This window comes from Amphibalanus amphitrite, unplaced genomic scaffold (genome assembly GCF_019059575.1).
Source record: "Amphibalanus amphitrite isolate SeventyFive unplaced genomic scaffold, NRLGWU_Aamphi_draft 000063F_arrow, whole genome shotgun sequence".
Classification (NCBI taxonomy): Eukaryota; Metazoa; Arthropoda; class Thecostraca; order Balanomorpha; family Balanidae; genus Amphibalanus; species Amphibalanus amphitrite.
The window spans coordinates 526,109-668,797 of NW_024881559.1; the positions used below are offsets into that span (position 1 = coordinate 526,109).

At 50.1% G+C, this 142,689-nt stretch overlaps 7 protein-coding genes across 14 annotated transcripts; 4 read left to right on the plus strand and 3 right to left on the minus strand.

Moving 5' to 3' along the window:
- Positions 1-291: 291 nt before the first annotated feature.
- LOC122378675 (telomerase-binding protein EST1A-like) lies at positions 292-6,899 on the minus strand. Its single transcript, XM_043360010.1, has 5 exons — positions 2,841-6,899; positions 2,302-2,516; positions 1,947-2,019; positions 1,435-1,642; positions 292-1,188 (listed from the first exon to the last, which is right to left on the minus strand). Exons 1-4 carry the CDS (start codon positions 6,727-6,729, stop codon positions 1,521-1,523), a joined length of 4,299 nt encoding a protein of 1,432 aa, XP_043215945.1. The 5' UTR covers positions 6,730-6,899; the 3' UTR covers positions 292-1,188; positions 1,435-1,520.
- Positions 6,900-10,105: 3,206 nt separating this feature from the next.
- Positions 10,106-23,006, plus strand: LOC122378676 (dnaJ homolog subfamily C member 25 homolog). Of its 8 annotated transcripts, none has more exons than XM_043360013.1 (7): positions 10,106-10,157; positions 12,223-12,355; positions 12,642-12,783; positions 12,923-13,111; positions 13,408-13,590; positions 18,553-18,748; positions 20,605-23,006. In XM_043360013.1, exons 2-7 carry the CDS (start codon positions 12,247-12,249, stop codon positions 20,791-20,793), a joined length of 1,008 nt encoding a protein of 335 aa, XP_043215948.1. In that variant the 5' UTR covers positions 10,106-10,157; positions 12,223-12,246; the 3' UTR covers positions 20,794-23,006. The 8 variants fall into 8 exon arrangements, with proteins under 8 accessions (XP_043215948.1, XP_043215953.1, XP_043215949.1 ...); XM_043360018.1 differs by lacking the exon at positions 10,106-10,157 and adding an exon at positions 10,549-10,562; XM_043360014.1 differs by lacking the exon at positions 10,106-10,157 and adding an exon at positions 10,557-10,573.
- Positions 23,007-23,941: 935 nt separating this feature from the next.
- On the plus strand, positions 23,942-32,926 carry LOC122378679 (coiled-coil domain-containing protein 149-like). Its single transcript, XM_043360020.1, has 10 exons — positions 23,942-24,153; positions 25,540-25,671; positions 25,825-25,971; positions 27,420-27,533; positions 28,032-28,204; positions 28,543-28,615; positions 29,447-29,531; positions 30,007-30,151; positions 30,665-30,750; positions 30,863-32,926. The coding sequence occupies exons 1-10, from the start codon at positions 24,055-24,057 to the stop codon at positions 31,681-31,683; spliced, it is 1,875 nt and encodes a 624-aa protein (XP_043215955.1). The 5' UTR covers positions 23,942-24,054; the 3' UTR covers positions 31,684-32,926.
- A 1,449-nt stretch (positions 32,927-34,375) lies between these two features.
- On the minus strand, positions 34,376-52,661 carry LOC122378680. The gene is made up of 2 exons (XM_043360021.1): positions 52,558-52,661; positions 34,376-35,198 (listed from the first exon to the last, which is right to left on the minus strand). Exons 1-2 carry the CDS (start codon positions 52,561-52,563, stop codon positions 34,485-34,487), a joined length of 720 nt encoding a protein of 239 aa, XP_043215956.1. The 5' UTR covers positions 52,564-52,661; the 3' UTR covers positions 34,376-34,484.
- Positions 52,662-53,040: 379 nt separating this feature from the next.
- On the plus strand, positions 53,041-56,541 carry LOC122378713 (MORN repeat-containing protein 4 homolog). Its single transcript, XM_043360150.1, has 4 exons — positions 53,041-53,044; positions 53,694-53,898; positions 55,838-55,947; positions 56,340-56,541. The coding sequence occupies exons 1-4, from the start codon at positions 53,041-53,043 to the stop codon at positions 56,486-56,488; spliced, it is 468 nt and encodes a 155-aa protein (XP_043216085.1). The 3' UTR covers positions 56,489-56,541.
- Positions 56,542-79,349: 22,808 nt separating this feature from the next.
- On the plus strand, positions 79,350-91,134 carry LOC122378714. The gene is made up of 7 exons (XM_043360151.1): positions 79,350-79,376; positions 79,617-79,796; positions 80,124-80,215; positions 81,469-81,603; positions 81,956-82,123; positions 87,773-87,907; positions 89,158-91,134. The coding sequence occupies exons 1-7, from the start codon at positions 79,350-79,352 to the stop codon at positions 89,339-89,341; spliced, it is 921 nt and encodes a 306-aa protein (XP_043216086.1). The 3' UTR covers positions 89,342-91,134.
- Positions 91,135-92,152: 1,018 nt separating this feature from the next.
- On the minus strand, positions 92,153-115,694 carry LOC122378681 (fibrinogen-like protein 1). The gene is made up of 2 exons (XM_043360022.1): positions 115,265-115,694; positions 92,153-93,758 (listed from the first exon to the last, which is right to left on the minus strand). The coding sequence occupies exons 1-2, from the start codon at positions 115,463-115,465 to the stop codon at positions 92,568-92,570; spliced, it is 1,392 nt and encodes a 463-aa protein (XP_043215957.1). The 5' UTR covers positions 115,466-115,694; the 3' UTR covers positions 92,153-92,567.
- Between the last annotated feature and the right edge of the window lie 26,995 nt (positions 115,695-142,689).

A 142,689-nucleotide genomic window follows, 5' to 3' on the forward strand; every position in this document is an offset into this window, starting at 1 on the left:
GCTACTCACATGAAACAGAGCGCGGACCGCAGTTCACGTAACCCTAGAGTCAAATCTACCTAGGGAGTAGGGAAAGAGTACTGAGTCAATGAAACTTTCACTTCAATCACTCAGCCCAACATCCAAACACAGAAAAGGCGGGTATTCGAAGACTAACTGAAGATTTGACCTCGTGTCACTGTTATGAGCCGGTGTAGGATTGAGATGCGCGTCAATTGGTCAGGGAAACACTACCGACTTTATGTGCCTTATATTTTCTAAAAAAAAAAAAAACAAGTTCCAGAGATCTTGAATACAGTGAGTTTCTTACAAGTAGCACGACTGCAAGCAAGCAGTCACGTATGGCACAACGGTACCGATCGGAAACTCGAGGGCCTCAGCACCCAGTGCGGCGACTTCCCATCAGAGCCTCTGGTGGCGGACACGGTAACTAAACGACGACTGGCAAGTTGACCACACGTGAGCCGCGCCCTCTATGGGCCTGAAACAACGCTAGCCGTAGGAGGGCTGACTTCAAACGATTGAGTGCTTAACTTCAAGAACAGAGAGTGGACGATTAGAGATACGGAAGTTGTAAAGTGACCTATGTAGGGGTTCTACATATGAACATTTTTCTGCATCCAGTGTCGCTCTATCGGAATATAGCTAGAGCACGTTTCTTAGGTCTATACAAACACCGCGTAGAAACACTCAAAAATCGACATTCAAAGTAAAGTATCCATTTCATTCCTCAACAGCTCCCTCCCAGTTATCTCCAGGTACTGAAATTCCCCACCCCCCAGCGTCATGAGTTACCTCAGCTCAACTTTCCGCCGGCGGGGGCACAGCCTCACCATTCCCGTGCCCACAGCCACTAACGAGCGCCCTCAGAATCGGTGGCAAAAAAGTGGCATCACTTGAATATGGCGACGGGGAAACATCCCGCGACACATATCACTAACGCGCCAGACGTTGCCCATGTTTAGTCAATGCCATTTGAGATCACCGGACTAAATAACTGAACGAATCACCACTGGGCCGTTTGATTCGCTGCCCGGTGTGAGCCAGCAGACCGGCTGGTAGCACCCCGCTCCAGTCCTTACCATGGCGGTCTGTCCTGTTTTCGGCACGAATGCCGAGATCAAAACGCGACAGAAGAACTCGAGCCACCATCGGGGATGGTGCGGTGGAGCCTCATCGACCAGCAGCCTGCGAAGACAGAAGGCACAACACCAGGTCAGTGGCGGACGAGACCGACTTAACGAGCGAGAGAAGCGATATCATGGACAGGCCACAGCACATTCTCAAATCTCCCGGCATTGTTTCCTTCTCCGAGCAGCCACAGATCAGGCTTCATAAACCACGGCTGGTACTGCCAGACCTCGGACCGAGCGCAATGAACCCGCCGCTGATACCGTTCACCCGCCGCTGATACACGGCGCACAGTCGACTCACCCGGCCACGGCGCCCCGGAGCCAGTCTGCTGCCGCTGCCTCTCTGTCGATCCGTTCCCGAGCCCCGCGGGCGCCGCTGCGGCCACCTCATGAGGCCCAGGACAAAAAGTCGGGCACGGTGCGCGTCGGCACGTCCATAGAGAGCGCCTTCAGCCGCAGGTTTCTGTCGTCGGTGAGCAGGACCACCTCGCGGGTCAGGTGCTGGCCTCCTGGACACAGAGGACGGCACGGGTCAGCGGGCGTCAAACACCATCTAGAGGGGTCATCTGTGCTGATCAGAGGTCAGCGGGGTCAAAGGCTGCCGACAACGATGTCAGCAGGGTCATCTGACTAAGTTTTGACATGGTTTTCCGGCCGTAATATTTACTGCGATAACTAAAAAAGTAAGCCTCGATACACAATAAGCACGCATCTATAGACAAACAACGTCTCCCAAACTCAATAAAGTTAAGTTAAGATAAGCCTCGACCCTCGGGACCGGTGCGGCGGTGGGTGCCCCGTTCCCGGACTCACCGTCGGTCTGCTGCTCGGCCACTCCCCGCTCCAGGTTACGGCAGCAGCTCAGGATACGGTCATCGTTGGTCGCCTGCGGAGGGAGACGCACTATCGTGATGAGAGGAGGAAGGTGGGAACGAGTCTGCGTCATCATGATAACTACGATATCGCCCGCCAACGCTAAGAGCAGGTTCCTACGCAGGTTCCTACAGCAGGCCAAAAGCGACAACCATCGTAGGCAAACAATGTCACCCTGCATCAAATATCAATCTAAGTGATGAATCAGGTCTCGGCCACTCCCAGCTGTCAGCTAGCTCAGATCCCTGCAGCTCTCGTCCGGCCTGTCCAGTATGCTCTCTCCGTTGGCACGCACCTGTTCGTCGTCGTCATCCTCAGCGGTGAACACAGCCGAGCTGATGAGGTGTCCGCGACTGGTGACACAGCGCACGTGCGGCGCGCCGCGCTGCTGCACGAACGCCAGCGCGGCGCGCGCTGTGCGCCGCACCTGCTGCACGTGCTGCTCGGACTGGCCGGGCCGCGGCCGGCCGCCGCCGCCCGGCCGAGACAGGCCGTCCAGCTCGGCCAGCACTGTCGCAGGATGTGGGTCAGCCGGTCAGACCATGCTGCTGGTCTAGCACTAACAAGAAATAGCAAATCACTGGCAGCACTGGAGTTTTACAGGTTAGTTAGAACTTGAGCCGTTTTACTCCAATGGAAAGAGGATGAAAAGACCTTAACTCACAGTTACACCAGAATCAAAGCAATATCGGATGAAATTGAAAAAAAAAATCAGCTTAACTTGCATAATTGAGAACGGCGCAAAGACTAGCTGGTTCTGTCACGGCGTTATCACGTTTCTCGGTGTCGCCTTTGCGCGAGGAGAGCTCGCGTGTCCGCCGGCCGTCTGCTCACCTGTGACGGGCACGGTGAGCGTGTAGGCGCCGTGCTCGGTGACCAGCCTCCGCAGCTGGTCCAGGTAGTCCACGTAACAGTTGGTGTCGGCCACCAGGTAGCGCGGCCGCACCTCCAGCGTCACACTGGCGTGTGCCGACGACACGATGGCCTGCACGCGCCGGCTGTGCTCCTCCTGGCGGCGCACGCGGCGCTCCAGCGCCAGCTTCTGCTGCTGCAGGCGCGCCAGCCGCGGCCGGCTCGCCAGGTCGGCCAGCGGCGGCAGCGGCTCGTCGGCCGACCGGCGGCGCCCCGCGCCCTCCTCCTCCTCTCCGGCGCTCCACTCGACCTCGACGTCGGGCGACTCGGGCCGACCGTCGTCCTCGGGGGCCGGCGCGTGCGACGACACCTGGCTGATGTAGCGGCACGCGCCGTCGGCCGTCTTCACCAGACGCAGCGGCGCCGGCTCAGTGCCGCACAGAAACTCCTCGGTGACGAACAGTACGCAGCGCAGCCGGAGCAGGTCGCGCGCCCGATCCACGCTGCACGCGGCCACGTCCACAAACGCCACGCGTCGCTGAGCGCACAGCAGCGGCGTGAACGACTCGAGGCTGATGTCCTCCGGCAGGCGGACCACCCGCTCGGACGGCTCGCCGCTGCTCGTCGACCCGAGCACGGCCGACGGTCGGAGCGCGTCGTCGTCGTCGCCGCCGTCGCGCTGCCGCAGCAGGTTGGTGAGCTCGGCCAGCGATTCCCAGCAGTCGGCCACGTCACACACGCGGTAGTCGGCCGTGCACGGCGGCGGGTTCCAGACGGCGCTAGAGCTCAGCAGCCAGTCGCACCACACCTTCACGAACACCATGCACGTCTCGAGCGAGGCCGGCTCGAACAGCCGCTCGCCGGCGTCGGGCGCGCGGCCCGACAGCAGCTGGCAGGCGCGCTGGATCACGTGGCCGGCCATCTCGATGGCCACTGCCAGCGCCAACTCCTGGTAGGTGGAGCGCAGGTCCGAGCCCAGTCGCTCGTCTTTCAGCTTGGTGTTGGCGATGTTGAACATGATGATGCCGAGGATGTGGAGCATATCATCCGCCTTGAACGGCATCGGCTCGCGCGAGAGCATCTCGGAGAATTGGCGGAGCATCACGCACGCGTCCTCCTGGTAGCTCTCCAGGCTGACACGCGTGTACAGCTTGCCTTGGACGTGCAGGTAGGTGGTGACGAAGGCCTTCAGCAGGTCGGCGTTGGACGTGATGCGTAGGTCGGCCAGCTCGGGTGGCTCGTCGGCGGCGGTGGGCAGCGTGCGCCGCAGCCGGTCGCCGCGGTTCGGGTGCACCCAGACCTCGGTGCGCAGGTCGGCGCCGCGCCGCTCCTGCCGCCGCTCGGCCGCCGGCGCCGCCACCTGGCCCGGCATCGGGCTGTTCGCCGCATACCGGCGGCTCGACTCGTGAAACAGCGACAGCAGCGACTCCTTGGCCGTGTGGAACGGGTTGGCGGCCATCAGCGCGCGGGCGTACAGGTAGACGCAGTCGAGTCGGCGGTGGGCGAACAGAGTCACGATCGCCAGCTGGTTGAACGGACGCCCATTCTTCGGGTTGATCTTCTGTGCCTGCAGGTAGAAGCGGTAGGGCTCGGCCAGGTTGGGCACCCGGCCCAGGTGGTACTGGTAGCGGGCCAGGTCGCCCACACAGAGCAGCAGCCGCTGACTGAGCGCGGCCACTGAGGAAAAGTAGCGCTGCCGCCGGATCGGCTCCGGATCGTGCAGCAGCGAGCCCAGACGCCACACCGGGATGGCGTACGTCGTCTCCAGCTGGTTCAGCAGAGCGGTGAAGTACAAGACACCGTCGTCGATGACCTCGCAGAGGTGGAGCTCCTGGCCGGGCGGCTCCACGTCGCGCAGCTTCTCGATGACGCAGTAGTAAAATGACTTCCAGATGGTCTGGTCGATGCCGAGCGTCATCCACGTACGAAGATCGGTGACCAGCACCTGAGCACACTCCGCCTTCACGTGATTTCTCAAACGCAGGGTGTGCACCCAGCTGTCGAGCAGCCGGCCACTGGCAATCAGGTACTCGATTTCGCCGGCCGTGCGGCCCAGTAGCTGCGAGATTCGATTAGCGTTGGTCGCGTTCGACGACGGGCTGAACGAGTCCGAGCAGCCGGCCGCCTGTGGATCGGCACCGCCACCGCGCGGGTCCACGTATTCCCGCGGGGGATCCTGGTAGCGGCGCTCGCGAGCGTCCACGGCCCGCGGCGTCACCTCCAGCACCTGGCCGGGGTTGTTCGGGTCATACAGGTGCCGCGGCTGCGGCTGCTGCGGACGGGAGTGTGGCTGCGAGTGAGGGTGTGAGTGCGGGTGGAGGCGGGAGGGCGGCTGTGTGTACGAGTGCGGCGGCTCGGGCGGGTCGCTGTGTGGACCGCCCGGCACGTACAGCAGGCCAGAATGGGGTGGTGGTCCGGCTGGCTCCGTCAGTCGGTCGGTCCGCGCCGCGGGCCCCAGAGCCACGGCAGCCAGCTCGGCGGCTGGCGGCGACAGGGGCCGCTGCCGTTCGTCAGTCCGCCGTCCACTGACCGGCGCTGCCGGCGGGTCGTCCTTCGCGCAGACCTCCGGTTGGGAGGACGCACTCGTGCGGCCGGAACGAGAGACTGGCGCCTCGGTGGCCGACCGAAGCTCCTCTCTGGAAGGGTCGCGCCGCCGCTCGTTGAAGTCAGCCCGTGGCGAGGCGGTACGGCTACTTTCTCCGTCGCCGCCCCGATGCCGGCGGCTGCCCTCCGACCAACCACTGTCATGACGCCGGTGACTGCCTTCCGACCGGCCACTGACATGACGATGATGACTGCCCTCCGACCTGTCACTGTCATGGCGCCGGCTTCCATCCGACCTGTCACTGTCATGATGCCGGTGAATGCCCTCCGACCTGTCACTGTCATGACGCCGACCGCCGTCCGACCGACCGCAGCTGGCCGCCGACTCAGCTCCACTCTGCCGCGCCACCGCTGCATCTCCACGGTCCCGGCCGGCGGCGCCCGGCTGCGGGGGATCGTCCGGCGGCCTCACCGGCTCTCCAGTGCTGTCGGAGTGTCGTCGCGCCGCGCGAGGCACGTACACGCCCACGGCGCCGCGCGGTCGCCGCCGGGTACCAGGCGATGGCTCACGGGTCCGCGCCGCGTCGTCTGCTGACGACCTGGCGCTCTTGTGCACGCCTTCCTTAGTTGGCTTCAATGAGAGATCTACTGGCTGCGGGGTCAGATCTACCGGATGCTCTTCGGAGGTCGGTGTACCAATAGCGTGCACGCCAGATTCTTCAGACTTCCTCCTCGCCGCTTCTGGGAAGCTCTTCGCCATTTCCGTTCCGGCCGACTCGTTGGCCCGGTGATCGTTGATACTGGCAGACGATGTCGTGACACTGACACCACCTTTACTTGGTGGCTCTGCGGCGCGGTCCGACCCCTCCGCGAAGCGTCGACTCCTCTCTGCCGCCGCTCTGTGCGGCCGACGCTGACGAGGCTCTTCAAAGTGCCCCGGCTTACTACGTGTGAAAACCATCGTGGTTCGATGCTGAGCATCGTCTGATGAATAACCCTGGCCTTTCTCGGTCGTGTCCCTGGAGCGCCGGTGTTTGCTGCTTTCCGACTCCGTTTGTTCCCGACGACCTTTAGAAGTTCCTACGGACGTTCGTTGTTTGCCTGTGTCAGACTCGCTGGTGGAGCCTCCACGCTGCCTTGTGTCCCCGCGCTCGCCGTGAGCTGGAACGCGGCGCTGTGGTGGGGGCGGGTCTTTCCTGGCAACTGGCTGAGGTGGAGCCTCAACTTCCGGCGACCGTTTTGCTTCCTCCTGAGACCGGCGGCCTCGTGGCATGTAGATGGCCATGTCTGGCCTCTTGGTCTTCTTTGCTGGATCTTTCGAAGACATTATATTTGTATTAGGCTCACATAAATTATTTTTAAGAACCAATTTTCCCAGCTTTCACACTGAAAAGAAAGGCATATGCTTACTGAAGAACATCCTGGGGATATAATCATGGGGATTAAAGGATGCTGGCTGACAAGGTCAGTTTGAAACCATGACATAGCAGTATGGGCACTAACCTGGACTGGAGTAAGCAACACTAAGGTACAAAAACATATATTTCCAGATCTGACAGCAATAAGAATTAAGAACTGAGAAAATGCATGTCACTGATCCCAGATCTGCACTCCAGGATGCAAAGCATAAAAATTTTGCCCCACATTGTATGACCTCCTATACTATGTATATTGAAGTGAACTAGCGGGCAACTGGTGAGAGAGGGCCATGCTAGACCCAGAAGAACTGTGCCACCACCTAACTGCAATGCATTACCCTTTTCATTCAAATTATCACCTGTGAATCAGGTGCACATAATTCACACAGGTTGAAATGGGGGGGGGGGGCGCGGGCATTCATAAATCATATGTTCCCCAGTTCATATTTGCCATACATATTACACAGTAGAATTTTTTTAGGCTGTAGGTTGCAGGTAAGGTAAGGTCAGGTTAGATTATGTTTTGTTCTATATTATCTGAGAAAACAAATGCATGGCCTCATGAGAGGTGGACCATAAGGAATATATGATACACACCCCTTGAAATGATCAGTTAGTAGCATCATTTCATAATTTACAACAAGCACTGCTATCAAGGCTTTTGTCTGAATATTCAGGCAAAATAAAAAAAAGCAGGCAAGAGAGCATAGGACCTGCCATGCACCTATTGGCTTTCATTAATTTTTTAGAGGTACCTACATTGTGTGCTGGACATATGCAGTCATGTGGTTTAAGTGACCATCCCATTAGTTAGCATGCGTTGTTATGCGTTGTTAGTGACCATTAGTTATGAGTTGAGAATTGAGATAGCCAAAATGGGGTCCCTGGCTTGCACTTATTGGTTTGAGCACTCACAACATCAAGAAATGCCTTGAAAAGAAAACACCTAATTTCAAAGCTGCAGCACTTTGGATCCAGAGGGGCTAATGCATTTGAATGCCCCCTCTGAAAGTGTGATGTCAGCACAGATCCAATAATCTCAAATCTTTTACTAAAATGTTTGGTAGCATGCGGTGGCCTATGCTGAGCTCTGTTTGCCCTTGTTAATTTACCAGTAAAACGCCTTTTGGGCGAAGAACGAGCGAGCGAGATAGTGAGCCCTGCACGTGCGGAAGGGCGAGAGGGTACTTCCAACGGGCTTGTGCAAAGCACCCTTCTAACCGGTCGCTAGCGGTGTGCCAAATTTGAACGCAATCGGCCCAGCCGTTCCTGAGATCTGGAAGCGGCATTCTGCACGTGCGCACGTGCAAACGGGGTCCAAAATGACTATTGCACGGCACCCTACTAACTGGTCCCCAACCGTGTACCAAATTTGAGCGCAATCGGCCCAGCCATTCTCGAGATCTGGAAACGCCCCCTGCACGTGCGCACGTGCAGTAGCACCCTAACCGCAACACATGGGAATACATTGCCTGGTGAGTGGTGGGTGCCTACCTGTATGCAAAGTTTCAGCGAAATCGCCCCAGTAATTACCGAGTTACTGAAATGGGAACAAATTTGGCACCTCTTATTGTTGTATTTTGCACGTGCACTGGGGGTGACCCACATGCATCGAGAGTATCCTATTTTGGGTAGAAAGGATGCTGCTACCCTACAAAAATTACCGGAAGTCAATCGCCCAAGCGGCTGCTGAGATATGAGCTTCTCAAAATCACTACTTTTTCAAAACAGCTTGAACACCCTTGACTTTTCACGTGGCACGTGCCACGACGGTCACTGAGATGTATCAAAAGTAGTCAATTACGGGGTAGAAGGGATTGGGCTACCGAACAAAAAAGACCGCAGGCCAATCGGTCCAGCGGTTGCTGAGATATAAGCCTCTCAAAAGTGTTACAGGCCGGGCCGGGCCGGGCCGGGCCGGGCCGCTCATACTGAGATTTTTCCGTTATATTGAAAAGACTCACTTCGCTCGCTGCGCTCGCTCGCTCGTAATCAGCAGGCTGCGAACATGCTGCTACTTCTTGGCTCCTCATTAGTTGAATTCAAGTGGTCTATTTGTTAGACCAATGAGAGGCCAAGAAGCACCAGCAATTACTTCCTTATATGGGGAAAACTGACAGCACACTGATATAAAAACAGAGGGCGAACAACACCAACCGCACCAACCTTCAAGCGCGAGAAAATGCCCCTCTTTCATTTAGCTGTCAAACTATTGCATCCGAATAGTCGCTAGGAACAGCAGAGATCCCAAAAAGTAAACAAAAGTAAAAGTAATATCTTGAAAACCTGTGAATATTTTTTCAGTGAAATTTGGTAGATATTCGTCTTTGCTCTTTCTCTGAGCGACATCACTTTCATGCCAATTCATTCACTTTTTTGAAGGTGGGAGGGTCTCTTTAGTTGTAATAGTTAAAGAGTAACCCAATAATGATTGATATACTCTGGTATATAGGTACCAAGCAGGGATGCGGAGCCGGAGCCGGAGTCGGAGCCGGAGCCGCCGGAGCCGGCATATTTTGCCCGGAGCCGGAGCCGGAGCCGGAGCCGTGAAACAATATAGCCCGGAGCCGGAGCCGGAGCCGGAGCCGCCAAAAAAGGGGGCGACTCCGGCTCCTTTTTATTTTTTGAAGAGGAAAAAAATAATTGACCTAGTTCGGTTTGACAGTACAAGGCAGTAAAATATATGGTACTTACGTCATGGGCCATCAAGTGAATGAAAAAATCCGAATATCCCCAGTATTCCACAGTACGCAAACAACTTCCTGTTTGCTCTTCCCCCCCCCCCCCACGTCTACTGCATCCCCAGAACATGAGGACCAGTCATCAGGTGACGGCCATTGTTTTCAAACCAGTGCAGTGGACTGCGACTCCCAGCACCGTCTCATCCCACACACCCCCCACCCCTCACCCCCCAATGCAGCCGAGACGGGTGTCAGCTTACGATGGTTCACTGAACTCCGATTCGCGGCGACTGCGTTTCCAATGCCATCGCTTCCTAGCCCTTTGTTCTGCCGGTTCTCTCCGAGGTGCGTTTGCGCGGGGACGCGGTGAGCCGGTCATGGCAAAGAGTAACGCGTATAACCAATCCAATTTTTCTTCCATCCGTATTTAATTGATTGCATAGGGGATGTACTGAGTCGGAGCCGGAGCCGCCGGAGCCGGAGCCGCCGGAGCCGGACCATTTTACTCGGAGCCGGAGCCGGAGCCGGAGCCGCCATAACATTTCACCCGGAGCCGGAGCCGGAGCTGGAGCCGATTTTTTTCTCCGGAGCCGGAGCCGGAGCCGGAGCCGTCTGAAATTTCCACGGCTCCGCATCCCTGGACTACCAAGGCAATAGTACGTAACTATCGCCTTGAGTTTGAGGGACATACACCAAATCCACACATTTCAACAGATACAATTAAAAACGCCGGCTGCGCTAGATTCATCGCAAGTGAACAAGTTGTATTTTTGTCCTATGACATCATTCTCATAACATTTGCAATGTTTCCCCATTTTGATTCAGCAATCAGCTATGATCAATTCCACGCAATTGAGGGTTATCAGATAAAACCTACATTACCAGCAAATATGCTTCAAAATGAAATAAAAAATGATCGTTGTAAATTTTATACTGTTTCCTTCTGTTAACGTTCACTTGCCTTCCACTTTTTTGGTGACGTCATACACAATAGCTCAAAATTCCACGTGTACATTTTTTTCATCCTTGAGAATGTCTCGGGGTCTCGGGTGTTTAGTTGTGTGGGTTGTGTGTCTGCGTTTCTCTCTCACTCTGTTGTTTCGTTGTGACAGATGCTGACATAGTACCTACTCAAGTTTTTTTTTCTGTGTCATGTTTTCTGACTAGTGCTGTTAATTTTTATAATACTGGATAATGCTTTTTCACATATTGAGTAATGTGTTTGGGATTGGATTGGTCATAGAAATAGGACTTGGTTTTGAATGAAGTGTTTAGGTCTTAATCTGTTGGCTGTTGCCATTTAATTTTTAGTCAGCCTGTGGACAAGGTACTGCATTATGGATTTATCTAAACGTATGATGACCTATTTTATTTTTGCCTATTTTATTTCTTTATGAACGGGTCAGGATTAACTGGTGAGTGGTGAGTGGTTTGTAGCCCGTAGGTAGAATTGTTAAGATTAATGAAAAGTGCCTCTACAAAGCCGCTATCTCGGATTTTTGAAATTTTTGATTTTTGACCCCCCAAAATCAAAAAATCATTTTTTGGATATATTTGCCAAAAAATCCAAAAAGTTTTTCGAGTTTCAAAAAACGGAATATATGTGATAGTACCAACCGTCTTCTTTCTACTTACCAAATTTCAGATCGATATCTCGTTTTTTGGCCAAGTTATAGCGAAAAAACTTCAAAAATGAGGACGTAAAATTTTCAAACTCAATTTTTGGCAATTCTAGATCACGTAGGGCAAAACAAAGACCACCATTAGACTCCCCGTGACAAGCTGCATCGAATGGATACCCATTTTATGCAAAAATATCAATTTTGAAATTTGACCTAATTTGACCTGAGTCCTGACCTTGACCTGACCTTCACCAAAACGTGACCTAAGCTGGCCCCAAAGGCTGCCTGACCCACATAATCGCATTTGTCATGTAAAATGGACCATATAACATGCATCACCTGACACTTTCATATTGTGACCCCAAGTGACCTGACCTCTGTGACCTGACCTGGTATCAGTGACCTCAGATAGCAAAGTATGTGTTTGACTAACAATGTACCATCGATGGTTTTCAATAACTTACCAATTTACTCGATTTCACAACACATTTCTCGAAATGCCTGTGAACAGTGAAAACCTTTGACCTTTGACCCGACCTTTGACCTGACCTGTGACGTCACTGGTTTGACCTAGGTCATTGAAATTTGGTCACAAGGTAGTTCTTCGGTGGGGCTATCGAACGCCGTTTGAATTTTAAAAATCTGCCGGTAAATTTCCGAGATCTAAGGGGGGGCGAAACGCCCCCCCCCCCGACGGGTGGTAGGGTCCGCCGATAGCCCTACGGGGCGCGGGTTAATGTAGAGTAGACCATGGCTATGCAACCTTAACCATGGTGAACATGTACCTACCATTCATGACATCTGAATTATAAATACCCATGAAAAGGATAGTTCAAATTGAGAGAAGATGCATAAAAATGGATGATTGGGCCAGTTGTACTTTTGCATATTGCCTAATGCTCACACTCAGATAGGGCTCAGAAGTCTATATCTCATTTTTTTGTCACGTAAAAGGTGTCTTACTGGTATTTACTTACTGGTGTGGACTGGTAGCGTAGGCAGCTAAGTGAGTGTTAGGCTGGTTAGTGCTGCCAATATATTCTGACATCATTGATTTTCATCATTGGTTGCTGTTCTTACATATCATCTTTGTTTGCAGGTTTACTAGGACGAAGTAAAAACCATGATGCTTTTCAAACTTATCACCTTAGGCTTGCTTCTTGCTTTGTTTATTCAGCCAGCATGGACTTTCATTGATGGACTTTATTGTGGCATGAACAACTGTTATGATGGTGAGTTGTTGGTGGGAATGATAGATACTGTAGCAATTGCTATTTGCTGTCATTAGTTTAAATTTGTTTAAATTATTAATTTTTGATAGTTTTTTTTTTAAAAATAAATTATCACTTTGATTTACACAGAAATGCCATTCAACTTTGATCACTAGCATATCGACTCTTGCCCTCCTAGAAGCAACCATTTTAATTGCCTTGCTGTTTTCATAAAATGATATCTATATTGCATGTTTGATCTTAATTCACTGGTGAGTGTTTTGACATGGATAGCCATGTGTTTCAGTCTTGGGTGTTACAAGAGATACACCAAAGAGGGAAATAGCGTCCAAGTATCGTCAGTTGGCGAGAAAAACTCATCCAGATTTGTTCAAAACGGACGAAGAAAAGGAAAAAGCTGCAGAGAAGTTCAGAGAGATAGCTACAGCGTAAGTGACAACATCAGTGTTTTCCTTGAACTTTGACAATTTGTGCTAATAAAATATGTGCTTTGTGCAATGTGTATGTCTTTTTGGAGCTTGATAACCATGCTTGATTTTTATGCCTGAACAACCCTGTCCGTTTCAGATACGAGATTCTCAAGGATGACGAGTCCCGCACCGACTATGACTACATGCTGGACAATCCGGACGAGTTCTACAGTCACTACTACCGCTACTACCGGCGCCGGATGGCCCCGCGGGTGGACATTCGTATTGTGCTGGCCGTCACCATCTCCATCATATCCGGCATCCAGTACTTCACCTCCTGGACCCGGTGAGTGGACGACGGCACCACCAAATCGCTCAGCACGGCTCTGAATCGCCGCCCTCGTCAGCACTCGTAGTGTGCTTCTTTACTTTACTCTCCGGGAATTTTCTGTTTTGTTTCATTTTATCTAGACCATTTGCAGACTATCGCATTTTCCCTTTCCTCTTTTTTAGCTGCTTTATGTTATCGCTAGGCTACTATATTTCCGTGAGAGTCCATCCCATTATGACTGCTGCGATCGGTGTGGCGGAGGATGATGACCGGTAGGACGCCTCCGGTGAAATGACGGGGCGTGCCCGCAGGTACGACTCTGCCATCCGGTACCTGGTCACCGTGCCCAAGTACCGGCTGCGCGCGCAGCAGATCGCCAAAGAGGAGAAGCTGCTCGACCACTTGAAGAGGAACAAGAAGATGAGCAAGGACGACGCGCGCCAGGAGGAGGAAAAGATCCTCCGAGAGATTGTCCGGGACAGAATGGATATCCGGTGAGTGCCGGCCTTCGGCGAACGATGCGATGTTGGCGGTACGGCATTGTGATGATGGCGATTGGCAGGCAAGTTACGGATGGAATTCTTGCGTTGTCGTACAATGGCTTTTTTTAGATCCTAGTCGAATAAGAATGTGGATCACACGTTCTTCAGTAGTTATTTTGTAGGTCACGCGGTGAGCGTGTTATATCCGTATCCGGACCTCGTATCGCGCCACGACTATAGTTTCATTGGCTACTGACACTAATGTGAGGTGACATTTACGGTAGATCGGGTGCGCTCTGGCCTCCGACTCGGTCGACGGACTGTCAGGCAGGCGTCCGCATGGGGATCTGTTCAGACTTAGCGAGTGACGACTGATCCATCATCGCCCGTATATGCTCTGCGTTAAAACCGTTATTGGGCTGATGGATTATCGCTAGATGGTTATCGGAACTTCAAGTGACGCGTGCTTAGCCACTGGCGGTCGCAGCCGCTAGCAAAAGGGGGGGCCAAAGTCACACTCGCGGGACATAACATTTATCCGTCACCGGGAGGGGGGGGGGGGTGGGGTGATCGGCTAATTTTTTACGTCCACGAGGTGCCGCGCAGTTGGCATTACTTATGCTTCATCCATCTGATTCTTGCGTGAAATTTTTAAGCTCAATTTAAGGTAGGGTAAGTGTGGGGAAAACGCACCCCTGGGTTAAACGCCTCCCCTAAAAAAATCGTAGATCTTATCGACGGATAGGTGTTTTATCCTGGCTTTCAAAACAGTCAGCTGCTTGTTTACGTAGTTCTCTATTTCCGGTTCTGCGTCTTGAGGAGCGGCGTGGGTAGGTGCTGATGTTGGTTTTGGGTGCTGTTTTTGTTGTTTTTACAGAAGATTCCTAAGCTTTTGATGCCCTCTTTAGGTATATCACAAAACTTGCTATTGTGCACATCACTCAAAACTGCGTTTTATTGTCATTCTGTTGAATTTATTATGCTGCGGCGTTAGTGGCGCGTTTTTTGTCAATATTTTGTTGACCGGAAATAGAGTGGATGGGGAAAGACGCCTACTCGATGCATGGGGCAAGACGCCCCCAGTTTTCTGAAAGGGGGGCGTTTTGCACGGTGGTGAGAGTGTAGGGTAGCGCCGTGTAGGTCGGGGCCGAAAAGGCCTCTCCCTGTCCTTTTTTCCTGATATATCCTAAACGACTGCAGATATCGTCACCAAACGTTCAGGACTCCTCCGGGCATCCATTTTACACATTGCAACAACATTTTATTCCAAAGGCTTTGATAGGTTGACCATAAATGACGTCAGAATGACGTCAAGTTCTGCCATGTCCATCATTTTCTGTTGATGGATGGGGTGGGGGCGCTTTGCACATGGGTGTGGGCGTATTACCCAGGGTGTGGGGCAAAACACCCTTTTGTAAGGGTATGCGGAAACCTTTTTGGGGGGTTAAATACCACACGGAAGTGTCTTTTCTTGGTCTCAAAGCGTAGTAAAAAGAATGAGCTACATGATAGTGCCCAAAGGTTTGAGTAATCTGGGTTGGGTTGAGTGTCAGAAGGTTTCGCGCTTAATGGGGGCGTTTTTGACCTATTCACCCTAAAATCACCAGTTCCATTTCCCGTCCCACGGTGCTTCCACCGGTCGGCCCACTGCACCATGACGACGGATCGGTGTAGCATAGGTATACTGGAAGGTCAGGCACGCGGATTCATGACCTTACCACTATAAAACAATTCGGAAAAGTACAGATACCTCTTGCTTTGAACAAGCATGTGAAACCCAGAGAGCATTTTCAGACTATGACATTTACCCATATAGGTAACATACCTAGTTGTGTGGCGGCGGGAGAGAGTAGGTACACCGACCTCTGGAGACCCCCCACAGGTTCCGAGCTTTCAAAATTGGCATCTGAGGGCCGCGCGCGACTCCTGCGGGGCTTCGCAGCGGCTCTATTGGGGCTCACTCAACCTGCCTAGTCTTACTGCTAAAAAGACTGGCCCTGAGCCCTAAGGACTTCATCAGTCTCTGCCAGCCCCAGGACCCACACCGGCTCATGGGGTCCCGACGTCGAAATATGAGGGAATCTGCGCCGGACCATCAGGACGCAAAGTAATCTCGATCAGGACCAACGTAAGGCTGTGCCGGAGACTGCGTGAGCCCTCTGATCTTCAGAAACCCACCCATGTATGTTTTCACGTAGAGGCCAGTTTAGGGACCTCAGAGACCAGTACAGGGCCTGCAAACTACAAAGACCAGTAGTTTGAGACAATCAGTGACCGAGTTGGGCTCTCAGAGGCTAATGTGGGTTATTACAGGCCAACATGGGCCCTCAGAGGTCAGCGTGGGGCCATAAAAGACCGGCATGAGCCGTCGTTGGACCCCAGAGGACAGCAGAGGGCCCTCAAAGGCCAAGATGGGCCCTCCTCAAATGCCAATGCAGGCCCTTAGAGGCCGGCATCGGGTCTTCAGCAGCCAGTGCGGGGCCCTCATTGGCACCTTAAGGTTCGTCTTGGGACACCACAGACAGAAATAAGGCCACCAGAGACCGGTGTGAGACCCTCAGACGCCGGTTGGGACCCCTGAGGCCGGTTAGGGGCCCTCATAGGCCAGATGTGGGGTCTCAGAGGTTGATGTAGGCTCTTAGCGGTCAACGTGGGCACTTGACCGCCACTGAAGTTCCCTCAGAGGTCAGTGTAGGACGCTCAAAGACCGGTGTGGGAGCTATATTAATAGCTGGGCGTGTTTTTTTTTTTTTTTTTAGCCTCGTGACGATCGAATAATTGCCAGGGCCCCATACACCTATATGGGGGCCCATTGGTTGTTTGAGGGGGGGGGGGGGGCAAATGATATGATGGGCGATGGCCCCCTTTATTGACCTTTGGGGGGGCATGGCCCTGATGCCCCCCCCCCCCCGCGACCGCCACTGTGTAGTTGTGTACACATTACACACATGCCTCTGAGATTACATACTAGCTCATAAAAACTCTATGCAGGCCCCGGAGTTCCCACGCTAATCCTTAAGAAACCAAGCCGGCATACGGCGTCACCACCGGGCTTCTAAGGTGCACAGCACCAACCCATGAGGTCTTACTTTAGTGTCTTAGAGCCAATCTCCTTTAGCAGGGCCCACCCACCACTGCCGAAGAGGGTCTCATGCCAGCCATTGCTGGGCCTACGAGAGCCTCAAGTAAACCCACGCTGATATTCCATATAAGATCCGGCCATACTCGTGAACCGGTGCCAGCGACGCTGACCACCAAATTGACAGAATGCGAAACTGAGCCCACTCATGAGTGAAATTTACGTCCTTCGATGGCGCAAGAAAGAAAATGAAACATACGAAAAGCTTTTCTAGGACTTTTGGTCGATCTGAAAGGTGGGGCCAAAAGATAGTATGGCCCCACCTTTCAGCACCAAAGGGGGGGCCATGGCCCCCGTGGCCCCCCCCCCTGGGACCGCCATTGTGCTTAGCGGAGTATTTTGATAATCTGTCGGTAGGAGTGATATTGTGGTGCACGGTGCACGCGGGCCGTGTCGCGTGGTTACCCTCGGCCCAGGTTTTTTACTGCAGTATTGTGGACCCGAATCACCGTCAGTTAGCGCGGTCGGACGCCGGGCCGGCGCCGACCAACTCTGTCGGACGCGGCCGTCCGTTGTCCAACTCACGCCATGTGGCCGTTACGGCCGGCCGCGTGGCGCTCCGTCACCGACCGGGGGGACTGGGGGGGGGGAAGCGGGGGCGGACGTCGATCATCTGTCAGAGCGGCCGGCGGTGTTCGGCCGGGTCGGCTCGGTCCGAACCCCCCCCCCCCCCCTCCCCTGCCGTCGTGGCTCCGTCCACACTGCCGATCACGCCCGTGAGTCGCAGCTCGCGCCGGGCTCCCTCTCTCGCCAAGATGGAAGGGACACACACAGGCTGTGATGTATCCGGAACTAGAGAAAAACTCAAGTAGCTTCTTAGTAAACTACCGAACAAAAAGAATGGCACACTGAATATACTTGGACGAAAACATCGTTCTATGATCAAGCTAGGCTTCATTCTGGAGATGTAGGATCTTAGTTCTTCATCCGATGCTTAGTCAATTGTCGACGAACACGCCATATGGGACCCTCCCTGACAACTCCCTCCCGCTGAATTATCTGGGCCTCGGTCTCTTGGGCGGGCGATCGATTTAAGATCTGTAGTGTTCCACGGCACAAGTGACAATTCTTCTGGCAATGAATCCTGCCGAAACACACGAGCTCTAGCTGACCGTGTTCAGGGATCTCCCAAGTGCAGCTGCGCGTGCGCTCTGTGTGTAGTCGTGCCGGCGGCAGTGGTTCCCGGACCGGCCCCGGACCGGTCGCGGTCCGCTGTCACCAGTGACGTCACCTGCTGCACAGCGGCAGGTCCGTCAGACGGCCGTTGTTCCCGGGGTGAGGACGCCACTGGTCACTGGCGGCGTCACCGAGATGACGGCAGTACGCGGACCAGCCTCAACTGCTTCTCTGAGGGGCTTTGCGCGTGAAGTAGGCGAAGATAGGCCTCCGGTCGTGATGGGGACACGGGTGGGCGCCGGTCGTCGCTCACGGCCGGTCACCGTTCGCTGACCCGCAGTGCGGGAAAACACGACGCACTGTGAGCGTGACGCGACGGTCTGGTGGAAATGCGGATATCCGGAAACGGGTCGAAAAGTGCCGGTGGGGCTTACTGACGTCACCGCAATGATCAGACAAACTGGTGATGAGATTATGAGATTAAACGTGCATTTCACGTGTAATGCATGCCATTCAAATGGTATGGATCTAAGTACCTATCCTTCGAATGTTATTCGGATTGTGTCGTTTGACAGAAAGGAAAAATGTTGTGATTCTTTTTGTGTGCGTATCAGTAGACTTGAACCTGGTCCAGACAGTCTTGCAGATGATCAGCCTGAAACGGCAGCAGTCTGTGCTCGGACTGGGCTGACTCGGCGTCCCGGTTTGCCGTGCGCCAGGGGCGGCTACGCCAAGCCGGAGTGGACGGACGTGCTGTGGGTGCAGCTGGTGCTGCTGCCCTACACGCTGGCCACCTGGGTGTACTGGTACGGCCGCTGGTTCTGGAAGTTCACCCTGCTCGGGCACGAGTACGGCACGGAGGAGAAACTCTACCTGATCCGGCGCAACATGGGCATCTCGCGCACACAGTTTGACGTGAGTTAGCACGCAGCGGTTCACCTGTGATTCCATTCAGCTCTTCGCCTAAGGTGGTTGGGCGAGTGGGACTCCTGTGTATTGTTCCTTTATATCTAATCCTTCCAGTAGCGGCGGAACACTTTCAATTAGGGGGGGGGGGGAGGGGGCACTGCCGACTTTTGGTCCCATTCTTTCCATGCAACGCTCATAGGGCTAATGTTAAAATACCAAAATCAAAGGGGGGGGGGGAGGGCACGGTGCCCCGGTGCCTTCCCCGCTCCCCTGCCTATGAGTCCTTCATCTTTACCATGTGTTTGTATGTCTTATGAATTAAGCCATAGATGCCGGCTTCAAGTAAAACCAATTTAAATTGCTACATTCGTCATATTTTGGTTGGACGCCATTTAATTGCGTCCCAGAAAAGCTATTTCTGGCACCTAAAAGCTGACTCGCCCCAAAATTGGTCCTCAGCACCTATTTGGTGGATACCAGCACCAATCATGGAAAATGACCTTAATTAGCTGTTTCTGGCACCTATTCATCCCAGTAGCGGCGGAACACTTTCAATTAGGGGGGGGGGGGGGAGTTTGCCTTACTCTTTTTTCTGAATCTGGCACCTAAATGCTGAGCGTAGCACCAATCTAGCAGGAAAATGAACTACTGGCTGGTAGAATCATGTTGTTCTGGTATAATGACCCCTGGAGTCTAGCCTAAAGGTTGCCAGTGCAGCTACACTCTAAGACAGCCCCGTAGTGATCTCAGCATTGTATATGACGTTTAAGTAAGCAAATAATATTGATTTGTTTGAAAAAAAAACAATGTCATTTAAATATTTAAAAGTATTTATTTGTAATGCTTAAAGGGAAACATTTTTGTGAGTAATTGTCTCGATTTCGACCATTAAAACGGGTATTGTATTTTTTGACGTCATCAAATAGCTCCAAAAAAGAAATGTAATGTTTTCATTCCGTTCAAGGCCGCTGAAGAAACGCGGGATCTTGCGTGGGACATTGTCCGTTGTTTGCCGCGCAGAGTTGTGCCGTGGTTGTGCCTTTTTCATCCGTTTCTTACTTATGTGTGCATGAAGCTTTGATTTTGTTTTTGGTTATTGTGTGGCCGGTCAGTCAAACGCCCCTGTAGAAACCGGATGCTGCGTTTGATCGAGATGGAGTCAGACGATGATTGCAGAAAGCTAATAATATTGAAAAGAGGGCCGGTTGCGTGGCATGTCTGTTCAGAGTTGACATTTTGCTTTACTCCAGTTTATGACCTGAGAGCCTGGCTGGAAGTGACGGATCCAAACTTTTCACGTTAAAATGGCTGAGGGTGCAATAATCTCTACATAGCGGGCTGGTATAGGAGCGTCTTGCTATGCTGCACCATAGCTGGCTAGTGATTCTCTTTTGGCTAGAAATGGCATTAATCATTATCTCCACTGGCAAAAATGGCACTTGACATCACCGAATGCAACGTTCATGTTTGTTAGGATACATAAAATCAGGAAGATTACGCGAATTAGGTAGGCAAACGTGGAATAAAATAGGTGCTGGATGTTTTGGTTTTGGTGCTGAATCAGCAAACAGCAAATACGGAGTTCAACTAGACGATCTGGCAACTTTAGGCTGTGTGGAAGCAATTAGGTGCCAGATTCAGATATTAGGGTCGAATAAGCATTTTGGGGCTGATCAGCAATTAGGTGCCAGAAACAGCTTTTTAGGGACCAGAAAAAAATATTCCCCATTTTGGTTCATGCTGGTATACGCTGCCGTTGTTTGGTCTGTGTATTGCGGTGCCGGATCTGGCCATCCCAGGGTATATTGGTAGTCTGTCCTGCTCTGACCGGACCTGACCTATGACCTCTGACCCGACCGCAGGCGATGGAGGAGCACACCAAAGAGGACTACCTAGAGATGGAGCTGTGGAAGAAGGACGAGTTCGCCGAATGGAAGCGGCAGCAGGAGGAGGAGCTCAAACTCAAACTGGCCAACAGCGCCCAGCACAAGCAGTACCGGCGGTATATGAAGAACCACGGGCCCGGCCGCATGTACTTTGACGACTCATAGGTGGTCGTCGCCGCCTCGCCGCTGCCCCAACGCCCTCCCCGGGGCAGCCGGTGGACACACTAGGTACGAATTAACCGATAGTGAAGTAATGCCACGTGCTGGCTGGTTGTCCATGACAAGTAATTTTATCCCAGCCGGCTCTTGCTTTTTTGTGCGTTGGAGTTTCTGATATTTTATGCTGCGTTTCCTGTTAAAGCAAATATGTCCAGTACCAACAAACATTCGGTTTCCTTTTTTGGCTGTCCCTTTTGTGCAGTCGCTCTTTTTGTGGACCAGCAGACTCCCGCGTTTGCCAAACAGCGGTGTGTGTTCCTCCCTTAGATTAGACAAGTTGAAAAGCATATAAGCCGTGTCGCCCACCGACACCGCTCACGTCTACAATCTACACCCAGTAGATGACCAGGTAGGATATGTCCTTCAACCTGCCGAGAAGACGTACCGTGATTACAACCGAAGCCATAAGAAGCACAACTGTCAGTGATGAGCGAGTCGATTGGCCCAGTCAATATGTCCACCTCCCACCATGTAGTTTAGTGTGGATCGCGCGACCGCGGTGTACAGGGTACCATATAGTCCCACCCATCGGCTGGCGTCCCACAACACGCGTGGACCGGTGAATGACGCGTCCGTGACAGTCTGGCTCGCCTAGATCGGCTGAAGGGTCGTGCAATTGGGGAGTGTCTCAGTGTTGCTCTCTCTCTTCCGCGAACTGTTTCTGCAGCCTTCACTCGCTAGGCATTGTGCAATGGAGAGGGTCACCCGTTCTTCTAGAAGTATGAACCTGTTTATGTTGAGAGCGCAGCTCTTTCTGTTCTTGTGAATGGCGCAATAGGTGTCGGACATGTTAATTCAGAAATGAATTATGGATTTGAAAGCCGCTGACAGACGGCCGAACTAACGATCAAAGTATTGTCCATCTACTTAGTGCAGAGCATGGCGTGCTGAGATCCGCGGTGGAGCGTGGATTCAGACAGTGGTTGAAGACTGTGAGAGTAGCGTTCTGCTGAACCGCCCTGTCTGACTGCCTATACTAGGCTCATTGTGGTGTATATGGAGTTGTGGGAAGGAAAGTAGTCGGACCCGTTTTATAAACGCAGTCTTATGCCAGCCATGCGACAGATTCGCACGACCCTGTCTCGCTTGTCGGTAGTGCTATCCAAAACCGTTCTCGATGGCTCCGATTACGGTTTTAGCTGTCAAACTGCTGATTCTCTTCGTCAACACCGAGAATATTGCAGTGCTGATATCGCCGACCAGGGTCGCGACTGCTCCCGCGTGACTGTGCTGCCGTGCTCCCCTCCCGGGGCGAACGGTGTGTCGAGACTGACAGATCTGTGCGGCCCAGCGCCGACTATTTTTGTGCAGAGTCGTGTGCAGTGTCCCAAAATTTGCCAGTTTGGGCGGGAAGTAACATCCAAATCAAAATAATTTTCCACTCTCACCTCCAATTTTCCAGAGCGATTTTTCACTCCCTAGTTTACCAATTAAGAGCATATGCGTGCACTTTGTACCTCCCTCCATATTCGATTCAATGATCTTTTAAGGCAGCTCCCACATCCTGCAACACTCACAAATTAATTGTTGGTATCTGTTTTTTGCTCTTTTTTGTACTCTTCTAACTGGCAATTTCCACTCTCAGCCCTCTTTATAGTGACGAATATTCCCCTCTGACACCCAAGCCAAAATATAATTTTGGGACACTGGTCGTGTGGGCTAGAGGGACAGGCGTGGGGCGAGAGTGTGCTGAAGAGACTGGGGACGGGGTGGTGCTTTTCTGGTGTTTGGCAATAGTTCGGGACAGTGTGTGCGCGTGTTTGTTCTATGGATTGAACGGCCCAGCCCGCACTGGGCACTTCCATCGTATAGATGTAATTATTTGGCTGGACGTTGATGTGTGTGTTGGGTTCTATTTAATTGCATTTGCAACTACATTTCCATGCTCCACATATGTCATATGTGCTCGCCTGTATTTTTACCGGACTTGTGTAATGTGTCAAGCTTCTTGGAGATGTGCATGTATTGAGTGGATCTGCGTGGGAGCGTTGTTCTGATTTGGGGCATCTGGCTTCCCATGTTTCCAGGCCCTCAGTGGCCGCCTCGTCGTTCTCCTGTCTACCTGTCATTCTTCGCTGTCAACGTGTCTGGTAATAGATACGTTGATGATTCCAGACACGTGTCTGGAATCGTGTCTGGTAATAAAATATGTGTTGGGGTCCGTTTTTTCACTGTCTGATCACTGATGTGCAGAACCTACCTACTGTGCGCGTAGGTACAGGTATATATTTATTTATTCGCTAAAACTTGCGGCTTATGTTAACCTACCTACTGTGCGCGTAGGTACAGGTATATATTTATTTATTCGCTAAAACTTGCGGCTTATGTTGATGACGACAAAAGGCTTGCAGTTTATCGCCGCTAGGGATACCACTCGCGAGATTCTGCGAGCCGTGACCTCAATCGATACGTCCGGCGGAAGCGTCTGCTGGTGGAGCAGTCTAACGTCTATCACCATTCACCAATCACCATTACGTCTTCCGTCCGACGGGGGACGATTGCAGATTGCACGGGCGACCCCCAGCCCCTGCGGAGGCCAGTTTCATTACTGTGGTAATATGGTAGGTAATGCCAAAGTCTGATGATTTGATAATGTGTTAACTGCACTCAGTGCACTGTGACAAGCAAATGTACCGAATCTGCTCGATACAGGCCATTAGGGATGCCAGGATGGATAGCTGCGTGGTATCCTTCGAATGTAGTTTTGAAAACTCACATGTCCGTAATATCTGGTAATTGAAATGACATGCAAAACGACTCTGTCAATCCAACCATTCAAACGCTCTGGCTTAATGATAAAAAAACGAAATTTCCGCCGAGTGGTGCGTTACAACGTCATTTTTTGTTTTGGTTGTTGATTTTCTTTGTGGTGGGCAAAATTTCGAGTCGTACATGGCGCAGCAGAAACAAATACGTTTAAGTGCTTTGTATTTTGTTTTTGCTCGCGCATGCAGAAAGAGCGGTCGTTGTCGAATCAAAGACAACGCTTCATCATTCCTAAATGCGAAAGCCGATGAGCGTTGTAATGATGAATATCCTTTTAGTAAATAGCGCAGTAAGAGCAATAGTCAGTGTCGTGGCGTGTGGATGTAAATCAATTTTGCTTCGTAATTTGGTGCTATTTCAGCATATGCTCTCGTTTGCTTGTTTATGAAAGCTTGCCCTGGGATTGTTAATTAATTGCATAAGCTGGTCCTTTGGAAAGCAATGCTGAACAGCTCAAGACGTGGAGCACAAGTTAAAGGAAACAGACAAGCGGATGTCTTGAATGACACCAGCCTTCTTTTGGACTCGCTTCGAAATGAGGTAGGTATCCTTCATTTTGGCATATTTTATTTCATGAGGCATATCTTTTACCTAACTACCTTACCTTATACCTATCACATCATGAGTGTATGTTGCAGCACTCTGATTTATTCTCGCTTTGATGGGAATGAAAGGAGGTAGGTAATTACCTAAATGCTAACTTTTGTTTCATTTTCAGTGCTACCTGCCTAATGCTTCTGTCTTTTTGGTGGTATGAAAATTTAAGACAGCATTCCCGCAGTTTTTAGACTGCAAAGCATGGCTGGAAAGCCACAATGACAGTGAGAAAATCTGTTTACGTAGATCAGAGAGCGAAGCTCAACAAAATTTGTAATATTGTTGTTTTTCATTTGAGGGTGTGGGTCATTCAAGTACTGTGTGTTATGGTGCAGACCTATTACTCTTCTGTGCACACAAACTAGGCTGGAAATCAGCACAAACCTGCGACAAGAAGGCCTCAAAATTATACAGAAAACACTGGACGTTCACACTCAGCTGTAATGTCCATGCCAGTTACTTAAATGCTATTTGTAGTGGTATTCAATGATAATTGTTCAGTCTCAAACACCATGGTCAAACCTAGCCACATCACAACGGGAGCCGGAGCCCTGTTCGGTCGCTGTTTTTATCAGCATACTGTCAGTTTCCCCATATAAGGAAGTTATTTCTGGCGTTTCTTTGCCTATCATTGGTCAAATGAATTGACCACGTGAATTTGACCGATGAGGAGCCAAGAAATAGCAGCATGTTTGCAGCCTGCTGATAAAACAACTGGGACCGAACAACGCCCTGATTTATTCCATAAAAATACATATTTGTGAGTTTTGGCTATTCAGTGCTTTTCCAGTTCCAACAGTTACTTGGTGCCCAATTACTCTACAAAAAGTAGAACAACTTAACATTTTTTTCTGCTTCCCACTATCAGCCCTAATCAAATCTCAAAAGCATACTAATTTTTGAGTGTTGACAGTGTTGAGTGTAGCATCAGCTCTGAAGTTCAGCACCTTACCTACCACTGTTTGGCGTGGCTGCTCCATATGGAGCAGCCACGCCAACATGTGAAATCCATACAGCACCATGGAGTAGGATCTACAGCCTACACCAGAGAAAATCAGCAAAGACTGGTTGAGTCTGGGCTAACACAAGGAAGCATAAAAATTGTATGCTTTGCAGCCTGGTCATAAATTACTTTAAATGTTGTATCATATCTTTGTTGTCTACATGAATAATACCCTTGAAGTGTCACTGTCTCTGTCTAATAGTGATAGGTGATAGGTATATCATCTTTGCAAGAATAGGTATATAAAATGTTCAATATTTTCTTTTCATAAAGCTAAAACCAAGATAGGACTTATTGGGGCTATTATCTGTGTATTTCACCTTCAGGTCAGCATCCTGTCCCGGAAGCTGGGCAGTAAGACAGAGGCTCTGGCTATTATGGCCAAGGAGTTGGAGCAGTGTCGACAGGACCGAGACCAGTTCCGTGCGCTGCTGGAGCAGCTCCGTGGCAGTCACAAGGTGAGATGTTAACCTCCCCCCCCCCCCCCCCTACACATATGAGAGCTAACTTGTGGCTGCCTTCAGCACTACAGTGACAGGAGCCACCGCAGTGTGTCACTCGGCCCTGCCGGCCGCTGTGCTCTCACTACCCCGCTGTGACGGCGTGTCCAGGCGGCGGCGGGCAGCAGCTGGAGCGCGGTGGCCACCGACGCCGGCCTGCGCCACCAGCTGGCCCTCTCCCGGCAGCAGTGCGCCGAGCTGCAGCACACCGTCACCGAGCTCACCGTCAAAATGGAGGAGGTCTGCGGAGACATGATGGTACGTGCGCCTAGTGCAGCTAATAGGGACCCTTCGAATGTAGGAGGAGCGTGTTGGCGTGGGATCCTGAACTCGTCGAAAAATAACGTTTTATTGTATTAGACGTCAGATGAACGGCCGGATCTGTTAGTATGGCCACTGCAGCTTGCTTGGGATTGTGTTGCATCGCGTGTATCTGATTATATGGCTGCTGGAATAGGTTGCACGTTACGTTGTGTCTCGCTGACCGTAGCGGCGTGATGTCCCTTGCACCTATGTGACCGTGGATATGTGACTGATCAGTGACCGTTGGAGGCCGCTCTCGATAGGTGCTGCGCCGTGACGCTGTATGCCGCCGGTGGGCCGTCTGTTACACTGTGTCCCTGTGTCCGCCGTTGGTGGGCCGTCTGTTACACTGTGTCTCTGTGTCCTCTCGGTGGTGGTGTAACTGTCGCTCTCTGCAGGTGCCGCGCCGTGACGCTGTACGCCGCCGGTGGGCCGTCTGTTACACTGTGTCTCTGTGTCCGCCGGTGGTAGTGTGACTGACCGTTGGTGGCCGCTCTCGGCAGGTGCTGCGTCGTGACGCGGTGTACCGCCGGTGGGCCGTCTGTTACACTGTGTCTCTGTGTCCGCCGGTGGTGTGACTGTTACACTATGTCTCTGTGTCCGCCGGTGGTGGGCTGTCTGTTACACTGTGTCTCTGTGTCCGCCGGTGGGCTGTCTGTTACACTGTGTCTCTGTGTCCGGCGGTGGTGTGACTGTTACACTGTGTCTCTGTGTCCGGCGGTGGGCCGTCTGTTACACTGTGTCTCTGTGTCTTCTCAGCGGTGGTGTGACTGTCGCTCTCAGCAGGTGCTGCGTCGTGACGCGGTGCGCCGCCGGCGGGCTGTCTGTTACGCTGTGTCTGTGTCCTCTCGGCGGCGCGGTGGTGTGACTGTCGCTCTCGGCAGGTGCTGCGTCGTGACGCGGTGCGCCGCCGGTGGGCTGTCTGTTACACTATGTCTCTGTGTCCGCCGGTGGTAGTGTAACTGACCGTTGGTGGCCGCTCTCGGCAGGTGCTGCGCCGTGACGCGGTGCGCCGCCGGTGGGCCGCCTGTTACGCTGTGTCCCTGTGTCCGCCGTTGGTGGGCCGTCTGTTACGCTGTGTCTCTGTGTCCTCTCGGCGGTGGTGTGACTGTCGCTCTCGGCAGGTGCTGCGCCGTGACGCGGTCCGCCGCCGGTGGGCCGCCTGTTACGCTGTGTCTCTGTGTCCGGCGGTGGGCCGTCTGTTACGCTGTGTCTCTGTGTCCGGCGGTGGGCCGTCTGTTACACTGTGTCTCTGTGTCCTCTCGGCGGCGCGGTGGTGTGACTGTCGCTCTCGGCAGGTGCTGCGCCGTGACGCGGTGCGCCGCCGGTGGGCTGTCTGTTACACTATGTCTCTGTGTCCGCCGGTGGTAGTGTAACTGACCGTTGGTGGCCGCCCTCGGCAGGTGCTGCGCCGTGACGCGGTGCGCCGCCGGTGTCCGGTACGCGCCGACTCTGCCGAGTCCTCAGCGGAGAGCACCGAGGACATGGTCCACAAGATGGAGCAGCTCCAGGACCAGGTCGGTCTGCCCTGACCTCACCGAGTCAGGCTGCGGCTTGTGATAGCGCGGGGAGTGTGGGTGAAATGGAGACAGTTTCTAAGCGTCATTACGGTCGGTTTTATCAGCCGACTTGATTGACTTGCGAATACCAATTCTTACTCTGTTGGACGACTAGCTTCCACCGTTGTACGGAACTGTGTCCCATGTTCCTCGTGAGGCAGTGCAACCAGCCGCGGGCGCTACCTGTTGGAATTGCCTCCGACTTCAAGCCAATGCGACCAATTACTGCAACGGTGGTCTATCGCTGTTTAACATAATCTAACTCTTACTCACCGTCACTGTGACCTGTGGCTGTGACACGCTGCGGCTGCAATTTGACTCTGACTCCGACCCCCGTTAGTGTGACCAGTTGTGGGTGTATAGCGCGTGACAGTCTGACTCTGACTGCGCGACCAGCTGCAGCTGCGAGGTGACTCTGACTGCCCGTCAATGTGACATGACTCTCGCTCCCGTCAGTGTGACCAACTGCGCCGTGACCTGGAGCTGACGTTGGACGAAAAGGAGGAGCTGGTCACCCAGCGGGACGCTTACAAGGGCAAGACGCACCGGCTGAACCACCAGCTGCAGGTGGCGCTGCGCGCGCCGGCCGACAGCGCCCTCGACGTCGACTCGCTGGTCACAGAGAACAGGTGGGCAGTCAGCCGGGTGGCTGACGGGCAACTGGACGATGGGGTAACGCTAATGAAGTAATCGTGGAAGTATTTGGGAGCTCGTTGAATTACTGGTCCGATTTGGCGGGAAATGCAGATATGTATAATGCAGAATGTGCCGGTAGACCGTTGCGCACCGATTTTCCGCTTTCTATCGATTTGTAGACACAGTACGTCATCAACTAATGAAATGGTCGCTCGTTGTTACTTTATTTTTGCTTTGTTGGCTGTCTGTCATATTGCCTACCACTTACCGATGTTGGGTTGGTTCACTCGATGGCGACTTGTGCTGACTGTGTCTGACCTCTGTTGGTCAGGTACCTCCGGGAGCAGCTGTCGACATCTCAGGACGAGCTGGAGCGGCTACAGAGGGTCTGCTCAAAGTACAAGGTGAGTGCTCTGCCGTGTACAGCGCTTTCGGTGCCGCCAGTTTAAAAAGTTACTGTGATTAACTGCGTCGATAAATATGGGTACTAACATTACTGCGTAATGTCTGGCACTTCCAGGCATGTGTCCTGTCATAACTCCTAGCTTGGGATCGTCTAACATTGGTTCAGGCAGCCTGTAAATTGCCCTAGTATGACGACTAGATAGGACAGATCGTTCCATTGCATGCTAAATGCTGACACATTAACCCGTGCTGTCTCCTGCCATGGTCAGATGGAGTGGTGTGTCAAGCGGAAAAATCCGCTGGAAAATCCACACGCCTATGGTAATAGTACAGTGTGCTGACTAGCGTTCTAGTATAGTCTAGCCACTACTAGTCGGTATGGTTAGTCGGACCTGGGTGCAGAAAATCTGTATCGCCATGGTCGTTTTTGTGTGAGCGGCTCCTCAATAGTGAATGTAAAACCACCATGGGTACTGGATGAACATTGGGCGTAGTATCCAGTTAAGTAGTTGTCCTTCCGTGCTACCGTCGCTCTTGTGACGGCTGTGACTGGTGCGGCTTGGTGGGGGAGAACCCTGCTGGTGGTGGTGATGGTTGTCAGGTAGTGATAGTGCTAGTGGTGAAGGTGTTTAGTCAGTTTGCTTAACTAACGGTGTGAGTGAGACTGAACTGGCCCGTCTCGGCACTGTGCTGTGTGCACCCCCGTTGATACCGCGCCGCCACTGGCTGGCAGCCGGTGCGCCGGTCCACTAATGGAACTGGTGGCGGCCCGTCGGCCTGTCCCTGACCCTCCCCGTCCTCCGTCCCTCCCGAACCGCTCTCACCAACAGTCGCTGCTCGAGGCTCGTAAGAAGAAGGGCATTCTGCGTCCGGGCTCCTCAGACTCCTCGGCTCTCATTGTCACGAAGCGCCAGGGTATGTATGTACCCGGACTTGGAGACTGTTTCACCGATACCCGGACCTGGGAGAGGCGGGGACATACCGGGACCAGGGTCAGGGTCAGGGGTCAAATCAGCTGAGTGTGACGCAGCATGTGGATAATGGGACACCGACCGCCCGGTATGTGGAGAGAGGCACGTGCGTCCCACACTGGTGATGGCGATACCGCTAACAGGGCGGCTCATTGGGTGTCAGCGCCCAGTGGACTGCACCAACGGTTCATACAGATCCAGTGGGAATCGCTAACTCTAGTCTACTCGTAAATGATGCCACGTTTCGGTCTGAGGGTCCCTTTGTGCTCTGGGTTCTCACCCAGTCAGTGCTCGTCATCTTGCTACTTGAGCTGATCGATTCCCTGACTATATTCTGATCTGACCGGTGAACCGACCAGTGACCTGAGTCGACAGTTCACCCGACTTGACGCCCCCGATCTGACCGGTCCGCCGGCCAGTGGCCGAGATGCTGCGCTCGCAGGGCGACGGCCAGCTGTTGGACACGCCGGCCACGCTGTCGGACCTGCGCTCGCTGTGCGCCGCGCTGCTGGAGCAGCTGCAGGACAAGTGTACGGCGCTCACCCACCAGAGGAAGGCCAACAGGTCAGTCGGAGGACAGCACTCCACTTGAGAGGCGCGTGGTCTCCCAAACAGACTGTTCGTGTAGTTAGGCTGAATGACAGGTCGCGATTGAAAAAAAAAAAACATGTTAAACTGGAACTATTGGTACAGGTCTCGCGAGATTAAGCGGTAGGTTTTGCACTTTTACATTCCCGGTTATATCTCAGAAACTAATCGATCTACGATGAAGCCATTTTACACGATCATGGCCGGCTTGTTACCCAACAAGTCGATCGCATCTTCAACACTTAAAAGCTTAAGACGACGAAGATATAGCCTGAAGTACACTAAATTTTCTAGGTGCAAAACCTACCGCTAAAACCCGCGAGACCTGTACACTTCTGCGATGCGATACATATAGAGTGGGTGTGTCCACAGACCTCTGTACACTGTGAGGTCTGTGGCTTACAGAGGTCTGTGGTGTGTCCTACATTTAAGGGCACTTCATGCCTCGCGGGACTCAGCTCTCTATCTGACGTCTTGGCTGTTGGACAGGCTGCTGGCCGAGCAGTGTGCGGCGCTGAGGCAGCAGGCAGCCCGACACGGGCTCTCCATCCAGCCGTCAGCTGATCTCATGGCAGGTGAGTGCGCAGCGGGACGGCCCGACGGTCCACCCCGCCCCGGCGAGGCTGCTGGAGTGTAATGTGTGTCCGTTTTCCTCGTGGGGACGCTGTTGACTGGTGTCGGTTTCAGGCTACTCTGCTACACACATAGACCGAGAGAGTGAACAGCTGCTGGCCGATGATGACCCGGAGGTCGCTCCCAACGGCGCGGACAGCGCCGCCAGTCCCCGGGCCGACGGCAGCGCTCCGCCGTCCCCGGCTCGGGCGGGAGCGGCCGCCGCTGCTCCTCCCACCAACGGCGCAGAGCGGCACAGTCCGCCGGTCCGACTGACCCGCCAGCCGCCGCACCAGTCTAGTCCGGGCCAGAGCGGCGACCGGCCGACCCGCCAGCCGCCGCACCAGAGTCCGGGACAGAGCGGCGACCGGCCGACCCGCCAGCCGCCGCACCAGTCTAGTCCGGGCCAGAGCGGCGACCGGCCGACCCGCCAGCCGCCGCACCAGAGTCCGGGCCAGAGCGGCGGCCGGTCCGCGGGCCCGGCGACCCCGGGACGCTCCCCGGGCCGGCCCCAGCGGCGGCCGCAGTACGAGGACGATGAGGACGAGGAGATCCTCTCCATCCAGGAGCTGGACCGCTACGTGCGCTGTCTGCGGCGGCCGGCGCCGACTGGTCCGGAGCGGGACGGCGGGGCGGCGGACGGCGCGCCCGCCAGCCCGGCGCGGTCCCAGGCGGACAGTGAGCCGGGCAGCCCGCGCGCACCGCCCGCTCCGGGCCAGGGCAGCCCGCGGCGGCCCGCGGCACAGCCGGCCGTCCAGGTGGTGGGCAGTCCGGTCCGCTCGGAGTCGCAGACGGCGCCGCCCGGCGACGCTGACTCCGGCGAGCTGCCCGCAGAGCTGGAGCGGCTCTACAGACAGGCACTGGACCAGCTGCGGGCCGGCGACCAGGCCACGTGACCGGCCGCCTGACCCGGGCAGCGGATCACGTGACTGGTGTCCTGCACCGGCGACTAAATCACAACACCGGCCCCGTGACTCGTCAACCAGCCCGCATGACCTAACACCTGCATTGGCGACCAGATCACGTGACCGGTTGCCTGACCTGGTGAGGGGAGAACGTGGTCGGCTACCTGACTGTAACCACCGGCCGCCAAACCCGGCGACTAGATCACGTGACCGGCCGCCTTAAGGCCTGGCTACACTATGCGTTTTCTGCGTGCGTTTTTGCAGGTTTGCGTGTTTTGCGTAATATCGTTCTAGGAAAAAGGTTATAAACAATATAATTTTTACTTTGGTTATACACAAAAGCTAATATAACTCTTATGTAACTAAAATTTAAGGTGAAAAAACATCACAAAAACGTAATATCGTTCTTTTTTCTAGAACGATATCACGCAAAACACGCAAACACGCAAAAAACGCACGAAGAAAACGCATAGTGTAGCCAGGCCTTTACCCGGTGTGGGATTGACGTGACGGGAGCCGTCGTGCCTGTCCTGCAGGACGGGCCAGTGGCTCGGTCGAGCTGACAGATCAGGCCTGCTGACAACCCATGAACCAACGGCTGGTTGTTTAGTGAGCCAAGATCGCTGACCGAGGCACGCTGATTGAGCTATGACAGGTGGCGCAGTCAGTATTCGTGGTACGGCGACCGATCTGGGCGGGCGTTATCGCTGGTGGAGTGACTGCCTGTCGGGACTTCTGCAGTGCCATAACCGTGTCATGGCCGTATCACGGCCGTGGCTTTCGTGAGATGACCGTGGTATGTCACCGACTTGTCAGGATAGACGAAACGTGCGTACTTTGGGAGTGATACGGAAAACTTACGCATTCCGTAAACAGGTCTCCTTTCACGGTGATCGCTTATTAGGTGTATTTAAAGCCCCGTACTTATTTATTTACCTCGTCGTCTAGTCATGTTCTGTGATAGTTTTCTCTTCAGCGTTGTTTTCGTGTATGATTTTGAATATATGAACCATTCCTTTATTATCTACCAGCATGAAAAATGCCTGTTTGAAAGCTAAGTTAAACTATCGGGATTGATTCGTCAATTTCTGTTGTAATCCACTTTTGGCATCACTGACCTCAATGTATCAACTGTGAAATGGCAGCTTTGACAATTGACCTATGTGCATACCTACGTTACAGTGTTAGGCAGTTATGCTACTTGTCAGTGTGTAATACATGCTTGCCAAATCAATCAGCCATTCATTTTTTTTGGGGGGGGGATAACGGATTCGCCCGCGTTTTTTTTTTTTACCTTATTGTGACACGGCATTCGGTTCGGTTAAGCCCTCTCGCTTGTAAAACATATGAAGGATTGGTTAATTGGAACCTATTATACTAACTCGAAAAGCAGTGACGTGCATCATGATCAACCGCGCCGGTGTTCAATGTTCATGTTTGCCTGCTGATCAATGCTCTGTGAACGTTGGTAGGATCGCTAGAGTGAAATTAAAGAGTTGCTTTAGAAAAATGGACGCATTGGCTTGTAGGAGACCGTACGGCGATTGCCCGTTCAGCAACGGCAGCATCATGACCTACCACATCTTCAAGTGAAGCCTTCATCCGTCCTTGTGTGTCTATGTGAGGCTGTCCAGCGCGTCAATGAGGCCGTGGTTGGAGAGAGTAGCCATGTGGCCATCGGTTCGCATGCCAACAACACTTGCCGCCTGGCTTTCCCTCCGAGAAGAGTCAAATGCCACCTTTGGAAAACTTCTCAACCTAAAAGGGCCGAACATTTAGCCCCATAACTCTAAAGACTGCAATCTTATGAACCACTGCTTATGTGGTGTAGCTGATGAAAACACCAGCGATGCCTGTTGTAACATCAAAGTCAATCTCGCAGCAAGTGTGAAGATGATGTCCTCATGATGTTCAAGACAGCCCATATTCAGCCAGATCCAGCCCGGATTCAGTCCAGATTCGGGACACCTCAGATCGGTGCCATATAGCCTTCCGAGTTGAGGCGCCCCTAAACCCCAACACCTTAGATCGAGCTGAAACTTGCACACACGATGTAGGCCGTGACATGCACAATCCACAGTCTGAGTCAGTCGGTGGCACTCCCAGCCGTTTGACCGGTTTGACCTACAGAGGCCAACAAAGGTCACACGGCTCGAATTTACACAGCAGTTTGTGGTCACCCAGTGAAGCTAGAGCGCTAAAAACGGCAACAAGCAACTCGCAGGCATCTAATCTCAATTTCCCACCAGCAATTTGACCTCCCAAGGTCATGCGTTGACCTAAGGTCATTTGCGGGTTATGCCGAAAATAGGCACTTCCACACCGCACAGCGGTTGTCGAGTACAGGGATCGACCGAATTCCAAATCAAAGCATGCCATCAATGAAAATTTCTAGGGAAAAATAAGATTAGATGCCTGCGAGTCGTTTTGTGCCGTTTTTAGCGCTCTACCTTCACTGGGTAATCCAAAAACTGCTGTGCAAATTTTGGCCGTGTGACCTTTGCTGACCTCTGTAGGTCAAACGGCTGGGAGTGTCACCGAATGAGTCGGACTGTGCATTGGGTGGGCATGTCACGACCTACATACATTGTGTGCCTATGATGATAATAGTCAGTACCCGGCAGTAGGTGTCTTGCACTGTTCCAACAGCATTCATTACGTAAAGTGCGCTTCGCGCTCAAACGAACATTCGACAACAATTTATTTTCCAAGATGCATCGAAACTGGTTTCGTTTTTATTGCTAGCAGGACAATATTTCCCGATAAACATGGACAGTTTCATTTTGGCTGACTTAGATCAGGTCCTTGATGATGGCCATGAGGTCGATGGACTCGATGAAGCTGCGCAGCATCGGCTCCAGGATGAGGTTGATGATGTCGACCACGATGCCGTCCAGCAGGTTGACGATGGCCTCGGTGAGCGGCTCTAGCAACCAGTCGAAGATGCCCAGTCCTGTGATGTCCACGTCAATCGTGCCGACCTGCTCGATTTTGAAGTCGACCAGCTCGATGGCCAGCGTCTGCGAGGAGATCTTGGCGCTGAAGAAGACGCTCGTCTCGGTGATGGTGGCCGTGGCGGTGACGTCGGGGCCGATGCCGATCACCTCGATCTTGCACGAGTAGCCGGCGCCGAATCCGTTGAAGCCGATGTGTCCGGAGATGCCGAGCCACTCGCCGTCGTAGGACATGATGGCGTCGCCGGTGCGGTGCACGTTCGAGAGCCCGTCCAGGTGGCCGTCGTGCAGCACCACGCCCGTGCCGAGAACGGCGAGCTTCTCATCGGGCAGCGGCAGCGGGTCCAGGCCGTTGTCGAGCACCAGGTGGCGGGCGTTGGCCAGGGTGCGGTCGAAGTAGTCGTTGGCGTTGGCGGTGGACTGGAGCGGCTCGGCGGCCAGCTGCTGCTCCAGGGCGCGCTGCAGCAGGCGCACCAGGCGCTGCTGGTCGGGCACGGCCGCCCGCGCGGCCCCCAGCACGGCCAGCGCCAGCACCCAGCGAGCGGCGGAGACCTGGCGCACGGCCGGCACGGTCAGCGGACGGCTCAGGACGGCAGGGCGGTACATACATATGGATACCGTATATAGCCAGCAGCTGGTGCTTACTTGAACCGGGCCCCTCGGACAACCAGTCGAAATTAACGGTGTCGGGGATCTCTGTTGGCATTGTCAGCGCTCAGTGGCGTTGTGCCGTTGCTGGTTGATAATGCCCACATTACCAAGTGTTACCTGCGAGACGGGCTGGATCTGCATTATGTCATGCGCTCCTACGTAGGTACTTGCTGAGCTACGTTTTAGGTTGAGCACTGTTCAGTCTGAGTACACCAGTAGAAATCGATTAGAAACTCGCCTGGTGGAAACTTTTACGTTTCTTTAGGTCGTTCAATAAGTAACGAACAATCGGTCATAACTTCTTTATTTCTTTATTTAACACTTTCAAACTTTCACAGATAATTATAGATCAGACATTTCTGAATGCAGCCTATGCCTCAAACCAGCCGCCGCCCGCCTGCACACACTTCTCCCAGCGTTCTCCCAGCGTTCCCAGCGTTCCGGCCAACGCCGGAATAGGGTTGGGACCTATCTGCATGCTCTGTATGTTTTGGTAAAATAAAAAAGCTCAGAATTTTTAATGATTTAATTTAAAATCACTTTGTTATAAAAATGCCTAGTTAGTTCAGAAATTAATTATTTGTGGCTGAAAACAACTTGCTTCTGATTGGTCGGGCTAATCATGACGTCACATGTAGGTATATAACTGTCTGTATATTTGGCGCAGTTGAGACATACATTTTCTATGTATTTTCCACGTATTTTCCTATGGTAAATCGGAGTGATTGGTCGTGTTTTCAGTGTCTCTTTATTTTGCGCTGGTATTGCGTGGCTAAGAAGTTTTATCAAGAATGGCATATACTAAAATGTTCCTTTAAAGGAAATAGTTCACTTTTTAACATGGGTTTTGAACTGGAATAGCAGTTCCGTAGCTTGGGCTGAGACGAGCATAAATCAGGAGCTTTTACAGCCCAACGATCACCCTAGGCAAAGATATTCTATTTCTCGTCCCGAAAAAGGTGTCTTGCGTTGAGGATGTGTGCCTTGCATATGTGGCTGGTGCCGTGGCGAGTCGTGCTCTAAGCCGGATGAAGCCGTTCCAGTGTTTGGGATTCGCAACTTGGGATTCCACACAACGACGGGCTGGGAAGTTCCCTGATGTGGAGCCGTCTCCCCCAAACACTTAGATCGGCCAAGGATAGCGAATGTATTTGAAACAGCATGAGCAAGCTATGTAGTGAACACAACGATGAAACCATAGTTCGTTTTGGCAAAGTTAAGGACAGTACAAAGCAGTGAGAAAACGTATATCAGAGCGAGAGATACTTTCTAGAAGAGTGCGTGAATGCCCACACGACGATGAACATTATGATACATACACACGAGCATACATTTCTAAAACATTAATAAATCGGACATAGAAAATGAACAAGTGGAGCAGAGACATCTGGCGGATATCGCTGAACCTGCGCCTCGCGTCAGCTGCGACAGCAGCGCCACGTTGAGGTCGACGGTGGCGCCGCCCCGCGTCGGAGCGCTTGCCAGTCGCCAGCGGCGGTAGTGCCGCGCCGCGTCGGAGAACGTGCGGCGGTGCACTACATCACCCTCCCCCTAGAGACGGCACTGCGAACGTGACGTTAAGAAAACGCGTTGGTGGCCGTACAGCACGGCCGGAGCGGGTCGTCCGTAGGCACGGCGGTGGGGGCGCGGGCGGAGGCGGCGGCTGTAGCGGCAGGTCGCCACGCGGTGGCGGAAGCGGCGGCCTCGGTGCGCGAGGCACTGGCAGGAGGAGCTCTGGGCCGGAGGCCGGTGTTGCCGAGTCGGCGGAACGCGCCGTGTCCTGGACCGCAGACGGCGATGCTGTCGGAGTTGGAGCAGGCGGGGGCCGTTCCAAGTGCGCCGGTTTGACTCGGTCGATAGAGATAACGTCTGAACGACCTCCTCGGTCCACAGTGACCGTCTTCGCCGATCTGTGTAGCACCTTGTATGGTCCGTCATAACGCGGGGCAAGCGGCGGCTTCACTGCGTCGTGGCGCACGAACACGTGCGAGGCGTGGTGCAGCGCGCGCGGCACGTACGACGGCGCGCTTGGTGCTGGTCGTGGTGCCGTCGGGCGCAGTGCCGCCATGGTGCGCTGAAGCTCGGCGGCGAATGATTCCGGCGTAGGAGGCGCGGTGGCGGACGGGGTGATGAGTTCACCAGGTAGGCGGAGCGGCGCTCCGTACACCAGCTCGGCAGTGCTGCAGCCCAGGTCTTGTTTGAGCGCCGAGCGGATTCCGAGCAGCGCCAAAGGAAGAGCCTCCGTCCAGCGGGCGGGCGCGGCGGCGCGCAGCGCGGCCTTAAGCTGCCGGTGCAGGCGCTCCACCATCCCGTTGGCCTGGGGGTGGTACGCGGTGGTCCGGCGCCGCGCGCAGCCCAGGAGAGTGGACAGCTCAGCCCAGAGCGCCGACTCGAATTGGCTGCCCCGGTCGGTGATGATCTCGTCCGGGACGCCGAACCGAGAGATCCAGCCGGAGATCAGCGCTCGGGCGACCTCGCGCGCCGTGATGCCACGCAGCGGGATCGCCTCCGGCCAGCGGCTGTACCGGTCCACCACCGTCAGAAGATACGAGTAGCCCTCCGACGGCGGCAGCGGGCCGACCAGGTCGGCGTGCACTTGTCGAAACCTGTCGGCAGGTGGCGGGAACGAGGCGGGCGGCGCTGTCGTGTGCCGGTGGACTTTGGTGCGCTGGCACGGGACGCAGGTGCGCGCCCAGAGTGCGGCGTCCTTCTTCACCGACGGCCACACGAAACGCCGCGTGACCAGGTCGACGGTGGCGCGCACTCCCGGGTGGGCCAGATCGTGCACGTGCCGGAAGTAGGCGCGCCGGAGCGGTGCCGGGATCCACGGCCGCGGTACACCCTGGGACTCGTCGATGACCAGCGTGCGGCCGCTGGGGAGCCGGGCGTCTCTGAGTTTGAGCCCGTGCTCTGTCGAGCGGAAGCGCGCCAGCTCTTCGTCCTCTTGCTGGCAGGCTGCGAGCTCGTCGAAGTCGTCGACTGGCGGGCACGGTGCTGAGAGCATCGCCACTGTTCGACTCAGAGCGTCCGCAGCTGCGTTTTCTTTCCCAGGCACGTGCCTGATGTCGGTGGTGAACTGGGAGATGAAGTCCAGGTGCCGGATCTCCCTCGGCGAGTAGCTGGCTGACCCGGACGAGACTGCCGACACGAGGGCCTTGTGGTCGGTGAAGATGGCGAACTGGCGGCCTTCCAGAGTGTGCCGGAAGTGCTTGACCGCCAGATACGCCCCGAGCAGTTCGCGGCCGAAGGTGCTGTAGCGTGTCTCTGCTGGTTGGAGTGACTTCGAGAAGAAAGCCAGCGGCGTCCAGGTCCCGTGCGAGTGTTGCTGCAGGACAGCGCCGACGCCGGTGTCAGAGGCATCGACCTGCAGACTCAGCGCTGCGCCGGGAGTGGGGTGCGCGAGCTGCGTGGCCTGAGCCAGGGCAGCCTTCACGCGTTGGAAGGCGTCCTCAGCGGTTGGCGTCCACTCCACCGGCGCCGCGCGTTTGCGTTTCTGGTCCAGCAGGTGGTGAAGCGGTCGGAGGAGGCCGGCAGCACCAGGCAGGAACCGGTGATAGTAGGTCACCAGGCCGATGAACCTACGCAGTTGGCGTTGCGTGGTCGGCTGCGGAAACTCCTGGACTGCAGCGACCTTCTCCGGCAGCGGGGCGATGCCGTCCGGGGACACATCGTGACCGAGGAAGCTGATGCGGTTGACGCCCAGCACGCACTTCTTTGGGTTGATCGTGACGCCGAACTTGTCGAGACGTTCCAGTACCTGACGGAGGTGACGGCGGTGCTGCTCGACGGACGTGCTGGCGATGAGGATGTCGTCGATGTACACGTAGCAGCACGTCAGCCCGCGCATCACCTCGTCTATGAAGCGCTGGAATGTCTGACTGGCGTTGCGAAGACCGAAGCTCATCCGCTGCATCTCGAATAGCCCGAACGGTGTGACGATGGCCGTCTTCGGGATGTCAGCGGGTTCGACCGGGATCTGATGGTACGCGCGGACGAGGTCGATCTTCGAGAAGATGGTACAGCCGTGCAGGTTCGCGGAGAAGTCCTGCAGGAACGGTATGGGATACCGGTCCGGGACGGTGGCGGCGTTCAGGGCGCGGTAGTCGCCGCACGGGCGCCACTGTCCGGGCTCCTTCTTAGGCTCCATGTGGAGGGGCGACGCCCAGCTGCTCTTGGATGGGCGGGCGACCCCGAGGCTGATCAGCTTGTCGAACTCCTGACGGGCGATGCGGAGGCGGTCGGGCGGCAAACGCCGAGGGTGCCCTACACGAGGAGGTCCACGTGTCACGATGTGGTGAGTGACGTTATGGCGCACGGGCAGGAGCTGCGCAGATGTGGCTGTCACTCGAGGGAACTCTTTAAACAAGTCTGCGAGAGTGGGCGCCGCGCACATTCGCACTCCGACGGAGCCGATGTCGGCTGGGGTGCCCACGGCACACGTTGTGCCGTGTTCAGCCTGGAGGAGCTGACGGCGCATGTCCACCAGCAGACGATGATGGGCGAGAAAGTCCGCTCCCAAGATCGGCATCGACACGTCGGCGACCATGAATGTCCACGGGTAGTCCACTGTTCCGAAACGCACCGAAGTCGAAATAACGCCATGGAGCTTGATCTCTGTGCCGTTGGCTGCTTCCAGTCGAGGCGCGTCGGGCGGCTGCACAGTGGTGCCGTCGGCCACGACTCGTGGTGGGACGACACTCACCTGTGCGCCGGTGTCGACGAGGAACCGCCAGTTCCGGGCAAGGTCGGTGACAAAGAAGAGGGGCGCCAGTGTTGGCCGGCCCGTCTCCGCTGGCGCTAGCGCGGACAGGCGGGCTAGTTTCCCGACCAGGAGCACGGCGGTCTGCAGCGGTGGGCCTCCGCGCCGTACTTCTGGTGGTACCAGCAGTACCCTTCATCAGGTATCACCGATGCCGCTTGAGAGCTGCCAGACGAGGCAGGTGCGGGTCGGCGCGGACGGGAGCGGGAGCGGCCACGCCGAGGAGCGTCGGCACCGCCCCGCTGGAACACGGCTTCGATGCGTGCTACCGCAGCGGTGAGGGCGGTGACGGCAGCGGCCATGCCGGAGTTACCGCACCCGCAGGCGGCGGGCGGTCCGGCGGCGGCCACCGCGCTGGCCGGCGGGGCGAGCGTGACCCCAGGGCCGGCCGGCGGGCCACAGGCGGCAGCGACGCCGGCCGTCGGCGTGCAGACAGCAGTCACGGCGGCACCGCCAGAGGCCTCCTGGAATCGGTCGGCCGCGCTGGCCAGGTCGTCAATACCAGTGTCCTCCGGCAGCAGCGCGAGGGCGGCGCGGGTCGTCGGCGGCAGGCGCTGCAGGAACAGCGTCCTGAGAAGGCCGAGGTCGTGGCCCGCGCTGCCCAGCATGTGCTGCATGCTGCGCAACAGCTGCGTGGGTCTCCTGTCGCCCAGCTGGTGGTCGCGGAGGAGTGCCTCGAGGCGTGAGGCGCGCGACTGGGCCAGGCGCGTGCTCAGGGCCCCTTTTAGTTCTGAGAACGAGCCGGTCTCGGCTGTTATCACGTCTCGAACTTGTGAAGCGACATGCACAGGCAGGTTGGCCACCAGCAGCCGGAACTTGTCGTGGTCATCCGTGATGCCGGCGACGGCGAAGGCACACTCGACCTGCACCAGCCAGAGCTCGGCTTCTTCAGGTGCGTAGGCCGGCAGCCGGAACGACGCGAATGGCCGCGTCGGCGCGTCCTGGGCGGCACTCTCCGGCTCGATGGGTGACGGCATAGCCACTATATACAGCAAACACTAACACTAGAGGCACACTGAAAGACTGTCGGTAATCACTAGGCGCTCGCCGCGCTCACTGTGCTGGCGCTCGCTGCGCTGCACTGCGTTGGCGCTCGCTGCGCTGCACTGCGTTGGCGCTCGTTGCGCTGAGGCTAGGCCACGTCACCAGCGCACTATTCACTGTTCGCGGCAGCGGAAGCCGGGTGAAGGTCACCCATTCTTGCCGAGGCGATGGGGAGGCCAGGTCAAAGATGACCTCTTCTTGCCGAGGCGGAGACGATGACTTCTTGAGCTACCGATCACGTCGGGGTCACCATTTGTGGCTGGTGCCGTGGCGAGTCGTGCTCTAAGCCGGATGAAGCCGTTCCAGTGTTTGGGATTCGCAACTTGGGATTCCACACAACGACGGGCTGGGAAGTTCCCTGATGTGGAGCCGTCTCCCCCAAACACTTAGATCGGCCAAGGATAGCGAATGTATTTGAAACAGCATGAGCAAGCTATGTAGTGAACACAACGATGAAACCATAGTTCGTTTTGGCAAAGTTAAGGACAGTACAAAGCAGTGAGAAAACGTATATCAGAGCGAGAGATACTTTCTAGAAGAGTGCGTGAATGCCCACACGACGATGAACATTATGATACATACACACGAGCATACATTTCTAAAACATTAATAAATCGGACATAGAAAATGAACAAGTGGAGCAGAGACATCTGGCGGATATCGCTGAACCTGCGCCTCGCGTCAGCTGCGACAGCAGCGCCACGTTGAGGTCGACGGTGGCGCCGCCCCGCGTCGGAGCGCTTGCCAGTCGCCAGCGGCGGTAGTGCCGCGCCGCGTCGGAGAACGTGCGGCGGTGCACTACACATATATTTCCATCCAGTATGAAAAGAGCACGGGTCCCAAAAATTCTTCAGAAACTAGAGAAATTATCTACGAGAACTAGAGAAATTCTCGTACTGATCAATTAGGAAATTCAGGGGGGACATTATCAGATCGAGCAGATCGCCCAAATGCCGGTGGCTGCGATAATTTCTCTGTTTCTGAAGAATTTTCGGGACCCATGCTCTTTTCATACTGGATCGCGTGTGCAGTGGCGTATCTAGGATTTCTCTCAGGGGGGATCCGCAGTCAAAAGGGCCCTTGACTGACTGGGTTGAAAGGGCCCTTAAGTGGCAAAAGGGCCCTTGAAGCCTGAGTTGAAAGGGCGTTAGCCCGCGCCCCGTAAGGGGGGGGGGGGGCGAAACGGCCCCCTGTCCTCTTCCGTAGCTATCTCCTAAATGACTGCAGATATCGCCACGAAACTTTCAGGACCTCTCCGGGCATCCATTTTACACATTGTGACCTTTTTCCAGAGGCTTTGATAGGTTGGCCGCAAATACGTCAGAATGACGTCATGTTCTGCCATTTTCGACCCAAAAAATGTTTCGCAGGAAGAGCTATCAGGCCTACAGAGCTGTAGGAACATGAAAATGTTCCGATATAAAAAGTGTACAATTAACAGGCTTAGGTCAAATCTGAGCACAGTTTACAGAAAGTGCGTTAAAAGAGCTTTGTTTGTTTTGTTGGGTTGGACCCAGGCCCTTTCGGCTTTCGGTCTGACAGGCCATTTCAGGGCCGGAGGGATGATAGGAATTGAGGGAGACATTGGTCTGGGCGGGCACCTTGGTGACTCACTGGGGCTGAGCCTGTCCAACAGGACAGGCCGACCAGCCTCCCAAGTGCTCAATGCACCCGGTTATGAGTGTGCTTCCTTAGGAGCTGCAGTGCGCTCCAATGGGAGCCGCCCGCATGGAATAAAGTTGCCCGTCCAGGTCCAGCCCGGATCAGGGTTTGCGGCATGGAGGAGAATGATTTGAATGTCCTGAGGATGGATTGGAAACGGCGAAAGGGGTGTTAAAAGAGCTATTAACTACGCTTTTCCCCGGTACTGTAGCTCTATTCATTTCCGAATCATGCGGTGGTTTGTTGAAAATTGTCGAAATTGGACCTGAAAATTGGCGAAATTTAACCTTGGATGACCTATGTGAACTGAATTTTGAACTGATCTAAAAAGTGACAGGCGTAATTTCGTCATTATTGTTTGCTTGCGTCCCTTCGAACACTGCCTTAGGCGTGTTGGTACGTGGCTCAGAAGCCGGGTTATAGATGCAGGGGTGCGGAGCCGGAGCTGGAGCCGGAGGAGCCGCCGGTGCCGGCATATTTTGCCTGGAGCCGGAGCCGGAGCCGGAGCCGTGAAACAATATAGCCCGGAGCCGGAGCCGGAGCGGTAAAAAAGGCGGCCACTCCGGCTGTTTTTTTTTTTTTTGAAGAGGAAAACATTATTGACCTAGTTCGGTTTCACAGTGCCTGCAAGGCAGTAAAATATGTGGTATTCAAAATAGCCTTGTTATGCAAATACAGAAACAACGTGAACCAATCCTTCATCTTTTCTTTTCCACCCGTATTTATTTGTACCTATAAAGGATGAACTGAGTACTGGAGTCGAAGCCGGAGCCGGAGCCGGAGCCGAAGCCGATTTTTTTTTCTCCGGAGCCGGAGCCGGAGCCGTCTGAAATTTCCACGCCTCCGCATCCCTGGTTAGAAGGACCCTGGCCGGGCGGGGGGGGGGGGGGAGCGTGGGTGCCACCACATCGTTTTTTTTGCGACAGCTCGGAACACGTCGGCAGGCAACAGAGAGCCAAAACTGGGCATAGCTACCTGACCTTTGATGCAAACCGGGCCTTGTGACGCCCGCATTTTCACGGAGGGCCTCTGGTCGTCTTAAGGACCCTCTGTTACCCTCAGGGGGACCCTCTGATGGCCTCTGAAGACCATCACTGGCCTCAAAGGGTCCTCTAGTGGCCTCCATGGACCTTCTGGGTACCTGAAAGGTCCCTCTGTTTTCTCTCCAGGGGCCCTTTTTACCTCAAAAGGTTCTCTTTTACTTCAAATGACCGTATGTTGGTCTAATACATGAGGCCCCTAGTGGCCTAAAATAGCCCTCATATCATCTAAGGTGACCCCCTGTTTGCCTTAGAAAAGAGGTCCCTCCGGGTACCTGAGAGGCCCTGTTTGTGTCCCAAAGGGTCCTTTGCTGGCCTCATAAGGCCCCTAGTTGACCTAAAAAGTCCTCTGATTGTCCAAGGGCCCTCTATTCGCCTCAGAGCTTTTTCCTCAGAGTGCCTGATGACCTCATAGAGCCCATAGTGGCCTGACATAGCCTTCAGATCACCTCAGAGGGCCCTCTGTTGTAAGGCTCAAGTGGCCTTCTCAGAGGGCTCCGACTGCCCTGTGACTGACAATTGTCCACTCTTATCCCTCTTTTGGGTGACCTTTTCCCCCTCTGACACCCAAGCCAAAATACGATTTTGGGACACTGACTCCGAGGGCCAGTTGATTTTCAGAGGGCCCTCTTTGAGGTGGATGTTAGGGCCCTCTGTTCGCCTCAGAAGGCCCTCTGGTGGATTTAGACTTCAGAGGACCCTATTTTGGCATCAGAGGGCGCCCCTCTGTGGCATCAGAGGGCCCTCAGAGGCCTCAAATGGCCCTATTACATCTCAGAGAGCTGTCTTTGACCTCAGAGGGATCTTTTTTACTTCTTTGTGGTGTCTAAGGGGGCCCTCTGGCCTTTGTTCGCCTCAATGAGCCTTAAGGGGTACTCCGATCACTTCCAAGGACCCTCTTTGATCTCAGAGGGCCTAAACCTCATAGGGCTAATGGTGGTCTGACATAGCCTCATATCACCTCAGAAGGCCCTCCAGTGGCCTCAGAGGGCACTTTGTGACCTTTGAAGGCCCTCCATTCGCCTTAGAGGGCCCTCTTTGATCTCTTTGATCTCTTCGATCTCAGAGGGCCCTTTGTTCACCTCAGAGGGCCCTTTGGTGACCTCCAGGGACCATCTTTGATCTAAGAGGGCCGTCTGGTGGCCTCATAGGGTACCTTGTGGCCTGACATTGACCCTCGTACCTCAGAGGACCTTCTGTTCGTCTTAAGGGGCCCTCTGCTGGTCTTAGAGGGCCCTTTGTGTGCTTGGGAGGCCCCCCTGAGTACCTGAGAGGGCCCTCTGTGTGTTTGAGAGGGCCCTCTGTGTGCCTGAAAGGGTCCTCTGTGTACCTGAGACGGCCCTCTGTTCGCCTGAAAGAGTCCTCTGTGTGCCTGAAAGGGCCCTCTGTGTACCTGAGAGGGCCCTCTGTTTGCCTGCGAGGGCCCTCTGTTTGCCTGCGAGGGCCCTCTGTGTGCCTGAGAGGGCCCTATGTGTGCCTGAAAGGACCCTCTGTGTGTCTCAGAGAACCCTCTGTGTGCCTGAGAGAGCCCTATGTGTGCCTGAGAGGGCCCTCTGTGAGCCTGAGAGGGCCCTCTGTGTGCCTGAGAGGCCCTATGTGTGCCTGAGAGGGCCCTCTGTGAGCCTGAGAGGGCCCTCTGTGTGCCTGAAAGGGCCCTCTGTGTACCTGAGAGGGCCCTCTGTGTGCCTGAGAGGGCCCTATGTGTGCCTGAGAGAGCCCTCAGTGAGCCTGAGAGGGCCCTCTGTGAGCCTGAGAGGGCCCTCTGTGTGCCTGAAAGGGCCCTCTGTGTACCTGAGAGGGCCCTCTGTTTGCCTGAGAGGGCCCTCTGTGTGTCTAAGAGGACCCTCTGTGTACCTGAGAGCGCCCTCTATGTGCCTGAAAGGGCCCTCTGTGTACCTGAGAGGGCCATCTGTTTGCCTGAGAGGGCCTTCTGTGTGACTGAGAAGGCCCTATGTGTGCCTGAGAGGGCCCTCTGTGAGCCCTAGAGGGCCCTCTGTGTGCATGAGAGGACCCTCTGTGTGCCTGAGAGGGCCCTCTGTGTGCCTGAGAGGGCCCTCTGTGAGCCTGAGAGGGCCCTCTGTGTGCCTGAGAGGGACCTCTATGTACCTGAGAGGGCCCTCTGTGTGCCTGAGAGGGCCCTCTGTGTGCCTGAGAGGGCCCTATGTGTGCCTGAGAGGGCCCTCTGTGAGCCTGAGAGGGCCCTCTGTGTGCCTGAGAGGGCCCTCTGTGTGCCTGAAAGGGCCCTCTGTTTGCCTGAGAGGGCCCTCTGTGTGCCTGAGAGGGCCCTCTGTGTACCTGAGAGGGCCCTCTGCGTGCCCGAGAGGGCTCTCTGTGTACCTGAGAGGGCCCTCTGTGTGCCCGAGAGGGCTCTCTGTGTGCCTGAGAGGGCCCGTTGTATCCTTCACAAGGTCCCTCATTGGCCTAAATGTGTCCTCTAATAATCCTCAAAAGAGTTCTACAATACTTTTTCTTTTAGCGAATAAAATGGGAAGTGGTCAAAAGGGCCCTTGAAGTCGTTTCAATTTTTTCCGTGTTATAAAAAAAAACTTTTTTCTAGGCTCCAGGGGGGATCCTAGGACCCCCAGGGTCCCCCCTTGGATACGCCACTGCCGCTGTGCCTTACAGAAACTGAAAAGTTCTTCCTATATCAAAATATAGAAAATAATCTTTTGTTATAAAAAGGTTTTATTTTCTTTGCTGATTATTTTGAACATAAAAAATCATAAATCCGTTGCAAAAAAATAATTTCGTGAAAGTGAACTATTTCCTTTAATAATGGAGCTTCAATATCTGTGAGTTTTATTGGCAAGCGAAAACTGATTTCGCTGTTATTTTATCTGGGGCCGTATTCACGTCGACTTCGTAAGTCGATTTTCTTTCGTAAGTATAATTTGGTATTCACGTCGACACTTCTTAAGTTTTTATCGATGGAGTTCACGTGATTAAAAAAATTTCCTTAAGAAGTAGGTCAAACTTAAGAAAATTCTTACGAAAATGATCGACGTGAATACGGCCCCTGGAAATTACTCATTTTTTTAGGTCAATATTCAAAATATTTTACGGGAACAAGTTGGCACTTTTCTTGATTTTTGCACTCAAATCGCGTGCGATTCAACTGTATTGGAACTTGCAAATAAGCTTGGTGATTAATTAACTGTGTTGTTATGGCACTGTTTGCAAAGCATGGATAATGAAACTCTGCCAAAGACTTAGCTACATAGCAATGCCTCAAGTAATACGCAGGAGGGACAGAATTCAGAGTCCGATCGAGAAGAATCGGTGCAAATGCTACGAAGACCAGGCAGCTCTGATGCAATAGCTAGTCGTCTCACTACTCTCACTCCATTAGACCAGCTGATTCCTGACAGCACCGACTCGGATGCAAAGATGGAGCTCATCTTCCAAGCCAGAAACCAGTTCTTTGATGGAAGATGTGATGCTGCCTCTGTCTCTGCTTTGTTGGCCACTTTGGACGGGGCGGAGCTCCGCTCTTTGCGTGAGCGGTTATTCGCCTGTCATCCAGAAATAGTTCCTTCGTTTGCTGGCCGTTCCCTGATTAGGTGCAATACGGGGAGCTGTAATCAGGGAAGTAACTTCCATATGAAAGGGGTGCAGGTGCACCCCCGTCCCCCATCCACTAGAAGTGCACCCCATAGGCTAAGCGGCGCCCCACACGCCGCCCCACACGATTAGCTCTAGAGCAGATGGCGAGGGTGATTTCTCGGCTACATTCCATCTCGGCGTCGTGATGCTTGTGGGCTTGGAAAGCGTCCAGTCGTATGTAGGGTGTGTAGGGGTAGGGTTGAGTTCAATAAGGTTTTTACATTTGAAAGGTTTGAACAACCCGCAATCAGCACAACATACCTACCACAAGTTAAATAAAAAACTACCAAACTCCGCCCAACTAATATTAATAAACATTACAGCCAAACTAATGGCCTAAATAAAAATATATCTCAAATCCTAACAGTTATCGCGGGTGATGGTGCCATGAGTTGCTATTATCCAAAACAGATGCAAATAAACATGTTTGTATGTCCTATGTATGTTTGTTTTAAAAACGTTGCAGCGGCGCTGGGAACTGCAGTCTTAGATCTGGGTATGTTTGGTATCTGCAACTCTTCATATACACATTAAAGGGACCATCCCACCTTAACATTAGTTTTGAGTTGAGATAGCCAAATTGGTGGCCATGGCCTGAAAATACCGGTTTGGGCACTCACAACATCGAAAAATGTTTTAATTCGGAGATATGGAATTTCAAACTTGCAGTTTTCGGATTCTAAGGGGCTAATGCTTTGGTATGCCCCCTTAGAATTTGTGACGTCAGCGCAGATCTAACGATTTTAAATCTTTCACTAAAACGTTTGGTAGCACGCGGTGGTATATGCTGCTTTGCGCGCAACAAGTGCCGCACTTTCAAATAAAGTCGCTAGGAACAGCGGAGATCCCAAAAAGTAAACAAAAGTAAAAGTCTAATATCTTGAAAACTGGTGAATATTGTTTGATGAAATTTGGTAGATATTCGTTTTCGCTCTTTCTGAACCGAGCGACATCACTTTCATGGCAATTCATTAACTTTTTTGAAGGTGGGAGGGTCCCTTTAACCCTATTTCGGACGGGGAGACCTTTCAGGATTTTCTTGTACAATTGCCAAACGCCGCGAGACATTAAGCTCATATTTGGTGACTTTTCCTAAATGCTCATTGCGCACATCTCAGCAAAAAAAAAAAAAATACCGGGTCAGGTCAGGTCAGGTAACCAGAGCGGGTTTGTTGACCCCACCTCAGAAAAGTTTGCAAACACGTCAGAGCTTGAGTTTTTCACGAAGTTATTTCCTCTCATCAAGTCTTCAAAACAGTAGGGTAGACCGGGGCAAGTCGCCCCGCCGAGGTAAAACGCCTCACCGATGTTTCTCGGAACTGGCAAGGTTCTGGGGAAACATTCTCTCTTCTTTAAAACGTGCACTATATGATCATTATATGAGCAGACTGGAAAGATATTGTGATAACTCTTTAGGGAGATATAGCCAAAAATTTGTTTTTGGAGTGATTTTTATGTTTTGTAGTCAGATTATGCATCATGGCGTTCTTTTATGGTTCACATCAGGTTAACGACTTTTATGTATTTTGAACAACTATTGTCTAACGCTTATAATGCTGGGTTGGTCCGTTTTAAATTATGCCTTGCTGGAGTGCAAGGCGTTGTTCTCTGACCAAACTACGTGATGGGGTAAAACGCCCCAGTAGGTCGCGGGGCAAAAAGCCCCATGGGGCGTTTTACCTCATGTGTTGTTCCGACTACCCACTTCCTAATGTTCGGTTGCTGGCGAACAGTAAGTTTCTATGCAATTTTATGTACATTTCTCAGCAAATTAATGACAAAGGAAGCATTTAGTTAACATTTGCATTGCAATAATTTATTATTTGGCCTTATGAGGCAGGTGAAAAACCTGTACATACAATAGTGTCATAGCTGAACACCTGACAGGATGGAAGGTGCTAACTTCAGTGCCGTGCCTCCCAAGGTCTAACGGGCCTCTCATATAAGATTTAGTCAACTAGCATGTTCAATCTTTAATCTAGAGTATGGGGCGTCTTGCCCCAGGCCGTGGGGCGTTTTGCCCTGGGGTTGGGGCAAAATGCCCCATTTGCAGTTGCTTCACAAATCACTTCCTAGCTGGGAGTCCGATCATAAGTGAATGAATTTGAGGGGTGGAATTTAAAGTAAAATGTCCAAAGAACGCATTGAGCACAAATTTGGCCTTCCAGGTGATGTGGGACAAAAGTTATGTAGCAAAATAAATTATCTGGGGCGTCTTGCCCCAGGCTACCCTACCTGCAGTATGTGTCGTTTGTATATCTCAGAATTTTTGATCTGTGACCTGAGGTTAGGTCAGAGTCGTGACCTTTACATTGCAAGCCTATGGAAAAGCATTGAAATGCGACCTGCACCTCGAGTAAACGAGTCAAAACCAACCAATTCTTTAAGAATTATGACAAATTATCTTATCTGTAATGATCCAGGTGCCATTTACTGACAGGGACACCGGAGAGGGTTATCTGAGCCGAGATCATGTGAGGTGATATCTACCATACATCAATGCTCACAATACTTACAATATTGACAATGCTTTTGCTTACAACACTTACAATACTTACGATGAGACCAGCAAGCACTCTGCCGTTACAGTTCTAACTTCTGTGTCGAAAAACGACGTTACACACATTCGCTGCCAGCATAACATGTATTGTTTGACAGTAACAAAATACAATTGACATCTGAACCCCAAACGGACCGCCATCCACTCAAATTTTATAACCCTGACCGGTCAGGGGGCGAATGGAGGTCATTTCCTGGGCATTTCACTCAGCCCTTGCACAAAATATCTCACCTCACAGTGATCATTACAACAATAGCACCGACTTGATAGTGGATTTCAAAGTACTTGCATCAGCTCTTCCTGCTATTGCAGACGATCATCTCCTCAGGGTAATGTTGTTCGGGACATGAACGAAGATCGTTTTCGGAGTTTCATAAGTGCTACTGCAACAGCCTGGCACAAAATAGGACTTGTACGCTCTTCTCTGCACTTTGCCCTTCAGTATATCACAAAAGAATTGTTTAGAATCCATCTTACGCTTCTTTCACAGTCTCCCTTGCCACCGTAGGGCGTAGATAGATTGCTGTTGCTGGTAAGTTAAGGCACGGTAGATAGAAATTACCTCGGTTCTCAACGCCTTAAGTTATTTTCATAAAAAAAGAACAAATAAATGATCAATAAGATGACAGGAATGTAAACATTTTAATCGCAAAGTAGTCCAAATATTGGAATGAGCTTTTGCTTTTCAGCATCCTCCGATTCATCATCTTTATCATTTGAAAATTCGAGGTACATAAAATGTTTATCACGCGCTCATGTTAAGTGGGAAAATAGTACACGGCACACACATCAATTTTTGACACTGAACATTTCATCCGTAAATGTTTTAGCATAATTTAAAGTTAAAAACAGCGCAAATGGCAGAGTGAAGCAAACAACATCTTTCACCCATTGATATAACATGTAATCTGTGGTGCGCCAGATGCGCCATTATTTGTCAACCGCAGAAGGTGACATGTGACGTAACAGCATCAAGAGCATCTTTTTTCAAGAACTTTTCAAAACAAGTTTCCTATCTTTCTTCCCCCATTTCTCTCAGCTTATTGATTTTATGAGGCAATGGTATGCACCATAAATTCTGTGAAAATAGTTTGATCATTTTCATGCATTCTTAAAAAATCGAGTTCCCAACCCCATTCCGCCCGGAAAAACGCGTTTTCCGTCTTTTTCACCCAGTTCATGACAGCGCACATGACTTCAGCGTCGGTCTCGAAGTGTTCACCATGGAGGCCATCCTTTAGGGGACCAAAGAGGTGAAAATCTGAAGGAGCCAGGTTCGGACTGTAGGGCGGCTGGGGCATGATATTCAGCCCTGTCACGCGATCTCCTCGCGCGTGGCGTGAGACAAGTGCGGTCGGGCGTTGTCATGGTGTATGGTGATGTTGTTGACATCCGAGCCGCGCCTATTCTTCAGGATTGCTTTTCTCAGTCTCCTGCAGGACTGTGATGTAGCGGCCCGCTGTCTATAGTCCGCCCAGGTTCAAGAAGTCCACCAGGATGACACCATGACAACGCTCGTCCGCACATGTCTCACGCCACACGCGAGGAGATCGCGAGACAGGGCTGAATATCATGCCCCAGCCGCCCTTCAGTCCGAACCTGGCTCCTTCAGATTTTCACCTCTGGTCCCCTGAAGGATGGCCTCCGTGGTGAACACTTCGAGACCGACGCTGAAGTCATGTGCGCTGTCATGAACTGGGTGAAAAAGACGGAAAACGCGTTTTTCCGGGCGGAATTCCGGCGTTGGCCGGAACGCTGGGAAAAGTGTGTGCAGGCGGGCGGCGGCTGGTTTGAGGTAAAGGCTACATTCAGAAACATTTGATCGATAATCTGTGAAAGTTTGAAAGTGTTAAATAAAGAAATAAAGAAGTTATGACCGATTGTTCGTTACTCATTGAACGACCTAATAATCGGATTCTAAACGATATTGGAACCAAATTGGAACATTGTGCTTAGTACCTAATTGTGGAATGGAATGAGCTTAATGGAACGAATGCTGTCTGAGATTGAGATCGCAGCTTCGAGTGAAGAATATGTTATTGAGATTATGCCATCCTCTCTACTGTGAACGGTAAATTTAAATGAGTCGGTGAAATTTAAGCGTTGTTAACAGGGGCGGAGCTTCCTATACAGTTGGTGAGGCGGCTGCCCCACCAACTTGCCATTTTGCCCCACCAATGAGTGTTTTGCCCCACCAACTTTAGGTGATCTGTAGGACTTTGTTGCTTTGTAAATCAACCTTCTCGTACTAAGGAGCTTTGCAATGTCGGTTTTATGCAAAAGATTGTCTCTATAATGTGAAAAATTTATTCAGTGTAGCAATTTATTTGACCTTACAATAGGGTTTTGTAGGTTTGACAACTTTTTGCCCCACCAACTTCCCTGGAAAAGCTCCACCCATGGTTGTTAATAAACCATAGTTGAACTGAACATTTGAATGTTAGCTAACAGTAATGCTATTGAAGTATTTAGGGCCACATAAAGTACAGTTGGCGCTTCAACGGACGCGATGGCCCGAGTCCGGCTCGATAACAGCTTGTTTGGCAGATTGCGCTGGCAAAAGTTGTGCGTATGTGACGGGAGGAGACGTACCTGCATCTTGACGCCGAATGCAGCTGTGAACTGTCTGAGGGACAGCCGTATGAGGTGTGAGGGTCTTTGGGCAGCATGTGCGCGCTCCCACGCGCCCCGATAGGAGCTCTGTCAAGGCCTCGCTCTCGCCGGAGCCACTCCCGTCTGGGGAAGATAGCCGACCCGCCGGGCTGCCCCGGGTGCAGCACTCGCCGACCCGGGCTGCCCCCGGGTGGAGCGCTCGCCGACCCGGGCTGCTCAGACGGAGAGGCCGCCGATCCGCGGGCCATTACGGCGCTGTTAGGATGCGGCGCTGGCCGGCATATGGCCCCGATATATCGCCGTCATCACTCTCAGATCGGCGCGGCGGCCGCGAAGCCCCTGGACGGCTGGGGGAAGCCGGCTGGGAGCGGGCGGGGGGGGGGGGGGGGCGGGCCCGGGGCGCGGCTCTGACCCACCGTCAGTTGGAACGGTACCCGCGCTCACGGCGATAGCGAGCCGACCATGGGTGAGTAAACGGCCGCCGCCACCTGCCTTCGAACGAAACAAAACCGAGATATTTCTGTTTTCACTGCTTAGCTTTATTTACTGCCAATCATTTCAGTTCTTACGTAATTATGTAGGTACTGTTTTCTTCCTCACGCTTCTGGCGCCTACAATGCCTATCTGTCATGCTCGACTTAACGTTGCTGCAAAACGAAATAGCTACCTATCCCAAGTCTCCCAGCTCATGCCAGCGACATCCGCCTGTGCTTACGTCCCTCCGTCCTGTCTATCTAACTGTGTTAGCGCCGATCCGTCTATTTATCCGTCCATCCCTCCCTCCATCCATGATCCAACCATCCGTCCAACTGTCATTTGTCCATCCGTCGATATACCTACTCAATTCGAATTCAATACTCATCAGTCCGCTCGACTTTCCGTCAAGCCTTTTATACGTTTAACGACTTCCCGTCTAGGCATCTGTAGATCCTTTCCTTCCATTCGTTCGTATATTCCGACCATTACGAGTAAATCCATCCACCCGTGTCCACACGACCGCTGCATACGTCTACCCGATAACCCATTGGTCCACCGGTCCATCCGTTTGCCCAGCCGTCTGTCCGTCCGCTGACCCGCTGAGTCTCCTCTCGGCCCGTTCGTTTCGGTCACGCCAGCGGCGGCGGCGGCGGCGGCGGCGGCAGGCAAGTTCGGCTCGTTCTCGTACCCGGACGGCTGCAGCTACGTGGGCGACTGGAACGAGGCCGGCCAGCGGCACGGTCACGGCCAGATGACGCTGGCGGACGGCGCCGTCTATCAGGGCGGCTTCGCCAACGGCTTCTTCAACGGGCTCGGCGTCATCGTCTTCTCCGACGGCGCAAAGTGAGGAGTTTAGCTGTGGCTAGCCTTATTGAGTTCGTTAAACTATTTTAGTTAATAACAAAATGTGTATTGTAGCGTTATGATATCCGAGTCGATTGTTTGTGGCTTAATTACATCATGCACACACCGCACGTCCACACCACATGCTAGCCGGCAAACAAGAGGTGATTGGATGATCGGCCACGAATTCAAAACAATCAACTCATTCAAATGAGCACTCAAATTGTCAGGGCACGTCTGAGCCGCGCGTCAATCCCCAGCTGAGCCGGCCGATATGAGTTCAGCCGGCAGCCGTTCCATGGATGGCCGTCCGTCACTGCTCCAGCCAGTCGGCTGCGGCACGTGACGGCCGCTCTGTCGGGGGCCGTGCATCATCCGCTGCCGACCGCCGCGACCCGCCCCTGACGCCATCGTCAGAAGGGGGCACGCGACGGTGGGGGGGGGGGGGGTCGGCGGCCGGCGGTCCACTGCCGACAACAGCCTCCGTCCCCGGGTCAACGCTGTCACCGTGCTGGCCTCCGCCGTTCCTGAACCAGACCATTGTTCCAATAGTGGTCTGGCTGCCTCTTTCCCCGGCCGCTGACCAGTGACCGAAGCTGGCTAATGTCAAGGGCACTGGTCCCTTTTCCCTACCAGCGCCGGCGACTGTCCCTATGGAAGCCCTGCCGCCGTCCCAGACCAGCGCTGGCCGCCGTCCTCGACTAGCGCTGACGGCCGTCCCCGTCCGTCCCCAGGCGCGCTGACCGCCGTCCCCGTCCGTCCCCGACCAGCGCTGGCCACTGTCCCCGTCCGTCCCCGACTAGCGCTGACCACCGTCCCCGTCCGTCCCCGACCAGCGCTGACCGCCGTCCCCGTCCGTCCCCAGGCGCGCTGACCGCCGTCCCCGTCCGTCCCCGACCAGCGCTGGCCACTGTCCCCGTCCAGCGCTGACCACCGTCCCCGTCCGTCCCCGACCAGCGCTGACCACCGTCCCCGTCCGTCCCCGACCAGCGCTGACCGCCGTCCCCGTCCGTCCCCGACCAGCGCTGACCGCCGTCCCCGTCCGTCCCCCGTGCACTGGTCCGACGGCGCTCGCTGCTGGCACTGATCGATCGCACCGTGCGCCGGAACATGCACACAGCACTGCTCAGACGACACGACTCGAACCAACACCATCGACTATAAAGCCTGGAACGCCTCGTAAAATGACGACTCTGAAATGAAATCGCGATTTGATGGCGAGTAGGCGGCCGTCGCATTCGTATTGCCACACGACAGGCTACGCAATGGGATCCGTTCGCGCACGGACGGCCTGGGCGGCCTGCATCCAGGAGACCTCATTTGCCAGGTTCCTTATTGTTGTTGAATTGTTTTCTGACGCAGTAGTTGATGTTCGCTGAGCCGTGACCTGACCAGTAAAGCCGTGAGCGACAGCTCCACATTGTTGGTCCGCATATTCGGCACGGCATTGTAAAATGTTGAGCCTCCCTCACAATAATGATTGCATTGCACCCATTGCTCATAAATCGTACCTTTTATAATCATTCATTATTATAACATTTCTTTTTGTGACCATGAATAATAACCAGGACTTAGTTTGATATAATTAATATAATGTATAGGGTATGTAAAATGTAGGCATGCATAATGCATATGTCGTGCGCTCATTATGTACTTACCTACACTCTCACTTATATAATGAGCTTCCGTGCACTGTGAGCTAGGTTCAATCGCGACAACTCAGAGAACTATTGGCAAACGACACGCCGAGATCCAGTTTCCGCTTCCCCGCTGGTTGTGAATTTACCGGGTGGTGGAACAAGCCCATGGCTTCCCTCCATTGTTTCTATGCACAGGATAACGTTCCGCTGAGATGACAGGCGGCTGGATAGATCATCAGTGCATGACGCTCTCACGGACTGGAGCCTTTTTCTTTACCGTGTGCTCGATCACACTGCAGGTACGAGGGCGAGTTCGCACAGGGCTGGTTCCATGGCCACGGCATCTTCTGGCGGTCGGATGGCATGCGGTACGAGGGCGAGCTGCGCGGAGGACGCCTCTGGGGCCACGGTGAGCCGGTGCCTTCTCACGGGTACAGATAACAGTACACACTGCGACATACATAGATAGATACTCATAGCGGGTCCACTCATAGCACCCACGGCGACTGCGGCTGGGGCCTAGTAGTGCTGCTCGTAATGTACATAATAGTAATGCAGATGAACGCGCAAACTTTATGCTATATGATGGTAAAGACTGTGATTGGACTGTGACAAGTTCATGAACTTTGAAGACTTCTCAGAAAACCAAATGGTCTTTGTCGTACTGATTATTTCCATTTCCTACTTGGACTGGTTATTTTTCCTCATCTTTAACTATCATCATGCAGCAGAAAAGTAATCAAGTTGTGCGCACGACAAGGCAGAACTAAAACGATCTCTCCTTCGTTTCGCTCATTGCAGGTCTGATGACCTACAGCGACGGATCACACGGCTTTCCGCGGCAAGAAGGCTTCTTCCAAGACAGCAGATTTATTCAGAAGAAAAAGTGTTCAAAAGTAATCTCACGCGCCCAGAAAGTTGCTTTGCTGGCTAGGCGGCAGTGCGAGTGATCTGCACGATTCAGTATTTTTTTTATCATGTATACATAACAAATATGTTATAAGTTGACTTGTCGTCAATTTTACCACGTTTACATGTCAGACTCTACAATACCTACCTGCCACCGCTCTCGCTACGGGTCCGTATCAAAGCGTCCAAAACCGCAGCACCCAAAGTACGCAACATCCAAAACCGCAGCGTCCAAAGTACGCAACGTCCAAAATACGTCCAAAATCGGGTTTATAGGGGGCATTCACAAAGTCCAAAACCGAAACATCCAAAACCGCAACGTCCAAAAACGTATCATCCAAAAAACGCAACATCCAAAGACGCAACATCCAAAGCACGTAACCTCCAAAACCACAACGTCCAAGACCACGACATCCAAGGCACGCAACATCCAAAACCAACCTAACCAAACCTAACCTAACCTAACCTAACCTAACCTAACCTACTGATTTTTGCCTATCCCTAACCCAACCAAACCTAACCTAACCTAACCTACTGATTTTTGCCTACTGGGGATAAGGAAACCCAACCTAACCTAACCTAACCTAACCTAACCTAACCTAACCTACTGATTTATGCCTACCGGGGATAAGGAAACCTAACCTAACCTAACCTAGCCTAACCTAACCTAACCTAACGGTTTTGGATGTTGCGTACTTTGGATGTTGCGTACTTTGGATGATGCGTCCTTGGATGTTGCGTTTTTGGATGATACGTTTTGGATGTTGCGGTTTTGGATGTTTCGGTCTTGGACGTTGTGAATGCTCCCTATATACCCGATTTTGGACGTATTTTGGACGTTGCGTACTTTGGACGCTGCGGTTTTGGATGTTGCGTACTTTGGATGCTGCGGTTTTGGACGCTTTGATGGTCCCCCCTCGCTACTTTGTATAAGTGTAAGATCACGGGCACGGGTGGAGAATGTTTGAAAAAGTTACCCCGGCCGGCGACCGAAAGTCAGAAAGACGATGATGCTCAAATATTTGTCCACGGTTATCAACAAACCCCTATTCTGTGGCATAGAATAATGGATGTCTGCCGTTTGTACGCTTTTAGGGAAAACTGCTTACTGCTGCACGCAGGTGCGGAAGATTTCATAATTGTAACAACAATTTTGCAACACGCCTTAAAATTTCGGACGCATGTCACCTAGTGCTAGGTCAGGTCATCAGGTCAAATTTGCTGGATGATCGTGCTAAAAATGCCATCATGCCCTTTGCAAAGCTTATTCCGTGGAAGTTGCCACCTTCCCACACAAAACAAAATGTCAAATTTGACCGTTTTGACCCTCTTATTGATTTGAGCTCGCACCTGAAATATTATTCGCGACCGAGCCTTAAACGAGTAATCGAATGTTTTGTTTGCAGTGTTTAAGCTCCGTTATGTTCATGAACTGTGAGAAAAGTTTTCGGAGAACGCTAAAATCAGAGAAATTTGGCTTTTGATGATCTATGGTGATTTTATTATTGAGCTTGCCTAAAACATGACCAGATTTCTCTGATCACGTTTGTCGCTCTTTCAAACGTCGTTCCGCTTCTCGCCTCGTAGCCCAGTAGCCGAGTTAGAAGGAGCGTGAAAAGCCCACCTCTCGACTCAACGTGTTACGATAGGGCCACCACCCCGGCGCGGGTTAAGTTGGGGGAGCCTTGAGCCCCAGCAGCTCGTCCTTCTATCTCACTGATATTACCCTGGTCCTGTCTTGTGATGTTATTACAGTGCCATCTTACGATAACGGCCCTTAACCCGCGCCCTGGTGGGGGGGGGCTATTTTTTGCCCCCCCTCCAGACTTTTCGATATATCTCCAGAACCACTGCGCCGATCGTCACCAAACTTTCAGTACCCTCCCGGACATCAATTTTACACATTGTGACCAAAATTTTTTCCAAAGACTATGATAGGTTGGCCGGAAATGACGTCAGAGTGACGTCATGTTCTGCCGTTTTCGACCCAAAAAAGGGTTTCGCGGGAAGAGCTGTCAGGCCTATAGCTTTGCAAATACAGAAAAATGATTAAGACATAAAAGCTGCAGAATGGACAGGGCTACAAAACTGCTATCTCGGATTTTTGAAATTTTTTGATTTTGACCCCCAAAAATAAAAAAATAGATTTTTTGAATATAATGACCAAAAAACCCAAAAAGTTTTTGGAATTTCGAAAAAACCGGAATATATGTGATAGTCCCTACCGTCTTCCATCTACATACCAAATTTGAGATCGATACCTCTTTTTTTGGCCAAGTTATAGCGAAAAAACTGTTCAAAATTGATGACGTCAAATTTTCAAACTCAATTTTCAGCAATTCTAGACCTCGTAGCGCAAAACAAAGACCACTATTAGACTCCCCGTGACGAGCTGCATCGAATCAATACCCATTTTATGCAAAAATATCAACTTTGAAATTTGACCTTTTTTGACCTGACCTTGACCTGACCTCCACCAGAAAGTGACCTAAACCGTACCTGATGGTCTTATAACCAACACCATTGAGTTGGAAATGAAAAACTGGCCATAAAACATGCATCGCACAACCTTAGTAAAGTTGGGTTCATGTGGTGACCCTCGGTGACCTTTGGTGACCTGACCTGTGACCTGACCTGGTATGACCAGTGACCTCTAACAGCAACATATCTACTAGGCAACTGACGCCCTATCGCTGATTCCCGACAAAATGCGTTTTCCTCGGTGTTATAGCGCATTCCCTAGAAGACCCGTGAACGGTGAAACATTTCATCTTTGACCTGACCTGTGACGTCATCGGTGACCCCGAGGTCAATAAAATTTGGTTTCCTTCGACAAATTTGACAGGCCTTTCGAACGCCGTTTGAATTTTGCGGATCCGTCCAGTAGTTTCGGAGATACGAGGGGGGGGCAAAAAATAGCCCCCCCCCACCAGGTCGCGTTATAAACAGACCCCACCAGGGCGCGGGTTAAATATGATTTACTTCTGTTTGATGAAACATGTCGGGCTCCGCGATGAAAAGACTTAAAAACATAGAAGCTCCAAAATGAAAATAAAGTAAATTTTCAAGAACTTTTCAAGGTAGATAAGAATAATGAGAGACGCTTTTATAGATGGCAGTTTTTTCGTATGGAGACAGCTTTTAGGATTTACAAAAGTGGAAAAGTTACCCCGGCCGCGCCGGGGTCGGCTGAAAGTTACCCCGGCCACGGCCGGGGTGGCCGGGGCAGGTTCTCCACCCATGATCACGGGTACGTTACTACATGTATCGACGGCCTTTTTGCGGATGCTTCATTACGCTTCGGCCTATCCTAATCCCCTTGGCCCTTGGGTAAGATTACGTCTATCCCAATCCCAATCACTTTTCCAATCCCAATCCCCTTTTCCCATCCTGCTTATTTATAAAAAAAGCTCAATTTCAACAACGAAGAACGTTTTGAATGTTTTGCTCTGCCCTCTGTTGTCGAAAAGCTCCGTAGGTATTTGGCACACGGCTTACATGGATAAATAAATGTGCGAACAATGTAAGAAAAGAGTCACAAGGGTACGGAATCATCTTCGTGATTAGACTCGAGTACGATGTTTTCCGGTAACGCAGTGCGGACTGCGGCCTTGCGAACCTGCTGTGATGTGTGGGCAACAGCCAGGCCTTGCGGCACAGCCTATGCGGCAGTAGTGTGTAATGCGGCACAGTCTACCCAAACTGTAATGTAATGGATTGTAAGCGACCACGTTCCTTTTGGCAGCAGTACCTAGGGTATACGTTTGTTGGTGTGACGACAGAAAACACTTCAAATCACTGCCGGGCCCAGGGGTGTAAGAGAAAAATAAGCTTATTGTGTTTTGACTAATGTCCTCTTTCACTAATAAGCAAAGTGACGACTATAAGCGAGCTCGCTCGGCTACTGCAGCTCAGTGAGCTGAGCTGAAAAAGGTTTCAGTTTGATGGCCGACTCGCATTACAGCGATTGGCTGTCGGCTGTGCAGTGCCGTGGCCGACTGCGCAGCGATGCTGACCGATCCGTGGCCCGGCCGCACCGGTTCACCGCCGACCGAGCTGGGCCGGTGCTCCGCCAGCCACACGGCCGCCGGCCGCCGACGGACCTGGCCGGAACGCCTGATCAGGGGCCCGCCCGGGCCTGCAGGTCAGTCCACTCACGACTCCGGCAGGCCGTCACAGTTTCCTACGGCCAGGCGGGCTCGTGCGGCATAGTTCGGTCCCTGCGACTCAGCGAGGGGACACCGGTCGCCCTATACTGGTGACTCGGTCTGTGCCCACCGAGATTGGCAGAAGCTTTGGAATCGTGTCAATGGTAAGTTTGGCGAATTCACCCCAAATTCTAATGTTGGCTAGATTGGTTAACCCGCGCCGTGCTGGTGGCCTGGGTCTTATGTGTCGTACTGGGGGGGGGGGGGGGGGGCGTTTTCACGCCTCCCCCCGTCTGACATGGCTTATGGGCCACGTAGCGACACGCGGTAAGCGGCAATCGAAAGAACGTCAAAATAATGACGGAAATATTTGATAATTTTTAAGGTTAGATCAAAGGTCAGGTTACCAGAGGTCTCAGGTTATCAAAGTTAAAATTTTGTCTATTTTAACAATTTTCGAAACAACCAACGGCTAACTCGGGAACCAATAGAGCTACAACGCCGAAGAAAAGCGCATTTGATAGCCCTTTTACAGAACTTTCTTGTCATTGTCCTCAGATTTGACCTCAGGTCAACAGTTAAGCCTCCCGTGGGCAAAAACTATAAAAATGACAGTTTTCACGAAAATGGTTTTTCGGTAATAAATTTTGACTCAAGCGTGCCACGACACTAATTTTGCCAGCATCATGTTCCTCTCGTCGAGACGCGTCGAGTGAGCTATAAGTTGACCTTGAATGGTCGTTTTGAAAATTTGACCTCAGGTCAAGGTCAAGAACTGACCGGCATGGGTCATGCTGCATATCAGTCGATCTGTATTGTTGAGTTGAACACATCCGACGTGCTTTCACCGCTCTATCACCGGTCTCTATCAAAAGTTAGGTATAGTGAAAAAACTGCTGGTGAATTTTCATGACCTCACCTAAGATGACCTCAGGGTCACACAGAGGGGTCACAGTTGCAATTTTCAGATTCAGTCTGTCATGTTTACCTGCATGAATCGATGTTTGAGAAGGTTTAGAACGACATTCATCCAAAAGAGGCGCATTTCAATTTTCTTCCTTTGACATAATGAAGAGGTCGCTAATCGATCTGACCTTAGGTTATAGATATCAAAAATCCGAGATGAACATGTTATACATACTGTTACTCTTATCGACTGCTGAAAGTTTCAAAGTGATCGTTCAGTCGGTGTAGCGCTACAGCGAGCCTTTGCACTTTTCTGTGGTAAGGTCACTTGACGTGACCTGGTGACCTGACCTTGAACGGCCCGGGTCTGAAATTTTCACAATTTGTGTGGAAAAGATGTATGAACAAGTGTACAACAAAACACCCCGCCAATGTATAAAACGTCTCACCGATCTCGGAAAAGGCAACGTTGTGGGGAAACAGCTGCCGCTATGTAAAACGTACACTGTGTGTTCATTATAATAAGTATGGGATGAACTGGGAAGGAGTTGGGATAGCTTTTTATGGAGATATAGACAAAAATTTGCTATCCAAGTGTTCTTTATATTTACTGTCGTATTATGCACAAAAGGACTCTCAAATGATGCATATTAGCTTAACGACTTATGTTTTCTAACAACATTTAACGCTTCGTATGCCGGTTTGGTTCGTGTTGAATTATAGCTGGCTGGCAAGCACGGCGCTTTGTCTAGACGACCTACATATAGTGAGGTAAAATGTCCCGGCAGTATGGTCGCGGGGCAAGTCCGATGGGGCGCTCCCAATGTGCTGGTCGAACCACCCAATTCTTCTATATAACGTTGGGCAACTAGCGAACAGTGAGGCACTAAGTATTTCAATGTATTTTTATTCGCAAATGGATAGCAGCGGAGGCGGCATTTAGTTATAATTCGCATATCGATAATACACTATTTTGCTATGGGGCAAGTGGGACACCTGACCGGAACAAAGTGTCACAGCTGAACAGAGCATGATGGGATGGGAGGTGCTGGCTCAGCAACGTGATTCGGAAATATAACGGACCTCTCATATAAGATTAAGCCAAAGCATGGCACTTCTTGTCCTAGGCTGGAGGCGTTTTGCCCAAACGCCTCATTTGCAGTTGGCTTTACAAATCGCTTTTTAGTCAGAAATCCGATTACAAGTGACTTAATTTCAGCGATTGAATTTATTTTAAAATGTCCAAAAAAATACACTGAGCACAAAGTCGCCCTTTCAGGTGATGTGGGACAAAGGTTATTTAGGAAAATAAATAATTTGGGGCAGCCTGCCCCAGCCTCCCCTAAAATGAGTGATGTTTTTGAAAATAACAGGCTACTGGCTAGACGTGGGATTAAGCAGCAGGAGCCATGCAGGAGGACGATACTGTGCGGCGGGCCGAAGCACTGCAAATACCTAATGCCTGGCGTTGGATAATACCGAGCACGATGTCCCTGTCGTCCATCGTACCTGTTCCACTTGGTCTTGCGAAATGTATAAAACGGACGACAACATGCCGCATCAGTTGGACCACAGAAGCAAAACTTACAATCAGCCTCTTCTTCCATGGACGCATTTGTGATCAAAGTTCGGTTTCTTCCGTTGGGCGATTGGGCAGCCACAGGGTAAAAAAAGGAAGAAAAGTAAAACAGTATGCTGCGAAGTAAAGCAGGGTTTCCTTACCTATTGATTTCTTTGAGATATTAGAGAGATAACACATAGGGAAGATACGCTGCGCTCTTTGCTTACATGTATATTACCCATGACTATCTGGTAACATTTAAATTGCTTCAAATTAAAGTCCCTAGCTTTGTTGGCTTCAGAGACATGATGTTGCAACATATTGTCCTCCTCCCAACGATTCGTGTTGCAATTAGACCCAAGCGACTGTAATTGGTTGAATGCTGAGCTAAATTAAAGGGGACAATCATTGGAAATGGATGGCAATCCATTGCCAGTGTTGGACCCAAATATGAATTTAAGACTGCCCAAATTTGAGGCAGAGCGGTAGGACGGAACACCCGCCGGTCGGACACTGCAATCAGCACAATCCTACAAAGGGCTGCTGAAACTCGCATCAACTAAATCTGCGTGATGATCGTCGAATCGATTCACGGTCGTAAGCCTGTCAGACGGAGCCTTTTGCCGGGAACTGTCATCGTCTGGCAGTGCTGACAGCCAACCTGTCTGACAGGCAGTGGATGCTGTCGCCGCGGTCGTTACGCTACATTGTCCGGAAGGACGCTGGTCGTCTTGATCGACTCAGCCGGCCTGGCGACTGTCGCGGGTATAGTCTGTCTGTTCATAGATCTCTGCCTGTCACGTCACCCGTCTTTCGCTGGAACCAAGGCTATAGAGCTCCGCTGGAACTCCGACGCCCCGGCAGCGGCTCAGACGGCTGACTTCCCCGGCTGGCTGTGGGGTCGTGGCGTATGGGTCTCGGCCAGTCTCTCCGGTCAGGGCGGTAGGCCGCTCGGTCGATGTAAATCGCGTGGTGCTGGGCGATCGGCGGCGGCCGTGTGTGCCGCCCCTCCGTAGGCCGTCGGGCCGCCCCGGCCGGCCACATTAGCCGGACCCAAGTGGCCGGCCACCCTGTGACGGACTGCCCCGTAACGCTGACGCACGGCCGGCGGCCGGCCGTGAAACCGGCCCTGACGTCGGCCATTGTCGGCCGTTACCTACGGCCGTTACAATTACGCGGCGCGGCGGGACCAGCAGTGGCGGCGCCGGATACTAATGCATATGCAATATGCTGGAACTGCCGTGTCGGTGGGACTTAGGAGGAGCTGACGTCTCTGACCGGCGAGTAATTACAACTTGCTCTATAGGACTTAGTAATGAATCATGTGGGCCAGGTAATGATGCATTCGCGGGAGTTGGTCGACTTTGTGCCGCTAATTCCCTTTACTGGTTGGATGGCGGAAATTCATTGGTTAAACCATGTTAAACCATATTCCTCGGTAGTTGAGAAACACAAGCGTGGTTGATTTCATGCACTGGAACAGTAAATCCTACTGGGAAAAAGTCGATGGAATATCCACGAATTATTTGCAGTGCCGTAAATGTATTTGTTGATTGTTCAGGTAGGTAGGTTCAAAGGTTGTTGTAGGTATAGGTACCTATGCCTACAACCAAAGGCTTATAAAACGTTGTTTTGACACCAGCTTTATTATCTTAATGGAAGCTTTCAAGAGCACTTTGACTCCCTTCTTCAGCCAAGTCACACAAAAACACTAAAAAAAAAAATCAGTACCTAATACAAAACATCGGATATCTATCGATTCGAGGTCAAAATCGTATATGTTCAAAAAGGTCAAATTTAGTCCATTTCAGTAAGTTTGAAAACTGCCAACGGCTATCTCGGGAACCAATAGCGCTACAGCGCCGCGGAAAAGCGCATTCGATAGCCCTTTTACAGACCTTTCATGCAAGTAATGTTCCTTTCCAGACCTTCCCGGTCTCCCCGGCCACCGGTGACCTATGACCCGCCGCCGAGCAGCCCTGGCGCGCGCCGGCCGGGACTCCGTCGAGTACCTATAGTGATTTAAACCGGGCCGTCCGCTCCGCTATATAGGTAGGGTAAGGTGCCTAATTAGCGACCCCCTTAATTTGAACCGTCATTGCTCACGCTCTGTGGGTGCCACTGTATTACTGGCTTGATTTTCGGAGAGATCGTTCATTTTTCTATTAGAATATAGTCATTTTTTGCCCCAATATTCATTAACCCTCGCCCGCACATGCCATTTTCCCATCCTAGAACGCACATGGGGGGGGGGGTGGTTGCCACCCCCCCCGCGCCATTTCGTTCCTGTTGGAGATAGAGCTTAGCAGTAAAGACCAAAAAGATTCTTTGGGAAGAGACGAATCCAATGATACCCAGTTTTACCTTCTCAAGTCAGTCATTAACCTTCCAGGTCAGGTCAAACTAAAAAATGTTGCTGTTTTGGGTCACCGTTGGATAGCAAGTGCGCTGCTTATCAAATACCGATGACGATGCTGTTTTCTGGTGCCAAGCCAGCTAGAACCTCTTTGTCACACTATCCGACCAGAATTTTGCTGCTGAGGTCATTTCAGGTCAAGTTAGGTCAAGGTCAATTATATGTGTTTGAATGTCTGTGTGTGTCTGTGTGTATACTGATGTGTGCACCGATTGTTTTTGGGTCCATATCACATGAAATCATGATCTGAGAAGCTTTTACCAAAAATGCAGTCAAAAAAACTTCACAAAAAGTAAATTCAGCTTGCCTAAAACGCAATTATCTTAGATGACCTAGGTTGACCTTGACCCTGAGCTTGACCCCTTTACATCGTCGAACAACATGTTCCATGATAGGTGGGAGGTAAGACTGGCAAAAAAGGCCGAAATCAGGGTGTCAAAAGCTCACAAGGCCCATGGCAAACGCAAGATGTTGAGAATTGGCCATTTGGGTCATGACATGACCTGAAAAACAAGGTCATATCTCCGAAACCAAAAATCACAGAAACTTGAAATTTTCAGTGGACATCAAGAAAGGATAGACGAGCAGCTATACGAAAAATCAGCCTTCTAGCTTTAAAAATGTTGAGTGCAGAGCAGAAAGACTGCCTGGGGGGGGTGGCAACCACCCCCCCCCATGTGCGGGCGAGGGTTAACTTATTTGTAGTGAGCATTTTGGCAACACATTGCAAAAAACGCTAATAGGGAACTCTTCCCGATTAGCGACCGGGGAGGGTCGCTAATAAGTCTATGGATTTACCCATGTTAAAAATGGCAAAAAATGCGACGCCTGAAAAGATGAAATATGATCTCAAAAAGGTAACCTATACGCAAAGCACTCAATCACTCGAACAGGGACGTTTATCCAACACATTTACGTAAGTAAAAACTGATCACGTGATGCACCGAAGGCGAAAAGAAGGCGGAAACCCAAATTTTGCGGGCTATCTCGTATGATATTCGAGGTCCGCGCTGAATTCGGCACCCCTGCAGTCGGTGACGACATTTGGCATCCCCTGCCACACATTGCAAGCTTCAGCAACACCTCATTTTCATTTCTCTCTTTTCCCCTTTCTTTCCCTTCTTGAGCTATTTGCGACCATGTCAGGCGCAAATAGGAAATATGAGTTGCGACACATTTTTAACCGCCATGCTGTGCACAGTTGAGCGATTCACTATGGGAAAACGGCAATCAATTGAAAAAGGAATGTCGATTCAGAATAAAAAGGTGCATCATCCTAATGTGCATTGCTTTTCATCAGAGAGGGCCCAAACACACACGTTTTGGATAAGAAACTCGTTATTTTTATTTAAACTCACCTGAAACGTCCCACCAGAAACATCGACGACCGGAAAATGATTTAATTTGATAACCAAAGTATGGCTGACCTTTTGACGATGTTTTTACCCCTGTTTCTCCTGCCAGTTTTTCTGTAGGGAGGTAGGTCGCAAATCGGAAAGGGTCGCTAATTAGGCACCTTACCCTACGCAGTGACAGGCGCCGCGACATACAGAGGGAGATCGGTGAGCGTGGTCCTAACAGGGGCCCTCTTCGGTCGTTGTTCTTATATCAGCGTGCTGTCGGTTTTCCCATATTAGGAAGTTATTGCTGGCGCTTCTTGGCCTCTCATTGGTTTAACGAATAGACCACTTGAATTCGACCAATGAGGAGCCAAGAAGTAGCAGCATGCTCGCAGCCTTCTGATAAATAAACGGGGTGCGAACAGAGCTAGGGTGTGGCGCTGTACTAGGTCGGTGGTGGCTGGGAAGCGGGATGCTGCGTCTGTGCGGCCAGACGCCACGGCTGACCAGCTGAACGTCTTTTTCGTTTCTGTTGGTCCGAGGGTGGTAGCGGAGGTTGGAGCGGGGGCCGGTGTCTACCGTTGATACGCGTTTACTCCGTGTCGATGCCTGTTCTTTCGCGTCCCCCCCCCCCCCCCCGTGACCCAGGAGATGCTAGGACACACGATTTTCAGCATGCGGAATTCGGCCGCCTGCGGTGCCGATGGTGTTTGTATCCGCATGCTGAGGATCGGTTTCCCAGCTATCGGTGATCCCCTCCTGCTATCATCAACTCCTGCATCACACACTCCGACATCCCATCTCCTTGGAAACACTCCCTGACCCTAGTCCATCCCATTCACAAATTCGGTGAGCCCTCTGACCTTACTAACTCCCGTCCCATATCTCTCGTTCCTGTCATTACCAAAGTAGTCCAGCGCGTCGTAAGTACACCAACAGCTCTACAACTACCTCACTGCAGCAACCACCTCCTTTCATCCAGTCAGCACGGTTTTCGAATGAAAATTAAAGCTCAGGTCAAATTTTCAAAATGACCCTTTAAGGTCAACGAATGATTCATTCGACGCTTCTCGACGAGAGGAACACGATAATGGCAAAAGTAATTTCATGGCTCAAGGTCAGGTCAGGTCAAGGTTAAGGTCATGACCTGACCGGAAAGGGTCGTGTTGCATATCAGTCGCTCCGACGTCGAGCTGAACACATCTGACGTGTTTTCACCGCTCTAGCACGTCTCTATCAAAAGTCTAGCCAACAAACTGCTGGTGACCGTTCATGACCTGAGACATGACATTCAGGGGCACACAGAGGCGTCACAGATGCACTTTTTCGATTGCAGTGTGTCATGTTTGCATATTAAACGATGTTTGAGAGGGTTTTGAACGACATTCGTCCAAAAAAGGCACAGTATAATTTTCTCTCATTGACTTATGATGAAGAGGTCGCAAGATTGACCTGAACTTTGGTCACAGATATAAAAAATCCGAGATATACATTTTATACACTGTTATTCTTATCAATCGTTGGAGGTTTCGAAGTGATCGTACAGTCGATGTAGCTGTAGAGAGCCTTTGAACTTTTTCTGAGGTAAGGTCACTTGACGTGACCTGGTGATCTGACTTTGAACAACCCGGGTCTGAAATGTTCACGATATGTGTTGAAAATATGTATGAAGAGGTGTACCAAAAACGACTGCGCGCAGCGCCGCCGTTTTCTTTTTTTAGATATTCGCGAAAAGTCTGAGGGTGGGGGGGGGGGGGGGGCGTAAAAACGCCCTCCCCCATCACGGCGCAGGTTAAACCTCCTTTTTGAGGTTCTGTCCGAAATTCGCCACCAGGCTTACGCCTATGTCATATGGACAACTGAGGTCAATATGAAAAGGCATTTTGGAATATAAATTTGCTGACATGGGCAAGTAAAATGCTTTCGTGAGATGCAACAAGATACCTAGGCTCTAAAATCTTTTTTTTAATTGATGGGCTGGGAGATGCTGCACGAGTCAACGGATGGGATATTTATGATGATGTACCGACTACCGATGCTTGTGGGATTGCTGTTGACACTAGCCTGAATGACTGGCTGATCCTACAGACCGCTTTCTTTAGGCTGATTCTCGGTTTTGGTTATAGCCGCATATCGAGTGTGTCGTAGGCTCGGCTGCCTCGCGCTGCCGGTGCCACGAGCCGTCACTCGTCAGGCGACCCCACGCTGCGGCCGTCCGTCAGGCCACTGACGTCAGCGCGCCGTGACGTCACGGCGGCGGTGACGCTCGTTAGCGCGCGGCGGCGGAATCGGCAGAAAGCGTTCTGCCGACAGACGGCCGACAGACGGGCCCGTTCGCACCATAAATCGCCCGCCGGAACAGAGCCACTGGACGGCGCGGCGGCCGTCTGCAGCTCTCAGCGGCGGCTCAACGGAAAATAGCTCGCCCCTGGTTATGAAGGCATAAATCAGAATTGGATCAGCGTAATCGTTGCTATAAAATCTATTGACCATCTCGACAAAGGAAACGCTTCCACCGGCTGTGAGGTATATGCACTCGGGTTAGAACGTACATACCTGAATGATTAAACCGCGAAGGGACGGGAGGGGTTGTGTTTACCCCCATTGATTTAGGTATTTATTTTCATACAATCTTAATAAGGGTTAAGTGGCCTAACTTCAAAGAAAAATAAAGCGGGGCAATCGCACCGAATTAACGAGCACTTTGAAACATTCAGCGATTAGTTAGGGTGACAAGATTTGCAAAACGTATAACTATTGGCATCCAGGATTTATATGTATGTACATGTCAATGGCCTATAGGGTAAGGTCGTTTTTATGGTATTTCCATTTTAAGTTAATGAGAAAAAGCCATCCTAAGAAATCGATACGAACTCTCAAGCATCGTGTACCTACCTGGTTGGTATTGAAAACTAGATCGAAAAATCAAAGCCGTGACTAACCTTCGTCCACCTGAGAAGTCATCTTTATGGAAGGTCATGAGTGCAGTATTTGGACGATACATTTTGATAGAGACATGCTATGTAGAGCGTCGCCTTCGGTGTGCTCAGTTCACCGATACTTATTGGCTGATAATGGGTCAGTCAGGTGAAGTCTTATACGGTCATGAGCTGGACCTTTTGCCAATTTGTCAAAGACACTTTTCAATTTTCATGTCATGCTGTGCAATTCGTTCGACCTTTATCGACGAGAGAAACACCATGCCGTAGAATAATGTTGCGCTTGCGCTAAGTCTTAAGTTGTTTTAGAGGAACATTTTCGAAAAAAAATGTAAATTTTTAACGTTTTTTGTCCTCTTGAGACTTAATTAACTGTTGTCCTTAGGTCAAAGCTAAGGGCACTACCGTAGAAACCATGTAAAAGGGCTGTTACTGTTTTATGTAGCATCCTTCTATAGTTCTGATAGTTCACGTTTATACGAGAATAAAAAAATAAGATTTTTTTCTGACCCTAGGTGACATGACATTGGACCTAACCCCGAACAAATAATCAAAGAACTTCCTCCGCGATTTTTAACCCGCGCCGGGCCGGGGGTGTCTGCCCCCCCCCCCGCCGTCTAACTCAGCTCCTGGGTCACGTAGCGACACGCGGTAAGCGGCATTCGAAAGAGCGTAAAAAATAATGACCTAAACATTTCGGCTACTTTTTAGGTCAGGTCAAAGGTCAGGTCACCAAGGGTCATCAAAGGTCAAATTTTGTCCATTTCAACAATTATGTAAACTGCCAACGGCTAACTCGGGAACCGATAGAGCTACGCGGAAAAGCGCACTCGATAGCTGTTTTAAAGCTCTTTCGCTTATATGTCCTTATATGCTTATATGTCCTTTATGTCGCTTATATGCTCTGAAAGGTTCGATTCTGGGCGGGAGGCCTTTTCGGCCCCCCCCCCCCTTCATATCTCAAAAACTACACATCGCAGCGACAAACGGCAAACGGCGTATGATAGGTCGTTTAACCCGCGCCCCACTGGGGTCTGCGTATAACACGCCCTACTGGGGGGCTATTCATAGCCCCCCCCCCCTCCTAACTCCGAAACTACTGGGCCGATCGTCAAAATTCAAACGGCGTCTGATAGCCCCGGAAAAACTGTCGAGCGAAACCTAATTTCATTGACCTCGAGGTCACCGATGACGTCACAGGTCAGGTCAAAGTAAAAATTATTAGCATTTTGGCTTCTTCACGTTTTGGGCTCTGGCCGCCGTCTTACAAGTCAGATCAGGCTCATTTTTGGTTCACACACTCGTGAACAAATGCTCTAGATACTCTGAGGGTACCAAACTTGTACTTTGATTTTCAGGTCAAGGTCAGGTCATCACAGGTCACGAAAATATTATATCATCCGTCGGTCACGTGACACATGTTTTATGGTCCACTTAGGCCAAAAATTTCGAATTTGATGTCGTCTGTGTCATTCGAGGTCATTTTGAGTTAAATTTAGCTTAGGTCAGGTCACTTTCAGGTCAAAAAAGGTCAAATTTTGAAGTTAAAATTTTTCAACCAAAAAGGTGTCTATTGGATGCAGTTTGAGCTCAGGAACACGATGGTGCTATTTATATTGGCGTACGATGTCAAATTCGTGCTGAAAAATTGATTTGAAAAATTAATAATTGTTAATTTTTTGCAATAATGCGTATAACTTGGCCATTTTTGAAGATATTTAGCTAAAACTTGCTAGAGTTAGTCATAATAATGCGTTCTATCACATATGTTCTGGTTTTTTCGAAAAGTAAAAAAGAATTGAAAAAAAAAATGTAAAAATATAAATTTTGAATTTTATTATATCAAATTTTCAAAATTTTCAAAATTTCGAAAATCCGAGATAGCAGTTTGATAGCGCAGTCTATTCTGAGCCCTCTCATGCAAAGAAATTGGATCTAGCCTAAAAACTAAGCTCTTGGGAGCGATTGCCGTGGTTCAATGTTTTGCGTCGAAATCGGCCGAACATGACGTCACTCTGACGTCATTTCCGGCCGACCTATGGTAGGTACGAAGTTCAAATTTTGACATAAGGTGTCAAATTGATGCAGCCGAAGGTACTGAAAGTAAAAAGTTTGGCGCCGATACGTCAAGCGGTTTGGAAGTTATTGCAGAAAAGCGAGAGGGGGGGCTATAAATAGCCCCCCCAGTGGGGCGCGGGTTAAAGATCTACAACTTTTACAAAAAAAAATCAGGTCAGGTCAATATTGAGGTCACCAGAGGTCATTGCAACGATAAAATGTTTTGGAATTAGTTACCTATATAACTTCTAAACTAAGAAACATAGAAACATAAACTTGAAACATTTTTTGTTGCTCTCGTCGAGGCGAGGCGAAATAAGTATGCGATGACCTTCACAGCTCAATTTGAAATTTGGCCCGGTCACCCGAGGTCAAGGTCAGGCCATTCATCAATGAGGTTGTGGGGTATGGTCATGCTGCATACCAAACGACGCGCCTTGACCAGGCGAGCAGTTTGGTACCACTTTTAAGTCTTTAGCACCATCGTGTCGTGATTTATTGACAGAAAAAACGATTGATGACGTCACATGACATTAGATGACCTTTCCCGGTGCCCCTGTCAATTAGCGGCACCAGGATCATCACCGATGAGATAATCTTCCATAATACTAAAAGAATTGAGTAGTTTTGACTCGTTTACACAAAGCAGGAGGCGTTTCAATATTTTCCCATAGGCTTGCAATGTAAAGGTCAGGAGTCTGGCCTGACCTCAGGTCACAGATATAAAAATGATGAGATATACAAATTGCACATACTGGTACCCTAACTAAAACCTAAAGAGAAGAAATTGATCCGTCAAAAACTCTAGCTCTGGCGTGATTGCAAACTTTTCTGAGGTGGGGTCACCAAACCGCCTCTGGTGACCTGACCTGACCTGACCCGGCAACTTTTTTTTTGTCAAAATGTGCGCAATGAATGTTTAGGAAAAGTCACCGAGTATGATCTTTTAGTCTTGCGGCGTTTGGCAATGGCACAAGAAAAACCTGAAGGGGGGCCTTAACCCACGAGCCGCTGGGGGGCATAAAGTTGCCCCCCTTTACGTTTTGTGAAATATCTCCGAAACCTGATAAGCTACGAAGGTGAAACTTGGCATAGCTTCAAATGAATACCTAGGCAATGTTTGAGGAAAGTTTGGTGGTTGTAGCAACTAAGATAACGTCACAGGGACGTCATAAAGTTTTGTCGTTTTCCGATATGGACCGTTTCTGATGACGCTGAGCATGAAACTCAACTGTAAATGAACTAGACAGCACCTGCTGTCATCCTAAAACATCTAACTACACTTCCATCTAGTTTCTGACCAATAATCGACCCGTTATATTCGGTCCCATATATCTGATGTATCGTGAGGAATATGAGAGTCGCAAATCTATAATTTCACTTATGACGTCACTGTGACGTCATTTCAAATGGGATCGACACCAAATTTAGACACAACCTCGGCTAGGTATTCAGGAAGATGTGTGCAAAGTTTCGCTTCTCTATCTCTTCGCGTTGCGACGATATCGTCGCAGAAGTAAAGGGGGGGCAACTATATGCCCCCCCCCCCCCAGCGGCCGGCGGGTGGCGCGGAGGCCCAGCGGCCGCCGGGTTAAAGGCCCCCCCGCCCGGAATAGGGTTAAGCCTCCAGAGGGCAACAACTAAAAGATAGCCGTTTTTATGAACGTTTTTTCTGCAATAACTTTGGATTCAAGAAAGTGACGACATTTATTTTGCCAGCATCGTGTTCCTCTCGTCGAGACGCGTCGAATTAACTATAAGTCACCATTGAAAGGTCATTTTGAAAATTTGACCTCAGGTCAAGGTCATGACCTGACCGAAAAGGTCGTGTTGCATATCAGTTGATCCGTACCTATCGTCGAGCTGAACACATCTGAGGTGTTTTCATCGCTCTAGCATGTCTCTACTCTCTACCAAAAGTTATTGTAAAGAAAAAACTGCTGGGGAATTTTCATGACCTGATATGACCTCAGGGGTATAAGGAGAGGTCACGGATGCCATTTTTCGGTTCAGCTCGTCGATTTCACGTAAGAATAACACGATGTTTGAGACTGTTTGGAATGCCGTTCGTCCAAAAAAAGCGCATTTCAGATTTCTCCCTTTGACTTACCTAATGGAGAGGTCGCAAAATTGACCTGCCCCGACTGATACCAAAATTCAGAGATAATTTTTTTGCATAGGTATACTGTTACTCTTATCAATCGCTGAAAGCTTTCAGGTGATCATTCAGTCGGTGCAGCTATGACGAGGATTCCAACTTTTTCTGAGGCGAGGTCACTTGACGTGACCTACCTAGTGACCTGACCTTGATCAGCCTGGGTCTGAAATTTTCACAACATGTGTTGAAAAGATGCATGAACAGATGTGCCAAAAACAGCGGCGAAATATTTGCGAAAAACCGCAGGAGGGGTTCTTCAAACACCCCCCTCCCCCGACCCGGCGGTTAACCCGCGACCTGGTGGGGGGGGCTATTTTTTGCCCCCCCTCCAGACTTTTCGATATATCTCCAGAACCACTGCGCCGATCGTCACCAAACTTTCAGTACCCTCCCGGACATCAATTTTACACATTGTGACCAAAAATTTTTCCAAAGGCTATGATAGGTTGGCCGGAAATGACGTCAGAGTGACGTCATGTTCTGCCGTTTTCGACCCAAAAAAGGGTTTCGCGGGAAGAGCTGTCAGGCCTATAGCTTTGCAAATACAGAAAAATGATACAGACATAAAAGCTGTAGAATGGACAGGGCTACAAAACTGCTATCTCGGATTTTTGAAATTTTTGGATTTTGACCCCCAAAAATCAAAAAATAGATTTTTTGAATATAATAGCCAAAAAATCCAAAAAGTTTTTGAATTTCGAAAAAAACGGAATATATGTGATAGTCCTTACCGCCTTCTATCTACATACCAAATTTGAGATCGATACCTCTTTTTTGGCCAAGTTATAGCGAAAAAACTGTTCAAAATTGATGACGTCAAATTTTCAAACTCAATTTTCAGCAATTCTAGACCTCGTAGCGCAAAACAAAGACCACCATTAGACTCCCCGTGACGAGCTGCATCGAATCAATACCCATTTTATGCACAAATATCAACTTTGAAATTTGACCTTTTTTGACCTGACCTTGACCTGACCTCCACCAGAAAGTGACCTAAACCGTACCTGATGGTCTTATAACCAACACCATTGAGTTGGAAATGAAAAGCTGGCCATAAAACATGCATCGCATAACCTTAGTAAAGTTGGGTTGTATGTATGTATGTATGTATTGACAATCAAGAGCAATCCACAATCGGCGTGGCGATTACACTCCGAGTCCGAGCTGGTTGAAGATAACACAAGAAATAGGTACCTACACAAGAAAACGCACACACTTACGGATACGAAATACACAACGCGAACGCCGAACACGCACATACTTGGTGTAACCAGCACGAAGCCGCGTTCATAACTATGTACACACAGACTCGTTTGCCTTTCATAGTCCAAGAGTCATGAGGCTAGCTACTATGGCTACTCTGGCTAGGCTTAAGCCCCTTTTTTACAGCACGGGCAAATCTGGCTGGAGGCAACTGCGTTAGCTCGAGGGGGAGAGTATTTAGGAGCGCCGCGGCACGGTAGGCGAATCTACGTTTTCCGGTCTCTAGTCGGGGTCGCGGTAAGTGGAAAAGGTGGTCTTGGCGAGTAGACCTTGCTCGTGTTTGGGAATTTTTGGAAAATAGGGTCGCGATCTCCTCGGGTTCACCTCTCTGGATGGCCTTGTGCGCCGTGATAAGGGTATGGTATTCAGCCATTGTTTTAGGTGCCATCCAGCCGAGTTGGTCCCGGAGATGGGAGACATGATCAAATTTACGGCGACCGAAAATGACTCTAGCGGCAAAGTTAAGAATTTTCTGAATGCGATCGAAGTTCTTTTGGCTACCATTACCAAATACGGAGAGACAGTACTGGATCCGTGACATGACGAGAGCCACCACTAGTGTCTTGGTGACACCGTCGGGGAGGTAGTGGCGGACATGGGAGAGGCCAATTAGGAGACCCGTGCATCGGCGACTGAGCTCGGACACATGCGCGTCCCAGGACAGGGTGCCGTCGAAGATAACGCCCAGGTTGCCCACCTGCTTGCATGGCACTAGCTTGGTGTCGCGAAAAGAAACGGTGAAAGCAGGTATGCTTCTCAAATTTTGCCGACTGCCGAAAACCATGAGCTGAGTTTTAGCAGTGTTTACTTTAAGAGCATTTGCACTGAACCAATGGTCGAGAGACGCCAGTGACGCTTCCAAGCGCGAGATGAGTCCCCTAAGGTCGTTTAAAGGGCCACTCACCAACAATTGAGTATCATCAGCGTACTGGAAGACTGCTGCATCCTCAGAATAAAGTGATAGATCATTGGAAAATACCGTGAAGAGTAAGGGACCGAGTGCCGAGCCTTGAAAGACGCCCATAGAGTTGGGGAGAGGTTGTGATAATACCCGGCGACCGGACTCGTCCTTCAATGACACACTCTGTGTGTGACCCTGGAGATAAGCGGCGAACCAGGATGTCTCTATGCCGTGCATTGCCAATTTAGCGAGTAATAACTCATGGTTGATGACATCAAAACATTTGCTTAAATCAATAAGGCATAGCATAGAGACATCCCCCCTATCGGTGGCGGCCAGGATTTGGTCACTGACGGACAGAAGTGCTGTCTCAGTTGAGTGCCGGGGTCGGAAACCGTGCTGGGTATTGGCCAGAAGATGGTTTTGGGAGAGATAGCGATAGAGCTGTTTGTGAATGACTCGCTCGACCACCTTCATAATGACAGGTACTAAGGAGATAGGTCGGAAATTAGTGGGATCAGATGGGTTTCCAGACTTGAAGATGGGGTGAACTATAGAGTGTTTCCAATGAAAGGGGATATCGGACCTTGAGATGCAAGTGTTAATGATGTGAAGGATAACGTCACCGATAGATGGGAAAGCAGTTTTCAGCATGCGAATGCAGACGCCATCAGACGCACAGGCGGCAGAATTGCGCATATTGAAAACGGTGTGACCGAGTTCACCGAGAGAGATAGGTCTGGGCTTAAATCTACCGGTTACGACACGCGGCAAACGGCCAATTTGCTTAACAACTGGATTTTGGTCACGGATCTCTGTAGCGACGCGGGGACCCACAGAAACGAAAAAAGAATCACCCTTGGTGACCTTTGGTGACCTGACCTGTGACCTGACCTGGTATGACCAGTGACCTCTAACAGCAACATATCTACTAGGCAACTGACGCCCTATCGCTGATTCCCGACAAAATGCGTTTTCCTCGGTGTTATAGCGCATTCCCTAGAAGACCCGTGAACGGTGAAACATTTCATCTTTGACCTGACCTGTGACGTCATCGGTGACCCCGAGGTCAATAAAATTTGGTTTCCTTCGACAAATTTGACAGGCCTTTCGAACGCCGTTTGAATTTTTCGGATCCGTCCAGTAGTTTCGGAGATACGAGGGGGGGGGGGCAAAAAATAGCCCCCCCCCCCACCAGGTCGCGTTATAAACAGACCCCACCAGGGCGCGGGTTAATTAACGCTCTTTCGAACGAGACGTCAACATCACGCGGTGAAGCATGTCACTACTCACTACGTGGCTTGGCTCAGGAGACAAGTTAGAGAGTAGGTATAAAAGCAAGCCCCCAATATGCCACAATCAGTCTCTGGATATCATCCTGGCGCGGGCTAACCCGCGCCCTGGTGGGGGGCTATTTTTTGCCCGGCCCCTCCAGACTTTTCAATATATCTCCAGAGCCGCTCATGCGCCAATTGTCATACAACTTTCAGTACCGTCCCGGGCATCAATTTTACACATTGTGACCAAGCATGTTTCCAAAGGTAATGATAGGTTGGCCGCAAAACGACGCCAGAGTGACGTCAGGTTCTGCCGTTTTCGACCCCAAAAAAGGTTTCGCGGGAAGAACTGTCAGGACTAAAGCTTTGAAGATACAGAAAAACGTTTCAGTCACAAAAGGTGTAAAATTACCAGGGCTATAAAACTGCTATCTCTGATTTTTCATTTTTTTTTTATTTCGACCTCCACAATTCAAAAAATTAATTTTTTGGTAAGAATATTTAAAAATCGCAGAAGGTTTTTTTTTTAAATTTCGAAAACACCGGATTATATGTGATAGTTCTTACCGAGTTCTATATACATGCCAAATTTTAGCTCGATACCTCATTTTTCGGCCACGTTATAGTGAAAAACTCTTCAAAATTGATGACGTCAAATTTTCATACTCAATTTTTTTTTTGCAATTCTAAACCCCGTAGCGCAATACAAAGACCACCATTAGACTCACCGTGACGAGCTGCATCGAATCAATGCCCATTTTATGCAAAATTATCAACTTTGAAATTTGACCTTTTTGACCTGACATTGACCTGACCTACACCAGAAAGTGACCTAAACCGTTCCTGATGGTGTTGTAACCGACACCATTGAGTTTGAAATGAAAAAATTGGCCTTAAAACATGCATCACACAGCCCTAGTAAAATTGGGTTCATGCGCTGACCCTTGGTGACCTGGCCTGCGACCTGACCTGGTATTATCAGTGACCTCTAATAGCAACATATGTACTTGGCAACTGACGTGCTATCGCTGATTTTCGATAAAATGCGTTTTACTCGATGTTATAGCGCATTCCCTAGAAGACCCGTGACCGGCAAAACATTTTATCTTTGACCTGAACTGTGACGTCATCGGTGACCCCAAGCTCAATGAAATTGGAGTTCCTTCGACAAATTTGACAGGGCTATCGAACGCCGTTTGAATTTTGCGGATCCGTCCAGCAGTTTCGGAGGTACGAGGGGAGGGGGAGGGGCAAAAAAAGCCCCCCACACATGCCACCAGGTCGCGTTATAAACAGATCCCACCAGGGCGCGGGTTAAATCATTAATGACCTGAATAATGTTTAAGAAAATAATGTCACAAGCAGTCAGGCAGAGCTGTTTTCATGACGGGTTATCCGGGTGGAAGTGACATGCATCACTGCCTATTGACGTCCACCGGCCAATTTTCAGGTGTAGGGCTGCTAGTCAGCTACTCGTAGCTCCTATATCTCTGAGCCCAGGCCCGGCCGTGACAGACGCCGGGGTCGGTCACCATGTCTGGCGGCGCGCCGAACGCCAGCGAGCCGCCGGCCGGCCAGGGCCAGCAGCAGCAGCAGCTGCCGGACATGTGGCTGCCGCACGTGGTGCGGCTGGTGGAGGAGCTACATCAGAGCGGCCAGCTGGCGGCCGGCGGCGCGGCGCTCCTCCAGCCGCGCCTGCGGCCCGTGTTCGCGCGCCTCTGTCCGGCGGTGGTGGCCGCCTACACGGTGGTGGCCGCCGCCGGCAGCGTCACCTGCCTGGCCGCCGCCAGAGCTATCTATCGGCGCGGCGCGCCGCCGACGGCCGGCTGCGGGCCGCTGCTCACCCTGCTGGCCGGCTGCCTGGCCAATTGTCTGCTGGTGCTGCCGCTCACGCTGACCGTGCTGCTGCTGCAGAACTGGGTGCTCGGCAGCACCATGTGCTACATGCTGCCCATTATGCAGGTGAGCGGGACGCCCACTCACTCTGACGGAATCCTACCTACGCTACACATCGATCCACCAGACACACATAACTGATGAGCTTAGGTAGCGGCTGAGCACGGTGCTGAGCACTCTGTTCCGAGGTCCTGACAGGTTTACGGACGCCCTGTCCTGTGCAGCAGCACCTCCCTCTGAGTTCTGACGCTGAGGTCGGCTCTGCGTGGCATCATCTCTCTGACGCTGACTGACGTTATCCGGCAGAACATCCCGCTGACGCTGATGACGCTGACGCTGCTGCTGATGACGGTGCGCCAGTACTGCCGGCTGCTGCGCCGGCGGCGCTGGCCGGCCAGCAGCCCAATTTGCCTGCTGGCCGTGTGGCTAGTCTCCATCTGCGCCGCGCTGCCGTACCTCATCTACACCGACTACCTGGACATGGAGGTGGGACTCGCGGTCAAATCGCCAGTTATTGGGGGAGGTGGGACACGGGATCAAGCCGCCGGACATGGAGATGGTGCACGGAATCAAACTGCGGTGACTGCACCGGTCTGCCGTCCACAATTACTTAGCTGTTTTATGCACACTGTGAAATTTTGTTTTGTTGATTTGATAGGTTCCTTCTGTCACCGGAGTCATATGTTAATATATATTGTCATTATTCTCTCATTATTTGATCACACATTTGGCAAAGCTTATACGTCATATCGTGTCAGTTGTCAGTGTCACAGACGCGCCTTGTCACAGCTGCATTCCGTGTTTTCCTGGCAGCTGTTTTTCGGCGACCTGCGCGGCGTGGGCCTGTGCATGGTCAATGTTGGCCGCGGGGTCGGCCCGCTGACCAAGGTCCTGTTTGTCACCACGTGAGTAGTCCGGCGCCGTTTCGGCCTGAGCCGTGAGCGACCAACTGCGCGCGGCCGCCTACCATGATGTCCCACCCGGTCACCGGCCCGGCCGGGTGGAGCAACTGCGGCGACCTGCCGCGGCCAGTTGCAGACCGCAGTAAATCACGACAGTGTGACATAAACCTGTTCCCCAAACAATGACAATGCAGCAGCAACGGGCACGTCTCGTGTGCGTGCAGGCACTCCAATGCAAGGATATTGCTTATAACTACATCTCTTTGCTGGTTATTTGCATTTTGACTTCGGTATTCAACGAACTACAACCCAATGCCTGGGTACATACAGTGGTGGTCGGGAGCTTTCAGACATGCTTGTTTGGTTTTCCAATTGCAATACAGGTTTCCGTTTATAGCCCGTCATAAATATTATCTAGATAGTTCTTACGGCTGGTATGAATGCATTATAATGCTAGTCTATATCCAAACTTATTTTAAACGGTTTTAAAAGCTGCAGGCAAACCCATTTTCCTTGCGGTATAAAACATAAGAGAAGACATGAAAATTGAAAATGATTATGGATTCGAGAGACAAACGCTATGTAGTGTACAGTTGTTTACGTATAATAATTGATATACTTGATAAGAGACAAACAAAAAGAAAATGACAAAAGATAAGAGAGAAAGAGAAAGAAGAAGAAAGAGAGTAAGGGGAAGATAGAAAGAAAGAAAGACAGAAAGACAGACAGACAGACAGACAGACAGACAGACAGACAGACAGACAGACAGACAGACAGACAGACAGACAGACAGACAGACAGACAGTCAGTCAGACAGACAGACAGACAGACAGACAGACAGACAGACAGACAGACAGACAGACAGACAGACAGACAGACAGACAGACAGACAGACAGACAGACAGACAGACAGACAGACAGCAGACAGACAGACCAGAGAAGATAGACAGACAGACAGACAGGCAGACAGATAGACAGACAGACGACAGACGGACGGACGGACAGACAGATAGACAGAGACTGAATAAAAAAGAGTGTTGCCCTTTTATTTAGCAGTCAATGCAGAGCGTTTGTTTTGAGAAGTTTTATTGGATCAGTCGTATGCTTACAACGATCAAAGTGCAAAATCTATGAATCGTTAAAGTTTCTGGTCGCTAAATAGGGAGTAGGTTGCACTGTGTTGCAGCAGCAGACCTGTTTTATTGAGCTCCCTGCAGTGGGGTGATGAGATGTGTGTCTGTCGGTGGCGTTCGCAGCTACATCCTGCCGCTGCTGCTGATGGGTCTCCTCCAGCTGTTCATATCGCAGGGACTGGCGGAGCGCCGCTCCGGTCTGCAGGCTCACTCTGATGACGAGCCGCCGTGCGCCGCTACCGTCGGCACCGTGCACAGGTGGGGCTGAACAGGGAGCTATAGCTGCCCGACCGACCGGCCGCGGACGGAGGGCAGCGGGTCACCGGCGAACGGGCTGACAATGAACCGCCGCAGGCGGGTGCGGGGAGGTGGGAAGACAAACTTGCTGTTTCTTCACAGAGATAACTATGAATAGCACGAGCTTTCCATACCGGTTGAAAGAAAACGAGAGTTATTCATCGCAAATGGTTGCATAACCCGCGCTCGTAAGTGCCCCCGAGTTTGGCATAAATCGCTCTGAAATGAGATACAACTGGCCGCGCTGGAGCCGGCCGCGGCGGCCGGCGCTGACGGCGAGGCCGGTCCGGTCGGGTCCGGTCCGGTGCCGCAGGTGCAGTTACGTCACGGACGCGTCACGAGAGACGGACCAGGAGGCGGACGGCCTGGGCGAACCGCGCCGCCACGTCCTCGACCTGGCCGCGGAGGCCGCCGCCCACAAGTACACGCTAGCCATCACGCTGGCGTACGCCCTCTGCCTCTGCCCGCTGATGGTGCTGAGGTGAGCAGGCGCAGCGGCTCGCAGTTCGCACCGAACCGCCGCCACACACATCGGTCGTGACATTATTTAAACGTCTGTTGAAACTATGCGGTCACAAGGTACGCCTTAGCATGTGTGAACACTGATCTTAGTTTAAGTTCAACGAAGACGCGTTTAGCTTCATTATTCTTGTGTCGCGAGTACTGAGCATAAGGACAAGCAGAAGCATGAAAGTGACTTGGAAGATTTCTTCTGGGGTTATTAGGAGCGTCACACTGTGAGCAGTTCCCACACACATCAGTTCAACAACCCGAGACACAATTCGCTGCACCGAATCGTTTCCATTCCCAATGACTGTAGACCACAGCAATCATCACTCATTGGTTACCGACATAATTCGCAACCGTTCTCATCTTTCCAAATGGATTTGGTTACCCTCCTTTGTCACACACAGTCTATACAGCCGGCCGCGTTCATTACGTCAGCCGGCTGCGGGCCGATCATTATCACTTGGTAGATAGGCTGTGCCGCACGACACCGGTGCTCGGCGGAACAGACGACGGCTGTCGCCCAGGCGGCAACATTCCGCTAACTGCCCAAACGGCCGGCTGAAAACGGACCCGAATCTTACGGCGATAAATCATAAACCTTAGGAGATGAATTATATTGAGCATAGTTTTCGGTAAATGTATTTCAAGCTTTGATTAAAGCAAAGGAGAAGGGGAAGTTGATGTAGAAGTGGTCATTGGTCTTTCCAGGGCCTCGGCTAAGGAATTTTGACTACTGGGGCAAATGGTCGAAGTGTGTTACCCTGCGCCCTGCTGGGGGGTGGGGGTGTTTGAACACCCCCCCCCCCCACCCACCCACTGCGGTTTTCCGCGGATATCTCAAAAACGGCGGCGCGGAGCGCCACACCTTATCCTCCACCAACTCTACACATGTTGTAATAAGTTCAGACCAAGATCATTCAAGGTCAGGTCACCAGGTCACTTCTAGTGACCTCATAAAATGTTTCAATGTATGCCATAGCTACACCGAATGACCGATCGCTTTGAAACTTTCAGCGATTGATAAAGACAACAGTTAGAGCACTTCATGGATAGGATTTTCAGGATCAAGCCCGGCCTATATCCAGCAAGTCACGCAGGTCCGCCCATTATCTGTCTTTCTTTGAATTTCAGAATCCGGCCCGCCCATGGCCCATGGCATATTTCAGCCATCCAAATATCCATAATAATCCGTTTAACCAAAACTGGTTGTTGACTATCACAAATTCACTGTAAGGGACCAGATAACCATATATCTCACAGACTCACGGTTCACAAAGGCATGCTTATAAATCGCATGTAGCTACTATGCATTTCAGACCCCATGAGACCCTGTTTTTCGGCGATAATTTCTCCAATTTTTGTCTAATCTGCTTGAAATTTTGGCATACGGTATTTCAGCTCAAGCGCCAATTTTTGTCAATATGGTCTCTTAACAAAATATCAAAATTTAAAGCACTTGTCGTTGGCTCGTAATGTTAATCAGTTTTTGCACCCGGATAGAGGCTCGCTCGCTGCCGCACCGGATTGGATAAGAGCGCTGGCCAATCACGTTACGCCGGGCCCAACTTAACTCCGCCCACTGGCCGTGACCGCGATGGGTCTATGCCGTTTCAGTCGGCCTCAGCACTGCGGAGAGGTCGCATCAGGACCGCATACTGAAGACAATGGAGCTGGCAAAGTTGTTTCGGGACGAAAGCCAAAAATTATCCGTTCGATGGTAGTGGTGTCCTCTTCTCCATAATTTGGCATTTTAACGTCGAACCAGCTCATCATATTCATAATGATCAGAGGCCAGTTTTACCAACAGAACAATAGCTGCCTGCCGATTTTTTTTTTGCGGAGACTGCTTCAGATACGGAGCGTAAAAAGCAAAGCCCTATCTGATTACGTGCCCATCGCGTTTACGCTCTGTATGTGAAGCGGTCTTTAGGTGAAAATTTCCGGCAGGCGGCTATTTTTCTGTTGGTAAAACTGGCCTCAGAATCAGAGTAGGATCAATTATAGGACCGAACCGGCCGTAAGAGAAAAGATAGATGAACTCTTGGACTCTGGGCACTTATTTACGCCGGAGTTGCACCTATCTGATCGTCAGGTTGGGTCAGGTCACTATACCCGATTACCTGTGAGATTATGCGTAAGCCTCCACATGACCCAAAAATATTGATATATTTGGCAGCTTCAATAAGTGTTTCTGAGGAAGGCGCACAAAGCAACAAAGTAGAATGAAGACTAATGCCGCGGGCGCGGCCGATTGCCTGGGGCATTACTCCAGCGAGACGACCGTATTCGTGATTCGTAAAGCGGTGCGGGGCGCCGGGTGGAGCAGAAGCGTGATGTGTCGTGTGGTCGAATTGTCCTTTATCGCTGTATGTGTTATATTGTTAAGACGTGCACAAAAAGAAACAGGAATGTGGCAGGCGGACGTTGAACACTATACGGGAACGGTCAGCACTATACGGGAAAGGTTTCGCAGGAAGAGCTGTCAGGCCTACAGAGCTCTAGAAACATAAAAATGTTCCGACATAAAAGGTGTAGAATTAAGAAACACATTTTTTTTTTTTTGTAATGTGGACGTAGTCTGACCCGATACATAATTTTACGAAACCACTTGAAATCAACAGCGTCTTTTATGTGCGTTTTTCACAAGCCCCGAATCTTGTGTGGAATTTATATTTTTGTGACTGAACAGGAAGTACGTACATTTGTGATAAATACAAGTCAAGGGCCTCAGCTAGTGCGTTACTTATGCGCGCTTTTTTGCTCATTCGATGAAGTTACGGCTGCAACAACTGCACGGCAGCTACGCTCCATGCGAGCCGCCCCGGTCCGGCAGCCACCGCCGCCCGCTCCACAAAGCCGACTGACCGGCCAAGGTCACCGCCCCGTCCGCCGGGAGGGCGGAGCTTAATGGTCACGTGTTTGTGACGTCATGCGTACGCACGGATAGCCTCTACTCCACTGACGGATTTACGGAGCCGATTTTAACATTACGAGGCAACGACAAGTACCTTTAAATTTAATATTTTGTTAAGAGACCATATTGACGAAAATTGGCGCTTGAGCTGAAATGTCCATTGTGAAAATTTGAAGCAAATTGGACAAATATTAAATAAATTATCGCCAAAAAACAGGGTCTCATGGGGTCTGAAATGCATAGTAAATCAATAAATACCTCTGCTGCTGTTTGACAAGTTCAGTTAATTTTTTACATGAATATCGAATGCTATAATTGTATCTGTACTTATCCGTTTTCAACCTTCAATTCCCATATCCGATCTATTTTTTTTTTCAAATTTGGGATCCAATCCTATCCGGTCCATGGATTTATCATGGATAACGGAGCTATCCGGCCCATGAAGTGCTCTAGCAAGTGGCAACAGTATGTACAAAATTTATATCGGCATTTTCATATCGGTGACCTCAGGTCAATTTTGCGTCTTCTAGGTATTATAAGTCAATGGGAGAAAATTTAAAACCGCCTCTCTTGGACGAAAGTCATTCTAAACACTCTCAAACACTGAATTACAAGTAATTTTGACACACTGAACATGAAAATGCCATCCATGACCGTGTTTATACCTCTGAGGTCATTTCAGGTCACAAATGGTATCTAACAGTTTTTCGCGACTAACTTTTGAAAGAGGCATGCTAGAGCGATGAAAACGCCTAATATGTGTTCAGCTCGACGATACGGATCCACTGATATGCAACATGACAATTTCCGGTCAGATCAAGACCTTGACCTGAGGTCAAATTTTCAAGTTGACTTTTCAAGATCAAATTATAAATCGATGCGTCTTGACGAGAGGAACACGATGTCGGTAAAAGAAAGCTCGTGCAAGGCTTGAGTCAAATTCGATATTGAAAAAAAACTTCCCGAAAAATTTGTCTATTTTGGAAGTTTCTGCCCCCTGCAGGCAAAACCGTTGACGTTAGGTCAAATCTGAGAGAAATACTCAGAAAAAACGCTAATATGGCTATCAAATGCGCTTTTCCGCAGCGCTGTAGCTCTATTGGTTCCCGAGTCATACGTCGGCATCTTGCAAATTGTCGATATTCGACCTGAAATTCGGCGAAATTTGGCCTTCAATGACCCCCATGACCTGACCTTTGACTGACCAAAAAAGTGACCGAAGTAGTTTCATCATTATTTTTGACGCTTTTTCGAACGAAGGGTAGCTTATGGATTATGGAGGTGCAAAAAGGTATGTTTGGCAATGCACGCCTATGTTTTTGGATGGTAATTGAGGGTGCAGCTGCACACCATGCACCCTCTCTTCCGCCGCCCATGATTTCTTGCCACAAACGTCTTCAACCGCTCCCGAGTGAAAGAATGTACGTTAACCCGCGCACCGACGGGGGGGCGGATATCCGCCCCCCTGAGGTTTTTCGCGAATAGCGGAAAAACCGCGGCGCGTAGCGCCGCGAAATTTGGTATGACTATAACCTCATCAGTTTTACACATGGTGTGCAAGTTTGAACCTCCTACCTTTTAAGGTCAGGTCACCAGGTCACTTTGAATGACCCAACCTCAAGTCACTTTTTTGCAACTTTGTCACCGTGCCAGAGCTACAGTAGATGTCGGAGGCCTTTGAAAGTCGCAGGATATTATACGGTCATTAGTAGCTACAATTTGTATATCTCGGAATTTTGATATCGGTGACCTAAGGTCAGGTCAATTTCGCGACCAATGGGGGGAAAATCAACTCCCTGTTTTTACCACTAAAACGGGTCGGAATGGCCCCATATACCATACATGACTTCATATACGATCAACCTTCACTACCTTGAGGTCTGTTTTGCTGTTGGGCAGCTGTGAGGTCATGTGACGTCATCAAAGGTCACCAAAGGTTTTTGGCCAATAACTCCGTACAGGAACAAGATACAGACGCGTGGATGGTCTCATTGTGTTCAGCTCATCAAGACGCATCGAATGATATACATGATGACCTCGAGGTCACGTGACCTGAGGTCAACCTTTGACCTTGACCTTTCGAGGTCAACATATATATCATTCGATGCGGATTGACGAGAGGATCACGATGATGCCCTTAGTTTGTTCCTATCTTGACTAATTCGAAAGTTATTCGAGAAAAAACTCTCTCCATATCTAGCGCCGCCATTTTGACTTTTTCGACCCCTGTGACGTCATATTTGACCTGACCTGAAAATGACCTTAGTAAAAATTGTAGATCTTGACCGTGCGTATCCGATGCCGTTTACCGCTTGTCGCTATCTTGCTTCGTTCTCGAGATCTCAGGGGGGGGGGCGGTCATCCGCCCCCCCCGTCGGTCCGAAGTTGGCGCAGACCCCCGTCGGTGCGCGGGTTAATATTAAGATATTATCATTTTGTAGAGGTTGGGCAAAACCTGACCACTACTGGGGCATTCCTTGACTCTACTGGGGCATTTGCCCCAGTAGTTAACATGTTAGCCGAGGCCCTGGGTCTTTCATAAACACAAGAGCATGATAAATTCATTTCAAATTTGAGAATGGAAGACGAATAACGTTGTTTATACATACTACATATTTTACACTCCTATCTTGTTGTGATCTACGTGCTTTTACATAATTTTACCTTTCTCTTACTGAATGCTATTTATTTCACTTCCCATTTCAGAATTGCTAAGGAAGCCATCTCGGAGACATACAACAACTCACACTATTTCGACATCATTTACGTGGTTTTTGTTTGGATTTGCTTTCTCACAAGCTGCACAACTCCGGCCTTGATGCTGGTCTGGCACAAACGAAGGTACGTCTAAATGAGAAAGAAATGTAGACATGCAGCCGTACGCTGTTTCATTGCTTTAGACTTATTTTGCAAGGTGCAGGTCGTATGACTATGTTTCACCCATCTTGGACAATTGTCGAAACATCTGTTATGTATTGAGCGGTACTGCTTACGTATATGCATAAGGTGTAGACTGTTAGTGTTGTCTGTTATAAATCCATATACCTATCCCTATATCAAACTTGTTATTTATTTTTATCGTTAAAATCAAGCGATCAACTAGACAAAACGAGTTTAATGAAAAGTATTGCGTAGTGCCCCAAAGACAACTTCTGCATGACGTGTCTTTTAGGTAATATGCAGCCATAAAACAATATTTGATTGGTAGCAGAAGTATAAAACAAGACCGAATTGTCTGACTGCAGCGCTGGCAGCCGCCCATTGACTAACGGGGACAGCCAGCAGGATGTGATCAAGGCCATAGTCGAGAGCCGATCTCTTGTCGTGCTGTATGTTGTTGACAGACTGACTGATGGATCGCCTATTCCGTGGTAACATATGAACGACAAAACAAATGACAGCCAGAAAATGGAACATAAGTAATGGCAATACGTAGCTGGGAGTTCTATGCTTAAAGGGACCCTCCCACCTTCAAAAAAGTTAATGAATTGGCATGAAAGTGATGTCGCTCGGTTCAGAAAGAGCAAAAACGAATATCTACCAAATTTCATCGAAAAATATTTACCGGTTTTCAAGATATTAGACTTTTACTTTTGTTTACTTTTTGGGATCTCCGCTGTTCCTAGCGACTTTATTTGAAAGTGCGGCATTTTTTGCGCGCAAAGCAGCATATACCACCGCGTGCTACAAAACGTTTTAGTCAAATTAATGACGGACGTTCGAAAGCCTGATGACGTCATCAGATTCCCGTAATGGTTAAGAGATAGGGATCACGCTGGTCCCACCCTGCAAGTAAAGGGAAGAAATTTCTTGAACACCATAAAGCTGCGGGGGTTGCGACCAGGATAAATGGTGGTTTCTGAGCCTGGCCGCAAACTTGGCTATCTCAACTCAAAACTAATGTTAAGGTGGGAGGGTCCCTTTAAGGCTCGCGGTTGTCTGCTGAGGCCTGAACTGTTGTGTAGAAGTTGTTTGTGTGTAGGAATTGGATGCAGCAGAGGTTGTAGCATTATGTAAGCTCAGTCGAACCGAGACCCACACGTTTGACTCTATGTGTGATCACCAACTAACGATGTACGTTCGTTGCGCAGTGGAGACCCCAAGTTGAGCCTGCGGACGCCGGCGGGGCGTGGCTCAAGGGACGGCCAGCCGGGCCTGCTGGGGACGTCCCAGCGCGAGCGGCGCAAGCACAGCGTCGCCGGCGTCAGCGTGCAGCTGCTGCAGCTGGTGGTTCCCGGCGCCGACACCGGCTACCGGCTGGCCGGGGAGGACTGAGGCGGGATCCGACCGTACCCACTGCCGCGGGGAGGACTGAGGTCCGAGGACTGACACCGGCTACCCATCGGCCCGCGAGATCTGACGTAAAGGTCCGCCCGATGGCGTCGTCCCGTGCCGTCATTTATAGCTGTGTGTCAACAGTGTGGGCTGACGTCGATATTGTCTGAGACATTTTTGTTAGCTAGTGCTACCGATAGCCGCTGGATCCAGCATTGTTTATTGGTATCACCCGGAGATAATTGTCTGCTGACGTCCAATTGTCTGCTTTTAAACTTTGAAGCCCGGTGGCTGGCATCACCATCATCAGCTTGGTGGAACCCATTGACACCTCTGTCTGCTGGTGTCAGCATCATCTGCTTTTGTAGCCCGCGGTGTCACCATTATCTGCTGGTAATAGCCGGAGATAATTGTCTGGGGATGTCCAATTTCAAGCGTGGCATCACCATTATCAGCTAGGTAGAGCCCACTGACACCTCTGTCTGCTGGTGTCAGCATTGTCTGTATTTGTATAGCCTGATGTTACTATTATCTGCTGGTGAAACCCGTTGGATCCTCTGTCTGCTGGAGTTGCCAGGCGATTAGCTACTGTTTGCTTATTTGCTTATTTGGCAGTTGATTACTATTTGCTTATCTGACCACCGGCTGTTGGTGTTGGTGTACCCGCCGTTTCCACTGTCTGCTGGTGTCACCTTTGTCTGCTGGTGCTACCTTTATTGGCTGGTGTCACCACTGTCTGCTGGTGTCATCATTGTCTGCTGGCGTCACTCAGTGACCACTGTCTGCGGGTGTGTCACTGTCTGCTGGTGTGTCACCCAGTGACCACTGTCTGCTGGAGTGTCACTGTCTGCTGGTGTGTCACCCAGTGACCAACCACTGTCTGCTGGTGTGTCACCCAGTGACCACTGTCTGCTGGAGTGTCACTGTCTGCTGGTGTGTCACCCAGTGACCAACCACTGTCTGCTGGTGTGTCACCCAGTGACCACTGTCTGCTGGAGTGTCACTGTCTGCTGGTGTGTCACCCAGTGACCAACCACTGTCTGCTGGTGTGTCACCCAGTGACCACTGTCTGCTGGAGTGTCACTGTCTGCTGGTGTGTCACCCAGTGACCAACCACTGTCTGCTGGTGTGTCACCCAGTGACCACTGTCTGCTGGAGTGTCACTGTCTGCTGGTGTGTCACCCAGTGACAACTGTCAGCTGGTATGTCACCCAGTGACAACTGTCTGCTGGTGACGGCTGTTCGTTTGCGCTGACAGCGGTCGCTGTCCGCCGTCACCTGCTGTGGTAAGTTACATGAGCGGTGTCGGCTGACTGATGGTATGTATATGTAGTTACACACGTCGACCACGGAGCCCGCTGGGACGGGACAGAGCTCGGCCTCCCCTCCGGAGCAGACCGGTCTGCCGGGAGCAGCGGGGTGGGTTGCCGTCCGCGCCGCGCCGTCCGAATCAGGCCACCGCTGGACAGACGGCGCGCTCTCTCTGAATCATGGCGCCGTCACCCGTCCCGATAACAGCGGGCTGACGGCGCCGACCCGGTGCTGAGGCACCATGAGTGGCATGGTTTCAGAGAAGGGTGTGGTAATTTTTTGGGTCCGGACAAGGTGTCTCAGTCGGGAAACGTAATGTCGTGCAGGTGTGATGCTTACGCAACATTCTGGCGCTAAAGAAACACTCTAAAATGCGCCAAGTTATAGCGCTCAACTGCTGTCACTCTTATAAAGAAGCCGAGGTCGCGTGCTCTAGCAGCTTAGTGTGATGATATTTGATAATACAACTTCCAAATCACAAATTTTTCTTTCATTTCTCACGAATGGTTCGCAATTTTTCGTTTTTGACGCGATGACGCCCTTGCCGTTCTGAGATCGTCACACGAGTACCTGTCAGGGAGTCGCTCCCGGATGGAGCAGGCTGGGCAGCGGCTGCGGTCCCGGACGCCGCACCGGCCGGCCGCGCCAGCAGTGACGGACTTCCCAGCCGTGCCCAGGTGCGGCGGCGGGCCCAGTCGGCCGGAAAGCTGTCGCCGACGTCAGACCGCATGCTCGGCGGTCCGGTGAAATGCGGCGCCGCGGTGGCGCCCGGTGCCGACCTGCCGGGCCACTCAGTCACCCCGGCCGACAGCCGACACCGCGGCCGACCTCGCCACCGTCCGCCCCGGCCCCGCCGTATCCGCCCACTGTCCGCCCCAGCCCCGCCGTCTCCGTCCACCGTCCGCCCCAACCCGCCGTCTCCGTCCACTGCCCAGTGTCCGCCCCAGCCCGCGCCGTACCCGCCCACTGTCCGCCCCAGCCCCGCCGTCTCCGTCCACCGTCCGCCCCAACCCGCCGTCTCCGTCCACTGCCCAGTGTCCGCCCCAGCCCCGCCGTCTCCGTCCACTGTCCGCCCCAGCCCGCCGTATCCGTTCACTGCCCAGTGTCCGCCCCAGCCCGCCGTCTCCGTCCACTGTCCGCCCCAGCCCGCCGTCTCCGTTCACTGTCCGCCTCTGGGTTCGCCGTCTCCGTCCGCTGTCCGCCTCTGGGCTCGCCGTATCCGTCCACTGTCCGCCTCTGGGCTCGCCGTCTCTGTCCAGGGTCCGCCTTTGCCCCTCTGCCCCTGCTCCCCTCCCCACTGCTCCTGCTCACCTTCCCGGCCCCTCCGCCTACCCCTCCACCACTGTGCCACCATAGCGTCGAGTGCATGCTACTTCTTACCGTCGAGGTCGTCGTGGTCTCTGCTTTGTCGTGTCTACACAACTTTCTTGGCAGCACCTTTACCTAACAACACATCATTATGAGTTATGACAGCATCATTCAACACAGCAAAACTTCGTCTCCTCAGAAGGGCTAACCCCATTTACACTCAATGTATTGATCCTCCTATGCATACAATAATGCAACAGGCATCGATATGTTCAATGAGCTCAACTCTCTCACTCCAATAACTTCGGAGAAATTTTGTACAGATGAAAGTCAAATGATGTTTCTATGCTGTCGCTTAGCTTATCTAGGATAATTATATTTCGGACATCTCGGAGTCCTTTCTCTCCATGATTTGCTGTCACCTGACCGGTGACCCAACCCGCATCATCGTCCTGCTGTCGACTAGGTAGTCTCCGCCCCCTCGCCCTGTCACCACTCCTCACGGGGCGTCTCACACAGCAGGTCAGCCCTGACCCGTCCCTCCGGAGCGACTTCAACAAAACACAACACGGGTCGGCGCCGTGCCGCGCGGCCGCCCGAGGGAGCCTCACGGTAGCCGGAAGCCGCTGGGCCTCATCTTGATCTCTATGCTGGGCAGTGAGTAGTGGTAGCCGCGCCAGAAGCGCCAGTTGACGCCGTCGGCGTAGCTGCCGTGCGGGCCGCGCAGGTAGAGGCCGTTCGGGTTGGCGTTGTGACACGCGTCGTACCACCAGCCGCCCTTGTAGAGCTCGGCGCAGTTGCCAGCCGTGTACTGGTCGTTGTCGACGTCGCGCGTGGTGAAGCCGACGCCGTTGGCGCGGCTGAGGCCGTCGCCGGCCGTGCCCGAGTAGGGGCCGACCGTGAGCCGGTACTGGTCCGTCTCCGGGCTCACCGAGAAGCCGCTGTACTCGGCGTAGCGCTGGTTGCCCTCCAGGTCGGCCATGTCCAGGCGCAGCGTGATGTCGCGCTGCCAGGTGAGCTGGTGGATCAGCTCGTTGCCCAGCCAGAACTCGCCGCTGCGGTTGCCGAAGCCGCGCCGGTACTCGGCCCAGCCGCGGAAGAAGTCGATGTGCGCGCTGAGGTCGGCGCGCCGCTGCAGCACCGTCCAGCCGCCGCCGGCCGTCGTCATGTCGCAGTAGACGGAGACGAGCCGCGCACTGCCCAAGTCCGGACGGATGGCGTACACGCCGCTGGCCGTGAAGCCCTGGCGGCGCAGGTCGGCGCAGTCGCGCGCCGGGCCGGCGCACGGCAGCCGCGCGGCCGCCTGCGACTGGTTGGCCACCATGCTGAGCAGGGCCGCGCTGCGCTCCTGGCCGGCCGTCAGCGCCGCCAGCTGCCGCCGAGAGCGGTTCGCGTAGCGCGCGAACGAGTCGCTCAGCAGCGCCAGCCGCATGTCCGGGTCAGCCGGCGGGGCGGCCGTGCCGCGCACCATGGTCGTCATGTTGCGGCCCAGCGCGGCCACCGTGGCCGTGATGTTGTTGAGATGCTGTCGCACCGTCTGCTGCGTGCCGATCGTGATCTCGGCGATATCGACCACCGACTTGAGCAGCGCGTCGTACTGGCGCTGCACGTCCTGCTGCAGCGCGCGAAGCTGCTCCACGCAGGTGCACTGGCCGCCCTGCTGGCGCATCGCCTCCGTCATCTCGGCCACCTTGGTCTGGACGGTGTCGCGCGTGTCCTGTAGCTGGGACGAGATGTCCTCCTTGGTGTCTTTCAGCTGCAGACTCAGCTCGTCCGCTACCGACTGCAGGCTCACCCCCTAAAACGGACGGAGCAGAGGTCAGCACATGACGCCAAAAACGCCCCCAACGATCCCCGAAGCCATGACTCAGAAGACAGTGCATCATCAGGAGCACCCCGAACACTCCTAAACGGCAAATAGAGTTGAGAATGACATTACAGAACACCAAACTGACGTCCCAAGAATTAACCATTTAGCTGTAAGACGTTGATTGAAGCTGCAAGCTTCATCAACGGTTAGCAGGTGACGTGCTTATTTGACTATCAAAATTCTGAAATCAATAGCTCTGTCCGTATTATCTTACTTATGAGCTTAGTGATGACAGTGAGAGTTATATGATAAAGCACTCTTATTTCCCGGCTAAATCTATGCCTGCTTTCCACCTCTCAGTGATGGAACTTCGAATGAAACTGATATAAATCTGGTTAGAAGCATTGTTCAAGTGTTTTTATCAGTTTTAGTTAGGGACTGGGGTGTCCAGCATTGCTAAAAAGAGGTCATCGCTTAGTGTGAAACATCAAGGATTGGCCAATCGTCCGATCACACCATCCTCGGCCTGTTAATCGGTAGCGGGCATGAGTTTCCATCGAAAGTGTGACGTATAACGTCCAATAGGGAGACGGTATTAAAACTCTCACTTCATATTTCCGTGTGACGCTAACTGCGTACGTATGTACAGGTCTCGCGGGTTTTAGGGGTAGGTTTTGCACCTAGAAAATTTAGTGTACTTCAGGCTATATCTTCGTCGTCTTAAGCTTTTAAGTGTTGAAGATGCGATCGACTTGTTGGGTTACAAGCCGGCCATGATCGTGTAAAATGGCTTCATCGTAGATCGATTAGTTTCTGAGATATAACCGGAAATGTAAAAGTGCAAAACCTACCGCTTAATCTCGCGAGACCTGTACCTATAAAATGAAAGCAATTTACCGCGCGCCTCAGCAACTGAATCGATATATCCACTAAGCTAACCTCAAGTTACTACTAGGATTAACACCTGTCGACTGTATCTCAAATAAATTGGGTCACGAGAAACCTTCCATGAATGACTTATGTTGTAATTCAATCAATGGAACGAGAACAGTGAACACTCTTATTGTGAATTCTTGATGATTATAATGAGTTGCTGCTGACTTAAATAGCAACGATTTAAATACAGGTCACAACGTGCTATCTTATGACGAACAAGCGTTGAACGCAGGCCATCGAAGTTTTTGTATGAAACCGGAACAGTTAATGACAGCAAAGCGGGTATTGTACATACTTTGTACATGGCTACGGGGCATTGAACTGAAATGGCGATTTTATTTTCGTCATGGCGTCGTGAAAACGGCTAATAGGTATATTTTATATAAAAATACCACATATTTTAGACTAAACGAAATGTCTTCTACACGTTTAATAGTTTGTTAATCGTCTAGACGTTTAACAAATTAGTAACACGACATCTGATAATTTTCCCTCTTTGCACGTGAAGCAATTGTAAACACTGTCTACGGTGCGGGATAATGATTAATTATCCCGCACCGAAACTGTGTTTACAATTGCTTCACGTGCAAAGCGAAAAAATTATCAGATGTCGTGTACCTGATTTGTTAAACGTCTAGACGAAACTTAAACACTGTCTTCGGTGCGGGATAATAATTGTTATCCCGCACCGTAGACTGTGTTTACAATTGCTTCACGTGCAAAGCGAGAAAATTATCAGAAGTCTTGTAACTGATTTGAACGTCTAGACAATTAACAAACTGTTAAGCGTCTAGTAGACATTTCATCTAGTCTGAAACAAGTCGTATTTTTTAAATGAAATGTATTTTTACCTTTAAGCGCCCGAAAGATGTCGGCGGTACGGGATAAAATTATTAAACCGCTCGTAGGTAGAAAATCCTTTAAATGTCTCGCCTATCGGCTTGACGTTTAAAATATTTGTTCTACCTACATGCGGTTTAATATATATTCATTACATTCATGGTCTATTTGTACTTATCAAATGGTTTCTGAATTTTGCCTTGACATTTACCAGCACCCCACGGCATTAAAAAGTTAACTAATGAGAATTTAAACGAGGGAAAATGGACTACACATATTTAACATCGCAGGGTGCTACATGCTACCGAAATTATGTCGGTACGGGTTACAAATAAGTAAATCAATCGTATGTGAACCAAAACACAACAAACCAAAGACGCTTTGCAGTGTTGTTCTACCTATGCATGCGAGGTTAAACACCCTATTAGAGTATACATATGTTGTTTGTTTTGAGAGACATCGATGCCAACCATTCGTAATTCAATTAAGTGATGTTACACTGAACTAGGCCACATAATTTTAAGCATTTTTTGTACCTCACAGGGCATAGCTAGGTATATGGGTATACGTGTAGTTGCCGTGAATCTTCTACTCATCTCGGCACCATCGCACTGCATCTAGCACTGGGCACCTAATATATCTGTGCAATGCATATGCCGGGCCGGTTTCAGTTTGCGTAAGCCAGTCATCTATAGCTGAGGTGAAACTGACACCACGTATGTTTAACAATGCTGTGATGTTATCAGTTCTAAAGGCCCTGGCACTCTGAAGGGACATGTCAGGCGCAAATATGCAACGCCATGAATTATGCGGCCAAGGCTGCGAGCATCTATGTCACCGTGTCCAGATAATACTATGTATGTGTAATGCTCGAAGTTCTTGCGGAACTCGGTGCTGATTTTTTTTTTTTGAAGTACAGAAAGAATGTTGAGCGCATCCATAATTCAAACTTGTCATTTTAAGATTGCCATGTTCTTAGCAACTATACATTGCTCGGATGGGCTATAAACCTGAGAGCTGTTCCAGCTGAACGTGAGGATTCTGAAGTTGTTTCAACTAATTTTATGCCTATTACCTACCTAAATCGATGTATAGCTGGATAGGTTTATTTACCCTATTAAGGTAGGGTAAACAACTATAAGAGATACATTAACCCTACCCACATAACCTAATCAAAATAGTAGCATTCAAACTCTTAGGATGAAACAAAGTAATTAACTAACGAAAATTTCATTTCATCGAAGTCCACGGTCTCATCAAAGTTGACCGGTAATTTCCCGAGCTAGCATCTGGAGCCTTCAGCTGTTTAACTGAGCCGTTGTTATTGTTAGTGTCGCCGTGTTAACTACGTAATTTGTCTTCTGCAGTTATTTCAATAAAACCCTTAAGCTATTCAAATTTTAAGAGTTAAATAAAAAAATCCATAATTGAAAACTACGCTTCCGCTCTGTGACGGATAAGTCCGTCAGTGACGCAATGCACATTGCAGGAAGCCCTACCCATTACCATTTGCCAGTCCATCGTGGCCTCCTCTCCCCGCCCACAACACGGCCAGCCGCAGCCACTGAGCGTCACGGTTCGGTGCCGAACGTGTTCGGAGCGGCCGAGAGGCTACACCCGCGCGGCGCGCAACCGTCCGAGACGATCGGCTGGCGCACGCGCCGTATCTGTATGCGCCGGCCGCGGCTGAGCAGCGCCGGCTGCGCCAGTGTGCACATCGCCAGTCGATACCATCAGTAAATGTGAGTTCGGTGTCGCCGACCGATCGTCGCAGACGTACGAGCCACTGCTGTCTGCTCATCAGGGGGGCCGCGCGAGTGGAGGCCTCCAGCTCCCGTCAGTCCGTCCCTGAGCTATATAGACAGAGCTATACATTCGCTGAGGCTGAGCACCTATGGACATAACGCAAGTTTGAGCCTCCTACACATCTTGCTTCCTATAAGCATCATTCTGACCATTCTAGTCCAGGCAGTCTACCGCGGCACTGCCAGACAGTGGCACTCTGTATAGGCAGCCTGCAGTCTCCGTCCATCCCGATAGTGGTGTTGACTCTCAGGCCAAAACCTATATAATCCCGTGAAGGAGAGATAGGCCACGGCCGCATGTCAATGGGGACTGAATGGCCCGATGCGATTACCTTGTTATTAGATAGAGGTCTACAAGAAAAAAATAAAAATTAAAGTAAGATAGCAACATTTTCTTGTCACAGATTACTCACATTAAACCGTGCTCAATGAAAACTAGTCTACCCACTGCGATGAAAGATATGCCACATGTCATACCGATTTTGATGGATTATGCAGAATGTAGCCAACCTACAACCACATGACATTTGACAGATTGACTTTTACTTTGAAACGGTAGATTCCCGTGAATACAATCGATGCATGCTATTTGCCGGGGAAGATAGCATGCAGTTCACTCAATGGGATAACCAGTGATGTGTGTCATTGTTTATCCGCGTGAGCGTGACGGGAATACGAGAAGGAGCACTACATAGTACATGACATTGAATTGAAGATTCAGCTACTGCATCAGCCACATACACTAGAAGAAGCAGATAAGATGGCTTGCAAGTGAATCCGGCTATTTTCGCCCTTCACATAGGAACGAGCTGCTCAGGCCCCGGCCCCTGCACGGGAGTCCGGCTTCGGCTCCGCGGCTCCGGCGTTGGTTCCGGCACCGTCTCCGTGATTGGCCCCGGCACCAGCTCTGTTCTGGATCCGGCAACAACCTGGATCCGACCCTAGCTCCAGCCTCGAAGCCTCCGAGTCTGGATCCGACCCTAGCTCCTGCTACATGGCTCCGGCACGTCCGTCGACTTTCTCTGATCATCGCTACAGGATCCGTTAATAATAACCATTGAGAGCATTATTTTGGTTTCGACTCTATGTAGTATTGGTTTAAAGACGATATTTGCGACCACGTTTCGGTTTGAACGCTCACACTTCACATACCTACTGGTTATCAATCCAAAAGCTTTCGCAACTGATTGAAACATTTCAGTTCCAATAGGCTGAATGTTATCCTTTGAAGGATAAGATACCTACCATTGCAATAAAGTCCCTGATAATTTCCACCGGAACGCTGATCGTTGCCGTAAATAAAAGAAAAAACCAAATGGCTTTTATTTTTAGCATCTGAGAGGCTCGATGCGATGGACTACCGCAGCGGGATAGCTGCTATCGCAGAGTTTACGCGATGCAACACCACTGCCCAGCTAACGTGCGATTCACTTGTCAAACATGTATTTTCCCGAACTTGAAGCTAACCTTACCCACTACAACATGACCAGAGCTAGGACTAAAATTTAACGAGCACTTGAACTCCCGTTATTAGCTACTGAAAGTATCGCAGCTGATGTCAGCTATCCGCCTATGGCGACTGGCGGACGGATTCAGTCCAGCCGGCACAAATCTGATCAGCAAGCCCCGTCCAAACATCAGCACATATAACGTCACTCAGGGTGTCCCGCTGCTCGAGAAGGAAGTCCAGACGAGTGACGCGCATTAGCGACCACAATATGTATCGTGATGTTACCGGTGCTCGCATATGACATCAGGGTCAGACGTCGCCGTTGCGGATTTCCTACGGGCCTTGAGGGACTTTCGCTGTGATCTATGGTCATCATCGAGCTGGACGAACCGGCGCCGGCTCGGTGGCACAAACAGCTGCGCGACCGTAAGCTCCTTTCGGCCGGAGCCGGCGCGGCATGCCCGATATGTGCCCGCCGTCGTGCTCGGTAGTCACGATCCGGCATGCAAACTGATGACTTTGTCCTTGTAGTGGGTTGCCGCTCTGCGCGGGTGTTGCCTCAACCCAGCCGAGTGGGAATTCCGCGAGAAGATGACCATAAGGGACCCGATGGATAAAAAGAAAAGAAAAGAAAAGTCATTAGGCATACTCGTACCTACATAGATACTGCCGACTAGATTTTCGTTAAATTCAACTTTGTGACACTATTCGCAAATGCAATCGAAACATGATCCGCAAAAAATAACTACCCGCCTTTAAAAAGTAATGATAATGTCTACCTTCTATGTATAGTCGACTACAGAATGATGTTCCACTTTTCACAGGCAATTACTTGCCTAGAGCGGTAGGCTGTGCCGCATCACACGGGCTGAGTTCACAAATTTTAGCCTTGTCCCAATGCTCACAATCGATACGCTTAACCCTAGAACGCCTAGGGGGGGGGGGGGGGTTGTATCAACCCCCCCCCCCTGAGGTTTTTTTCGAAGTGCACGCTAAACGGCTTGTCGTAGCGGGCTGAAATTTTCAATACCCTCTGGGGCAACCTTTGCGCATCTTTTGCCGAAAAAAAAATTGATCGGGTCATGTCAGGTCACGGATTTATGACGTCATAAGAGGTACAGCCTCCGGCCGACAGTTACCAAACGTGTGCGCCGAATCCCTAGGTTTTCTGCCGGTGATACCCACATTGTTTGATGGATCATGATGAAACTTCCCATGCATGTTGGGGCAAGCATTGGCTATCGTGTGGTCCAAGAAAATTGACCGGGTCAGGTCAGGTCACGGAGTTATGACGTCATAAGAGGTACAGCCTCCGGCCGGATTTTCACGAAGTGTGTACCGAGTCCCGAGGTTTTCTGCTGATGCTATCCACATTGTTGGAAGTTGGAAATACACTTTTCTGAGTCGTTACCTACAGTATTTATAGCGGAGCAGTGGTCAACAGCCGACGAATCGGGACAAACACCGGAGGGTGATGTGACACCTTATCACTCATCAGCAATAGGCCTCTTATTTTTATAGGGTAAATACACCAAAAACACCATATAGGATGCAGAATTGAGTGGGGAATACGTTGTTGAAGGTTTGAAGTTAATATCTCTCACCGTTTTGCCGCAATCGTTGCGCAAAGTTGAAAAAGTTTGATTTTTTCGGAAAATTTGACCTTTCACCGGTCATAAGTAGGTCAAATGCTGACCTAGGACCAAAAAATATACCACCAATCGCGAGATCTCGTTGAGAGCAATCCGTTGTTTTTTTTCCGCTAAGCTCTACGACCTTCCGTTTCGAAACGCCAGGGGGGTCGTAACAACCCCCCTCCCCCCTGGTCGTTCGTGTTATGAGAAATGGCCTGGTCGTGCGAGGGTTAATTGCGTGATAAACGGCACAAATTAGCGCTCCGGTCAACTGATAGCTTCTGAGGAGTGGAACATCATTCTGTAGTCGACTATACATGCAGATGGATGTTACACTTACTTTTCACCCCATTAACCATTAACATGGTAAGTATACGTGCGTCAAATTAAGTAAGAGGACACCAAAAGTGGCAACCTTTATCACAACATATCGTCATTATGACATTGGCATAGCTTTTTAGTCCCGACACTGGCCGTCACTTGTGCGAAAGGCTGTTCCTTCGCTATCTTTTTTATAGATAAACTGTTGTGCTGCAATAACGAATACATGTTGTGTTGGTAGGACAGCGCAAGCTATTGCCGTTTGCTTCCCCTCGTCTATGAGGTTTGTGGGACCAGCTCAGGTCGCAGGCCAATAATAGACACCATTTGTTGGGCTTCACTAGAAATAGCCGGCCATCATCGGCTAGCCATGAGGAGCGGCGGACATAAACTGTCCACCGGCACAGCACCCCAACATCGCCGAGCTGATCCGGGGGCTGAGACGGCACGCCGACAGCATCAATACTGTGCAGTAAGGCAGCGGTGCATGTCGACATGCCTTCTATTCATTGCAAACCAACCAGATAAGTGCAAAATCCGTAGACCGCATGAGGTAACTCGTGTCTTTCGCCACAGCGAACATTGGCATCAGGCTTATTCATCCAGTCTCTATCATATTTGTTCGATCGGCAGAGGAGAGATAAGGGATACAAGAGTCGAAAAACCACTTGCGATTCATTCATCTCCACTTCATTCGTATTGCCGTAGCCATCGCTTTTTTGTAACCACGCCTTAGCTGAGGGCCGGGGTCCGAACAACGAAGAAACAATAGTATGAGGGCATAAACTATTGTTTTGTTATGAGGACAAACAATAATCCAGCCATGTTTTAGTATAAGATACTAAACATGGCTGAAGGTTCTTGGGATAGGACGAGACGATTTTCTTGCTCTAAAAGCAGACTCAGTAGTCTCCAATGGCTAATTATGGTGAGATAACGTGACCCGATTTATCTTTGGTGGCCTTTATGAATAATCCGGGATATACAATTTGTAAGAACTCAGGAGCTTGTTACTTGGTGTCTGACGTGCTTAACCCTCGCGGGCCCGGGGGAGCGTTTTTCGCCCCCCCCCCCCCCTTAGCGAATATTAGCGATAGCTCCCGAACGCTTAGGGATAGGAAAGCGAAACTTTCAGTACCCTTTTCCCCATTAATATGCTATTTGACTGTTGACATCTTCTAAAGTAAGTTTTAGGACCTAGCCTCCTTGATGACGTCATAGGGTCGACTTTTCTAGATCCCTGCACGGCAAACTTTGGCGTCACAGACGTGAACTTCAAACTACTGCCAAAAATAGAGATTTAGAGATAAGACAAATAACCAGCACGGCTGTGTGGCATTTGACCTAGGGAAAAATATAAAATTAATTTTGGTGACCTGAGGTCAGAGGTCAGGTCAACGTATCCGAGCTGGGGTTTTAGTTTTTCGCAAATGACTTCAACTAAAATGGTCCTAGAGCTACGGCAGTAGTGTGAACGCTTTCGTCTTGTCAAGCCACGCCGCATGACATACATTTTGTCTGGAAAAATGTCAAGTTTCATGCTGACCTAGTGATCTCGAATGACCTTTGACTGATCTCGACACATGAAAGGTCGTGCCTATGTATATGATGGAATCGTAGCCGCTGATCACGAATCTGGCAGTGGCATCCATTTTGTCCTAAGCATTCATTAAAAGCCTCAGGATGGCAAAATTGTTTTAATTTTTATGGCTGACTTGAATTAGTGAAAAAGCCTCTAGCAAGGATACTGTTCCGTGAAGTTGACCCTGGAACAGCCTTGTATCGTAAGACAAACCACAGATAGGAGCCTGATCAGCTTCAAAACATTTCACCAACATCATGGAATTTACTATACAAATATACGAGAGGAAAAATTGTTGAAAGATTTTTATGGTGCACCGATTTTTTTGTCCTGCACGGATTATGACCATGCCACGTGCAAACATCTCGTACCCCCAAAAAAAGATTATTTTTACAAAGTTGGCAAGCCCATGACAATCACTACGTTTCCATGACACGTCTAAATCGATTTAGCGAAATTTCACGTGCGTTTTTCTCGGAAACTATTTACCTTATGCAAAAAATGAGCGTATACATATATGGTTTTAGCTAGCACCTAATCCTATATTTACATTTTTAGATTATGCCTAAATGATGGATGGAGCAAATACATTTTTCAAAATCGGCTTAGCTTGTGCCATGGAAACGTTAGTGACTTTTAATGAAATGTTTTCTGGATTTTTTTTCGAGAATGGGATATTATATCGATCAAACCATTGGCAGCATTGACACTTTTGCTCGTCTGTCAATTGATTCATAACGCCGAATGACGCCGGATGAAGGGATCAAGTTTGCCGACTTTAAAAATAATATTTTCTGGGCACGAGATGTTTGCACGTGGCACTTGCCCGACAATAAGAACCGACGTTCCATTAAAAAGATTTTTAACAACTCTCTTTTAAATGACATATTTATCATTTTCCTAGCATGATAACTTTTCGAGTTATAACGATTCTTTATCGTCTCGTTTTTTTTTTTCTTTAAACACCATGTATATGCAAGAGAATGCTAAACTGGGAAATATGTCAAAAGAGCTGATGAACGATAGGAGGGCAGCGATCAACAGAGGTTGCCATTTGCCAATGGGCAATATGTAGAAGGGCTGCGATCGACAGGAGGGCGCCAATAGGTAGGAGAGCCCTGATACATTCGAGTTCCGGTAGAAGGGCACCGATAGGTAGGAGCGCGGCGAGTAGCAGGAGGACACCAATGGGTAGAGAGGCGACGATCAACACAAAGTCGTCAATAGGTAGGAGAATGGCCATTAACAGGAGGTCGCCAATAGATAGGAAGTGGTCATCAGCAGGAGGTCGCCAGTGGGTAGAAGGGCGACGATTAACAGGGAAGCGCCAATAGTAAGAGCGCGCTTTTGCCCAAGACGACGACATCGAATAGGAGAATGCCTGTGAGGGTAACCGGACAAAAGATCGTAAAGCAGAAGATCGTATGGCAGAAGATCGTAGGCAGTTGATCGTATGCAAAATATCGTAATGGATAAAGATTGTACGACATAATGCTCGTATGGACAACAGATCGTATTCGCTAAAGATCGTCAAGGAAAATGATCGTATGCCAAAAAGTCGTAATGGATAAAGATCGTACGACATAATGATCGTATGGACAAAAGATCGTATTCGCTAAAGATCGTCAAGGAAAATGATCGTATGCCAAAAAGTCGTAATGGATAAAGATCGTACGACATAATGCTCGTATGGACAAAAGATCGTACCTATTCGCTAAAGATCGTCAAGAAAAATGATCGTACGCCAAATGATCGTATGAGATAAAGATCGTACAGTCAAAATATGGTATTCACATGGTGCAGCCCAACTCCAGCGCATACAAAGCTTATCAGTTTCTGTGTTCGCGTAGTAAGTGGCCGTCGTAAGCTCGACCATACATTGATGTTATTTCAGAGCTTAGATGGCTCAATGACACCTAAAAGCAACGCGTTGTATATGTGCCGAATAAATGAATGTATGTGCTGCCGTTTTCATGTACCTATTTGAAGTGAATACAACTAAACCCATGTTCCCCCCCCCACCCCACCCCCCCCCCCACCCCGCCTGGAAGGTTAAAATGTTGCTTAAGCGGCTGAAGTAAACGACGTTAAAATACTTTTTCCTTCGCACTGTTACATTTTCATATTGAATCGTCATCGCTTTACGAGTCATCAACAGATGTTTATCGCGTTATCACTATCGAAGTCGCAATTCTCCTAGTTATAGGATCCTAGTTTCAATCCAATCCTAGTTATAGGAGTCATTGTTATCGAAGGCCGGTTAAAGATGTCAATTGTCCATCTTGGTTCGAAATCGCCCCAGTAATTACCGAGTTACTGAAATGGGAACAAATTTGGCACCTCTTTTTTTTGTATTTTGTACGTGCATTGGGGGTCACTCACATAGATCAAGGGTATCCGACCTTTGGTAGAAGGGATGCAGCTATCCTATAAAAATTACCGCAAGACAATCGCTCAAGCCGCTGCTGAGATATGCATATGGACCTCTCAAAATCATTACTTTTGCAAAACTACTTGAACACCCTTGACTTCTCACGTGGCACGTGCCACGACAGCCACTGAGATGTATCAAAAGTAGTCAATTACGGGGAAAAAGGGATGGGGCTACCCAGCAAAAAAGACCGCAGGCCAATCGGTTCAGCGGTTGCTGAGATATAAGCCTCTCAAAAGCGTTACAGGCCGGGCCGGGCCGGGCCGGGCTGGGCCGGGCCGGGCTGGGCCGGGCCGGCTCCTCCTCACAGGCGGAGATTTTCTCATACTGAGATTTTCCCGTTATATTCAAAAGACTTTCGCTTGGCTCGCTGCGCTCGCTCGCTCGTAACAACACTATTCTATACGATTATTTACTTTACGAACGTAACGTTACGATCTTTTGTCGAACGATCTTTTACAACATACGATCTTTATCTTACGATCATTTTCCTACGATCTTTTTTGTACGATCCATTGCTTTACGATCTTTTGCTTACGATCCTTGGTCGTACGATCTTTTGCGACATACGATATTTATCTTACGATCATTTTCCTACGATCTTTTTCATACGATCAATTGCTTTACGATCTTTTGCTTACGATCTTTTTGTCGTACGATCTTTTACAACACACGATCTTTATCTTACGATCATTTTCGTACGATCTTTTGCATACGATCAATTGCTTTACGATCTTTTGCTTACGATCTTTTTACCGTACGATCTTTTACAACATACGATCTTTATCTTACGATCATTTTCGTACGATCTTTTTCCATACGATCTTTTGTCTTACGGGGCATTCCACGTCAAATCGAACAAAAATCGGCTGTTTTGCACCTTACCATCAGCGATTTCATTATAAATTTGTGAGCGAGTTCCTGTGTCGCCCCGAACATTACATGGATGTTTTTTGCACATTCTGACCACAGGTCTTCTAAATATAGGGCATCGAATTTTTACAAAATGCTGTATCTTTATATTTTTGAACGACCATAACTTTGGTTGTACTTGTTTGATTTGAATGAAATAAACCTTACTGTTTAGGTAATTTCTTAAGCAGTTGTTTAGAATTGCACCTACTTAAATATATGACCTTGAAAATTGCTTAACTCTGTTCTTAAGCACAAAAATTGAAATAGCAAAAAACACGTCACCTTCGATTTGGCTAATTTTCATATATGTTATTGCCTACCATATTCTTAACAACCTGTGAAAAAATTAGAGTGGGCCATTCATAAGTTTTGAAGAAAATGGCACATATGCAAACGTATGTTAGCACGCGCAGTGGAGGGGGAAGAGTGAATTTCGCCCCACCCCTCCTGTTTTTCGCCAATATCTCATAGTATTAATGCGAAATTAATTATAGCCACCTGTCCAAAATTGAATTGCACATCTCATCGTGCAAGCAAGAAGAAAATCGGTTCACAACTGGTCTAGTAATAGCGGTGTAAAGTGAACATCCTGTCGCCGCGGCGACGCGGCGACTCGGCAGCCGGCGCCGACCGCTAGCCGCCGCCTGAATTGTAGACTGTGCCGGGACGGAACGGAACGGTTCCGTCTTTACATCGCGCTCCTTACCGCTGATTACGTTCGATTCGCGTCAAATTTTGTGAGAAGACTAAGAAATGTACAGGCAATCTTATGGTGTAAGAATTTTGAGAATTGGTTGGTAAACAATTGAAATATGAACGTGTAAACACAAAATTGTGATTGCTGCGTTTCCCGCGTCGGCCGATCCCGCCTCAGCCGGCGACATGTTACTCTTAGCAGGTCTCTAACTGCCATATTTATTATTGGATTAACTAGAAATTCCCCATACATACTTACAAATGTATATTTTTTTCGTATAGTGAAGATAAAAGGACGTGAAGATATCGTTGCGTGATAATGTTTTCGTTGAATTTTTGGCTTCATGATGCATTTCCACACGGCTCAAAATTCACCGCAAAATACCGTTTGCCTGAGACACTTTTACTATGGAAATTGAATGCTTGACTACGATGACTATGTATTTCCATTCTCGCAGAGTTTGGGATATCACTAATCAGCAATCATTCATTTCAGAAAGTGTACACAAGCAAGCATGTCTTGACTCTGTCTTTCAAGGTCACGCGCGGTTGCGTGATGTTGATGCATGAAAACGGCGTTTGCCGTGAGAGTTATGAATGGCCCACTCCAATTTTTTCACAGATGGTTAGGAACATTGTGACGGACATAATATGTAAAAATTACCCGAATCGAAGGTGACGTGTTTTTTGCTATTTAAATTTTTCTGTTTTAATTCAAGGTCAAATGCATTTCAAGGTCACTTCAATTTAATTTTATAATTAAAAATCAAAGCCTTATCAATTGCCTACAAGACCCTGTTAATATCATTTTGATACCAGAAAAGGAACCAGAGTTATAGACATTTAAAAAATTGATGTGTGGCATTTTTGGCTATATTCGATGACCTATATCTCAGCGATACTTTATCAAATTTCGAAAATATTATACGTAACTCAGTTTTGAACCATGCCCAGTCTGCCTACAAATTTTCAGAAAAATCGAAGGGGATGACGGATTTCGGTGTTTGATTTGACGTGGAATGCCCCTTACGATCTTTTGTCACGTAATCGCCTGTGAGGAGGGTGCCGATCAGCAAGGGGGCGCCAGTGGGTAGAAGGGCAGCGATCAACAGGACTTAGGAGGGCGCAAATATGTAGGAGGATGGTGATCAGCACGAGGGCACCAATAGGTAGGGGGGCCCGATCAACATTTAACAGAAGGGAATAAGGAACCAATAGGCAGGAGGGTGTCAATGGGTAGGAAGGAGGGCGGCGATCAACAAGAGGTTGCCAAAAGGGAGGAGGGCGGCCATCAAAATTCCACTTGAGGGCGCAGTAGGTAGGAGGGCGCCAATAGGTGTGAGAGTGTCGACCAGCCGAAGGGCGACAGTGGGTAGAAGGGCGACGACCTACAGGGGGACGTCTCCGGGTAAGAGGGCGCCGATGCACAGGAGGGCGCCAATAGGTATGAGTACGCCGATCAAAATGAGGGCACCATTGGGTAGAAGGGCAGCGATCAACAGGCTTAGACTGGCGACTGGCTACAATTGTGGTTGGAGGGCGCCCCAGACGCATTTTCCCTGTAAACACATTCGCGCCTCCAATCGCGATTGTTTTTCGATTAAATTTTATTGCAAAGGGTGTCCTCAGCGCCCAAGGGGGGGGGGCGGGGCATGGCCCAAAGGCCCCCTGCCTACGCCCCTGTTTATATTCATCGCAACATATCGCACAATGGCAGCACGTTTCAACTCATCATTAAGAATTTTCGCTTGACCTGCCGCAACCATAGTAGGTAACCGTAAAATATAATAATTTAAAAGAGATTGCAATATAGTACTCAGCTTTCGTTGAAATTAAATAAAAACTCAGCATATATCGGACGTTTCGTGTTCGGTTTAACACTTCATCGGCGATCGCCGATGAAGTGTTAAACCGAACACGAAACGTCCGATATATGCTGAGTTTTTATTTATTTTATTTATAAAAGAGATTGCAATAATAAAAATGTTAATCGCAATGAAAAGGTTTCCATGGTATTCACACAACAATCGATCTGCGCTTCTGTTCGCACCATAGCCGGATCTGCATCACCTGTCGTTTGCTGACAGCCGTATCTGCCTGCGACCCAGTGAACTACCCTGCGGCCTACTTCGCCCTCCTGTCTCCCGATACGCTGCAGGTCTGCCATCCAACCAGCTGCTGTGTCATCTGGTCAAGTGTCAAGCCGTCTAGTCTGCTGTCCTGTTACCGGCACTGGACGGCACACGTCCTGTCACGGGACTGGTGTCAGTGGCCGCTGAGCTTAGTGACGAGAATCTATTTCTTTGCAGCTCCGCAGCAATGTCCACGTCGACCTGGTCAAGTCGGTCAGCTTGAAAAGATCGTGAGAGAGTTGTCAGTGAATCTAGTAGCAAAAGAGAAAAACTGAATATCAAAGTTGTCAGGCCGAAAGGCCATCCTGCTGCACTAAGCATCGCATTTTATTTCTCCAAAGAATGAAAAATGTTTATTCCGCTGGCGTGATCATTTCAGACAAAACATGGTCTAAACTGAACCGCCAGGGCAGCTGCACAGTAACGGTAACGCTATGGCCTGGACTCGTTAATTAAGCTCATTAGTAATTAACGCGCGGCACACGTTTGATTGGAAACAACAAAATAATAGTTGGAGCTCATCCATCTGGGGAAATTTCCGCACATAAAACTGACTCAGTGGCATTTGTTGTCTATAAATTGTGTTATTTTTCCTGGTGATAGTTAACACAGTTTGTATGTACGGCTCTCGCGAGATTAAGCGGCAGGTTTTGCACATTTACATTTCCGGTTATACCTCAGAAACTAATCGATCTACGATGAAGCCATTTTACACGATCCTGGCCGGCTTGTTTACCCAACAGGTCGATCGTATCTTCAACACTTAGAAGCTTAATACGACGAAGATATAGCCTGAAGTACATTAAATTTTCTAGGTGCAAAACCTACCGCTAAAACCCGCGAGACCTGTATGTAAGTACATACCTACATCTCCGCAGCATTTCAGTCTACGGCCGGAACTGTTCTGAAGGCATGCGTTTGGTGTCAACTGCTCGCCATGCCAAAACTGAGATCTCACATCAGATTGTTGAGTTTGGAGTCCTTTCAAGAATTTCACTGAGTCCTAAGAGATAAATAAGTAACAATAATGCGAATAATGCGATATTGGTCTGGCCCAATGTGCTTTGCAACGGGGCTTCAGGCTTCACCATCACCAGAACCCCTTCGTGATCCGGACTCGGGATCCTTAGCGTCCCTCATGGCTGGCTTCTGATAACCCGGCAGTTGCTGGGGTATTTCGCCACCCACCGTTTGCTGGGGGGGGGCGTTAAACGCCCCCAGCCGATAACTCGAGAACCAATAGGCGCAGCGAAACGCACGAGGCGGCAAACGAAAGAGCGCGACGAGACGCTTCAGATGAGTACTTTAAAGTTGAATTTTGAGGTCACAGGTCGGGTCAAGGTCAGGTCAAACACCTGAAATCGGGCTTTCGGTAGCATGGACTTCAGGGCTTCGCAATGGGCGCCTCTCGCCATAAACTCTGTCAAAACGGTGCACAATCCATCTTATAAGGCCAACAAGAGTGTCAGCTCCATGTAGGGGTCAGTCAAGCATAGGTCAGGGTCAAGGTCAGGTCAACCGGGTAGGCACATATCCCCGAAAATCAAAACTGATATTCGCAGCCTGTGACACATGTTTTATAGGTAATTTGGAGCGTAGAACACGATGGTGACATTCATTTTATCATATGTGTACGTGTTTGGCCCAAAAAGTTCAATTTAAGAAATTCATGTATCATGGTCGTGAAGTAGTCACGAAAAATTGCCAAGATTCAGTTCAAGATTATGGAAAGTTCGGAGCAATAATCAATAATCGAAGATAGCCATTTGATTGACCATGGTATTGGCAGTCTAATGGCGTTTACGGCATGTCTGTATATCTATTCTGTGATTTTATATGATTTTTTGAACATATGCCGTTTTTGGTCGAAAACTCAGAAATAATGACGTCACTAAAACCTCGATTTCTCAAAAATTTTCCGACCGATTTTTTTGAAACTTTGTCACAATAAACTTCAATCAATTCCCTACAGGTACCCAAAATTTGGCGCGCCTGCGGCGCGCCGTTTTTATGCTATGGCCCGGCGAAAAAAGTGGGGGCGTTTAACGCCCCCCCCCAGCAACTCGCGGGATAATGGTGCCGGGCCGTTCAAAACTGATATGATTACGGAGCGAGCGAAGCGAGCGTAGTCTTTCCTTAGATTAACCGAAATTTCTGAGTATGAGCGGCCGGCCGGCCGGCCGTGGTCACGATTTTGCGAGGCTTATATCTCAGCAACCACTTGACCGATTTACATGGGGTAATTTTTGTAGGGTAGCTTCATTCCTTGTACCAAGTATTGGACTATTCCTGATGCATGTGGGTGACCCCTTATGCACGTGCCACGTGCAAAACGAAGAGGTGTCACTTGTGTAATAGGTGCAATATCTCGGTAACTACTGGGCCGATTGCGCTGAAAGTTGGCATGTAGGTAGGCACCCACTAGGCAATGCATATCCATGTGCCAAAGTTGGGGTGCTGCTGCACGTGCGCACGTGCAGGGGTCGATTCCAGATCTCGAGAACGGCTTAACCGATTGCGCTCAAATTTGGTACACGGTTACGGAGCAGTTAGTATATAGGGTGCCGTGCACAAGTCAGTTGGGAGTTGGGACCCATTTTGCACGTGCGCAAGTGCAAGGTGCCGCTTTCAGATCTCGAGAACAGCTGGGCCGATTGTGCTCAAATTCGGCACATCGCTATAGACCGGTTAGTAGGTAGGGTGCCGTGCATAAGTCAGTTGGAGGAACCCCTCGCAATTTCGCACACGCAAGGCCCACCCTCTCGCTCGCTCCGTTAGTCGCCCCAAAAGGCGTTATTCTATGACCCTAAAAAAACAATTAAAAATGATTTTATTGTGATGGTCGCTGGACGGTGTCGGCTGACGGGTCACGCCGTCAGTGACCGATGGGTGACGCGCACGGTCTGACATCGGCCACCCTCAGTGACAGCGCTGAGGCCGAGAGGGAGCCGATCGGCTCACAGAGACCTGATGCCACCGCGCGGCTGTCTCTGGCCGCGGCCGCGCTAAATCCGGCTGCTGCCCAGCTGGATACTAACACAACAACCATGAATTGATCCCGGCTGCGTGCGCCCGTATGAAATTTGACTGTGCCGTTACGGCCCGACGACACCTTTAGCATGAGCCTGCTAAATATAATGGCGAGTGGTGCACACACTCAATTTTTTCTTACTTTGCCTGATACCCGATGCAATATCAAAGCACTTGATAAAATTACTCGCCCTACTTCGCAAGTTTGAACAACCAGCATAGTTTATGTGCCTGTTGCAAATTCAAGAGGACCTGGACATCAATGCTGACATATACGAGTAATGGACAGACCTAATTTCAGCTTTTCAAAAGCATCGCTCATGTTTCTGGTGATGTTAGAACACTATTTCTCATGTAGGTACCTATTCATCAAGCCAATAAAAGTTAAGTACAAATGTATATAGGTAAGCCCTTTTCAGGACGGAACATCGTGCATCCATTTGATCTGTTTGATCCTTTAACCCGCGAGTTGCTGGGGGGGGCGTTAAACGCCCCCACTTTTTCACCGGGCCATAGCATAAAAACGGCGCGCCGCAGGCGCGCCAAATTTTGGGTACCTGTAGGGAATTTCTTGAACTTTATTGTGACAAAGTTTCAAAAAAAAATCGGTCGGAAAATTTTTGAGATATCGAGGATTTAGTGACGTCATGATTTCTGAGTTTTCGACCAAAAACGGCATATGTTCAAAAATCATATAAAATCACAGAATAGACATACAGACATGCCGTAAACGCCGTTAGACTGCCAATACCATGAACAATCAAATGTCTGTCTTCGGTTATTGAATATCGTTATGCATTTTCCAAAATCTTGAACTGAATCTTGCCAATTTCTCGTGACTACTTCACGACCATGATACATGCATTTCTTAAATTGAACTTTTTGTGCCAAACACGTACACATATGATAAAATGAATGTTACCATCGTGTTCTACGCCCCAATCCAAATTACCCATAAAACATGTGTCACAGGCTGCGAATATCAGTTTTGATTTTCGGGGATATGTGCCTACCCGGTTGACCTGACCTTGACCCTGACCTATGCTTGACTGACCTCTACATGGAGCTGACACTCTTGTAGGCCTTATATGATGGATTGTGCACCGTTTTGACAGAGTTTATGACGAGAGGCGCCCATTGCGAAGTCCTGAAGTCCATGCTACTGAAAGCCCGATTTCAGGTGTTTGACCTGACCTTGACCCGACCTGTGACCTCAAAATTCAACTTTAAAGTACTCATCTGAAGCGTCTCGTCGCGTTCTTTCGTTTGCCGCCTCGTGCGTTTCGCTGCGCCTATTGGTTCTCGAGTTATCGGCTGGGGGCGTTTAACGCCCCCCCCCCCCAGCAAACGGTGGGTGGCGAAATACCCCAGCAACTGCCGGGTTAACCCTCGCCCGCACATGGGGGGGGGGTGGTTGCCCCCCCCCCAGGTAGTCTTTCTGCTCTGCACTCAACATTTTTAGAGCTAGAAGGCTTATTTTTCGTATTGCTGCTCCTCTATCCTTTCTTGATGCCCCCTGAAAATTTCAAGTTTCTGTGGTTTTTGGTTTCGGAGATATGACCTTGTTTTTCAGGTCATGTCATGACCCAAATGGCCAATTCTCAACATCTTGCGTTGGCTATGGGCCTTGTGAGCTTTTGACACCTTGATTTCGGCCTTTTTTGCCAGTATTACCTCCCACCTATCATGGAACATGTTGTTCGACGATGTACAGAGGTCAAGGTCAGGGTCAAGGTCAACCTAGGTCATCTAGGATAATAGCGTTTTAGGCAAGCGGAATTTACTTTTTGTGAAGTTTTTTTACTGCATTTTTGGTAAAAGCTTTTCAGATCATGATTTCATGTAATATGGACACATAAACAATCGGTGCACACATCAGTATACACACAGACACACACAGACATACAAACACATATAATTGACCTTGACCTAACTTGACCTGAAATGACCTCAGCAGCAAAAACCTGGTCGGGTAGTGTGACAAAGAGGTTCTAGCTGGCTTGGCGCCAGAAAACGGCATCGTCATCGGTATATGATCAGCAGCGCACTTGATATCCAACGGTGACCCAAAACAGCAACGTTTTTTAGTTTGACCTGACCTGGAAGGTCAATGACCGACCTGAGAAGGTAAAACTGGGTATCATTGGATTCGTCTCTTCCCAAAGAATCTTTTTGGTCTTTACCGCTAAGCTCTATCTTCAACAGGAACGAAATGGCGCGGGGGGGGGGGGGGGTGGCAACCACCCCCCCCCCCCCATGTGCGTTCTAGGATGGGAAAATGGCATGTGCGGGCGAGGGTTAAGTAACGATACCTTTAAAAAAATCAGCATCTTTAAAAAAATCAGCATCTATTTATTATAAGGGTTAGTTCACTAATGTCACAAATGTCACCAACCACCGGAACCCAACGCAACTTCACTACGATACCTATTGGTTGGAATCAATCATAAATTGCGGCAAGAAATAAATATTTTTTGGAAACTTATGATGACGCGAAGTATATACTTGATACTTCTATCACTGCATTCACCTGCAGTCTTTTTTTTTGTCGGGAATCCCTTTTACCCCGCATTTGACTACTCTTTATTGCAGGTGGGTGATCGTCGTGTCATATGCCACTTGAGACGTCAAAGGTGTCAAAGTTGTTTTTGTCAAACTTGTAACGATTTTGAGAGACCTTATCACAGCAACCGCTGGACCAATTGACTTATGGTCTTTTTTTAAAGGAAAAGGGCCACCTTTAACATGGGGATTGAAACTGAGATAGCCATCTTGTAGCCCGTGTCCGAAAACCTATCTGTCTACCTCCTTACGGCCGATTTCGGCCTCCATTCGTAGTTATCGGCAATTTTAAAAGAAAATACGCCAGGAATGCGTCCTTATCCCAGGAATGCGTTCTTATCCGACAATACAGCCACCCGCGGCGAGGCTTTGGTTTTTTACCAATCAGCTCCAACCAGCTCAGCTTTAACCAATCAGCTTATCTGACACAATCCGACGAGTCTGTCTTCTGAACGCTGATTGGCTTGAGTGTGACGTCATCGCTATGCCATCATACAGTAGGTGCCGTAGAGAGTATCAACATAGTACCAATATGTTAAATAGTTTTAAATACTTTTTAGCGAATTGTGCACTTCTGGCACCAGTTTTAAAAAGAAAATGAAAAATAATAATGTCAAAATGAAAAACAACGATATCTTCATATTTCACGAAGGTGGCCCTTTTCCTTTAAGAGTAGTTACATCATTTTTATCAAACATCGGACTACTCTGAATTCATGTGAGTGACTACCTTTGCACGTGCCACGTGTGAAATGAAGTGGTGTCAAGTTTGTTCCCATTACCTACAATGACTTCGAACTTGGCAATGACAGGATCTCATGTCAGGACTCTATAAAAAGATGCCCATGCTTTTGATGTTTAATATTCATGATAGTAATTAATAGGTATATAATGCACCACAGGGGGCCGGTAACGGGTAAATTATATCCTTAGTGCAGAAGAGGTCGTTGTTGATAAGTATTTCGCCACAGTCAAGGGAAGAAAATCAAACAGTAGCCAGGATACTCAAGAAATCATTCCGGCCCATATGATACCCACGATACAGAACCATTGATGTATCAGCAGGCCTGTGTCAGTGGGATGCCGTGGGAAGCAGTGGCCCGTCGCGGCGACGAGCGGGGCTCCCACCACCGCGCCGTCCGCCAGCGTCCCGTCTCTTACCGGTGCCTGTCGTTTCCTGATGTTGCCGCCTCCGCAGCGGTACTCGCCCAGTTGCGACCGCAGCGCGTCGCTGACGGCCTCGCGCACAAGCTGGCGCAGCTGCTGGTCCTCGTCGGCGCTCCTCTGCAGCTGGCCGCTGGCGGCGCCGACCGAGAGCAGCAGCAGCAGCAGCAGCGGCGGGGCGGCGCGTGCCAGCGCCATGGTGGCTGCCGCTCGCCGGCTCGGTGGCAGCGTCGTGCACCGTGCCACTGTGTCGGGCCCGACTGAGCGGCCGTGGCGGCGGCCGGCTCTGCCGCCGAGGCACTCACTCTCACCGATGGCAGGTGTGATAGGACGGCGGCGCGTGCAGCGGGGCTCGGCCGCCTCGGCCGCCGCAGCTAGCTCCACTGACCCCGGGCGCCGCGTGCTGCGCGTCCCACTCCGACAGCGGCCGCCCGCAGGCATCTTCATCAGACCGGTGGACACACGGCCCAGCGCGCCGGCCGGCCCTAGCCTCCTGACAGGATTTCAGACGGTAGTTTATCATTTTCGAAAGATTCATCACATGTGAACTGGATGATGAAATTTATACAGCGATGCTAATCGCGTGGATAGTAGCTGAATGATAATGGAGCACCAAGGATGCCTTGGCGCGAGCCGAAACTGGCGCTGTGCCTATTGCTCTATGCTGTCTCCACACGGCGGCGCGGTGGACATTTGGCTGCCGCCGGCCAGCCACGGCCCTTCTCCCGCCACTGGCCAGAGCTGATTGCGTCAACACCAGTCCAGCGTCTCGGTCGCGCAATTCCAGTTCACCAACAGAATGCTGTGACGAAAGGTTTACATATGCCAGAGCATGTCATCAAGGTCTCGTCCAACTTTGACTCCCACCATGCCTGGTGTCATCTAGTTGTCAGTTTGTTGAAGCTATAGCCCCTCACCCAGAAATACTGACGTGCTGTAGGCTAGCTGCTATTAGGCTTAAACGTGCGTTTTAACGGTGAACATTTAATGCATTCGTTCCTGCCTGATGACTTCAAACAATTATCAGTAAACTTTTATTTCAATAAAATAACACACGTCTGAACATCCGGTTACAAAAATTAGCCGTCTAACATTAGTTGGCTTGAATTTATTGTGCGGTTTCCTGAGGTGCAGCTACCCTATCCCTACCTACTGCCATTTTCTACACGGCCTCACTTGCAGAGAATGTAACGGTGTAAAATGCTGCCTGACCTCGTCGATATGCATCGCCGTGGAAACAGGCTGAGATATCGCATTTTACCGATAGAACTGCTCGAACATCATGTTTAAACCATTACGCAGTCCGGCATAGTGCACGCGTTAATTTCACTTTCGTTGCGAGCTGGGCGGCCGTCCAACTGCTGCATTGCGGGCCTGCCTACCTCCCAGGCAGTCTGCCGCCAGTGCGGCCTTGTGGCGAGGAACGGGGCCCGCGGCGGCTGGCATGAAACGTGGGAGCAGGCAGCCTCGAACCGCGCAGTGGCTTCGCAAATCACAGCATCAAAGAATATAGGCATATTTGCCTTGCGTAACTTTATATCTTAATTGATGGTTACTAGAAAGTCATCTTCTATGTACTTGAGATATTTGTGCCTATATTGATTTACTAAGAATTATTTAGATCAAAGTTTTAGGTAGGTGCCTACCTCCCTACGTGTATTTCCATCTCCCCAGTGTGGTATCAATAGGAGCATTAGGAAAACGATGCGCTAGGGGCTAGGCCGAGCTGACCAAATCCAATAACGAATAATGATAGTCAGATCAAGTTGCTTGCAAGCAAGAAACTAAAACGGTATGATGAACACATTTGGCCAATCGTAACCAATCATCAGTCATCACATCACCTGTTCATTTTGCTGTTCATGGTAAGCTATTCTAATTTCACTCTCGTACAATGCAAAATCACCTGTACATATATTGTATAATGTTTTTGTCATTGTAGGCAGGGATGCGGAGCCGTGGAAATTTCAGACAGCTTCGGCTCCAGCTCCGTCTTCGGAGAAATAAAATCGGCTCCGGCTCTGGCTCCGGATGAAATGTCATGGCGGCTCCGTCTCCGACTCCGGCTCCGGGCAAAAATGTGCCGGCTCCGGCGGCTCCGGCTCCGGCTCCGCACCCCTGATTGTAGGTAATACAGTGTTGCCGAGTCAGAGACGAGTTGCGCAGGGATGCTGCCGGTTCGCGCGGCTGTGAGTTTGCCCGTTCATACACACCGGGTCACACTCGTCCCAGTCCGTGGGACGCCGGGTCACACTCGCCCCAGTCCGTGGAACACCGGGTCACACTCGCCCCAGTCCGTGGGACACCGGGTCATACTCGCCACAGCTCTTGGGACACCGGGTCACACTCTCCACAGCCCTTGGGACACCGGGTCACACTCGCCACAGTCTGTGTGGCACATGGTGGCACTCGCCAGGGTTCGTGGGTCAGGGACGGGGGTGTCACTCGTCACAGTCCGTGGGACACCGGGTCACACTCGCCACAGTCTGTGGGACACCGGGTCACACTCGCCACAGCCCTTGGGACACCGGGTCACACTCGCCACAGCTCTTGGGACACCGGGTCACAATCTCCACAGCCCTTGGGACACCGGGTCACACTCTCCACAGTCCGTGGGACACCGGGTCACACTCGCCACAGTCTGTGTGGCACATGGTGGCACTCGCCAGGGTTCGTGGGTCAGGGACGGGGGTGTCACTCGTCACAGTCCGTGGGACACCGGGTCACACTGGCCAGGGTCCGTGGGACACCGGGTCACACTCGCCACAGTCCGTGGGACACCGGGTCACACTCGCCACAGTCCGTGGGACACCAGGTCACACTCGCCACAGTCCGTGGGACACCGGGTCACACTCGCCACAGTCCGTGGGACACCGGGTCACACTCGCCCCAGTCCGTGGGACACCGGGTCACACTGGCCAGAGTCCGTGGGACGACACCGCGTTCCACTCGCCAGCCGCGGGAAAAGCGCGCGGAACGCGCCGCCGAGCCGCCGCGCGCCGCTGCCGAGGTGCAAGATTGATGAGCTGATGTGTCGGCCGGGACGTCGGCGGATGTCGCCACCGTGCGTCAGCCCGGATCTCCGCCCTGTGTCCCTGTGCCTGCACGGTGCCCGCCCTGCAGGTGCCGGACGGCGGGCCGGAGACACCGCCCGGTGGCGGACCTCGACTCCGGGTCGCCCCCTCCCCCAGCGGCCTCCCCCGGGCCGCCCCCTCCTCCAGCGGCCTTCCCCGGACCGGCTCCTTGCTCCAGCGGCCTCGCCTCCGGGCCAGCCCCCCCCCCCCCCTTACCCGAACGTCGCAGACTGGCTAACGGACGCGTTACGGCCGGAGCAGGACTTGGCAAGCCTCAATGTGGCGTTTTTATGACTCACCTATCACTATGTTCTGTGGGCTGTGAAGGCTGGTGAAATTGTGTTGCTACCGATTAAAATGTTTGATGACAAGAACTGCATGACGACATTGCTCCAAGGTTATTGTGGTATAGGTAGTTAGGTTGCGTGTATGTAGATATACGGGAACGTACCTAGGCGGCTGGCACCTTTTCCCATCACATGTTTGGGCAGGCAAAGCCTGGTTTTATTCGATTCAATTCGATTCGATTATTCGATTCGATCATAAGCATTTCGGGAGTATCAATTTTCATTTCTCTTCACATTTCTAGTAGTTAGATATACGAAGGACGCGATAGGCGGCGATAGATGTTTCATTTCAACAATGGTATCGGTAAACGCAAAATTTTATATTATAGGTTTATAATCCCTTGTAAATATTCGATCGCTCTGATTTCTACGATAAATCGGATGGCAGGATCAGGCAGGCTCAGGCGGGCTGTGTGGATGTGTAGCTGCCGGGCGCGGCGGTCGGGAGCCCGCTGCCGGCAGCCGACCGGGCACCCTACACGGAGCGCCGACTGTGTCACTGACCACACCAAGGAGCGCGACACGACCTGCGCCGTCAGCGCGCCGTACAAAATTGGCAGTGGACACCGGTCAGCCATCGTGCGGGCATGGTGCCCCGACAGATAGGCAGTGGAGGCGCGGGCGCCACACAGAGCTGAGATAGCGATAGCGGACTCGGGAGCGGCCGGCCCCACGCTGGAGGCCTTCAGTGGTCACACAGACAGTAACTATAACTATTTCTTTAATAAATCTAGCTCGAATGTTTGAATGGACGGATTGACAGAGCCGGAGCCCACGCTAAGCAGAGCTTGTTGCGTAGACCCCGACCCCTACCGTCCGATCGCGCAATTCCGGTAACGGGAGAATTTAGATGCCAAAGTTTAACGTGCCATTCAAAGCCGGACACGGCCTGTCCCACTCAACTGACTTCAACTGGCTGCGGCTGCACTCACCAACCGCAGACCATCCTTGTCAGGAGTCTCAAATATCGAGCGCCGGAGCGTCTCGAACCCGGGCTCTCACTACCGGGAGTCCAATGCTCTACCAACTGAGCTACGGGACAGGCTATGCAGGATAATATAGAACCATTTAGGTGTAGATGAACTTGGGAGGGCACTGGCATAAACCATTACACGTTCTCGAATTTTAACTTTTGCAAATGTTAGAGCCAACGCCCAACTCGCTCTTCGGTAGCTGCCTCTAAAAAAACTACTCGTCGATCCTCGTCTTTTCTGTCGTATTTCATCCGATCTCAAGCCACACGGGCAACACAATTACTCCAACACCCCGCACCGAAGTACCGAGCTCTCATTCATTCATCATAAACGTACAGAAAAAAATCAAACATGGCTATTGGCTACCTCACTCGGCTCACGTCAGGGGGTTCCCTCTATTACAGTGGGCGACTGCCTCACACACACAAATATTCACAAATATTATCAACAATATTTCATTTACCCCTCACACAAATATTAGCACACTGAAAACTTTTTTACCATTTCCTGAAGGGTAAACCCGCCATAGCACGGTGCATTGGGTAAATGAAAAAGGACTACACTCAGAATCTTAGTACTAATGATGAAGGTACAATTGTCGATACCTATCTCATCTGTCAACCCGACGCATAATTGGAATACAAGTGTAACTGAATGTAATCTTGGTTACTTTGTAGGTATGCACAGTCCACAGCAGAAGTAATGTGTGGTTTCAGTCATGGGTATGTTCTGCTTCTGAAGCCAAGGAACGATTAGCCAGACTGCAACGAGACTTTAAATGTAGCTTACATGTATCTTCACCCTTGCAGCTACAACTTTATCTATTGACGTCTTCTTTTCAATCAGTCCGCATTTAAAAATCGTCGGTCAAAGCCATCCGTTGAGATTGGTAAAACCACACATTACTTTAGCGGTGGGCTGTACGTACATCATGCTTATTGCTTATGTTGTGCGAATCTAGCGCCAATTTCAAGGGTTTTTAGACGGGTAGACTGGACCTTTTATTCTGCGGCGCGGTCACCAGAAAGCTGGTGTCCGATGTCGCCCGTCCCGTCTTGTCGGCCGGTCACAGTTACGCTGTAACTATATATGTCAAAACTCAAAACGCACAAATATTTTGGCTTGTATCGCCTCGCTTTATTCGTACGTTTGGAGGTAGCGTTATATTTTTTTCCCTGTGCCAATTATGCCACTGTGCTTCAAGTTCCCGTGCGCCGTTCCGTGCGGCACGGGGTTCCGACACTTGCAGTGGTTAGGCCGGCCCGCACGGCACTTTGCGCCGGTCGGCCCCGCTCCTCCCGGTGCTGGGCTGCTCCGGGCCGGCGCCGACTGCGGTCAGCAGCACGCTGGGCGGAGACACTGCCAAACGACTCTCATAAGACCTCTATACCAAGCACGCCATTCGCTTCCTTCATAGGACGGCCAGAACAGTTCTGCTGACCGCAGCCCGCATCCGGAGCAACTCAGCACTGGGAGGAGCGGGGCCGACCGGCACAGAGTGCCGTGCGGGCCGGCCTAACCACTACAAGTGTCGGAACACCGCGCGGCACGAAACAGCGCACGGGAACTTGAAGCACAGTGGCATAATTGGCAGAGGAAAAAAAACATAACGCCATCTCCAAACGTGAATCGAACACACCCCACCTCAGGCCATCCGTGTTGCCGGATGAGAGCGCATCACTTCCCGAAACAATGTACCGACAAAATCCCATATGAAAGAAGCAAACGCTCTATAGTGACATTACATCAGCACACTGAAAAGTAGTTGACACGGTGCATTTAGTGAAGAAGTATTGGTAAGTATTTTGTGCGTGCCTTTGCGAACGTTAAGAAAACAACCGGAAGCGTTTATGTTAGGACGGCCAGAACAGGCTGGTAAGCAGAAACGTGCATTACGCGGTACGCCAGGAAATAGAGCTGGCGGCTATTGTGCAAGCCACATTCTTTAAATTCCTCATCCTTTGAACGCCGTTCTCGTTCGCCAGCACGGACACAGCACGAGACGGAGGAGTAATAAATCGCAGCGCGCCAGTGTGCTGTGTCGTCGTCCCGGAAATTACTCGTTTCGTGAAAGTCGGCACGTGAAACTGGGACGGATACTCCGAAAGTAGGATCAACGGATGCCGCCATTCCGATTGGAAAATTTTGCAGTAGTTCTCTCTTTTATACGTGATGGGTATACCTGTATTGTCACCATATAAACCCCACCAGTCCGGGGGCTAGTGCAATCCCCTACGGATTTTCGCAGATCAGAAGTAAAAACAGCGAAATTTGGCATATCCTTATGTGCCATTCTTTTGGTACATTTCCCAAAAATTTCAAGTCTCAGTCACCTCAGGTCAGCTGTCTCACAAAAATCGTTCCCAGTCAGGGTAAAATCGAAATAAAAAATATTGGTGGAATTGTAGCTAATAACAACGTTATTCCCATAACACGTGCGACATGCACGTTTCCCAATGGATTATGGAACAGGCCTCATGGGGTATTCAAGATTTGTCCTGCAAGTTGTGCTTGCCCGTGGTCTCGTATTGATCTGAACTGAAACCACAGACAAAAAAAAAATCGTGTCACCGAAATTTTAAAGCGGAATGACAGGTGACATGGAGTAGCGAGCGAAGTCGGATCGGCAAAGAGTTTGCCTCGTCTGAGACAAATCGAACGGCATGCCACCCCTGTCCCGATCCGATCGGGCGATCAATCCAATCATAAGGAGTCTATCTGGGTTTACAAAAAGGCTGGACAAATTCATACACTGCCAAGCAGGTTTCACTGAACTTCTTTGAGCAACCGGCCAAAGGGAATTTCCTGATCTAAGAGCGTGCTTTTGCATGCCTTTGTATAATCCTCTAATTCTGGATTGAGCTACAACATTTTCAATTTAATTTCCTTTACCTCTAGCTAGACTCTATAGCTACATATAAATGCTCCTAAGTATACCGTCCAGCGTACCGACAGAGACTGCAAATGCACTTTGCATGCACTGTAGGAGCGCCCGGAAGGACATGGTTGCAACTTGCAAGTGTACTGTATTTGACCCATTGCCAGGGCGGAATGTTATGCAAAAAGGAAAGTGACTTCGTATGGGACCGATGCATATTGATGGCCGATTTGGGTGCGATGCGAACCAGAGCGGCAGCTGGCGCGTCAGGTATGGTCACCATCGACCGGTCCGGCGCGCGGCGGCCGCGGCCTCTCTGTCCCGACACTTCGCAGCTGAATGGATAACGCATCGACGAACCGGGCCGCGTGTGCGATGACGTGTATGCTGTATGTCATGTGTAGGTCTATTATGTCTGTTTGTCTGTCTGTCTGTCTGTCTGTCTGTCTGTATGTCTGTCTGTCTGTCTGTCTGTCTGTCCGTCTGTCTCTCTGTCTGTCTATTATGTTTCAGCAAGAGAGGTACGGGTCGGGCAAGCAAAATGTGCGACCTAAATTTATTTCTTCGACCTTATCTGACCAACGCCATGAGTGTGTGCGTATGGGGGGAGGGGTGGGGGGTGTAATGAACAATTCCTTTGCGGCTCTCCGTGAATAGCTAAAAACAGCGTGCTGTTGCCTGTTCTTGGCACACCTCATCATATTTTTTTTTTGGCGCATGTTTTATAATCAAAGACCCCGCCCAATATCCAATAGTCTTTAATTTTGTTAGATGTCCGGTGTTCGAACACCCCCCCCCCCCCCGCCGCCAGCACGGGTGGCACCAAGCACCGGCCCAGCGAGGATTGACAAATATTGTGCAGTGTCTGCACGAAACCTCTTCTCATTTCTAACATTTTACTCGAGTGTCTTATTCAAAAATCAAAGTTAGTATTCCATAAATACATTGGCTGACCAGCGACCACTCACTCTTATCCCTTTCATTACAGGGCCGCACTCTTATATTTGTGATCTGTCTACTGAGACTTGAGAGTGATACTCTGCTCGTGCCCTGTGTATATTACGGGAAGAGGTACTCTACTTGCGCTCCGTGTTGGGGATGCTCTGCTTGTCTCCCATTGATTTTGAAGGTCGTGCTCAGCTCATTTGCGTCCCGTGTACCGCGGGAGGTGCTCCCATGGGCGTCGAAACCGGGGGGGGGGGGACGGGGGGGACGCGTCCCCCCCAGTCGAGGAATCCGGGGGGACGTCCCCCGCAAAAATATCCTCATGAATGATTTAAAAAGTGACTCACGACATTGGTGTATTGTCGTTTTGGGATGAAATTGCGGATACCTACTCGTATACAAATTATATCTGCGAATTGCTGACACTGTACCCTTGCTTACAGGGCTGCGGAGTAGATGATTTTGGTAATTCCGACTCCGGCTTAAAAAAAAACGCTCGGAGTCCCCGCTCCATCTCCGACCACGGCATCCCTCGGCCCGCATCGGAGTGAAAAAACATGTGATGTGATGCTTTTGTCTCTTTGAACGTTTCCTGGCACATAAAAGATAACATTGCCTACGAGGTGCAGCTCTGGACTGTCCGTCCCAGGTCGTCGATAGGGAGCCAAAGCTCCAGTTGTAGGGGCGACCATATCCAACAAGGGCTGAAGATCTGTCCCAAAGTCTCAGAGTGCAGTAGGACAACAGCTTGCAGAGACCACACATTTTACATAGGATATTCGTAATAGTCAAGACCTTCAGCTCACTCTCAAACGGCCCTCTTCCCGTTCGAGGCCATCCGACAGCAGAAGGTCTCACCATGGCCTTTGAACGCTTGATGCTTGAGGGTGAGAGGACCTCGTCCTGGTCTGAGAGAGCCCAGGAGGACGTAATGCTCAGTATGCCCCTATATTGGTCTTACCATGACCCCTACAATCACCACAGCCAACAGAATCTCCAGCTCTTATTCGACCCATCCTCGGGGATGACGTTGACTCTGACTTCAGAGTTGAAGTCTGTTACGATTTTGGTGACTCCAACTCCGTATCCGACCAAAACCGTCGACTACGACCGAAGTCGACTCCGACCCCGCAGTCCTGCAGCTACACTGCACAGAAGTTGGAAAAACTGTGCCTATGGTTGACAGCGGTTTACAGAGGACCACACGATTTTTTAGAGGCAGGGCTGCTGGACTTGGTGACCAGACCCTAACTGTCCTGGTATCAAACTTATTACGCGGGATGCAAAATTTATGCGTTTTGGGACTGTTTTGCCAAGAGTTTTTGCCAATTTTCGCGGCGCTTCGCGCCGCCAATTCATGCACAGGTAGAAAAGAGTGTGACTAATAACGCCTCCACGCGAGAACATGAGAACATGTGTATTGTGTATGCGTTACAAGTAGTGCATAGGCCTGAAATTGTACGCTAAACTAACTAACTTTTGGGTTTTTAGTCAGCCAATCCGTCCCCCCCAGTCAAAAATCCGTGGCGACGCCCCTGGGTGCTCCCATTGTAACTGCCGCCGTGCGCTGCTCCGTTTGCATCCCGTGTAACACTTTCGCACGGCCACGTCCCAGTATGCTAAGCGGCAGCACTGAACACTTTCATCGCGATCCGGATGGACACCTCCGCCGACCGCGTCACCGCGCCGCGCCCTACCGGCGCCGCTGCGCGCACCCGCCGCGCTGCCGGAGCTGCGAGAGGGGACCACAGCGCCCCCTATGTCCGTCAAGACAGCCCATATTCAGCCCAGATTCAGCCCGGATTCAGCCCAGATTCGGTACACCTCCAATCAAGCTGAAACTCGCACACAATGTAGGCCATGACATGCCCAATTCACAGTCCAAGTCATTCGGTGGCACTCCCAGCCGTTTGACCTAGAGAGGTCAGCAAAGGTCACGTGGCCCAAATTTGCACAGCAGATTGTGGCCCACCCAGTAGAGCTAGAGCGCTAAAAATGGCACCAATCGACTCGCCAGCATCTAATCTTACTTTCCCGACACTCATTTGACCTCTCAAGGTCATGCGATGACCTAAGGTCATTTGTGGGCTATGTCGAAAATACATTTGCACAGCAGTTTTCGAGTAGATGGATTGACCGAATTCCAAATCAAAGCACATCATCGGGTAGCCCATAGGCCGTAATAACTTTCCTTAAAAACCGCTTTTCGATATGTGACCCCGTTTGACCTCGGCAGGTCAAAAAGTGCAAATAAACGACACTCAATACGTCGAAGCCCGGATTCAGCCCAGATTCGGGACACCTCCGATCAAGCTGAAACTCGCACACGATGTAGGCCATGACATGTCCAATCCACAGTCCAAGTCATTCGGTGGCACTCCCAGCCGTTTGACCTACAGAGGTCAGCAAAGGTCACGTGGCCCAAATTTGCACAGCAGATTGTGGCCCACCCAGTAGAGCTAGAGCGCTAAAAATGGCACCAATCGACTCGCCAGCATCTAATCTTACTTTCCCAACACTCATTTGACCTCTCAAGGTCATGCGATAACCTAAGGTCATTTGTGGGCTATGTCGAAAATACACTTGCACAGCAGTTTTCGAGTAGATGGATTGACCGAATTCCAAATCAAAGCACATCATCGGGTAACCCATAGGCTGTAGTAACTTTCCTTAAAACCGCTTTTCGATATGTGACCCCGTTTGACCTCGGCAGGTCAAAATGTGCAAATAAACGACACTCAATACGACGCAGCCCGGATTCAGCCCAGATTCGGGACACCTCCGATCAAGCTGAAACTCGCACACAATGTATGCCATGACATGCCCAATCCACAGTCCAAGTCATTCGGTGGAACTCCCAGCCGTTTGACCTAGAGAGGTCAGCAAAGGTCACGTGGCCCAAATTTGCACAGCAGATTGTGGCCCACCCAGTAGAGCTAGAGCGCTAAAAATGGCACCAATCGACTCGCCAGCATCTAATCTTACTTTCCCAACACTCATTTGACCTTTCAAGGTCATGCGATGACCTAAGGTCATTTGTGGGCTATGTCGAAAATACAATTGCACAGCAGTTTTCGAGTAGATGGATTGACCGAATTCCAAATCAAAGCACATCATCGGGTAGCCCATAGGCCGTAGTAACTTTCCTTAAAAACCGCTTTTCGATATGTGACCCCGTTTGACCTCGGCAGGTCAAAATGTACAAATAAACGACACTCAATACGTCGAAGCCCGGATTCAGCCCAGATTCGGGACACCTCCGATCAAGCTGAAACTCGCACACAATGTAGGCCATGACATATCCAATACACAGTCCAAGTCATTCGGTGGCACTCCCAGCCGTTTGACCTAGAGAGGTCAGCAAAGGTCACGTGGCCCAAATTTGCACAGCAGATTGTGGCCCACCCAGTAAAGCTAGAGCGCTAAAAATGGCACCAATCGACTCGCCAGCATCTAATCTTACTTTCCCAACACTCATTTGACCTCTCAAGGTCATGCAATGACCTAAGGTCATTTGTGCCATTTTTGCCATTTTTAGCGCTCTAGCTCTACTGGGTGGGCCACAATCTGCTGTGCAAATTTGGGCCACGTGACCTTTGCTGACCTCTCTAGGTCAAACGGCTGGGAGTGCCACCGAATGACTTGGACTGTGGATTGGGCATGTCATGGCCTACATAGTGTGCGAGTTTCAGTTTGATCGGAGGTGTCCCGAATCTGGGCTGAATCCGGGCTGCGACGTATTGAGTGTCGTTTATTTGCACATTTTGATCTGCCGAGGTCAAACGGGGTCACATATCGAAAAGCGGTTTTTAAGGAAAGTTACTACGGCCTATGGGCTACCCGATGATGTGCTTTGATTTGGAATTCGGTCAATCCATCTACTCGAAAACTGCTGTGCAAATGTATTTTCGACATAGCCCACACACAAATGACCTTAGGTCATCGCATGACCTTGAGAGGTCAAATGAGTGTTAGGAAAGTAAGATTAGATGCTGGCGAGTCGATTGGTGCTATTTTTAGCGCTCTAGCTCTACTGGGTGGGCCACAATCTGCTGTGCAAATTTGGGCCACGTGACCTTTGCTGACCTCTCTAGGTCAAACGGCTGGGAGTGCCACCGAATGACTGGGACTGTGGATTAGGCATGTCATGCCCTACATTGTGTGCGAGTTTCAGCTTGATCGGAGGTATCCCGAATCTGGGCTGAATCCGGGCTGGGACGTATTGAGTGTCGTTTATTTGCACATTTTTACCTTCCGAGGTCAAACGGGGTCACATATCGAAAAGCGGTTTTTAAGGAAAGTTACTACGGCTTATGGGCTACCCGATGATGTGCTTTGATTTGGAATTCGGTCAATCCATCTACTCGAAAACTGCTGTGCAAATGTATTTTCGACATAGCCCACAAATGACCTTAGGTCATCGCATGACCTTGAGAGGTCAAATGAGTGTTGGGAAAGTAAGATTAGATGCTGGCGAGTCGATTGGTGCCATTTTTAGCGCTCTAGCTCTACTGGGTGGGCCACAATCTGCTGTGCAAATTTGGGCCACGTGACCTTTGCTGACCTCTCTAGGTCAAACGGCTAGGAGTGTCATTGAATGACTTAGACTGTGGATTGGGCATGTCATGGCCTACATTGTGTGCGAGTTTCAGTTCAGTTTTTCAGTTCAGCTTGATCGGAGGTTTCCCGAATCTGGGCTGAATCCGGGCTGAATCTGGGCTGAATATGGGCTGTCTTGATCAACATGCGCCCCCTGCGGTCGGACACTCGGCCGGCTTGACCGCAGCCGCGGAAATGCTTGTTTTGTTGGGTTAGGCTCTTTCGGTCAGTTGTAACCATTACCTACAATTAGAGAGCCGGGAGGATGATAGGAATTAGGGGGAGACATTGGTATGGGCGCGGGCACCCTAGTGACTCACCGGGGCTGAGCTCGTCCAAATGGATGGGCCGTCCAGCCCCCCCCCCCCTCCCTCCAAGTACTCACTGTACCCGGCTATACCGATGTGCACCGATTGGAGCTGCCCTCATGGGAAAGCTGCCCGTCCAGCCCGGAGCAGGGGTTTGAGGCGTGAAAGTGGGGCGTTCCACGACAAATCGACAAATAAAAAATTAAATTTGCACCCTCATATTCTATTTTTCGCTGAAAACTGGTGTAAGGGGTTGTCATGGGTGGGGAAGCCAGCTGTGGCAGGGATTTTTTTCTTCGAACAACGGTTTCCGAGATATAGCCTCGGGCAATTCCAGCAGGTCGCGCTGCAGCCCTATGTTTGGCGGCCTATAACTCAGAAACTATTGGTTTTCTACGATAAAACTTTATATGGTTCAACTCACAATCAGCCAACAAACATTTTGGCTATCTCGGATTGTCAATTCTTGAAAATTTTGATCACGTGACCCTTTGACCTATTTTTCGAAGAGTGACCTTGATATTTTCCCCACTGAAAGTTGCAATTTTGTCTGATGACGATTAAAGCCTTATCAATTGTCATTTATATGCGAAAATAAAAAAGTGGATATCGCCCTGCGTTGACCTCAGGTCAGGTCATTTTTATGACCTGTCCATTATTACGAGCGGGAGCGACAGCGAGATCTCGAGAATAAAGCAAGATAGCGACAAGCGGTAAACGGTGCAGGGTACAAATGGATAAGGTCTATAATTTTTACTGAGGTCATTTTCAGGTCAGGTCAAAGATGACGCCACAGGAGCAAAAAGGAAGTCAAAATTGCGGCACTACATATATATGAAGCTTTTCTAGAATAACTTTCAAGGTATTCCAGCTAGGAACAAACTAATAGCACCATCGTGATCCTCTCTTCGATCCGCATCGAAATAAATGTATGTTGACCTCGAAAGGTCGAAAGGTCAAAAGTTGACCTTAGGTCACGTGACGAGCCGGAGCGACAGCGAGATCTCGAGAATAAAGCAAGATAGCGACAAGCAGTAAACGGTGCAGGGTACACACGGATAAGGTCTATAATTTTTATTGAAGTCTGGTCAGGTCAAAGATGACGTCACAGGAGCAAAAAGGAAGTCAAAATTGCGGCACTACATATATATGAAGTTTTTCTCGAATAATTTTCAAGGTATCCCAGCTAGGAACAAACTAATATCACCATCGTGATCCTCTCGCCGATCCGCATCGAAACATATGTATGTTGACCTCGAAAGGTCGAAAGGTTATGTAGTGCCGCAATTTTGACTTCCTTTTTGCTCCTGTGACGTCATCTTTGACCTGACCTGAAAATGACCTCAGTAAAAATTATAGACCTTATCCATTTGTACCCTGCACCGTTTACCGCCTGTCGCTATCTTGCTTTATTCTCGAGATCTCGCTGTCGCTCCCGCTCGTAATAATGGACAGGTCATAAAAATGACCTGACCTGAGGTCAACGCAGGGCGATATCCACTTTTTTATTTTCGCATATGAATGACAATTGATAAGACTTTAATCGTCATCAGACAAAATTGCAACTTTCAGTGGGGAAAATATCAAGGTCACTCTTCGAAAAATAGGTCAAAAGGTCACTTGATCAAAATTTTCAAAAATTGACAATCCGAGATATCCAAAATGTTTGTTGGTTGATTGTGAGTTGAACCATATAAAGTTTTTATCGTAGAAAACCAATAGTTTTTGAGTTATAGGCCGCCAAACATAGGGCTGCAGCGCGACATCCAGGAATTGCCCGAGGCTATATCTCGGAAACCGTTGTTCGAAGAAAAAAATCCCTGCCACAGCTGGCTTCCCCGCCCATCACAACCCATTAGACCAATTTTAAGCAAAAAAATAAAATATGAGGGTGCAGGGCACTTGTCGATTTGTCGTGGAACGCCCCAAGAGAAGGATTTGATTGCTCTGATGATGGAAATGACGGAACAATGTGCGTGCAAATGCAGTCGCGTAGGGTAAGGTGCCTAATTAGCGACCCTCTTAATTTGAACCGTCATTGCTCACGCTCTGTGGGTGGCACTGTGTTACTGGCTTGATTTTCGATGAAATATGATCTCAAAAAGGTAACCTATACGCGAAGCACTCAATCACTCGAACAGGAACGTTTATCCAACACATTTACGTAAGTAAAAACCGAAGGCGAACGTGAACGTGAAACGTGATGCACCGAAGGCGAAAAGAAGGCGGAAACCCAAATTTTGCGGGCTATCTTGTATGATATTCGAGGTCCGCGCTGAATTCGGCACCTCTGCAGTCGGTGACGACATTTGGCATCCCCTGCCACACATTGCAAGCTTCAGCAGCACCTCATTTTCATTTCTTTCTTTTCCCCTTTCTTTCCCTTCTTGAGCTATTTGCGACCACGTCAGGCGCAAATAGGAAATATGAGTAGCGACACATTTTTAACCGCCATGCTGTGCACAGTTGAGCGATTCACTATGGGAAAACGGCAATCAATTAAAAAAGGTATGTCGATTCAGAATAAAAAAGGTGCATCATCCTAATGTGCATCGCTTTTCATCAGAGAGGGCCCAAACACACACGTTTTGGATAAGAAACTCGTCATTTTTATTTAAACTCACCTGAAACGTCCCACCAGAAACATCGACGACCGGAAAATAATTTAATTTGATAACCAAAGTATGGCTGACCTTTTGACGATGTTTCTACCCCGTTTTCTCCTGCCAGTTTTTCTGTAGGGAGGTAGGTCGCAAATCGGAAAGGGTCGCTAATTAGGCACCTTACCCTACATATGTATACATATGCTATGTACTGCAGAGTGCCCTACTCCGTTTGTGATCTGTATGCTTGGGGACTGGGGTGTTACTCTAATCCGCGAATGAACTGTTCAACTGTCGTTCCTATTATTCATCAAGGAAGAAACTCTATTTACCGAGGAAACTGGCAGCTCCAAGGAGCACATTGAAATAAGCAGCGAGTTGATATAAGCATTACAGATATGAATACATTTTAATTAAGGCAAGTCGCACACAATAGCCGTTTTCACGACGGCCATCTGGTACACATTTGGTGCACATCTGGTGCAGATTAGGTACAGATTTGGTCAAATTAGGTTCAGTGTGTCTCTTAGTAGTTATCAGCTAGGGCTGCACTAATTGCTTACATATATGTATGCCTGCTTTGTCATATTATCAGAGAGTATCATCGATAAAAACACTGAAATAAATTCATAAGAAAAAGAGATTTGCTGTAAATTGATCAAATTAGGTGCACTCGCCACTCAGTCGCCGGATAGCCCGTCGTGAAAACGGCTATTAACGTTCTCGGTTCTAAGGTAAACAAAATCAACCCAATCATAACGGCACTTGGACCAACCTTCGTTAGTACCGTTTCCACTGAAGGGAATTTTGTTTATGAACCATGTTAAGTCAATAAATATTAAATGCAAGTAAGCGTAACCTATTCATTGCACTGTGGTTTTACCGATTCGTTCACGGTTTTCTCGTAGGTATACGCGTACCTATATCTACCTATGGGAACGGAGATTAGGTATCCATATTATCCGTATGGGAATGTAGGTACATACCATACAGTAGGTATATGCATGCCTGAAAGGCTCATTAATGTCCCAAAGAGGGAATTTTGTAAAATGCATAACTTCGTCATTTGCAATCTCTCAGAAATGTGGACACTGACGGTGCTGTCAACCATGTTTTCGTGTAAAGTCCCGAAAGAAGATTGAACGTCACCTTGCATGGGTGGCCCTCTGCCTCTCAACGGAGAAAGCAGAACCCTACATACCTAAATGTCTTTTGATTTTGAATGGCCATTGGCCAATCCTTTTTCTGTTGTTGTTGCTTTTTTTTAGTAAATCTGCCTGCTACGCTACAGCTTGCACCTTTTTTATAAATTTAGTCCGAATGGCTGAAAGGGCGGATTTGAGGTATCAGAGCCCGCACTAAGCATAGCTTGTTGTGCTGACCCTGACCCCATCACCCAATCGCGCAGTTCCAGTTGTATGGCAGAATTTTTTCCGAACGTTTAACGTGCCCTCACGACTGGACAGTGGACACGGACACCTAATTGCAAAACTGTATTTAGTTTGTTATGTTTTCCTGATCTATTGCAGCGCAAATAATTTTTGACGTGCTTTCTATAAAATTTTAAAAATTCTGAGCAAAGAGTGTTTCCTTGGTGCTTAAATTTGTGAACCACAGCTTCATGACAAAATGGAGCCATGTTAGGTAAATATCGTTGGTCAGGTCAGGACGGCACGAGTAGTCAGAACCCAGACCGACATGGTTTTGACGTCATGACATATAAACGAGCCTTGGTGATTGAAAAAGGCGATCTGGAAGCCTTGAACACAAAGGGCACCGTCGGTGCCCAACAGAGGTATGACACAATGTCTGCCTCCTTTAACCTTCCAGGCGGTGGGGGGGGGGACATTTTGCCCCACTTTTTCGATATATCTCCAGAACCGCTGCACTGATCGTCACCAAACTTTTAGTACCCTCCGGGGAATAGCTTTTACACATTGTGACCGAAACTTTTTCCAAAGGATATGGTAGGTTGCCTAATAATGGCGTCGGAGTGACGTCATTTCTGCCATTTTCGACCCAAAAAAAGTTTCACGGGAAGAGCTGTCAGACCTACAGCTTTACAGATAGGTACAAAAAAAGTTTCGACATAAAAGGTCTATAATTATCAGGGCTATATAAAACTGCCATCTCAGATTTTTGAAATGTTTGAATTTTGACCCCAAAATAAAAAAAAACATATGTTTTTGAATATACCTAATAACCAAAAAAAATCCCAAAAGTTTTTTAAATTTCGAAACAACCGGAATATATGTGATGGTCCCTACCATCTTCTATCCACATACCAATTTTGAGATCGATATCTCTTTTTTTTGCCAAGTTATAGCGAAAAAACATATTCCAATTGATGACGTCAGATTTCCAAACTCAATTGTTAGCAATTCTAGACCACGTAGCGCAAAACAAAGACCACCATTAGACTCGCCGTGACGAGCTGCTCCGAATCAAGACCCATTTTATGCAAAACTATCAACTTTGAAATTTGACCTTTTTGACGTGACATTGACCTGACCTCTACCAGAAAATAACCTGTCCTGTCTCTCTTTTGGCCATTTGTTCTAAAATTCTTGAGAAGGTAGTGTGTGAGAGCTTGCTTGAGGCATGTCTCCCCGCACTACCTGACTCACAACACGGATTTCTCCCAATGCGTTCTTGTACCACCAGCCTGGCATGCTTTCTGGTACACTGCTGGACATCGCTGACAGAAGGCTTGCAGACTGACGCGATATATACGGATTACTCGTCCGCTTTTACTAGTGTCAACCACAGGCTCCTTTTACTCAAGCTCCGTCACTCTTTTAACATCAGAGGTCTTGCGTATAGCTGGATTGAGTCTTACCTGTGCCAGCGCTCCCAACGGGTCATTGTGAATGGGAAGCACTCTGAGTGGACGCCAGTCTTGTCTGGCGTCCCGGAAGGCAGCATTCTCGGCCCAATCTTGTTCGCCTGCTATGTCGCTGACCTTCCAAGCAATATCAAGACAGGCTGTTTGGCATACGCGGATGACGTCAAAAATTTTTCACCGCATTCGAAATCACGAGGACACCCTTTCCCTTCAGGCCGATCTGAACCGTCTGCGCGACTGGTCAAAAACTTGGCACTTGAAGCTCAATCCAGCAAAATGCAAGACGATATCATTCACTCTCCGCACGGCCCCGGTACAGGGTACTTATTACCTGGACGGACATCAACTGGAGCGATGCGAGCAGATACGCGATCTTGGTGTCGTCCTGGATGCAAAACTGACTTTTGCCGATCATGTTGATGCCGCGGTTGGCAAGGCGAACCGTATGCTCGGTCTGCTGATGCGCAGTGTCCAGATGTCCCCATGTGCTCGCCGCCCAGACTTCAATCATCATGCAATCTTGTCAGCGTACAGAGCCCACGTGCTGTCCGTGATGGAGTACGCTAGTGTCACCTGGTCCGGGGCCGCCGCAACTCATCTCAAACGCATGGAACGTGTTCAGCATAGGTTTCTGATATGGTTAGGGCGTAAAACTCAGCCCCGCTGCCCTTCCATGGACTACACCACACTCTTGAACCATTTTAAAATCCAGTCCATCAAAGCTCGCCTGATTCAAACCGACATGAGGTTCTTGCAGTCTGTCATGCATGACCGCCTGGACTGCCAGTATCTTGTATCCGTGTTCTCGCTGGCTGTTCCCTCACGACGCACCCGTCACACTGGCATGTTCCATGTGCCGGGCGGGCGAGTGAAATCTGTGCGTAACGGCTTCCTGTCGCGGTTACCGGAAACATGCAACGCGCTTTTGAAAAAAGCGCCAGGGACTGATTTCTTTTACTCACCATCTTCTTTTAGATCTCAGGTTTTTAAGTTCGCAAACAGTGAGGGTTCCTACTGATGTCCATGGTTGAGGCAGCGGTGCTATCTACGTATGCTTAATCTACGCTGTCTAGTCATTCATCTTTTATGTTCGTGAATCTTTTATGTGCCCCATGTATGTTATGTGACTGCAGCCGTAAGTGGGCCTGGAGCCTGTGGTTGTTTCGTGCCTAATAAACAAATAAACCTAAACCGTACCTGATGGTCTTATAACCAGCACCATTGAGCTGGAAATATAAAATTAGCCATAAAACATGCATCGCACAACCCTAGTAAAGTTGGGTTGATGTGCTGACCTTTGGTGACCTGACCTGTGACCTGACCTGGAACCATCAGTGACCTCCAATTGCAACATATGTACTAGGAAACTTACGCCCTAGCCCCTATCGCTGATTTTCGACAAAACGCGTTTTACTCGATGCTTTAGCGCATTCCCTAGAAGACCCGTGAACGGCGAAACATTTATCTTTTACCTGACCTTTGACGTCATTGGTGATCCCGAGGTCAGTGAAATTGGAGTTCGACAAATTTGACAGGGCTATCGAACGCCGTTTGAATTTTACGGATCCGCCCAGTAGTTTCGGAAATACGAGGGGGAAATGCCCCCCCCCCCCACCGCGCGGAAGGTGGTCGGGAGGCCTATTGCCTGCCGGGCTAACACGTTTTCGATAGCGATTACATGCAGACATTTGGACGTATAAATAAGGCCATAGAATTATATGTAGATAAATCGATATCGTCGATGAAAATAGTTACATCGTTGAAAATATATTTTAGTGATGAAGCACTATTTATAATTTATCCGCTGAGGAAGACATTCTGTTGTCCGAAGTGTCTGGCTTTATCTGTGTTGTAAATTGTTATTGTACATAAATATAACAAAAGTATCAATCACATCAGACTGAAGCAAATGCACATATTAACCATACAAAACAAAAAACTGAATGGTGAACTGGTTTCATCTAGGGACCGAGCCATTCCGTCTCGTATCGTATAAGAGGAAGGAAACTGTATCGATCGACTTTCCCCTGGTCCTTGGGCTGTATATCATTCTGGCTGTCTGACTCGCTGCCTGGGAGATATTCACCGGCTGACGAAATGGGATCAAAAACGTGTCCACCACCACAGGCCACTCAGAAGGTATCCCGTGCATGGACAGCCGACAGCTTTCTTATGGAACGGTTACGAGAAACACGGACGGCTCCATATTTGGGATTACGGAGGACAAAACACGAAACGACAGATTTATTGTCAAGTTTCATCTTTACAGAGCTGTCAAAGAAAATGTGTACCTAATTAAGTCTTTTTTCCCAAAGCGCACAGGCTCCACTGCACAACCATTTCAGGATTGGAGGTCCAACCTAAAAATGCACACCCTTATAAGTAGGTAATCCTAGATACAACTGCATTACGGAAACAAAATTATTGGTGAGTCCCCTCCGCGAGCCCCCTCCCTTCCCTCGTGATGGAGCACCTGGCGAAGCGTAACTCATAGTTGATTAAATCTAAGAAATTCCTTTTGCATTTCCACTACAATCGCGGATCGAGCATATTTATCGGGGTTAAATGATGCATTACTACTTAAATTAATTGTTAACCCTCTCCGGCCGAGAAACGTGCCAAAATGCCTATTTCACGATTACTCAGAACGAGCTGACCATAGAGACTGAACACTGTCACATCTGACTTCGATTAAAGCTGGATCATCTTACCACAACAATCACATTTTCAAGTCAGGTCAGATCACTGACCTATAGCGTCATAAGCGAACATCTGCACCGCCTTAGAATGTCGCAATTTCGCTGAGCGCGCTCAGTGTCAAAGAACTTTTGACAGAGATATGATTTTTTTTTGAAATATGAAATAATGAAATTTTTGAGATATGAAATTTTAGGACTTAATATTCTCCCAATTCCTTACAAATTATCTACTTCTGATTTTTCATAAAGGTCAGTTTATTCACCAGACCTGACCATTTTAAATCTATGAGGAGATATAGAACTGTTATTTTGGCGCCAGGAATGATCGAAAACTATACCTACCTCAAGCACATGTATAGGATGACCTATGAATTCGACCTGACTTTGAGTAGCTATGACCTGACCTTGACCCGAGGTCAACATCCCAAGGTAACCTCATCCAGACAAAACGCATGCCACTCGATGCGCCTGATTGTGACAAACACGACGGTGACAGAATCGCGCTTTTGAAATCATTTTTGGTGACGTTGTTCGCCGAAAACCGATCCCCTTTCCTGAGGCACCCCGCACTTGGCCTGATCATGGTTCTTACTCGACTTGCATTTGGATGAGGATGACAATGTAGGTGAGCACGAAGCTGAATAATGCCAGCATGTTGCTCTTCTGCACGGTGAAGAGGCCCCAGCCGTCGAGCGCCGGCGGCTGGCGGGTCTGCTCCAGCAGCAGCTGCAGCTGAAAGCGGGCCGCCGGCGACGCTGCGGCGGCCCAGCGGAGACCGGCCAGCGTCTGGTGCAGCCGCTCGCCGCTCTCAATCAGCCGGCTGCCCGAGCAGCTGAGCACCAGCACGCGCAGAACCATACCCAGCGTGAAGGTGAGGAAACCGACCAGGTGCGGGGCTGTGCTCACATCCTTGCTGAACAGCATCAGCATGGTGACGTAGGTGCCGAGCAGGAGGCCGCCGGTGGCGGTGGCGTGCAGGCTCAGTATGGACATGGAGCAGACGGAGGCCGAGTCCGCGGCCAGCCGGCGCACCGCGGCGTACGTGCTGGCCAGCTGGCGCAGGTGCCACTCCAGGTCCGGTGGCGCCTCACTGCCATCCGTCTCCCCTAAACGGTCAAGTGGCTGTCGGCCGGCAGCTCCAGGCACCGTGTGTGAAATTGGAGCACTGACGTTCCATACGGCCACACGGTTGGTTCTGAGCTGTCTGAAATGTTCACCGATTTCTTCATCGTCTTCATCTTTTGACTTGATGAGTTTTCCGGGAGGTGCGCCTGAAAGGATAGCCGGCTTGACTTCCTTGCTGTCGTTGCAGTCCAGGGCCAGGTGTTTTTCACAATAAGCTACGAACCGTTCCTGAAAAGTTGTCATACCTTCTGCAAGTCCGGCTAGGAGCACATCAAACCCCATCTGGCAAGTGTTGCTGACGAAGCCGCTCATCATCTGGACAGCAGTGATGACACCATACCAGTGTGGACCTCGGAAGGCCGTCGGTATGAACCACTCGATGATGTAATTTGGATATTTCGCCTCAGACATACTTGCAAAGCCAATCAACCAGCAGGAGAAACTGGCGACGGGGATGGCGATCAGAGCAACCGCTCGACTCTGGATCTGGTAGAAGTTCCCGTTCAGTTGACAGCCGACAGTGGCCCGCTCCAGTTCTGCAACCTGCCGGAGCAGGGCGTGGACGCGGCGACGGTAGAACAGCAGGAACACCAGCATCAGCACGCCGTGCACGTTGGAGGCGTTCAGAGTCAGAGCGTACATCAACTTGTAGGCATTGTCCGTCACAGTGGCGATGTGGCCAATGTTTCCAGCGATGGCAAAGCCGGAGAGTGTCAGCGGCACCAGCCGGGCGAAGCGCCACCCGGCCGGTGTCCGTTCGTGCGGCACGTGCACTCCGGTCAGCGTCAGCACGGAGGCCGTCAGCAGGACGGCGCGCAGCAGCCGCGCGTGCTCCCACATGACCGATGCAGCAGCGGCAGAGCTCAGTCTGCCGGAGAGCCTGCCGCGCCTGTCAGAGACCTCTGTAGAACAGCTCAGCCCAGCTACCTTGTTCAACGAAGAGGGGCTGAACGCCCAGTCGACGCACCTGCCGAAGTTTCCTCAGTGCCTGACTCGCACGTTTGGATGCTGCTTTTACAGCTTTTCCACGCATCGATTAACCGGCCTCGATTCATTAATACATTCATTCATTAATGTATGTGGGCAAGAAGAGTGAATGTTTGCCCACTCGCGTTGTTCTGCATCACCAGCCATCAAAGGCAGGTACGAAAAGCAGATGTTTATTCGCGCTATATTGCATCAGACGTGCATGAAGCGCCAATCGATGTGAGACGCTTGCCGCTTCATGCGCCTCACATCGATGTGTGGCTATGCAGGAAACCTTGCAGTGTGAAGGCCTATCCAGAAAAGTCATCAAAATGTTCATTGATCAATGAACGTTTACACTCGAGTGTAAACATACACAGACATGGCTAAAGACACCGTGTGCAAACAACTGTACCTACACACACATAAATATTGAGCGGAAAAACGGTGTAATTGAAAGTACCAAAAGGAACATTTTTTGGTGTAAAATTACTGTTTTCTGGGTAAAAGAACACTTATAAGTGTTCTTATATGTGTTCACTTATATAACACCCCCCCCCCCACAATATATATATATATATATATATATATATATATATATATATATATATATATATATATATATATATATATATATATATATATATATATATATATATATACATGTATATTGCTTCTAGAAAGTTGAGTCAGCTGACTCATATTCCTAAATGTTTGACTCAACTCAATGTCAAAAAGTTATTTTACTGACTCAACTCTGACTCAACTCAGCATCTTAATATTTTTGTCCGACTCAACTCTGACTCAACTCAACAGCTCAACATGTTATCCGACTCGACTCAAATCTGACTCATTTGAGTCAGAGTTGAGTCAAATTTCTGACTCGACTCATGAGTCAAGCACAACCCTGGCTCAATGCCTATCCCATGCTGTAAACACGTTTTTTTGTTTGTTTGTCGTTTATTTGTAAGAATCGACATCACATCTGACGGAAAAAAAGTTAGATTAGCGCAAAAGCATAACCTTATCATATACATAAGCTGATATTTCACAACGCATGGGGCGCCGCTACAGGCCGCAGCCACCGCCCGTCTCCCGTCAACTGCCCGTAATTAATAAAAAATGTCATCTGTACGCACTACTTCACTGTGCCAAAACTATCGTTCATTTAATTAGCCATCGGCTAACTATTGCCAATTTGGCAAAATATTAGTACCTATAACTATACCTACCTAATCAACCCTAGAAAAGCATGAAAGTGCATCCATTATTTTCATAACACGACAGCAGTTCAGTTGAAAAATTACAAGCCCACCTTTGCACTCCGACAAAGCTGGATAATTTCACTGAAAGAAAAACTACACCTGAAATTGGAATAGGTTACGGTACACAAATATCCACCCCTTTTAACTTCATTTTATGCCAGAGTAAAAGATGTTTGCATGGACAACTGGAGATTAATTCTGCCACCCGGTAGTAAGTACCTAATATATCCTCGTAAGCTTAGAACTAGGAACTTTAAGTCGTCTAGTTGTACCAGTAAAACGCCTTTTGGGCGAAGGACGAGCGAGCGAGATAGTGAGCCCTGCACGTGCGGAAGGGCGAGAGGGTACTTCCAACGGACTTGTGCAAAGCACCCTTCTAACCGGTCGCTAGCGGTGTGCCAAATTTGAACGCAATCGGCCCAGCCGTTCCTGAGATCTGAAAGCGGCGTTCTGCACGTGCGCACGTGCAAACGGGGTCCAAACTGACTTTCGCACGGCACCCCCCTAACCGGTCCCCAACCGTGTACCAAATTTGAGCGCAATCGGCCCAGCCGTTCTCGAGATCTGGAAGCGCCCCCTGCACGTGCGCACGTGCAGTAGCACCCTAACCGCAACACATGGGAATGCATTGCCTGGTGGGTGCCTACCTGTATGCCAAGTTTCAGCGAAATCGCCCCAGTAATTACCGAGTTATTGAAATGGGAACAAATTTGACACCTCTTATTGTTGTATTTTGCACGTGCACTGGGGGTCACTCACATAGATCAAGAGTATCCGACCTTTGGTAGAAGGGATGCAGCTACCCTATAAAAATTACCGCAAGACCATCGCTCAAGCCGCTGCTGAGATATGGGCCTCTCAAAATCACTACTTTTGCAAAACTGCTTGAACACCCTTGACTTTTCACGTGGCACGTGCCACGACGGTCACTGAGATGTATCAAAAGTAGTCAATTACGGGGTAGAAGGGATGGGGCTACCCAGCAAAAAAGACCGCAGGGCAATCGGTCCAGCGGTTGCTGAGATATAAGCCTCTCAAAAGCGTTACAGGCCGGGCCGGGCCGGGCCGGGCCGCTCATACTGAGATTTTCCCCTTATATTGAAAAGACTTCGCTTCGCTCGCTGCGCTCGCTCGCTCGTAATAAATGAGTATAGGGTAAGCCGTAAGGTGCCTAATTAGCGATCCTTTCCTAATTGCGACCTACCTCTCCACAGAAAACCTGGCAAGAGATATCGGGGTGAAAACCATGCCAAAAGGTCTGTCATACTTTGGCTATCAAACTAAATTCTTTTCCGATTGTTGATGCTTCTGGTGGGACGTTCTAGGAGAGTTTAGATAAAAATGACCAGTTTCTTATCCAAAACGTATGTATTTGGACCCTATCTGTTGAAAAGCGATACACAATAAGATGATGCACCTTTTTTTATTCTGAATCGACAATCCTTATTCAATTGATTGCCGTTTTCCCGTATAGTGAATCGCTTAACTGTTCACTGCATGGTGGCCAAAAATGTACCGCAACCCACATTTCCTATATTTGCGCCCGACATGGTCGCAAATAGCTTGATAAGGGAAAGAAAGGGGAAAAGAGAGAAATGAAAATGAGGTGTTGCTGAAGCTTGCGATGTGTGGCAGGTGATGCCAACTGTCGTCACCGACTTCAGGGGGTGCCGAATCCAGGGCGGGTCCCGAATATCATACGAGACAGCCCGCAAAATTTGGGTTTTTGCCTTCTGTTCGCCTTTGGTGCATCACGTGATCAGTTTTCATCTTCATAAATGTGTTGGACAAACGCTCCTGTTCCAGTGATTGAGTGCTTTGGGTATAGGTTGCATTTTTGAGATCATTTTTTAATTTTTCGGGCGCCACCATTTTTACCATTTTTATTATGGGAATATATATTCCCGACCGGGGCTGGGAAAATGCGTTTTATTCACCGAGGTTTTTGTGCGGAGGACCGAGTGCCGGTAGGCACGAGGTCCGTAGCAAAAAACCGAGGTGAATAAAACTGCATTTTCACAGCCCAAGGTTGGGAAGAGATTTACCACATGCCGTACCGGCGCAACAGTTAATATCATATTCATTTGATATTTTACACTTTAATCTTAATATTGTGTTAATATTATATTAGTACTATGTTCATATTTATACTCACCGTGATTATTTTTTGTGTTTTTCATTATTGGGCTGCGTTGAGCATGAAATATGAAATTCCTACTTCCCCCTTATTTAGGGTTTGAAAAAGCTGAGGATGAAGATGGTGTTGCGCCAGAAGTTAGAATAAAGATATGGAGTCCAGCAGGAGTGAGGAAACCGTGAGGAAAACTGAAAATTGGGTGAAACGCTGAATCAAACGCGTCTTGGATCCCAGCTGGAACAATATCAAATGTTTCATTGTGGCACGTTAAGATGCTTCACGTATTTAAATTGATCGTTTTTTGCGTGCATTATGTAGAAATAATTATTATTCCGATTTCCGACCATGTTCTGCAGCAATAAATACATTGGCATTGGAACGATAACCAATTGTTTAGTTGAATTATGCTGACAGCAAAAGTAAGTAAACACGCAGTCACTTACTTTTGCTGTTGCTGTTAGTGAACACACAATCCGTAAATATCTTCTTTGAAATTGACGGTCGTCAAGTTAGATGTAAGTGAATCCTAATCTATAATCTAAGATTCGGAATCAGGTGAGCCCCTACGATTTGGACCAAACTTGGTCAGTGGATAGTACGTAACGTCCTGATTACGATGCACCCAAAATCTAAGCTCGGCCCGCCATATTTACGAAG

Excerpts from the sequence above, each read along its gene's own strand:
- LOC122378676 (XM_043360013.1), top strand. The coding sequence starts at position 12,247 with ATGATGCTTTTCAAACTTATCACCTTAGGCTTGCTTCTTGCTTTGTTT. Across the intron at positions 12,356-12,641 it reads CATGAACAACTGTTATGATG|TCTTGGGTGTTACAAGAGAT; the intron begins GTGAGTTGTTGG and ends CATGTGTTTCAG. Across the intron at positions 13,591-18,552 it reads CGGGACAGAATGGATATCCG|GGGCGGCTACGCCAAGCCGG; the intron begins GTGAGTGCCGGC and ends GCCGTGCGCCAG.
- LOC122378681 (XM_043360022.1), bottom strand. The coding sequence starts at position 115,465 with ATGGCGCTGGCACGCGCCGCCCCGCCGCTGCTGCTGCTGCTGCTGCTC. Across the intron at positions 93,759-115,264 it reads TCAGGAAACGACAGGCACCG|GGGGTGAGCCTGCAGTCGGT; the intron begins GTAAGAGACGGG and ends CGTCCGTTTTAG.
- LOC122378679 (XM_043360020.1), top strand. The coding sequence starts at position 24,055 with ATGCTGAACAGCTCAAGACGTGGAGCACAAGTTAAAGGAAACAGACAA. Across the intron at positions 27,534-28,031 it reads TGGAGCAGCTCCAGGACCAG|TGTGACCAACTGCGCCGTGA; the intron begins GTCGGTCTGCCC and ends CGCTCCCGTCAG. Across the intron at positions 30,152-30,664 it reads CACCAGAGGAAGGCCAACAG|GCTGCTGGCCGAGCAGTGTG; the intron begins GTCAGTCGGAGG and ends GCTGTTGGACAG.
- LOC122378713 (XM_043360150.1), top strand. Across the intron at positions 53,899-55,837 it reads GTCTTCTCCGACGGCGCAAA|GTACGAGGGCGAGTTCGCAC; the intron begins GTGAGGAGTTTA and ends ATCACACTGCAG. Across the intron at positions 55,948-56,339 it reads AGGACGCCTCTGGGGCCACG|GTCTGATGACCTACAGCGAC; the intron begins GTGAGCCGGTGC and ends CGCTCATTGCAG.
- LOC122378675 (XM_043360010.1), bottom strand. The coding sequence starts at position 6,729 with ATGTCTTCGAAAGATCCAGCAAAGAAGACCAAGAGGCCAGACATGGCC. Across the intron at positions 2,517-2,840 it reads GCTCACCGTGCCCGTCACAG|TGCTGGCCGAGCTGGACGGC; the intron begins GTGAGCAGACGG and ends ATCCTGCGACAG. Across the intron at positions 1,643-1,946 it reads GGCCGAGCAGCAGACCGACG|GAGGCCAGCACCTGACCCGC; the intron begins GTGAGTCCGGGA and ends CTCTGTGTCCAG.
- LOC122378714 (XM_043360151.1), top strand. The coding sequence starts at position 79,350 with ATGTGCTACATGCTGCCCATTATGCAG. Across the intron at positions 79,377-79,616 it reads ACATGCTGCCCATTATGCAG|AACATCCCGCTGACGCTGAT; the intron begins GTGAGCGGGACG and ends GTTATCCGGCAG. Across the intron at positions 81,604-81,955 it reads ACCGTCGGCACCGTGCACAG|GTGCAGTTACGTCACGGACG; the intron begins GTGGGGCTGAAC and ends CCGGTGCCGCAG.